The sequence below is a fragment of the Calonectris borealis genome, chromosome 1 (genome assembly GCF_964195595.1).
Source record: "Calonectris borealis chromosome 1, bCalBor7.hap1.2, whole genome shotgun sequence".
Taxonomy (NCBI): Eukaryota; Metazoa; Chordata; class Aves; order Procellariiformes; family Procellariidae; genus Calonectris; species Calonectris borealis.
The window spans coordinates 161,650,582-161,794,760 of NC_134312.1; the positions used below are offsets into that span (position 1 = coordinate 161,650,582).

At 42.2% G+C, this 144,179-nt stretch overlaps 1 protein-coding gene across 4 annotated transcripts; it reads right to left on the reverse strand.

The window, feature by feature from the left end:
• Positions 1 to 7,439: 7,439 nt before the first annotated feature.
• Positions 7,440 to 119,529, reverse strand: MBNL2 (muscleblind like splicing regulator 2). Of its 4 annotated transcripts, none has more exons than XM_075138268.1 (10): positions 119,396 to 119,529; positions 80,031 to 80,882; positions 42,864 to 43,028; positions 39,627 to 39,827; positions 38,175 to 38,438; positions 31,568 to 31,621; positions 30,772 to 30,925; positions 27,432 to 27,467; positions 25,918 to 26,012; positions 7,440 to 10,384 (listed from the first exon to the last, which is right to left on the reverse strand). In XM_075138268.1, exons 2-10 carry the CDS (start codon positions 80,202 to 80,204, stop codon positions 10,370 to 10,372), a joined length of 1,158 nt encoding a protein of 385 aa, XP_074994369.1. In that variant the 5' UTR covers positions 80,205 to 80,882; positions 119,396 to 119,529; the 3' UTR covers positions 7,440 to 10,369. The 4 variants fall into 4 exon arrangements, with proteins under 4 accessions (XP_074994369.1, XP_074994359.1, XP_074994386.1 ...); XM_075138258.1 differs by lacking the exon at positions 119,396 to 119,529 and adding an exon at positions 102,359 to 102,631; XM_075138285.1 differs by lacking the exons at positions 27,432 to 27,467; positions 31,568 to 31,621; positions 119,396 to 119,529 and adding an exon at positions 102,359 to 102,628.
• Positions 119,530 to 144,179: the final 24,650 nt, after the last annotated feature.

A 144,179-nucleotide genomic window follows, 5' to 3' on the forward strand; every position in this document is an offset into this window, starting at 1 on the left:
TGCCAGGTCCAAAAAAAAAGTCCTTTCCACCAAGAAGTGGTGAAAAGTCTTTTAGAGTGAACATCTGATGTAGACGGAGGTGAGAGGCAAATACGAGAATAATTACGCCGCACTTGGTTTCCACTTGAAAAGGAATCCCGACTGGCTCCTCGCCATATGATGTCCCTTCACTGCTCTACACCTCCTGCTTTCCATCGGGTTCCCACCATACCTGCGAGCTCTCATCAAAACCTTTCCTGTGGACAGCATTCACTGTGAAAGACTGGAAAATTTCTCTGGCCACATAATTGTAAGCAGAGAGCTGCTTCTGCTGCTGAAGCGGGGTTTGTTTGCAGTCAGCCTGGATTGCAGCCTGCCCTCTCCGTCTTCTCCCTGATCTTAAAACGTTGGACGGAGCGGCGAGGCACTGCCTGCATGAAAGTCGAATCCTCTCCAGGAAGGTCTAGACCACTCTACCTTCCACGCAAAGCAAATCCGTAATTAAACGACGCTTTAAATGCTCAGGCTGTTGTGGTTTCCCGCTTTAGTTATGAACATGAAGACCGTCTGGTCAGTCCCACTGGAAGTGACTCTCACACAGGCTTTGGTAAGCTTGCAAGGAACTTCTCTGCGTGGTCAAGAGCAGCGTGGCTCTTAATTTGGATCCAAGGGTTTCCTAAGGGAGGCCAGCAGAATCAAGTGGGTGAAGATGAAAGCCTCTGCGCACAGATTAAAACAGGATTGGCTAATACTGCTCATAAGTAGCAAGAGGACCTTTTCCCCCTGAAGTTTCTCTAAGCAGTAAAGGATTCGTATTAATGTGCATGTGTAGTGGTGGGGAAAGGTATTTGATTGCTGCAGAACAGGTCACTTACTTATAAATCATCTCCTTGCCTTTCAGGCAGCGTGCTCAATCTGTGCTGGCAAGAGAAATCAATTCATTGCAACTAATGAGCCTAAATGACCCGTTAAAGCGCTGCGACGGTGCAAGGACCGAAACGTGCTCCTCAACCACATGATGGTAAAAAAGCCTACGTCATTTCTAGAATGAAAGGTAGAAAAGAGGAACAAGATGCTTTAAAAAAACAACCACTCTCAGACGAAAATAAAGGTGCAGAAGCTGGCAGGTGGCATGGGGTTCCCGTGGTGCACATACGCTCAGAAGAGAAGCTCAGGTGAAAGCCAGAGCAAGAAGGATCTGGCTCTCTGGAGGCAGGACCGGGGATGCACAGCACCTCACCGTGTGCCCCAGCTCAACGGAGGAGGGGGTCACCCTAGGCATCTCCGTAGGCAGCCGGGCTGGGAAGGCTCCAGAAGAGGCAATCCTGCCTAGAAGTTGAATGTTGTTGCCCTCTGGCAAAGCCTCAGTTGCTCTTTCTCTGTTTGCTTATACAGAAAGCCTGGGGCTGAATGCAAAAGGCCTGAATTTTGTGTGGTAAAAGCATACTTCTGTTCTGCCTGCACACAGAAAAGGATGCTCAGAAGAAAACTATTGCACTGTTTAGGCAATCCATATAAACGCTGTGCTACCTCTGGCAAATAGAGTGGCTGCAAGTAAGGAAGTGCAGCATTGTCTGACAATTTGATGTAATTTGGTTTCATTTGCCTTTTAGGCTTTCTGTATAGAATCATAGAATCATGGAATGGTTTGGGTTGGAAGAGAACTTTAAAGGTCATCTAGTCCAACCCCCCCTACTAAGGGCAGGGACATCTTCAACTCGATCAGGTTGCTCAGAGCCCCGTCCAACCTGACCTTGAATGTTTCCAGGGATGGGGCATCTACCACCTCTCTGGGCAACCTGTGCCAGTGTTTTACCTCCCTCATAGTAAAAAATTTCTTCCTTATATCTAGTCTGAATTTACCCTCTTTCAGTTTAAAACCATTCCCCCTTGTCCTGTCGCAACAGGCCCTGCTAAAAAGTTTGTCCCCATCTTTCTTACAAGCCCCCCTTTAAGTACTGAAAGGCCACAGTGAGGTCTCCCTGAAGCCTTCTTTTCTCCAGGCTGAACAACCCCAACTCTCTCAGCCTTTCTTCATAGGAGAGGCGTTCCATCCCCCTGATCATTTTTGTGGCCTTCCTCTGGATCCGCTCCAACAGGTCCATGTCTTTCGTGTGCTGAGGACCCCAGAGCTGGACGCAGTACTGCAGGTGGGGTCTCACCAGAGCAGAGGAGAGGGGCACAATCACCTCCCTTGACCTGCTGGCCACGCTGCTTTTGATGCAGCCCAGGATACGGTTGGCCTTCTGGGCTGCAAGGGCACATTGCTGGCTCATGACCAGCTTTTCGTCCACCAGTACCCCCAAGTCCTTCTTGGCAGGGCTGCTCTCAATCCCTTCATCCCCCAGCCTGTATTGATATCAGGGGTTGCCCCGACCCAGGTGCAGGACCTTGCACTTGGCCTTGTTGAACCTCATGAGGTTCACACGGGACCACTTCTCAAGCTTGTCCAGGTCCCTCTGGATGGCATCCCGTCCCTCAGGTCGACCGCACCACTCAGCTTGGTGTCATCTGCAAACTTGCTGAGGGTGCGCTCGATCCCACTGTCTATGTCATTGATGAAGATATTAAACAGTACTGGTCCCAGTATGGACCCCTGTGGGACACCACTCATCACTGATCTCCATCCAGACATTGAGCCATTGACCACTACTCTCTGGATGCGACCACCCAGCCAATTCCTCATCCATCAAATCCATATCTCTCCAATTTAGAGAGAAGGATGTTGTGGGGGACTGGGTCAAAGGCCTTACAGAGGTCCAGATAGATGACATCAGTAGCTCTGGCCCACTGATGTAGTCACTCCATCATAGAAGGCCACTAGGTTGGTCAGGCAGGACTTGCCCTTGGTGAAGCCACGCTGGCTGTCTCAAATCACCTCCCTGTCCTCCACGTGCCTTAGCATAGGTTCTTAGCATAGCTAAGCCTTAGCATAGGAGGATCTGTATGTTGTTATAAATTATTCTTTAGACTGTACTTCATAAAACAGAATATTTGAAATACCTTGTGAAGAGTGAGACGAACTGATCTAGATGACAGATGAGCACATTTGAAATGTGCGTTTAAAGATGACTGAAGCAAACTTGAAATGTAAGTAGCCTGGCCCTTAAAAGCTACAAATGATGCGTGATCAATCTAACAAGTAAGTTGGGGAGAAAAACACCAAACAAAAATCCTCATACATACCTGCAACTTCAAATAAAATTGAAGAAGTTCAGCCTCTCCCATCATCCAAGTAAAAGGAAATAAAACGGAAAGTCCAGAGGCCACAGGAGGAGTTGCCAGTGTGCTTCTGCTGCTGCCCATAAGCACATACCGTGGACTCCAAGACGACAGCTGAGGAATGGGCAGTGCCATTAGCCCAGGGACTTCTCCAGCGATTGGTCTTGGAAAATTCACACTCATGGAGGAGGGCACTCATTCTCTATTAGAAGAGTTCAACCTCACTTATTTCCTCTAGAATGGGTATAAAGTAATCACTTTTAAGGTCAACAGAAAGGGAAAATGCTTTCTCTCACATCCTATAGTTAGAAAGCCTACTGAAATCTGCTCGAGGCTGACCGCTTTTTTCCCATGTGAGTCCTCGTTTACTTGTACGTGCTTTTCTTTTGAGCGCATTCGGCTTGAGGAAGGACACAAAACAGGACTTTTGCCTTTCACCATTTATCTTAAACCTGGAAATGACTGTGTGGGCTCTACCTGACGCCTGTCCACAGACAGCTTGATATCAAGCCTTATGGACAGAGAAATTAAATCAACATAACTACATTGGATAGAGTAGGGCACAATCGTTTCACATGAAACATTGAAAGAGAATGATTTATTTGCATACAGGGACAGTTCATCCCATTGCAGTTGCATTCAGACTAAGTCATACTGATAACATCACACCTTCATTGGCATAATAATAATTGAATAAAGCCCATGTGAAGATTAAGCCTTAAGAAATTACATGCCAAATGTAATGTACGGTATGGGCTACCGTATTTCTTCATTCCTCCCTATAACATGGTAAGAGATACGAACATCTTGAATCCACCAAATCTGTAAAATTCGTGTTGTCAATTTTCATGACTTTCTCAAGATTTTTACGAGCTGCTCTTTAACCTCCATGAGCACGTGGGCATGTTAGGTGACATGAAAAACATTTCTAGGCATGGTAGGAGAGAAAAAAGCTTAAATATGCAAGCTGAATGTACTCCAAATACCTACAGAGAAGAACAGGGTTTTTAACTATCAGACCATTTAAGCGAATCTCATGATTTTGTGATTTCCTGGGCATGATGGTGTTTTAAAATCCATCAAAACCATTGTTACGATTGACAGTCCCTGGTGAAAACTGGTGGGGTTCATTGAGTGAACTCATCTGAGGTGTTGTAGAGCATCTGAGACACCTGCATGGGGCTGGCAGACTTAAGATACCCACCCAGACCTGGGCTCCTCCACAGCAGCAGCTTTAGGCCAAGTGGGCACCCTGCAGGGTCTGAAATGGTACTTGGCAGCTACAGAGAGAAAGCTGGATCCCACCCTAACAGCTTCCCAAGTGTGGAAAAACTCGCTTGCTCGCAGTCCTGAGCTGTGCTGTCAGCTACCAACTTTAGCATCTCCGAACGTGCTCCGCTGGCGTTCAGTGTGGTGACTACAACCGTAAAACAAGGAAATAAAAGCATTTCCTCCCTCTACCCCTCCGTGAAAAGGAGGGGCATTCGTGGCAAATGTAAACACAGCTCAGGTTTTTAGCGCAGGCACACACCTGCGTGACCATCCCTGGGGGCCGTTCCTACAAGGTGAACCTCACACCATTGTGGCCACCCTGGTCACCACCACATCCCGGCATCTATTTGGTCTGGTGACCCTCTGAGGCACCACCCACCACGCAGGCTACACCCTGACTGTTTTGTGACAATTAGACTAAGGAGGACACTCACCAGAATTTGTTTTCCTTAAAAGCTGTATCCAAATCCAACTCTTTGAAGATGAGAGGAGCAGGGCGTCTTTCCTGTAGTGTTTTTCCTCAATCATAAAGCCAAGTGTATTTTCCTCATTCTGTAAGAAGCTTTGGTGGAAATAATGCAACTGCCACACAACATTGCATAAGCAGCTCACACCAATATCTTCCTTTCACATTTCTTAGTGTTTTTTTCCCCTGCTACAGCAGAAGGTATCTTCATGTAATGAAACATGTAATTTATTTTCTACAATTGCTACGGTTTAATTACAGAATTAGAAGAATAAGAATTTAGAAGACATTTCTGTAATTTATTCATTCACAGATAACCTAACTATATATTCTATACCTTTCACTATTTGCTCGAATACATTACACACGAACAATAGTAACTGCTTTAATGAAACAGCTGAGATGGTATTGCCCTCACACACCCACCCGCTCCAGCAATAAAAATCATCTTGACCCATGCCAAAAGCCCCCAGAACTGTCAATTATATGACATTAAAAAGGCAGGTTACTCGACAAAAGGCTTGGCTAGCGAAATGATTGCAGGCATAAAGAGCATGTTATGCATATGATCAGATGCCAAGGAAGGTTTTCAGCAATTCCAGGCAAGGCATTTTTTGGGTCCCATGAATTCATGCAATAAATGCCATTAGCAGAAGACTCAATGCCCACACTGTCAAGCAGCCTTGCCCACAAGTCCTTTTTTCCATCATCACCCACAGAACAGAAATGTCGGGTTGTTCCTAGGCTCTCTTCTGGAGTGAAACAACTCTTCCTGAGACAAAACCCAGCTGCTGTTTCGGTAACTTGCTCAACAGACACTCCCAAAATGCAGCGCGGACAAGGCTGAACCAGTTTTGGCTTCCTTTGCTGTATACAAACATGCAAAGCTATCCCAGCAGGCTCTGATCCCTCAAATGTCACATCCCCTTTTGTTTCCTGCTATTAATTCCAGTGGACTGCAAAAAAAAACCCCAGCCCCCAGATTACTTCAGACTTTTGAACTAAAAACCAAGCAAAACATACTGAAAATAATAATTGTGCCTTATGGTCATGGCTACACTGTGTGGGGCCGGAGGAGATGATACGCAGCCAAACGCTGCGAGTACGGACCTGGCCGGTCTGCTCTGGAGAAAGCTGATGTTGAGCAACGCGGTGCTGCTGCAGCGCCTGGCCTGGGGCGAGGGACTGCTCCCTGCGGGGGAGCAGCCTTTGGCACCAAAGCTGCGGCCACCGTCTTGAGGACGTGCGTGGCGGGGGGAATACCAAAGGTTTCTAAAGCCTCTTCTCTGGAAGTATCTTGCTTCATTTTGGAAACACTGACGTTATCTGAAGGGGGTACGCTCCGCGCACAGAGGGGTACGAAGATTGCCGGTTTGGTGTGGCTCCTGAAAGCTCACGGCTCCCACGAGCACTTCTCCACTGCCAAAGAAGTGCCAAAGTTGACAAGAAACAAAGCTTTCAGACAAGAAAATCGACATGTCCTGATCCTTCTCGGCAGCTGACAACTGTCCAGGGTGGGGTTTAACATAAGAAAGTGTGAACAGGCAGGGTTTCCGCTCCAGAATCATTTGGGAGTTGAATTTGAATCGTTTGCTGCTTCTGCTCTGCAGCGCCCTTGCAGCCCTCTAACGCTGCAGCCCCCCTCTGTCCCTGCAGGTCATCCCCGTATCTCCTCTCCATCCCACGCGCTCGTTCTCAGCAGGCTTCTGGCTCAGGACCTTTGCGATACATCCAAATTGACTGGTTGACCCGGTGGTTTTCCACATCACTTGCGACCTTGGGCTCCTTTCAAACCAGCCCCGTGCTGATGCAATGTATACAACCCTACGACACAAACTCTTCTCGATTCTGCAGGAATTGTATTTCCTTTCTTTAAAACATTTAAAAAAAATAGATCAGAGAAGATCGTGTGAAGAAACCAGGGAGCTGCAAGCCTGAGGTTTTAATCCCTCCTCTGTCACTAGCTTGCCGTGCGATCTCTGCCCCCGGGCACGCAGCTCCTCTGCGACGCTGCTCTCCCCAGAGGAGCTGGCAGGTAACGGGGATTATTTGCTGGTGTAACACTCTCCGAGACGTAGGCAAGACAGGAGGATGCAGAGGACGTGCTGGCGGAAAAAATCCCCCAACGGTTAGGCATCTGCGAGCCACGCCGCTGAGATAACCACCGCCTGCCCGCACCCCCGCAGCACGGGCGGGCGGAAAGGGCACGAAATAAGTGTTTGGGGCTAAAGCCCTGCACCGCGGCCTCCTCCGCACGCCGCCTCCAGCGGGAGAGGAGTGCGTGCTTCCTCATATAGCATCTGTGTGTGTCCCGAACCAGGGGACTGCACTTCAGGATTTGTTACTTGAATATGCGATTAAGGAAAAAAAAAAACAGAACAGAATAGAACAAAATAAAAAAAATTTCAAGACTCCTCCGCTTCCTTTTTGACTATTTTTGTCACCCCAGGCCCCTCTTCCCAGAGCCGCGCCACAAGAAAGGATCGCCCCGACTCCGCTCTCATTTTAAAATGCTTCTTTTTATTTCAGTGGTTGTACATTGGGTGAATGAATTTAACGTCACAACAGAAATAGAATGGCTATTTAACAGACCACTAGTAGTTATATGCTGAAAAAGAGTGAATGGAGGGGTTTCTTTAAACTGTTACTGAAATATTCATCGTACGCGTCGTCAATTATACTGGATGAGAGAGGCAAACAAAAAGGTATTTTGGTGAGGTGCTGTATCCTTTGAAGAAAATAAGCACTGAGACACCTCAAGTAACTTGAAAGCGTGTCCCAGCTACAGTATTCACTGTCTCTGTGTTGGCCCATCTCATGGTTCTTTTAGGGGGTTTTATTTGTTGGGTTTTTTTTTTAATTAAACAAAGCATTTAAAATTTAATCATTTTCATTAGACTTTTTTTTTTAAATATAAACAAAGTTTTGGCAAATAATATTTATACAGAAAAATAGTTTTAGATCTTCCCAAATTTTGAAATAGTCTATAAAATTACTTTATAAATAAATAAAATGCAGAATCTGTTGTACACGTATTTGCACATCTCTGTAATTGCCTCCTTACTGTTAGCATAGGTTTGTACTTGTACAGTTTTCAGGAATATTACAAAGTCATAAAGTCGGAAAGTGGATCTCTTATTAAAAATACATTTTCTCTTTTTGTCTGTCAGTTTATCTGGATGAAAGACCTGATGTATCTGAAGCTTCGTCATCCATGGGCAAAAAATAGTAGTATTGGATTAATTGTAAAAAACATAGATTAACAGTTATTTCGAAACATAAAAAGTTCACACAAAACAATGTCTTGAAGAGTTATCTACATAAAATATTTAAACAACATGGATAATTTACCATTTAGTATTATACAATAAGCTACCCAAATGCCTAAATTAACTATTATAAAAAAATAAAAACAACTTTGACAGATATAGGCAAGTTGCAGTGTCAACTACCTAGTTATAATGACTGAGAAAGTCTACAAATATTAGTGTTTTAATAGTATATATTGGTGATACCTTAACTGCTAAAGTAACAAGTTAAGATACATTATTTTTCCACAAATTAAAACTAACGCAACGTTACAAGCACTATGTTAATTTTACAATCGAATCATGATTATTTTTTTCTTTCGGATGATCAAATCTCCAGCTTTATATATAAATAGATAGTAATTAGACATCGGACAAACAAGATTTAGCCCGGAAAATAAATTCCTAGACAAATAATTATATGGTTAGTGCCTTCAGTCGTTCAGAACAGGCAGTGCTGCCAAAGTTTAAAATAGTTTACAATCAATCTGAAGAGGTTAAGTTAAAATACTGCAATCACTAATAATGTCCACATAGAAAACTTATGCTGCAAACAATTATACATAATATCCACTTATAACAGCTGTCTTGTTTTTTTAAACAATAATTTAAAAACTATGTCATTTATGTGATACATGTGCAACATATAAAATGTGAAATATGAAATATTTGGTACAATAGTGCTTGAAACAAATCTCAAATCAAACAAATGAAATTTTAATTATACATATATAATTACCTTGTAAATCAACAAAGTATTTAAAAAAGTAAACAACATTAAAATCTGCTTCATCCATATATATGTATGTATGTATATATAATATGTATATAATTGTATTAAAGATATCTTCATACTTTTGTGACATAAAATATGTTTTTAAAGAAAAACAATTAAAAGAACTATTTTTTTCTCCACTCTAATCTGGTTACAATCGTATAATCCAATTAAAAAAAATGCAAATACAGTAATGATTTATTAAACTGAATCTCATTCTACATTCTTAAGTGTTCAGTTAATAGTCTAGATTAAAGTCACCTATGAAGTTTCAGTGACTCAACTGAATTTTAATTAAATTAGAGTATCATACAAATCTCTTCATCTACAGCCTTCTTTTTCGCCTTTTCTTTTGTTAGTTTGGTCTTTTTTTTGTTTGATTTTTACACTTCTAGAAGTTACTTCTTAACAGCTTGGATCTTTTTGGTAACCTGACTATGAGTTTGAAAGATTATTCGCTTCCGGTGAGATTTGACTGTTGGCATCAGGCTCACTTTCATCAAGTCTGATGTGACAAAATTTAGGCACTTCTGCAAAGTCTCTTTTAAAAACATTATAAATATACTTGTAAAATAATATTCTCAAGACTTTGTTCTTTTGGGGATTGAAAGGGGTATGAAGTTCACACTGTGCAAAATTTTTTAAATTTTCTTCTGCTATTCTGCTATGATTCAAATGCAACTTCTCCATACAAGTCAAACACCAACCATGTGCATCTAAAGAACTTGTGCTTTACTTTGGACTTCTGGCTAAAAATATTCAGGTTGGCAGGGTGATGTGCAGGACACTGGGCTGCGTTTCACTTCCTCTGTCTTGGAATCAACTCGCTAGGGGAGCAAAACCAAGATCTTTTTTAACTGAGAAGAAAAACCCCAATCATAGTTCGGGTGAAAATTAAACCTGCAACTGGGGTAAGTTTTTAGCCAATACAACTTAATTATTGCTGAGCTCGAAAGACTCATAAACACTGAATCTCACGAGACTAACTTAACTGGACCATTTCCGTTAGGTATAGTTATGGAGAAAAGACAGTATTTGCAAGAATTAAACTATGCTTAGAAAATCTTTAAAACTAAATGTTACCCTTTATGTCTTGAAACATCACAGCTGGTATCAGGTAGTTAACTATTTTAGGTTGGAGTATAGTAAGCATACCATATTTAATATTCATATATGACATAGCAGCACTAGCTTTTTCGAGTTTGTGATTTGTCCGTAAGAACAAATTCTTGACTTAGCATGCAGTTTGTGGCAACTCTAGAGAGGAGGAGACGGGGTAGTATGTACAGTAGCCGTGCTTGGCCGTCCGCAGGGAGGCTTCGTGACACTCCGTTCCGCTCCTGCCGGCTATTTCAGGATTATCTGTTAAGAGAAAGGAAAGCGTGATCGCGCTTTTAGGTGACGCGGGGAGAGCAGTTCGCCCAGACGGCTGGCACTGGACTAACTAAGCTCGGGCGCAGCTCGTACGGGACAGCATCCCGAACGGGACAGCGTCCCGAATCCTCACGCTGCCTGGGAGGCGTTCGCGTTTCACAAACCTGGTCGTCCTCTTCCCGCGCACACCTCCTCACGTGCGTGAGAACACGCAGAGGGGATACTTTACGTGTCAAAATACGGGTGACCGTGCCGAAGCCACAAAGAGTGGGCCTGGCCGTAGGTAGGGTGCACGCCCTCGGCGCCCTGGCTGTCAGCAGAGGGGGAAGCAGCCCTGGAGGAGGCTCACAAGCGCATCGGTGCCTGGTGCGATTCTCCAGCTCCCACCCTGCTCCCACGAAGTCAGGAATGACCAGGGGAAACGGTGGAGGCAGGTCCCCTCCCCACTAACGAGCAAAAAAACGTACCGGGCTGGGGGTTTGAAACAAGCTAAAGTGTCTTTTCAATGCACTTTTAGCAGCTGCTTATTTCCTAAAAAAATTATTTGCAGGTCAGCAAACTTGAGAGGTTTTTCACGCTTCCTTGTGTCAGGAGATCCAGGGGGATGATCGTAACGGTACCTCTGTGCGCCTAGCTAGTCACTAACCTTGCTGCTTTACCTCCACAAGGTCTCAACTGAGGGTGAAGCAACCATTTTACAGACACAAACTCTCGTGCTTCCAATACTGCAAAGGTTAAATGCACAATGTGCCCAGCAACTGACTCAACCTGCTCACGCTATTGGAAAACGGTCCAGATTTCCATCACCTGCCTGTCAGTGAAAGTGATGTCAAATGCCAGGGGTGTGATGTTTTATGACGTCATTGCTCATCTGTGCTCCAGACTTAAGCACAAGTCAAGGAACCACCGTGCATCGCCTACTCTTCTGTTTAATCTGGCACTCGACATATTTTTAAGCTGTATTTGTAGGTGGTATGCAAGACAGTCATGACAGCACTTTGACCTACTTGTGTATTACAAAGCTAGACCACTGCTTAATGCAATAATTATTTTAAAAGGAAAAAAAAAAAGGTGTTTTGAAAATAATTTCAGCAACATACTACCTCTGACATACAGATTGCTGAAAAGAAACACATTCGCCGCTGCATGGAAGGCGCTGCTTCTAGCCCCTTGCCCGGTTACATTTTAACACACCGGCAGCCACTGCGTGCCGCCTGCTCTGACACCAGACTTCATCCTAGGTACAGCATGGCGTGGCATGCCATGAAGACTCCTCGCTACTACAGACAACTGCCTAGGGACCTCAGCTCAACAAAAATATTGCCAATGAGATGAAGCATTTGCAGGAGCGACGTAAATGCTGCCACACCTGAGAGTCGCCCTCCTTTCTCCCGGAGGAGGAGGGGAAGAGCCTGGTTCTGGAGAGAGGCAGGATATGCAAAACCTCTGAACCCCGATTCCTACAGCACCAACAACTCGTCCCTTCTTCTTGAGCTTGCCATCCAACCGACACAGCAGGAGCGACCACTCCTGTTGCTCTGGGAGGCAAGGGACCGTCTCCACCGCTATTTGCTCTCTGTACACAGCTACCAGCTCTCCGACCCCACCTAGCTTGCTGGCATGCCAAAAAGTCATCTTTGATTACCATCAGCACTGAAAATCTGGCCACACGCGAGGCCCCATTGTAATGACACTGTACAAACACCTGCTGCTCCAAAGGGCTTAACATCTAAATACATCATACATACAACAAGGACATATATTTTTAATGAACTTCCACCCATTGTGAGTTTGTTAGCTTATCGCCCCTCTTCTGTTTCCTATTGAAATAACAAAGAAATAACTGTGCTGGAATAATAAAGCCCTGCCTGCGATAGCCCTGGTCCATCTACAGCATGGTGATTTGACAGTAGGTTCAAAGAACGTAGCTGTGCCGAATATAAGAGGTGACCAAGATTATCAGCACTGATATTTTTAGCATGTTACAACCCACATGTCAATGTAATTAATAAAGCAGCTTTAGCTACACTGGGTTAGCCATAATCACACAAGTGTATTTAAAGGATTCTAAGGTCTGATTTAATGGGACACAACCTGAAATTTATTCAGTGTAAAAAAAAAAGAATTTCAGACACCGCAGCTGCCTATATTGTCTGCCAACTTTTAAGGGGATAAACTTGCATTTTCCTATAGCTTTTTTCTCCCTGTACAGGGAGACAGATCATTGCCCCTTATGCCGAGATGTCCTAAAAGGTCAAACAGCCCCACAAGACTGATGCTCCTAATTCCTCCAAAATGTGTGACAGAGGAGGCAGAAGGCCTAATCTCAGGCTGTATCTCAGGAAAAGGGTATCCCTGGTGCTTTGATTAACCCAAGGGCATCTCACCCTGCTGCATGCCAGGCAGGACGGAGGGGCCCTGGGCAGTGTGAAAGAGCAGGGACCCCATCTCCGCTCCGCTCTGGTGCGTAGCAGAGCCCAGGTAAGGACTTCCACCGCCCCGTCCCTATTCCTGCCGTTTCTCCCCTCCTCTCAAAACTCAGGAAACAGCGAAGACAATGTAAACACTTTCCTTTTGTGTGCGAGCACGTCCTGTTTACGCGGTTGGGGTACAGGAGGAGCAGCTGGAGCTCTCCCCGCTGCCAGTGGCTACGGAGCCGGCTTGCTCCCACCACATTGTCCTCGCCATGCCGCTGCTTCTGCAGGGGATGTAACTAGGGCATGTTACACCCCGGCTATTTCTAGTACACGTAGGAGTCCTCCTAGGGAAAAAACCTCAAGTCTCTTCTTCAGAACAGGCTTCTCCAGTGCGGAGACGCAGAAGTGAGGAGCTACTTTTTTTTTTTAACCTTAGCCACAAGCTGTAAAACGTATCCTGTAGTCTTTAATTATATGTTCACACCCTATTTCTCAAAAGATATCACAACTCTGCCATAGCTACATACACATGTATCAGCTTCTGCAACTGTTTTTTTCACTGTGTCTGACAGAGAAACATAAAATGCTAAACTACTTTACATGGAAAACACACTGTGAACCTCTTCTGTTTAATCTACAAACGAAGTAATAAACTGTGATGGAAGACAGAGGCTATCTAAGTCTGCATCGCTGCTAATTGCTCCATCGCTTGCATGCTGAAAAAGGGGAAGCTGATTTTCTGACCAAGGAACGTCCCTGCCAACACCTATTACAGAGTCTGCACTCCCTCCCTACTTGTAAATAGGTCCAACAACCTTCATTTTGCTACTGTTTGAAGAATTACATCTCAAATGTATATATGTATGATTCGTCATATTTGCAGTGATAATATTATATCATTATACTTCACAGCAGCTTGAGATAATGTATTGACACTTTTACCATGGTGTATATATAAGCATAAAAACCTGAAAAATAAGACTACACAATGAGTGTGCATTGTCCCATGTACAAAGGTCTACAGGTCAAGCACGGGAAAGCATTTTCTCATGCTCTGTATGAATAAGATCCACGGGTCTGGATACAGACGTGCCAGAAAACATTCCTTCTGCTGCTGCAGAACAAGATCTAATAAGAACACGGTTTCTAGCAGAAGCAGAATGGCCTGGCACTCACAGTCTGGGGTAGCAATGCACAGAAGACTTAGTAACAGCAAAGGGCATTTTTTGGAGGCAATCACAGACATAGGGTACCCTCCCCATTCCCTTTTTGCTTGGTACCTGTTTGAAGCGCCAGAAGGCTGGCTACCCTTTAGAGTAAAATCACTAAAATTGTGCCAATGTTAGTTACTAGACCTCACTGAAACCACAAATAGAGCGAACCTAAATTTCTGCAAACTACTTGCTAACCGCCAAGAAGCATTTGCTCTTCCAAATTTTCCAGCTCTTTAGAGGTGGCATTTTCAGCTCCCAAACGCCAAGACTTTCTCTCTTTTCTATCAGAGCATGGCTCTTCTAGACCTTTACCTTCAGAACCTCTGAATGACCACAGTAGTCATTAAGCCCCCTGTGCAACACAGAACATCCCTAAATTCAGCCAGGGTTGCTCCTAAGGGTGATGCCGTTCTGCAGTGTGGTCCATGGGAACGACAACCAAGAGAGATGTTACTGCCAGTGGTTTCAGCTTCTCACCAAACTACCAACCCACGGTACGCAGCAGACAAATTGACATCAGCTTGGGATTTCCCCAGACCCAGCAAAAGTGGCTGCAACCGGTTATTGTCTCAAGACTTAAAAAGTAAAATTGAGAATCTCTTTTAAGTTAAGGTGGAAATTCCACCCTTGTGAACTCTCTTCTGACACCCAGGTTACCACGTGCACTTCTTTACTTGATACTGTTCACAGAATCAACGAAATTACCTAGAATCATGACTAGGTACTATGGATTTCAAGAATACCATTTGGCTTGAGATCTTCTGTTTTGAAGCTACAACTCATGAAGCTTCTTTATTCCTTGCGTCTTAAATTTTGTTTCCAGTTGCGGATTTATTATACAACGACGAGTACAGAAAATTTACCATTCTGCATGAATTCAGTGTACATGAACTCTAATTCAACTAAAGATCTGTCACAGTGGATCAGCTGGAAAACATGACTTTGTATCTACCTCTGAGATGCTTCTCTTTCAGAAGTTTTGAAATTATTTCTCCAAATTACACTTTGCTCTATAATTGTTAATACATTTTACGAGGGGGATTAAGATCGTATTTGACCTCCACGTTGTGAAGCTCTTATCCCTCCAAAAATGAACTCATACATACTAAACATTTTAGGCTGCTCATCTTTTCATTTTAAGAGCAATATAGTAATAGGAGTTTATTGTAGACAACATTGATTTCAGTGTGCCTCAGCTGGTCACCCTATTTTACATCCTCCTAGCCTACTTCAGGCAACTTATTTTTTCCCCTCCACCAAATGTAAGAGCCTGGGGCAAACAGTTCACAATGAGGTATTTAACTTCTACACACCTGCGTCAGGGCAGATGAATCCTGCCACAGTGACATTTTCTATTTTCATTTTTTTCACACGAGTAGAAGACTGGTGAGATATATCTAGGGTATACATTAAAAACGACAGATATTTTCAGACGGCCGACTCGTATCAGGCTGTCTCATAACTTCTCCTGCTTTCTAAAAATAAAACTAACACCAAGTATTTCTTCCCTTTGACATGAAACCCAAGACTATTTATATTTCTCCATGCCCCTGGGAAATGCCTCCATCTCTTTGTTTTTCATTTTCTCTTAGAATGCTCTTTCGTGGCATGCGCCTTGTTCTTTTTCTTCAAAATAAATCAGTCTCTTTTTTTTTTGATCAAAAGTAGAAAAGGATGAGTTAATATTCAGACATTTACTGAGAATAATCACTATCATATCAGTTATGATTGGTCTTACTTAATTTTTACATAGCCTTACACATGGACTTTTTCACCTCCTATTTCTCCATGGCTTCAGCAGCAGCACCTCCATGGAACTGAGCTTTCCAATCCCCCACGCCAGGACTCCCACCGACACTCCCCCGAGGGATGGGATTTGCCCCTGTCCTCCACTGGCTACCAGCTGAGCTGGCTCCAACTCTTGCTTGCATTAAAAGCAGTCTGCCTGTGCCCAGCGCTCAGGGTGGAAAGGTGCTGGGGTACACACGCCACATCTCTCCACTTACCTGTTGTCCTGCCCCCTCTCCTGGTCCTGGCACTAGCTGTAATCCCCCGCTGGAAGTCCCTTCCTGGCCTGCACTACATTGCAGGTCTTGTCGCTGCCACGGGACCTTCTCTTCCTCGTCTCTACCGTATACACTTGCACATTCGTGCACCCATCATCTAACCTCAGGCCTGCCTCACTCATTTATCCCTTTCCACTTTCAAAATTCATGGTCACCAGTTTGTACCCCTGTAAAACTAGTGTCAAACTAGCATCTTTCTACAGGGTCATCTGCAAACACTGAAAAGAAAAAAAACCCGAATAAACGTATCCCAAACAAAACCTAAAGGAACTACTAGCAGGGTTGGAGAGACCTGCTGAAGTCAATGCGTTACCCCTGCTATCACTGCCAATCACTTCATCGCTCTTTATAAACACATTGAGCTCCACCTTGCGTTGCTGGCTTCTTTCCTTTGCTACTCCTCTCTTGATGGCCAGAAACCTCATTCTCATTTCCAGCATATTATGATTTAACGTATACGTGCTTCGTTTTTCTCACTAACTGTGGACCTCTCCTCAATTCAGGGGTGAAGGAGGATTTTCATCTTACTGCTTCTCTGTTAATCCAATGCATCCCCAATACATTTGTCTACTTGCTCATCAGTAAGGTGACCTCTGATTTGTATATAAAGGGTGAGATGTCTAGGCCACACATGATCTCCTCGGTTGGCTGTCCATACAGTAACTAATATAGGGGGCATCAGGTGTTTGTTTCCTGAGGGGTGGAAGTCCTATTTGCTTGGCTTTCTCACAGCCCATCCCCTGACATGGTAATTCTGGTGCCCTGCTCCACCCTCTCTTTTCTTCCCTAAACCTGAGCGTGCCCAGTTTGCACGGCATGCCTGTCCCATACGTTGATAATATGTCTCTGGAAATGGCTGAGGGTCAGATGTCCATGCTGAAGCGGACACATCTGCTAGCATATTTCATTCCATCAGTTGTTGGCCATCAGGGTGTCATAAAGCTGACAAAGACCTTGTCTGAATCCAGCTCTTCATGATGATCTAAAGAAAGATCAAGGCAACCATGGGATCCCAAAGGGCTCAAGGGTTCAACAGCATCATTCTTCTCATTTAATATTCACAAGGTCCTGAAAGAGAGTCCAAAGCCACTTGTGCTGCCAACTCCTTAGCATGCTTATGAGCTGCAATAGGTATTTACTTAAGTAATAATGTATAATATTTAAGTTCAACTTAATAGGTATTTACTCACTCAGAAGAAACAGAACTAGTTGTTTTAAAAATGAAAACAATCTGGCTTTATTTATTCTTCTTTAAAGTAATAAATAATGCAGTACTAAAAATTGATCATAACATACTCTAATATATTCTACCAAAATCTATTTTTAACTAATAGCACAGGCAGCAGATGGACTACATAGAAATGAGAAAATCACTGCTGTAGTATTTTAGGAGCACCCGTACAGTGACTGTTTTGAATAGCCACTCAATTTTACCTTTCAGCAGGTCTGAGCTACTGCAGTTATCTGTGATTTTCACTTCCTACTTTCAGATCATTTTCCTTCTCTTCTTCAATTTTAGAAACTGCCAGAATAGGCTTACGCAGAGCACAAAGGAGTGAAAGGCCAAGCACAAGTTGTGCATTACCTGTAAAAGTGCCCGTATTCCTCTTGTAGGGGTGCTACTTCTCCAAACCTGCATTTTCTTACATGTCCTCACTTAGCATTTTTTTTTCTTTTAACAAAACCTGCTTTATGTTTTCCTCTTACACATCACGTGTGCCCAATTCACGCAAGATGAGGCTCCATTCGACACATGGCATCCCTTTTAGGCGAACATTGCCACTGCACGCAGAGCACGGCTAGCACTTCTGCAGTAACCACAGCTCTGAAACCTCTCCTCTCCCAAAACCTGGCGCTCCAGTTCAGACTCCCTTCCAAGCAAGAGACGGTCCACCGCAACATCCAGAACTTAACTCAAACACAGAAAGGTACCAAATTTATGTTCATCAAGGTTACTCACCAGACACCACACTTAATAACACTCCGTGTCGGTTTTACAAAACTCATTATACTTATAACTTCTCTGAGGAAACCTTAATGTTCCTCACTTTTGACTGCCCACCGCTTTCTTAATTTTCCTATCTGAATACTCTCACATAAACAGACATACATACTATTGTGTGTCACTGCAGATAATATTGTGCCAAAAATGAAGTCAGTCAAAGTTAACAAATCTCTGCCTCAAGCTGAAAGTCACGACAAGTACAACAAACAAACAAATAAATAAATAGATGTTTCCACTGCGGTTACGTGGGCAGCCTCCTGCACACTCAAAGCCAAAGACTGGCATTTCTGGTAATAAAATGGGCAATAAATATACACCAAGATAAAAACATGATATTTGTTTAATTCAAGGGAAAATAGTTGGAGCAGCTAGAGATGTCCGGATGCAATTATTTCAAAGAACAGAATCCCAAACAAGTACGTCTGGAGCTCTGCACTGTGCTGTTAAAATTTTATGATGGAAAAAACAGACTCACATGAACTGTGTGTACATGCTAAGCACAATGAAACAAACTCATTTTTCCCCAAATACCTACAAAATGAGTTGATCTCAGAAAAATTTTCCTATTTTTAAGTAATAAATATATGCCCCAAAAGACTTCTACTCAACTTGTCAAAGTATCATTTGTTGAATAATTGAAAGCAAGAGCACAAAAGGAAGTTATCGTATCAAACATAAATACATTTTTTTAATTGCAATGATATGAAAGCTAAAACAGTCTATAACAGGAAAGAGAAATATGTCTTGATTTTTGTTATATAAAAGAGGTGTTTGCCTTTGCTTACTGCTCGTGTTATGTGATACTGCCATCTAGCAGGCTATCAGAGGAAATCAGGTTTCAGTCCTTCTCTACAGGGGCGGGGGTGTGTGAGGGGGGAATTTCTAAAAAAAACCAAAACAGAGCTTTTCCGTTTCTTCTCACTGGCTTCTTGTATATGAGCATGTGATCTAAAACTCTGTATGCAAGCCTGCCAGAAGTCTTCATCATCTACACAGAAACAACACTCTATCTTAAGAGACCAAAAAAATGTTACTAACAGTAAAAGAAAGACTTGGTTAAAGTTTGCATGAGACTTAAAATAGAGTTCCTTTAAATTTTCCAGGGTAATCTTTTGGTTTCACTTCTTTGCTGCCTTACAGTTTATGAAAACAAAGTTTGCCACGTATTTTGTAACGTCAGTTGTTCCATGGCAATTCAAAGGGTCTTTTCTTGGCACTGCTTGAGATTTGTTGTGGGCTTTAAGACTGGATACTCTCACTTCTTGAGTCTGTAAACTGTTATTTCTGAAAATTACAGCTACTTACATGTAACTCAGTGTCTTCAGACAAGATAACTTGATTGAATTGAGGTTTGTAATTCTTGGGTGTCTAGCATGAAAGAGGCAGCAAGCCGTTTATGTTTGCCTTTCCTACCGTGACAAGCTATTGCTATTCAAGTACCTTCTCCAGAGAAATAACTCTTCACGATCAAGGATCGTTTAGGTTCATTTTTCCAGCCTGGTGCAGATACAAGGTGAGGTGTCCAGTCCTGCATCCCAGATGCCAAGGCTTGCTGATACCTCCACGTGGAGCAGCATGGCACCATACATGGGCTCACTAGATGTCCAACACTGTTCTGCCCAGGGCTCGCTCCCTGCAAGCATCCCCTCTGATAATGTGTCTGAGAAAGGAACCTATTCTTTTATCTCCTTTGTTGGAATTTTTCATTCAAATCGTCTTTTCTGTTGTTAGAACAGAATTTTCTATATGACTATTTAACGTGGGACTATGGAATTTCTCGACCAAAACTTTCACTCAAAAAAAAGACAAAAATTGCTTAGATACTTATTATTCACAGCAGAAGTGCTTTCCTACCTGTTCCCCCATTGCCTTAGAAACTGCAATCAAAGCTTCTCAAATCACTAACAAGAATTTTGCATAGGCTCTTATTTGTAACGTTGTTGTATACTGGCACTAAAGATGTAAATAACATTTGTTTCCCCTTCCCACCTTCCTTCTCAAAAGCTTGCTTTCAACCAACAAAAAAAGCTGTTTCCTACTACCTTCCAGATTTTTCAACTCATTTTCTCAGTATATTGCTACTCTTCTCCCTGTTTACAAGTTCAGCAGGTTTCCACAGGGAGGAAAGGGAACGTGAGACAGAAAAAGCCTTGTCACTCCTCAGCAGCGCTGACGACAGCCTCTGCCCTGCCAGAAGGTGTCCCGGGGTTCGATGTGTAGACTGGAGAGGAAGCCCTTTTTTGGGGACACCAGGGAATATTTGCAAGAGGGAGCAACTGGCGCTTCTGCTTTATGCAGAAGAAGAAAATAGCTTGAGTAGGTGCCACATGACATTTCGGTCTAAGGGGAATCTGCCTCCTCCGGGAGTGGCGGCTGCCTTTGTGGGCACCTTGGCAAGGGGAGGTGCTCTGTGGCTGTATGTCCCGGCTCTCCTCCCTCCCGAGGGAGCTGCCACGCACGGCGTCTCAAACCCCCACTAAACTTTTGGCGTGTTTGTATTTTATGCTATCTTAACTACTTTTTTAATTCTGGGGCAAATATTTTAATTGTTCTTTTGTTTGTGGCACTCGAATGTAACGTAACTTTTTATTTTCATTTCACTGTATTTTTACAGATTTTGTCAAAACTGAAGGCTACTGAATGATTTCATAATTAATATCTGCATAACTGCCACCTAATTTAGTGCGAATGCTGATGCATAATTTAAAACAGCTGTGCTTGATAATCACAAGCCTTAGCATGAGCCAGCCTGTTGATCTTATATTGCTTTTCAGACATGGCCCATAAGTATTTCATTTTTCTAAGGGATCTGCCTTTTAATTTTGCCTTCTTGTTAAAGGTCATATAACCAGTAAAGTAACGTCACTAAATAACATCTTTAAGCAGCATTCCCTGTAATGTTATTTTTATACAGTCAGTCTTTGGCCCATTTTCATTGCTACAGAAAATAAAGCCACTTCTGTACTGAAGTGATGTGAGCAAGGCTATTTTCTTTAAAATAATTTGGAATTTGGTAATTGCCCTGTAATAACCAAGAACTAAGGAACCGCCCACTGAGCCTAAGAACACAGATTAAGACACAGAAATGCTGGTGTCTAATCTCCTGTCACAGGGGTGATGCAACCTAGCCAGCGCGCCAATGGAGCCCGGAGATCACTTCGTGTGATCACCCACTGAAGGCTCAGGTCATTTACTCACCAGGCTTTTAGTACCATTTGGGCTAAGGTCTCCTGCCTGTCGTCCAGCTGCCAGTTCACAAGCATGCGGATTTGTCTGTAGGTCCTGAATGGCATCTGCCAAGCTTGTCAAAATGTCTTGGATAACCTAGACATCCAAGGTTATCTTAGGACAATCTTAAACGTCAGTAGAGACATGTTTAGGCAACTGAACCTAGCCCTGCGTGACTTTTAAAGGGTGAGCTAGACTATTCTCCAGACTTCATCTGACTGTGCTGATAACCTTCACAGTCTACAATGGGCACTTAAACTTCTAGCTTGCATGTAGAAACCCACACTCAGACACCAACACTTAGGTGTCTTAACCTCGGGCTGAGCCCTAACCTTTTAAGCCTTGTAGGACTCACCAATGCGTATACGTAAATGAAGCAATAGTAAGGCTTTCTACTTAGAAATTTAAAGCCCCCCAAAACAGGTGTTGGCATTACTCAAAATTGAAATTCAGTCCCAGAATTCAGAATAACACCTCTCTCAAATAATGTTAGGATAGATCATCCTCTGTGAAATCTTATGGCTACCTGTGAGCAAAGCTGAGCAGGTAACTGTTTCCTTGCTTGCTCGAGTACTGCTAGTCCACTAGCTACAGGAGTAATAATTAAAAGCTTTGTTAAAGATCTCTGAAGTATATATTTACACACAATTACTGTATTAATATTTTAAATAAGATGTTTTACATACCTCTGCCCACACGCATGCACTAGAGGGAGCTAGGGCCAAACCCTCCGTGTACACGCCCTAGCGCTGCTTCTCACCGTCATTTCACACTTTTTGGAATTTTGCTGGTTCCATCCTCCAAAAAAACATTGTCAGCATCCCCGAACAACAACTGAACGTAAGTTCATTAAGGATCTAACCCTGAAGCGAGGTTAAGCAGCTGCGGCTTCCAGCGCCACCCTGGTAGAAACAGCTGGAGCAGTTGTGAAGGGAGGAAAAGGAAAAGGGGAAGGACCTCTCACCTCTGACTGGCTCCCAGACTTCTCACATACCTTTGGAAGTCCACTTGCCTTTCATTGGAAATCCCAAGCGGAAGTCCCCGCTCCATCCCCTCTCATCACAGTCTGGCAGCTAAATAAGCGGGTACATCCCCTCACAAAACGTCTACGTTCAGTGAACGGCAACACCACCAGCTCTTTTATCAACCGAGTCGGTTTTTAATCAGGATTTGCAGAACAGAGTTGGCTAAAGCACTTTTGCTCCACCCTGGTTTCATTGCACTGAGCCAAAGCAATTCTCCTCCCCTCTGAAGCACACCGCAAGAATATTATTTGGGTTTTAAAACCTAACTTCTGTAAGTCAGGAAAAGCAAGAGACTTCCAATTTTCCATGTAGTCTTAACTGGTGTCACCCTGCACGGATATACTACGGTATAGCGTTTAACCCTACACAATCTTCTCACGTGCCTTGTGCCATACATTGAACACACAACGTGTAGAGTTGCTAGCCAAGCATGACCGACTGTGTATGTGTCAATGCAGGCAAATTTTGAGCTGTTACTCACGTTATTTTCAGAAAGAAAGGACAGACAGAAGACCTGAGACATAGTTCATCTTTTTTCAAAATACAAGCTGACAGCACGTACTAAATAATTTACTGGACCCAACAGAGTTGTTAGGTTTTTTAGCCGTCAGCTGAGACCCTGTAACTTTTGGGATGTTGACTTTTCCTTCCACTGGTGCTTCAAGGACACTGGGATCCTCACACTCAATCCAAGGAAGTCCAGCAATCTTTCCCCAGACCAGAATACTAAGCCAAATGATACTGAGCTAAATGATTAAGGCCTGCCACAACTTTCTTTTCGTGCCTGGCATTGTGAGGAGAAGCCGTGGGAGCTGAAATGGGATGGGCTGAAGCCTGCAGGTTGATTAAAAAAGTGCAGTAGAGGAAAAGAGGAAACCGTATCCCACGGATATATAAAGCAGCGTGGCACAGACCAGGAAAGGAAATTTTATCTAGACAGGAAGAAAAAAGTCCTCTTCTGAAATACACAGGAGAGTTTAAATCCATACAAGAGGACACAAAGAACGTTATGACCATGAACAAAGTCTTAACCCAAGTTAATTACCTGCTCCTTCTGTGTTTTTTGGGCTAAAGAGATACTGAGAGTTAGGACCACAGAGTTACTATAGGGCCTTTCCCAATGTGGTAGCTTTGTCTTGAACTCTTAGGAGGTTGTAAATAAACAGCAAACTTGGAGATTTGCCTCTTATAAAGAAAAAGTAACTACTACTACGTTCCCTACTTTCAAATACACAGTTTTTTACAGTAGCTTTTAAAGATTTGCAATGACTAAAACAAAGACAGGAGTGAGAAGAAAAAGGCAGCGATGGCACACGCTACAGAAGCCAATGAGAAAAGCTGCTGGGATGGGACTCATCTCCCCCACGTGCAGTGGTGCAGAGCTTTGGTTACGCACCTACACTCCTTCCACAGGCAAGGGAAAGAGGCAGGACCCCCCAGGGCAATTTACCTTGCTCTAACACAGACTTCTAGAAAAGCAGATGAACTGGATGCCGAACTTCCAAATGGCTGAAGTTAAACAAGTGGAAACCCATCCCCGTGTTAAACCGTCCTTTAATTTCAGCATGGAGTTATATCTATACACACAGACAAATATGTGCAACTAAATAAATACAGACAGACACTTTTTACAACTCCTGTTAAATTTAAAATGCTCTAATCCTCCAAGGCAAACAAAATCTGCACTGGGAAAGGAGGGGCTCTGCCTGCTATCCTGTTAGATGAGAAAGTGCATTAAGGCACACCTACCTCTCCCCAGTGGCACCAGTTACTCGTATGAAAGTATTCCCATTAAAGACTGCTTACTGGTCCTTCTGTAGGTGTACATGTATTTATTCTACTTCAGCCACAGTCGGCCCCTCTGGCGCTCAGGAGTGTGGGTGGTGGAGCTGCCCTGGCTGCATTCCCGTGCGGGAGAGGGTCCCCAGCTGACCCCCTCCCCAAACCGCCCCGTTTTCTCATAGTCCCTTGGCATCTTCAAGTCCCTCTGTCACCATTTTGGGATCACAAAACTACACTGGATACCACCAAACAAGTTTTTGCTGGAGATGCTGTTCTGGGAAGGACAGAGAAATGCACTATTTGCCTGCTGCATTTTCCTCCTCTTCCTGAGCATTTCTTCATTAAAACAAGCTAGCTCTCAGAAAAGAACGCACAAAACGACAACCCTCTTTCGATGAAAATGCTAAAAGCACAAACACCACAATGTTGGCAAACAAGTCTTTAAAAAAAAAATAGAGAAAACAGACTGGTTTGTGTTTCTTTAAGAAAGTAGGGTGTATTTCAGAGGTAGTATATTTTTCCTAAATCATTATAAACAAACTCTTGCGGGCAACTTCTATTTTTCCATGAGACACTTAAATAGTTTTGGGACCAACAGTAAAAAAAAAATAAATCTGCTGGTATAACATTATTAAGCAAAACATTTTCACTGATTTCTTCGTAATTCCTTGGCAGGTGGAGGGGAATGAATCAACAGGCGAGCGTTTCTACTAGGTCGGCAACAGCTCGTTGGTCTGCCCAGGAGCAACACAAGGAGAGGTGATGGGGACATAGCCCTTTGCTTTCACTTGGTGAGCAAATCTGCTTGCTTCCCCCTCAGTTTGACCTCTCAAAACCTGAGGGAAAACAGCTCTCAGGTGGAAGTGCCTGAGCGCGGTCCTGAAGTAACAGAAAAGCTAGAGCGACCTAACTGCTGTGCAAACCCCTCTCCTGGGGGGGTCTGGGCGCATCGGAATGGGCATCTCTACAGCCCCAATGGATTATTCACAGCTACACACTCAGAGCTGCAACAGATATGTCTTCCCTGGGAATCAGGTCCCACAGGAGGCGGGGGAAACCCTACCAGAATGAAAAGTGCCATTAACATAACAAACCGCAGAAGAAAAGGAGAAAGTATCATCTTTCCTAGCCTGCCTCTGCCAATAACCCCAGGGGTTCTTTGTAACAACGTCCTTCCTCAGGGAAATATAATTCCCAGGTTAAAGATACACTTTCAAACATAAAGCAGGCATAGTCATAAATATCTCGAGTGCTGTTTTGATCACTAGCATTTAGAGAAAACATTCAATTTTATTTCTCTCTCTTTTTTTTTCCAGCTACCTTGTCCCGCTTGTGATTTTAGACAGCTTCCATGCTTACAAATTAGTCACGTCCACACACTGCACGGAGGAGGCTACATTAACACACCTGAACCGTTTGAAACCTGTGATGATCTTCCTTTTGAACTTAGGAGTTAATAATAGACTTTCGTAAGTAGTCCAGTACTACGGTGATTCTAACTCCAGCTGGGTTAATTACAGAGTAATTAGGTACAAACATCGCAACACAAAACACAGCTACATCATTATTTGCAACAAATGTTAACTCTAAATAAGTGCAACCTGTCCCACAAACACTTGCTATAAACGACTTAAAAATAAAAGTAAAATTTGATGGGGTAAACACAGAAAAAAAAAAAATTCTCCGGGAGAATTTTTTTTGTTAAAAAAAAAAATTAAAATAAAAATCTCAGCACTCATTTAGAGTTCGGGATCTTGTGAAAGAAAGCTTTAAAAGGAGCAAACCTGATTTGCTGTGGCTGTTGCGGCGAAGGGAACACTTGTTGCAGGAGTTGTTGCTGCAGAGACAGTGGCGGCCGTAGCGTTGTGCATCATGGGTACTTTCAGGAGGGGAACCATGGAAGCAATGAACAGGAGGGTGCAGCATTATGGTAAGAGAAGTGGTATTTTTGGCATGGTGAATATCAAGAGCGGCAAGCCATCGTCATGGGTTAAACCGGCAGATGGCATGCAATCACAGTGCAAAGCGAGAAAGCGTGGCGGAGAAATAAAAAAAAGGGAAAATAGCTTATTACAAGTACAATTAAAGGAAGGTTGTCAACACAATCGGCGATTCCCAGAAAAAAGAGCAAGGACCATTGAAAATGCGGGCATTATCTCTAAGAACAAGATTACTTGTGCAAATGAGGTCTCTACCAAAATAGCCTGTTATCTGAGAATTGTTACATGGGCAATTTGTTTTCCCCCAGTATCAATATAAAGCACTCCAAAATAAAATTCTACTAAAAAAAAATTCAGTGGTTTGTACTGGGAAGGAAACTGATAAATGTTTATCTTACTTTTTAAACACAATTAAAAAATGAATTATTTATTTTCATGTATCTTTATTTTGAAGTAAGCCAGATACTCACTGTCTTCCTTTATAATCCAGCTTACGCTTTTTTTTTTCCTACTAGCACGGTATAACTGTTAGACTCAGAGTTAAACTACCATCTGCTTTGAGACAAAAATTAGAAGAAGGATGGTAATAATTTTCCTGATTTAAATACTACTTTGTTTGATCTAAAAAAGCAACGTCAATTTTGTGAAAATTGCTGCTTTTGCTCATTTTAAGAATGAATTTTAATCAGCATCTTCATGGAAGAATTATTAACTTGATGTTTTAAAGGCTTGATATTTTAACTGCTTATCTGAGTAGTCCCACGAAAAAAAAAAATCACTGGGATAGGGCTATAGAATAGAAGAAAGATTACTTTTCTGCCTTAGAGGCTGTTGCACTGGACTTCCATTTTGCATGCCCAAAATGTTAATTCCAAGCTGCAAATATATTTAAAGGAGGACCGAGATTCAGATCACAAGTTTCAACAGAACCTCTGTGGATCAAAGTAGACATTTCTGGGAAACGCTGATAAAACTTTCTAACACACAGCAAAAAGGAGAAATAGGCACACCACTATGAAATTTTAAAACACTGATGAAATTTGCTGGCTTTTTCCAGTATTTTATGATTTTATAGTACTAGACAATATAAAATATAAAGAGAAATAAAACTTTGAAAACTGAAAAGCAGACTGGAATTCATGGTATTATGCTTTTGCAGTGTAGTTGTTATAGCAGGTGATATCACATCTAAACTGCAGCTTTCATCTATAAATCTAAACACTCTGCAAAGTCAACCAGAAGGACAAGCGAACCTTTAATTCTAGTCATTGTCTAAGTCTTTCCTAGGATTTTTGAAACAAGTGAATATACATCATATACAGTATAAAAAGAGATCAATAAAGAAATTTGGAACCTACCAATACTGGTAGCGGGTGTCATGCACAAAACTGACCCTGCGTGTCATGCAATGATAGGTGAAAAAAGTGGATAAAGGGAAGAAACAGGTTAGCCATTTAGAGTTAACATTCAAAGTGAGATTCAAGCATAACCACAGAGAAGTAAGTTAGTTAAATGAAACTGTAAGGTCATTCATAGTTTTGCTTTAACATAAAAAACGTGATTATGTTCTTACTAAACTCCTACCTGAGTACACTGTGTGACTTTTGGCATGTTTCTGTGTATATACAAGATATTTCATAAACTTTTTTATTTAGTACTTTTATCCTTTCACTTAGTACTTTTGCAGCAACAGGTTTTTGTTTATAGCAACATCTTTGGTTAAATATCACATTATTTGGGAATTTTAGAACTCATTGCATAATTCAGACAGCTCAATGTTGCGCAGATGAACATTCACCAACTTTTTGATGTGCAGCAGAGAAAGAAGTTAAAATGGAATTAGCTGATATTGTTCTGTGGGGGCTTTGCCAGATTTAATGTACTTGTTCTTAACACAACACCTGAGGTGGAGAGGTGCTTCCGACCAAAGAAAACGCTACTGTGACGATTCCCCAAGCTAAACACCTCAAAGTGTGTAATGTTCCAGCAAAGGCTCCCAGCGCACCTCAGAGATGCTCTGGAAGGACTGTTCACCTGCCATCCAGTTTAGGTTTGGTGCTTAGCCCACCTTTAACCTTTCTGGGAAGACCAAATAAAAAAAAAAAAAAAAAAAGAACAGCATATTTTCAGTACAGTGCATATAGCAAGCTGGTGAAGGTGAGCAGTCTCAGGTACATGCATATTTGATACAAAGTCAAATATGCTTCCTGTATTCCTGCTTAATTACTACAGCAGCCCCTTATCGGACCATCGCAGTAGCAGTGTAACTATGAATGACCTTACCCAAGAACAGTCCCCGGAGAATACACAAAGTTCCTCCTCTAGAGGCTATAGAAACACTAACAAACAGCAATGGGAAGAGAGAAAAGGTCTGTTGTTTTTAAGATCATTCACCAAACAATAAAGAGGAGGTGACAAAGCAATCAAACTGATGTAAAACAAACAAAGTGCAGAACTTTGGAGGTAAGCCATGCTAAGTCAAGCCCCACACTTTTTATTAGGGGAACAAGTGGTTAAGAAAGCAGAGAAGTTATATAAAACAATTAAGTTTTATATATGTTCCAGCAGCAAAACTTGTCTTAAAATTTAACTTAACACACACACACACACACACACAAGGAACACATTTGAAAATTATACCAGTTCAGAAAATATCACATAATCATTTAAAATCCAACCGATAATGTCATGCATTGCTCCTTAGACCTGGGTGGCATGACAGTCCTTACACCCACCAAATCCAACCTTCCCAGGAAACATGGGAATATCAGACATAGTATCTTCAGTGAAAAGCTCATTCATCTAGAGGGGGTTCCCCTTTCCTAACCTCCTCCCGTACCCCAGTCCTCTCCCTAACACCCTTTCTAGGTGCTGATGGTGTGCACAAAAAGCAGGAGGCTCAGCACCGAGGGAAAGGTTGTCCACTCCGGGCCTGGGCTCCATCTGCTATGTTATCCCTCTGTTTCTTCCTTTTTCATGCACTTGTTTTGGGGCTTGCCAACAACCTGGCCCTTAAGGTTTGGTTCCAAGATCCACCCTTCCTACCATCAGAAATTTGTAAGATAAAAGTATAATTACAACCATTAGTTGGAAAGAGGGATGGACAATAAAAAGCACAAAGAATGAGCTACTTAAGGAAGCATGAGCACTCCAAAAGTCTGGAAAATATCCAAATTCTATTTCACTGAAAAAGGTTTAAACTACTGTATTTTCCATAGTTAATTTTAAATCCTTGGTAATTGCAAATAATAGCGATAAGTCCTGAAAGGGAGTGCTTAAGAATAGGAATAATGCATATCATACTGCAAATTCTAAGGGTTACAATGTAAAATAAATTTGTGGAAATTTTTGTACGTTTGTAAGCACAGGGCAATCTTCCATTCTTGTCAAAATAGGCAGTCTCACAATTTATTTATTTTTTTCAAACACTCCCATAAATGTCAGTATGTTTTCTGCCACAGATATTCTGGTGCATCAATGTGCTAAAAATACGGCATGCTATAACTTACTATTACAAATACAGGGGCAGGCTCCAAGGTTGTTACTCAGGCCTTATAGCAAAATTCCATGAAGTCAAAGCCATCTGTGTTTGTTTTTATCTTTAAAAACATATGGGAATGCTGATAGATCGGGAAATCATCATGTGTTGCGTTTCATTCCTTGTTTAACCGACATTATTTCTATAAACTAAAATAACATCGCTGAAATGTCAAAAGCATTTGCAAACACGTAGTTTTAAACGATCCTGGAAGTTCACACTCAATAACATTCTGATACTAAAATATGTAATTTGTTAATTACAAATGAAATCACAGAATTCATTAGGCAGAGTATCTACCTTTGGGAAGTTTGGAGTGGGAGTGACTGACATAATTTAGAGGGTTATGTTGTTATTGTTTACACAAGTACCTAGCACATTCTTTCTTTCGCGGTGTTAAAGAGAAGCCCTGCCACCAGCCATGGTGCAGTTCAAGCCACCTCTGAATGCTCTGATTTTTACAGAGTTCTGAGCACTGAAATGCAAATTACGTTCATCCGTTTTCAGATCACCCCCGTGAAGAATTATAACCCCAGCTATTAGCCGCAAATGCTAGGAAAAGTTCTGGTGGTGTTCCAAAATGAAAACCACAAAAACGCATCTGATGCCTCAAAGCCCTTTAGTGCAGCCGCGGGGAGCAATGTGTTTTGCCGGTGCTTCCATACAGGTATCGACTGGAAGGTTATGGCTGGCGCTCCCCTTCTCGCTCCGCTTGTGCGCGGCTGGGATAAACCCCAGGGCTGCAAAACAGCACCCGAGGGAGCAGGAGGATGCGCCTTGGCCACGGCACACTTCCCGCGGCATCTCTGAAACGTGATGCTTTTCCCAGCATTTTTGGTAGCGGAACTTTGTCCTCTGGTGTCGTAGGAAAGCGTGGGCAGATAAAAGTCAAAATACAGCCAATTTAAGGTAGGAAAAGAGGGGCAAACTCTGGACAATGATGAACGAGGCTATGAATGTGAAAAGCAGCCTTACGGCATGTTGAAATTTCTCCTTCAATTCTCGTACTTTGCAGGAGGAATTAAAATAACGTGTAAATATCTGTGCAGATTTCACCTCAGGTAGGGCAGGGAGCATAATAGAACCTTCTGTTAAGTGCAACTGCCTGACACGGAGGCTACCTAAGAACACAAAATTGGTTCAACGTGGGTACAACGTACCTGTTGGGATAAACGCTGCATGTTGCTGCAACTGAGCATTGGCAAGAGCCTGTTGATAGTGCAAGACACTGGGATTGAAAACGGCACTGGCACCATTGCTTTTTTCAAGTGCTTGTCTCTTTGGTAAAGGGTGCAGAACACCAGGAGGAAAGGCCTGTAAATAAGAAAGTTAGTTAAAATGGCGTCATTTTTGAGACATCTGTAACATATACATAAATACAAAAACTTATTATTCTTTAAAGCGGCTAAAGATGCCTCGCCATGCATATTAACTCAAAGCACAGCAATGTAAAATGAGTGAAATTTTGTTATTGATAGCAAAAGCATGGTACTATTAACCTAAAACTGTAGCAGCACAACTACTGAAAAGAAAGGCCTTTAAAGCAACGAAAATGGCATTGCCTTTAAATAGGTTTTCAAATATTACAGGGAGAAAAAACCACTTGTGTTTCATTGCCAAGTATTTTCTTTTTTAATTTAAATATCGTTTCCTATTATTATACAGATTAATGGATTACGTTAAGCGTTTTCAATTACAGAAGCAGTTTTATCTCAATTCGACTTTTCATGAGAGGATATTTAAAAAAATGAAACCATGTTAGGAACCAAACTAAATCGTCTGCGTTTATTACGTATGAGAATGAGATGGATAAATAGAGTTTCCGGTAAATTAACGAGTATGTGAAATCATTTCCGGTTGATGTTCAAAAGTAAAGCGATACAAATTTCATTAGTTGCTTCTCTGAGAAAAAAAAAAAAAGCTACATGCAAAGCAAAAGGTGAAAGGTCAAAGTACCAGGTCTACAGTTGCTTCGAGAGGTCGCTTCATTGCTTTGGCAGTCGACTGAGTCTTTTAATAACAGGCAGCGAGCACATGATGGCAGTGGGCCAATGGGATTCAAGCGAATTAACATACAGGTAAACAGCAAGCAGAGGTGCATCATGGGAACGGCATTGCATTTGTGGATAGGTGAGAAGGAAAAAAATATTCTGAATGCAATATACAACATACAAAACACTAGGCATGCACAACAACAAAAATGTCTTCTAAAGAAATGAATATTACATCTCGAATTAGTACCGAAGCAAAAATGCATCTACTATACCTTAGTTAAAAGCATATAAGAGAGTAAAATATAGATGTTTGAAATTCAGGAAAGTTGAGTAAAACAGCAGCTTGCAGACACTATTAAGCATCATATAAACACTTCACAGAGATGCAGAAAGTTGTAAGGATACGCCTATAAGAATTCCTGATAAGTTAGTTAAGTCACATTTTAAAGCGGAAAAAATCGATTTGGAAGGCTACATTTTCAAATACAAAGCACTAGTGGACGTTCTAATGCATTGTAAATGCTATTAATATCAGTGCTTGCAAGGTGAGGGTCTTTTAATTAAGAGAAGTGCATCATTCAATAGATTCGGGGTTCAAAATGAGAGAGGTTCTCCTTTTCCAATATAAAGCAGAATAAGTAATATGTCTAGTTACACTAACTTATCATTAATTCCTTTTTTTTTCCCCTACAGCTGGGTCATCTTTGTAGTTTTTTTTTTTCCTTGTAACTTACCACATTATATTGAGAGGGAAAAAAGTCTTTCAGAATTTAAAACATGTTTTCTAAATTTTGCTACAACCTTCAGTACTAGCTTCAGGAGCAGGGAGTAAAAATACTGCTCTCGGTTCATAAGCAAACATTAACGTACGAGTTATGGTACTAGTCCAGCATTATTAATTTTTTTAAAAGAAAATATTTAGGCATAGTACACAGGCATATACATTTATGTATACTTCCATTATAAGATCAAACTTATGGCTGATATGATGGCATTTTGTAAAAAAATCTTCTCTCATAAACTACTACTTTCAAGTTTTATAGTGTAAATAATTCTTACAAACCTTTAGAAAGGAAAGGAAGATTTACTTAGAAATCAGAATTTTTACTTTTGTTTTTTAAACACAGGCTGACATTTAGCTCTTTTTAGGATATGCAGATTATGCCTATCTTGACATCAGTATGTGGAAATAGGGAAGAAAAGTGGGAAAAAAAAAAAAAGAGGACAAGGCACAAAATGCCTACAAACAGCTTATGGTCACATGGTTAGCTAGTGCCAACAGGGTATTTTGCAGGATAGCCCTCGCTTTGCCTATTTCTTGTTCCTGGCTTTGTTGAACCACGTTGCATGAGGCTTCCCAACGCCCTCCCCAGCTCCCCTTCAGCACATTTCTGGGTTACTGATCTACAGGATCTGCTCATCAGTTTGGGTCCAAGACTCAGACATAACAAGAAACACCTGGTGCAAAGTGAGGATCTGGAGAGCCTTCTTGCATCGAAGCAGGGCGCTGTGCAGCCAACGTGTGGTACCCCCATGGGCACCCCCCCGGGAGACATCACTCCGTCTGCACGGGGCACAGCCTCAGATCCACCCTGCATCCACCACGGATGGAAGTCTACACTGAGGTGAAACATGACGACTGAATTCAGCATTACGTGATGATGAAGTCCACAAATTCAAATCAACATCATTAAGAGTAAAGCGTTCCAGTTAATTACCTTTATTATCCAAATGCAGATCTTATCTGATCTCACTAGTTAACTTATTATCTCTGTGTTTATGATTGCTTTTCTCTACTTCTTCTCCATGCTCTTCTTAACCTCACCTCCCTATTTTGAAGCTTTTTGCTGGCTTTCCCCTCATCTTCCGCAGCAAATTCAGCCTCACAGTTTTCCCAACCTGAAGGCTTTAACTTGATCTGTTTCTAGACCTACTCATCAACCTTGTTTCCATGTGGTCTCCCCCCCTTTTCAGGCTTTCAGACCAACTGTCCATTTTTCTCTCCCACCTTCATCTTTTCTTTCATTTTGTCCTGATAGTAAAACCACCTTTGCCTCTTTCTGTTCCATCAGGTAATCTCCATCTCAACATTTGATCTCCTACATAACTAACAACCAAAAAAATCAATAGCTACAGACTGGAGAGGAAAAGGCTATGGAAAGCAAATAAAGATAATAATAAAAATGATCAAACATGCTGAGGCATAGTATTTGTCTGCCGTATGTCACATTGGTACGCTACAATATCTCCTGGAATACGAGCAAGATCCACACAGCGGAGGCCTGCACGGATGTGCAAGGAGCTCCTGACTAAACTCAAATGCAAGAAGGGAAGCACGCAAGAGGTGGAAGCAGGGACAGATGCCCCAGGAGGACTAGGGACACAGCCTGAGCATGCAGGGATGGGTTAAGAGAGCCAAAGACCACCTGGAGTTGAATCTGGCAAAGGATGTGAAGGACAATAAGAAGGGCTTCTCCAAGTGTATCAGCAACAAAATGAAGACTAGGGAAAGTGTGGGCCCGCTGTTGAATGGGGCAGGCGACCTGGTGACACGGGACACGGAGAAGGCTGAGGTACTGAACGTCTTCTCCACCTCAGTCTTTACTGGTAAGACTGGCCTTCAGGCCAGTGGGAGACTAGTGGGAAAGTCTGAAGCGAGGAAGATTTACCCTCGAAGGAGGAGGATCAGGCTAGGGAACATTTAAACAAACTGGATGTACATAAACCCATAGCAACTGATAGGATGCACCAACGGGTGCTGAGGGAGCTGGCCAATGTCACTGCAAGGCCACTCTTAATTACCTTTAAAAGGTCACTGAGATCGGGGGAAGTTCCCAAAGACTGTAAGAAAATAAATGACACTCCTATCTTCAAAAAGGGCAGGAAGGAAGGTCTGAGGAATGACAGGTTGGTCAACTTCACCTCAGTCCCTGGGAAAGCGATCGAGCAAATCCTCCTGAAAACCATCTCCAAACACATGAAAGCCAAGAAGGTGATGGGGAGTACTCAGCATAGATTTATGAAGGGGAAATTGTGCTTAACCAACCTGACAGCCTTCTACGCTGAGACTGGCTTGGTGGGTGAGGGAAGAGCAATAGATGTTTCTCTTGACTTCAGAAAGGTTTTCAACACTGTCTCCCATGTCATCCTCACAGACAAACTTATTTAGTATGGGCTAAATGGAAAACAGTGAGGTGGATTGAAAATTGGCTCAACTGCCAGGCTCAAAGGGTTGTGATCAGCAACAAAAGTCCAGCTGGAGGCTAGTCACTAGTGGTGTAAACCTCGGAGAAGTGGTTGATACAGAAGATAGATGTGCTGCCACTCAGAGGGACCTGGAAAGGCTGGAGAAATGGGCACAGACGAACATCACTAAGTTCAACAAAGGGAAATACCAAGCCCTGTACCTGGGGAGGAACAACCCCAGGCAGCAGTACATGCTGGGGGCCACCCAGCTGGAAAGCAGCTTGGCAGGAAAGGCCCTCGAGGTCCTGGTGGACACCAAGTTGAACATGCACCAGCAATGCGCCCTCACAGCAAAGGCAGCCGACAGCGTCCTGGGCTGCATCAGGACGAGCATCACCAGCAGGTCGAGGGAGGTGATCCTTCCCCTCTACTCAGCACTGGTGAGGCCGCATATAGAGCACTATGTCCAAGTCTGGGTGCCCCAGTACAAGAAAAACGCGGACATACTAGAAAACAAGGGGCTCCAAAAGATGATTAAGGAACTGGAGCATCTCTCACATGAGGAAAGGCTGAGAGAGCTGGGAGTGTTCAGCCTAGAGAAGAGAAGATGCAGGGGGATCTCATCAGTGTATATAAATACCTGATGAGGGAATAAAGATGGAACCAGACTCTTCTCAGTGGTGCCCTGTGACAGGACAAGATCCAATGGGAACAAATTTAAATAGAAGAAATTCCATTTAAATGTAAGTTTTTGGTTTTGTTTTTACTGTAAGCATTATTTAACCATGGAGCAGGTTGTCAAGAAAAGTTGTAGAGTCTCCATCTTTGGCATGGAGGCATGTCCTGGGCAATCTGCTCTAGCTCACCCTGCTTGAGCAAGGGGGTTGGACTAGGCGATCTCCAGAGGTCCTTTCCAACACCAACTATGAATTCACATTTTAATTTAGGCTGTATATTCTTCAGTGACTTTTTATACTCTCTGATGCACCACATGAATATTTGGAGCTCCCCAAGTACCATGATAGATGACACTGCCTTCTAATGCACTTTACATTTAAGCTGTACATGGTCTACAGCCTCTTTCACAGTGTCTTACCCCTTCCTTTTTACTTCAAATGATGGAGTCATCTAAGATACCTGAGTAAAAATTCCTAAACTTCAATGTACAGAAATACAGATGGCATTTTCTGCAAGGTCCCAGGCTGCAGAATTCATTGACCTTCAACAGTCTTACAAGCTTTGCCTGCAGTGCTCTAACCCTATCCACAGTGCTCACCTATAACAGGACCCTCTGGACCAGAGCAATGCAGCCATCTCCCCAGCCAGGAAGGAAAACCTCTTGACACAACTTCAACCTGGGAGCAACCTGCAAGTGAACCCTACAGGTAAGCATTTGTATTTCTGCCTTACTTTTGCTCTCTAGATCCAACTGAGTATTCTTGGTCATTCCAACTGAGTATTCTTGGTCATTTTTGGGTGGCCTTACAGGCACGTATCTTTTCTACCACTTTTTTGTTGTTATTGCCATTCTGGTGATTTTTCATTCACTCTATCTGATTGTTTCAAATCTATATTAAACAAAAAATAGTTGGATTGTAAAGAATATTTTCTATCTGGTAGTCTAAATATGCCATTAAAATATTTTGCATATATTTTTCTGCAAAAAGTTACCCTGAATTACAGGTCCCTGCCTTCTTCTCCTGTGACATTAGAATGCTAACATTTCAATTCTGTGTTTCCGAAGATGCTTCATCTTGCTTTAAGGCTAATGCAATTCCAATTACGGCTTATTTAAAATCACAGGATATATATCCAACCATTACTGAAGCACAAAAAAGTGAATCCTCTCATCTTTCTCCTTTCTTCTTTAGTATACTGCCTAGAAATATTACATTCTCTAAATGGACAATAAATATTGCACAATATGAGCTAATTACAATAAAAAACCAATCTCCTTTGCTTTAATATCCAGATGGTATTCAATTTCTGCAAGCCCAGGAAAGTTTAACTAAAAATCACCCAGTTTGAAACAGAGGTTGGGGATACTATAAGAGAAAGAAAATTAAAACTTAAGAAATGTTCTTCTGTTTGGAGGTTTACTTTCTTGCACAACTTACCCTTTGTCCCTCAAAAAGTCTGGTCTTTGCTAATTTGCTAAATACAATAGCTTGGGGTAGTTATATACTGTACTGTATTGTGTTTCTGGTAGGCTTTTTACCCAGAGAATAACTGTACTGTCTATAACTATTGTATGCACTGCCCACAAGTCCACAAACCACATCTGCTTAATTATTCGTCCACTGCCAGCAATGAGGACAATGATTCTTTGAAATGCTGCGAGCAATTTTGTCTCCGAAGTCAGATCCTGCATGGTCGATTTATTTAACTTTATCAATACCTCTCTATTTAAATTTATCAACTTCCCTGGTAGCAACCGTAAGGGACATCCAATACTGGTAAATGGATGGGCTGACTTGTCTGAACAGTTATCAGTAAGAGCTTAAAATATCTGAAAATAGAAAACCCTCAATCTCTTTTCTTCTGATTATAGTTACTATGCTTTTTCGTAATGCTTCCCATTTTAGCTTACTACTTTTAAACCCTGTTTTTCTAATAGAAAAATTGTGTCAAAGAGAGATTCAAGTAACTTGCCCATGATAGCGGGAGAGGCAAGAGAAGTCTCTAGGAGTGAGATTCATCTAACCAAAGTTCAAAAAGATATAGTCAACACTTTTTAGTCAGCAGGGATAGACATGTGTCTACAGAGGGCAGTCCTTTCTCATCCTGAGACAGGCACTAGTGGTAGATCAGATGAATGTGCTGTTTTTGCTCCACTACCTATAACGTGAGACCAAGGTGGCTAGGCTAGGCTCAGTTATCTAACCGTCTGACATCTAAGGTGGGGCGAGTTGAATCCTAATACAGGTTTCTTTTCAACTACCAATCTCTGAGGCAAAAGCTCTCTCTTTGCTTTTTTCCCTTTTCTTCCAAATTTCCACATGTATATCTGTCATCAAAGAGCTAAACCAGCGTATATGCCCCTATTTTTCAGGGGACATTGAAGTTTACCAGTTTTATTTCTGCTCAGAAATACTAGGGGCAAATTTAACATACAATCAAGGCAGAGAACAGAAGTGGTATAGTGTTTCATTTGCTTCACTGTCTTGGATAGAAATACAGCATTAAAATAAGGGCATTAAAAAAAAAAGTGCTTCCTCCCATCAAGCAATAGTAATAATTTTATAAATTCTTATCTTTCACAAAAAAAAAAAAAAAAGAGGCAAAAGAGAAAAGAAAGTATAAGCAAACAGCATTAAATTGAAGCAAAATAGGCATCAAAGAGCTTCTGTCAAAAAAAGGCAGCCATATATGCCAGCACTTACCATCACAGTCGCAGCTGCCGCAGCTGCCTGGGCTGCCACCGCAGCCTGGTTGGCTTGGTGTTGCGCCGCTTTGATTTTGGCCTGCAAATGTGCAGGAGGGTGAAAATACTTGCATTTCTCCCTCATGCAACGACCTTTTATGTAATCCATACACACGGTTACGGTGTTGTCGTTTGTGTCAATCATTGTGCTGTCTGCCGGATGCGCAAAGCGGCAATCAGTCTCTCCACGTGCACAGTTTCCCCGCTGGAACTCCCTGCACACCTACGTGCAAAACAACACGCGTTGCAGGGGAAAAGCTCGGCGCAACGCGAAAGGGCAGGGAGAGCCCCGCACCCCCAAAAGACAGACTGCCCCCTTCCCCAGTTAGTTCAAGTTTTTCAGCAAATTCAATCTAATAAACTCTTCACCTTCTTCTGGGAGAGGGAGAGGGAAATGCATCTATTTTACCCTTACGTGCTTGGCTCCTCAGGTAGCTCTGCAGTACGGTGGCTAAATGAACTTGACATGCAACAGAAGCATTCCCAAATGCCTTTCCTTTTACCTGCCTAGAAAACACCTGGGAAGGATACTTACTGAAGTAACTGCCCCTGCAAAACTAGCTGGGAATCACAAAACATTCAGTCCCTTTCTGACTACGCTTTATAATCTTGCAGCTCCACTGGCAGGGAAGGGGTTCCTCTTGCTGAGACCCAGGGAAGATCTGCATCAGATGCACTGTATTTTTTAGGGAGTCTACAAACAAAATAGAGAGGCTCCTTAAAAATAATTTTCAAAAATGGGCAGAATGAACACGCAGATTTTCCTAAGAAGAAACGTGCTCTAGACACTTGTGCTTAGGCTTTTGGGAAAGTTTAGGCTTAGGCTTTTGCTTCATTTCTGCAAGAGCCATTTGGCCTTCTCGTATACTTGGATCACAGATTCCACCAAGCCCAGCCACGTGGAGATCCATCAACACCAGGGAAGCTCTGCACATAGCTGGGGGCTTGCCCCTTCAGCCTGCTGCAGGGTTGGTAACATTCGACACCTCCTTGTAGCTCAAGGCTGAAGGGCTATACCGTTGCCTTAATATCCATCCATAAGGCTATAAACTTCCCCTAGTATCAATGCATAAAAACCGGGACAGAATTAATACTGCAATAAAAATCTGCTTGTTAGATATTTCATCAAGGCATACCTTTACAGGCATGAATAGTTGAGGTATTTTGGAGGAGATTAACTTTACGAAAGATGAAAATTCATGTTGATGCCTGTGTATTAAATTTGAGCGAACGCACTACCTTAAAAATAAGTGTTTAATTACCACTGACTGCAAGTGCAGAAATCCTGCCTGGTTACAAGGTCTTTATTTGTGGCAACTAAATTTAAATATCGTTTCTAAAACAACAGAGTTTTTCCCCCCAGGATCTTTCACGCAGCCTAACAGAGGGTTGTATTTCTAGTCTACAGTACCTCCAGTTTATCAGTCCTGAGGAGTTTCTGGGTAGCAGTTGAACCGGGGACTGAAACCGGTGGACTTCCAGGAACAATGACAGGCGGCGTGGGTAGGATCTCAGTCGGGACTAAGCCAACTCCCGGTGTTACTGGCGTTAGGTAAGGAGCAAAGCTAATAGCCGTGTTCGTTCCTATTGTGGGACCCACTGGAAATGTGGGCTGCAAAAGAAAAACACAGACCGAGATGAAAAAAAACCAACCCCTTAATCAAGAGCTTACTAGTTGTCTTCTGTGTGTTCTTTCTGGTGCTGATTCATTTTCTTAATGAAAAAATTTCAAACAGCTGGCAAAACACACGGCATACTCTCTTCTTTTAATCACGTAATACATTCCAGCGGCATACGAAGAACCGCCTTTGTAGCTCTATTATTGGAAAAAAGGCTGCCGATGCAAAGGAAGTCGTACTTTGAACCTGAATCTCTACGGAGGTCCAGCTTACATTGCAGGCTTATTTACACATCCAAAAGTAGAAATAACACAGACTTTATTGCTTTTTCTCAATACCTGTTTTCCTTGGAAAAACAGGCTATTTTTCAAAGTACCAGATTTCATAGGTGAAGCGTTATTAACTATATTAAAGCCATATTTCTAATAAGAGTATATATAATGAGCTCTTTGGCATGTAACTTCCATCTGTTTGCATGCTGTATTTTGCCACCTCCTGCAACTATATGTTACTATGGCTCACACATCGAAAAACCTCACCTTTGCGAATGTTTGTGTGCTCAGCTGTCACCAGTGGCAAGCAGAATAAATATTATAATCTCAGCTGGACACAATATTTAGAAAGGGATTATTAAGGCTTAGCTAGAGTTCATCTTATGAAAAAATTTGATTGGAAGGAATGATACGGGTCTAAAAATCTGTTTCATGCCTTCCTACAGCAAGTCAGTAAAGTCATGACCAGAAGGAAGACCACCTGTGTGATGCTAAAACGCAGCCCTACCAAGGCAGAAGGGTGGGTTTGTTACCACCAGCTCCATGGAGGGTGGAGGCAGAACATCACCATGGTCAGACCACGGTCAGACCTGGAAAGTGCTTTAGTTCTGCAGAGCTGACATTTACCCCACAGAGTGAAGCTGTAATTATAAATGAGGAAAAACTATGCAGAAAAACAGGAGGCATCTCAGATTAGCTTTGCCAGAAATTAAGTTCCTAAATAAGCCGGCAGCTAGAAATGAACCACTCAACAGCAGAACACTAAGGGAAGACTTAAAAACACTTAACGAAGGAGGAGTGTCTTTTTCATCAAGGTGGCCTGCATGGCCTCTGTCGGAGAAGGGAAGCAAACAGAAAATACGCAAGAGAAAGCACAGGAGCTAGAAGGTTTATTTCTGTTTTGTTTTGGGTGTTGTGGTTTTTTTTTTTTTTTTGTCTTTGGAACTAATTACTAAATTATAAATGAATGTGAGTTAGTACCAAGAAGATGCTTTGAGCAGCAGGTTAGCCAGAGTACCCAACTGTACGGAAATGGCATCTACCTGCCTTAGAGCGTTAAAAGTGAATAATGCTCTGTTTTTATCAGAGATCAAAACTGCTTGGTATCCAACAGCCCAGTTTATATGTCAAGTGCAAGCTAAATTCTTTAGAGCATAATAATGAACATTTATAAGAAACAACAGTTCCACTATGTTGAGGACAATATGTGTTATGTAAAACATAAATAACAGCTTTGTATCAGATATAATTTTACGAATAAATCCACATGTCAAATGACTTCTATGGAATTTTCTTTCACTTTTTATCCATTTGGTCAAGGCTGAGTCATCTTAATCTGGCAATTCATGCGAGACAGAGAAATAAAACCCAGCACTTTTATCACAGCAATCAGTACAGAAGGCATTACGTCAATGAAATTGTAAAGTTCAAATGATGAAATGGGTGAGTAGAAAAAAAGTATCATTTCGCCACTTCAATTTTCCTCGTAATAGTAAGAGGTGGAATCTATTAATTAATCAAAACCTTTTCTGGTGAAAACTCAAGCAGTAAAAAACCAGGAAATATCAAACCACAATATGCCAATATACCAAGACACATTTTGATCAACATTACTGGAAATTCAGGGACCTCTGACCCAATTTTTGCTCATGCCTCCCACCTTACCGCAGATGTTTCACATGTAAAAACACATTTGAAAAAGGCATCTGAGGTGAGCTTCCTGTGACCAAATACAGATGTCTTCCTCTGACATCCTGTGATAGCCCGTGGAAAGACAAAGGCACTTAAAAAACAAATCATTTAATCCGAATGCAGACGTCTGAAACAAGCCAAGTGAATAGTAATTAGAACTGCCTATGTCTTTTGATAAACTATAAATGGACCTTGGAAGCCAAACGCAGAAGTTGATGCCAACACTCCAGATGCCTCAAGTTAGAGTAAGAAATCCCACTCCAGTGCCTTACAGCAGGCATTCGGATTGAGAAAACTTCATTAGCAGCCATGTGTGAGAAGTTTAATTCAGATTACTTGCCTAACCGTGCTCTGGAAGTCTGGTACAATGAGGAGCTCAACTGCAAACTGTTCAGCCCAGAACAATTGATCATTTTCATGTATATCCAAAGACGCTGCCCGTGCCTGCAAGACTCTAGTTTTATGTTACCTTCTGGATTTGAAGCGTCCCAGGCACCATACACTTTACCTTCAGACTAAATGCTGAGTTTGTAAAGTGCATGCTAAAGCAGTTCTCTGTCTTATTCTGGGACACTTAATCTTTACAAGAGAGTAAGAAAACGCTACCCAGAATGACATTAACCTTTGCTCCTGGTACTGGGATTAAATACTATTTAAAGCCACTGAAACCCATAGGCTCCTGAGAGGGGAACTTGCATTCCTACTCAAATAACTTGCTAGCAATTATTATTATTATACAAATGTTCGCCTCCAGAAGGATTATAGGTAAAAATCTTGTAAATTTAGACTAAACCTGACATGAACTGAATGAAGGGAAAAAACCAAAAGAGAGAAAGAAAAAAGAAGCAAATGAGACTGGGATAAAAAAATACATCAAATCTACAGCAACACTCCATCGTATCTTCAAATGCAGATATAAATGAACGTATTCCTAGCATCTCAGCAATTCCTTAAGTCAACAGATAGGGACTATTTTTATTCACACTAGTTTAGAGAACTTTTGCAGGTCGATATAGTCTTCTACAACTTTACTTACCAATAACACCATCAGAGAAATATACTTACCACTGGCTGTAGTGGTGTCCCTGGAAACATGAACTGCATTTGCTGGGCAAGCATTGCTGCTGCAGTTTTTTGTTGGATTAAATTGTTTCTGCCATTGATTTCCAGTTGAGTTTTTAAATGTGTTGGTGGATGAAGGTACTTGCAGTTCTCCCTTGTACAACGACCCTGGAAAAAGAAGTCACACTAATTGGTCTACTGCTTTTGATGATAGTTTAATGCCTTCGAGCAAAATATTACACCATAAACTAAGCAAGAACTAATGAAATACAGGGTGTTTCCTGGGAACTATGCAGCAGGCTGGGAGGAGCTGATGGCCTTGAGCTCTGCCTCAGCCCACTACCTCTGACTGATCATTAAGGTTATTAGCCATGAAAAAAGAGAAAGACTTTGAAAATAGGTGATGGCATTTTCATTGTTAAGTACAGATCACTGCTATACAATTAATACTCTGAGTATTATCCAGACTGCCTGAAATGCCTCTCATGGTATCTTGGCTAGAGTGTTACCATAACATAAATGTTTTTTATCAATGACATTACGAGTAACAAATTTAAACCTTCTTTAAGAGAAATACAGCTTTTAAGCACATTATATTAAAAATAATTGTGTGTTCACAGCAGTAAGGATCTAAAGTGGCCACACTCTGCTTGTGTTCTCTCATACTTTCACCTTTATTCCAGTTCACTGCCTGCTGGCCTCCTGTTTTTATTACATCAGCACAACTTTGAACTATTTCCATTCAAGTATAAAAGAACAGAAGTCAAGCTGGTACTTTCGCAGCCTAAATTCAGAAACAGTGCATGGAACTAAATCTGAAGGTACACAGCAAAAGTAGAACTCCCTAACAACCTGAAACCAGGAATTTTTAGACAGTTATGAGACAATAAGAGACAATAAAAGTATGGGTGGGCAGTCACCTCTGAGGTGGCTTGTGTTTGGAGGAGGTGGACATGGAGCACACCTCTACAAGAAGTGCATGCTGACCAAAACATAGGTAGAGCAGCATAAGACACGCTGATACGTTCTCCCTCAGAAAGGGAAATCGTAGGGTGCACCAGCAGGTTGTGCAGCTGCGGGGCAGAACCTGCTGAGATTGGAAGCTCCTCGATGACACGGCTCACACACAGTCACAAAGTTTTAAGAGCTGTGACCAGAGGACCTGGAGCATTAGTCAAACTGCATTTGACACACTCAACTGTAGAAGATAAGTTTCCAAATGGAGACATTTTTAAAAAGTACTTTTTAAACTTTCATTTCACTGGTACGAGGGCTTTACAATTCGTAGCCGAGCAGGAATATCCTCCTATAGCGAAGAAAACATTAAGATCCCTATGCAAGAACATCACACAGTACACACATACGCTGACTCTGTGTATGCATACACACACACACACACTGCTACAAAATCTTCATTACACTTCGAACGTCCCAGAACAACAGTGTTAATGCTATACTACTTACTCAGACACCAAAACACTGCTGATTCTGCCTCTAACCTGCTATAAGGATGTAATAACTACCTACACAGGAGTGAGTTAAACATGTTCAGGAAGGTTCTCCTGCACCGAGGCCAACGGGAATGCAAACAGCTATTTCCACACTATTAAGCTATTGAGAACAGCCCTTTCCTGAACTGCGCCTGGCCACGGCTCGGGAGTATGCTAAACAGCAGAGGCCAGAAGAGTTCAAGAAAGCTAAAAATTTAAAAAAAACCCCCAACAGTCTCGGCGTTCAGGAACACTTCTTGGTGCTGTTTTAACCTGTTAGTATCGATGCAGCCATTTTCAGGACATCATGCCTTCCTTCTGACTTCTGTTGTGCGAGTCACTAATGCTGCCTGGTTTAATGAAGTACACAAAAGGAACGTTACTTTGTCAGCTGGCATGAGCAGAACCAGAAACAGTCACGATTTGATGGACACAGAAGAAGGCTGGCTCTTCCACTTGGCGGGGGGGACAAGGCTATCACCTTCATAATGTTAAACTGGGGCACGCTCAGCACGGGCAGTGAGCGTACGCTTTTGTGTTGGCTGATGAGGCCAACTGATTTAGACATTTTTAACTGAGATCTATTTAACCTTAATCTATTTTGTATATGAATGGTTCATACAGCAAATCTGAAAATTAAAACAGAAAAATCAAATCAAAAATCAAACTACTCTACCTGATGGAAATATCTACCTATGGAAACAAAAGTGCTCCTCAAATAAGGATTGAGAGCAACTCTCAACCACAGTGGCTTTTGAAGTACCTTAAGCCTGAAGAGCGCCTTCAGCCAGCCCTCCACTCCTACCTCTGAAAGCACACGGCTACTATATACCATCACTTCAAGCTCTGCAAAGCAACGCACAGTGCACAAAAGATTGGTTATTTCAGAAAACTTTCCAAAATAATCCAACCATACAAAAATATACTGTCCTCTCTAAACTTACTCATGTCTGTGCCTCATTTACTAGTTTTTTGAGCTCCTGGTTCGCAATGAACATACTATGAAAGAGCTGTGTGGCCCCATAGCGCTACTATAGAAAGTGCTGTAAACAGATCAAGCCTTGTTGAAATTAAATGACCCAAAATAAACTGCAGTGGAATGAGCACTGAAGATAGTGAGCAGATTAATCCAGTCCTAGCTACCAAAATTAAATAAATTCTGAGACCAGCTTTCACTTTTTGGACCTACAATGGTTGCAGGAAAACGCCTATAAGCAACTTTTCATTCCTTTTTTAACAAATGCTCCATGACCCTCTGAACTCCTGATGAGATTAGTTTCAGAGAGGAGCCAGGCTGATTGCAAGAACAAAAATTCAAACTTGTAGTGTCATCTCAGTCAAAGGGGACCCTGGATTTTTTTGTTTATTAAGAAGTCAAATATGAAGTCCAACTGAGATGACAGCACATATCAACCAAACAGCAGAACAGGCAACTGTACACAACATGCAGGGATATTCAACATGTTGGTTGGGTCAACATCTACAATAACAGTCCACTTTGGATTCTTGCAAAAAAATACTATGAAAGCAGGCCACCTCATAACAAAAACAGAGACAAAATTGAGTGCTTTAACTTTAGGATGCATCAGTATCAAGCCTCTGGAGCGAGGTTTGGTTCATCACAGCTCTTAAAACCACAGCAGTTCAGGAGGTGCTCCACAGACGTTCAGTCCTCCCGGCACACGGCGGCACAAACTCTGTCAGCAGGATGAGGCAGGCAGCAGGGAAAATAATTGCTTCACACAACTTTTAACCTGCTCCCACATATGAGTCAGAGTCCTGAAACTGAGGGTGCAGACAGATTGGTTTGAAACTTAGTCCCTAGAAACTCCTGTCACCCCTGAAGCGAAGGTTATCAACAAGCACATCATAAGCTGTTGTGCACTTCCCATGCGAGTTCACCTGAAAAAAATCACTTTCAATGAGCTGTGTCCTTATCTGCAATGGATAGTAACAACAAACAGACATCAGATTAAATTCGCAGCACTCTGTTACTCCCCTCTGTTACCCTGCAAGGATGGTACCTACCTCGACCTTTCATTTCTCTGCCTTTGTCCTCTACAACTAGCCTAGCCTAATGCATAGGGACACATTTCAGGCGGGTAATGGAAAGTTTTAGCAGAAAAACTACTTTTTTACTGCTAATTATCCAGACTGGGAACATGCTGTGGCTCGCATCAGGGGTGTGCCACAGGCTTCATTCCAGTAAAAAAGTGGGACAGGGAAAGGAGCTGGGAACTCAAAGGACTTCAGTGCCCATCACCCTGGCACGGCAACGAGAGGCTCTGCTTCTGCAGGGGCAATGGTCTTGGGAGTTGCTACCTTTCTGGCTTAATATCAAAACCACATCCCTTAACAAGCCATGTCACACCATTGACTTTTTTTTTTTAAATCAATAGATTTCTCTATAAAGAACAATAGGTAGTTTGCCTAAAATCAATGGCACAAGACAGCCCACAGACTGGAGTATATTAAAAAGCTAGGTATGTGCTAAAAATTATAATTTTAAAATAAGCAGAACGAGGCGAGTGCAGAAGTAACACCCTGTAACTCTGCATATTAAAATACTAAGAACCCATTTCCCGTCTACAAGTTTACGGCCACATCTCTGTCTTGAGTATTTTATAAATCCACAGCTTTCTTCAGTATTTTACTATTGCTCTAATAGTAACAACAATAATAATAATTCATCCAGGCCCAGGCTGGGAATTGCTTATGCATAATAATGAGTTAGTTTTTACTTACTAACATTACTTTTATTTTTCATAAAAATAAGTTGTTTGAATTAAAAAAAAAAAAAGGCAAAACGATATTTCTTTTATCTCTCAAGCTGAGAATCAACTAATGCATCCACAACCATTTCACTCAGGTACTAAATTCTGATTTCAAGACAGGGGTCAATACATATTCTTAGCATGCTTATCATAAAAGTCCCACGAGTAAATGTAACAGCCCCATCTATACAGTCAATCCAAAACTGCTGTAAGACGCTTTTCTGCAGCACAATGTGGTGGGATTTTTGGAAAAAGGAGAGGCTAATTCAGGTTGGAAGGGACCTCGAGAGGTCCCCAGTCCAACCTGCTCAGAGCAGGGTCAGCCCTGGGGTCAGACCAGGTTGCTCCAGCCGGGTCTTGGAAACCTCCATGGGTGGAGCCTGCACAACCTCTCCAAGCAATCTGATCTACTGCTTGGCTGTCCTCACGATGAAGATGATTTTCCTTATATTCAGTCTGAACGTGTCTAGTTTCAGCTTATGCTGGCTGCCTCGTGTCCTCCCACCATGCACAGCTGTGAGGAGCTGGGCTGCACTTTTGGACAACCTCCTTGTCCTTGAAGGCTGCTCTTACAGGAGGAGCATCACCATTCAACGTCGTCATGTTGTCTTCTGTTAGTGTGCCCGTCTCAGGTTTGAAGCCTGAGGGATATATGTTAGGTTTTTTAAACCATACCAGCGAAATTAAGACTCCCTCTTTGCTTTACCTCATACTTTGGGAAGGCAGCAGCCATGGTTACCTGCCATCCTATCAAAGCAGCAGTGTTATCCATCATCAAACCAATCAAATTATTTATATTTTCCTTAAAGAGTTGAAATGGGCAAAGTCCAGCTTTGAAGCTGAGCATACAAATCCAAAGTTAATCGAGGCAATTTATTGATACTATTAGTGGGAAATAACAGAGCATGCCTCCCACCTTACAGCATAGCCTAACATCTGACATGGGACACCCCATCATCTTTAAAAAACAGGTTATTCGACGAGGAGAAGAAACAGGGAGGCTTGCTTCCTTGCAGATGTCTGTCCCTTGTTCCTAACCTCGTTCCCCAGGGTGCTTCCAGTTCCCACCACCCACCTCTGTTCTCCCTAAACTCCCAGCTTCCTCCTGTACCCCACCTCCCTCCTTCCTTCTCCCCCAGAACACCCTCCCTCCTCTCCTAACTATAGACCAGGAAACAACTCACACGATAAATATAACCTGCTCAAGCCGTCCATGTCCTGAAGGGCCAGCCAAAATGTTCACGCGGCTGGCAGACCACGCTCGGGAGCGGCTCGGTGCATGCTCTAGCCTTTTCCTTAATGGGGTAGTAATTTGGATCTCTCTCTTCTACCCAGACACTGATTTTTGCATAACCAGTAAGAACTTTGCAATATGCCTTTGAGATGTCTGCTTCTAGCAACTTTGCTTGAAATTGGCCAGGGTGTTCAAAAGTTATTAGGGTGCGAGGGTGATACTGGCAAAAATATGGATAGTGCAATTATGCAAAACCTGCTTCCTTAAGAAAACAAGCTAAAACTAACAAATGCAGATGAAATTGTATGATCTCCCAGGATTAAATATGCAGTCTTATGGGGGAAAAAAAAAAGTATATGACTTCCAAGACATGAATGGATTTAGAAGGCATCTGAGCAACTGGTTCTACAAGGGCAAAAAGATTTTCTGGTTTCCAGCTCGACAGTCTGACATCCAAACATTTGCTGGCGTTAGAAAAGACACACCAAAAAAAAATTTTTGTTAAACACGTAATAATCACCTTATGCCACAACCACCTCTCCCACTGGGGAAAAAAAAAAAAATTGCAATTTTCTGTATCATGCAGCTTCAGCAAACTTGCACATGCTTCTAAAGATCAGATCACATTTTAAGAAACTAATGCACTTGCAACTGCGGGCATGCTGGTTAGCTAGACATCACCTGCTTAATATTGATATTAGATACCTGAAGATATTACATACTGTTCAAACTTTGGCAGAACAAGAGCTAGCACAGGCTGCTGTCTGGGGCGGTGGCAGCACACAGCAAGAACAGCCACAGAGGCAGCAGCGTCAGCAGCTGTGGAGGTACCTAAGCCGTAAATACTCCCCTGGAAGAGTTTCTAACAAGAGCAGAAACTGTTGCTTCTCCTTTGGGATTCTTCCTCGGCAGCCCCTCAGCAACTTCTGGCTGGGAACGTGTGTGGCCTCAACCAACCAATTTAACAATTTCACTATTGCATAAATCAGAAACTTCTCAATTCCAATAATCCTGGGCTCCCTGGGGCTAAAAATAGACCCAGTCAATAGGAAGGCAGGGTATTTTGAGATACTTAAGCTTCTGCTCCTATCCATAGATAGTCACACTGATTCTACCACCCCAAAACATCCAGTTCAAATGTAATTTTTCAAATGCAGAAATACCAAAAAGGAAAAAAAAATCTAAAGAAAACACTGACTGTGTATTCATATGCAGAGAGGGATGATTCCTCTTGTTCTACAGGGCTTGCATTTATGCATTTCCCTATATATTTTAGTACATGAGAGCTCAAACACCAACAGCACTTTCAATACACAAGGAAAACCACTCGACTTCAGTTTGGACTGAGTTAAAAAGTATTTTCCATCTAGCATCACAATGCGAGAATTCAATTTTCCTGTGCAGGTCTATCTGCTTCCTAACTTCTCTCAGAAAGTAAAAAAAACAGATACCACACCTCCATTAAGTATTCCCTTTGCACTTGCTGTAAATGTGTACCATCTCACACAATCTGTAGGACCACACATGCCTGTAGAGTTAAGCATATGTGCAAGGACTTAGGGGATTTAGTTAAGCCTTAAGAATGACTAGTCATAGATTTTTAAAAATGTAACTTAGCATTTTATTTCTTTCTTAAGGTATTCAAAAAAGCTTCAGATGTTTTTTGAATTTTGCATAATTTCACATCTAGAGTATGTTGACTTGCAAATATGCATGCTTATGAAAACTCGATTCCTTTAGCCTAAGTAGAATCATATCTAATTTTATAGAAAGAAATGGAGATCAGAATAAGATCCCTTATCTTTAAAATGAGACATATTTGAACTACTTAAGAAAAATAATGTCAAAAGGACCAAACTGTACTAGTAACAGAAATATTAAGCTTTTGATGGAGAGTTCAAATGCCTCAAACTTCACTTGTTGCCATACACCTTACCAGCACAAAGACCTAAGTAAGAAATGTATTTCAAAAAACCACAAGCATCTCTCATATTACACTTGAAACATTTCAGCTGTTGGATCTGTTTTCCTGGAAAAAACAAAAAAAACCCAAACAAAAACCACGAACAAAAACAACTTAGAAACTTCGCTGAGAAATTAATGCTGTATTTCTAAAGCCACCTTGCAAGTCCGCCCACCGAAGTTAGTGAGTGTGCATACATATTTATATGCACCTACACACTTCCGTTTCAGGAAAAAGTAGAAGGCAAATTCACTTTCTTACTTCAAAGTAGAAAAGGAAAGAAGGCAGAAAATTCTCAGGTGACTTCAGCTTGATTTAGTTTCCAACAAGCTAAGAAAACCCATTAGCTGCTCTTCTAATGATTTCAATTATTTGTAAGAAACTAAAAGTTGGTAAAATAAAAATGATCATTTTATTCCTAAAGTTAGAGAACAAGAACTGCCTGTAACCGACAGAAAAAATAGAAAAATATTGGAGAAAAATGGAAGTCTTACAAAAAATGGAATGTCTAAATGATGTAAGAGTCTTAACACTAAAGACTTAATAGGAGATATTTATTTAAATGGAAAAAGACAAAATGTTCTACTGAAGAGCACATTTGCAATGCACAAAGAGCTCCAAGTCTCTCAAGATGCTTTTTCAAACAAATGTTGAGAAGGATGGCTATAGAGAATGGTTTAATAATTTGCCTTGCAATATCAAGGGAAGTGTACTCAATATTAAATTGCTCAGAAGAGAAAGAACTCAAGCAGATATTGCAGACACCAAAAAAAAAAGACACAAAATTGTAAGTAGTTTGACAAACATCCTCGAGATTACTCTAACAAAGAGGACAAAAAAAATTCAGACAAAGAAACAACAGTTTAAACTAATATAAATTTATTTTATTTACGTGTTTACTGCCTTGAAAATAATTTGAGAATAATAGGGAAATACAGATTATTTCTTCCCCAATTACGTAGCTCCTCTTCTTTTTCTTTTCCCATTTTTCCCCTTCACTGGCACTCAAAATCTAAACTAGTAATTTTTATGTTAGCTTCAGGTTTGGCTACTAGCATCGATCAGTACATCACAAGCAACTGTGGACAACCCTTGAAATAAATCTTCACTCTAATGCACACAGGCAACTTTCATGGAACAAGAGGCAGCCAACGTACAGTATAGGGGAAGCCCCCTATGAATGAACATAAAAAAAGCAGAGGGAAGCGTGACCTCATTTAGTTAAAATTCCTCAAATGTCTGATTTCTATTACATGGGTGGTGAGACTCTTCACAGGATGCGAAGTCGCCTTGTGCAGGGCTCTGACAAACATACAGCTCCTCCCGTGCAAGGACTAGATGCAGCCTGCCATGCAACTCAAGACGGGTTGCAGTAGCAAAGCAGTGATTTAAGCCCTCCAATTCTGCCCGTTCGGAGAAGTCAACACATTTGCAGAATCCTGCATTACAGAAAAAACATCTAAACCCTTTATGGAGTCTTACGATACGGCATTACGCACAGTTAATGATGGCTAGGCAGCTTTAATGCACCACTCATCACAAGGATTGAGTGTTTTTGTGGAAGACAGAAGAAAGCTGTGTAAATTGCAGGTGGGATCACACGGTAACTCAAGGTGACATGGATTTTTTGCTGGTAAACAACATACTCCACCATTAAGTTTAACTTGACTGAACTGTAAAAGAAGAAGAAAAGAGCTTGGAAAGGGGCAATTTTCTTCAACTTTTCTCAGTATCTCAAGAGCAGCCAAAAATAGCGATTACAGAAGTAATGCCACTAAAGGAAGGTAAGTTGTTTGACTGCAGGTCAGCTGGCAAGAGAAAAGGCAACAGTGGTATAGCAGAACAGCAGAAGACCAAGCAAGAAGATGGGTATGGCATGGTGCCACTTCTTGATGTACCTCTTTTCCTCACTGCCTTTACAATTCCCATAAAAGCGTTCAAGCAGACGTACGCTGACTTAACTTGTAGGACTGAGATTAAACTCCCTCAGCTTGGAAACACCACTTTGCAGTGAAAAGGTAGGCAAAGATAACTGCAGAACTGACAGTCAAGCCCTAAGACACCTAATTTCTCTCTCAGTGGCCTGTGAAGGAAAGCCACCATGTCTCAGGACACGGACTACGCCTTCCAACGTCCATAACCACACGTCCTCCACTGTAACGAGGTTAGAAAAGAAAGAGCAAGTAGTCAGGACAGGTCTTTGCTGCTGGGATGCCCGTGACCCCAAATGGTGAGCAGCCCAGCAAGGACCAGGCAATGGGCTGATATGCTGACAATGGTTCCCTCAATAATGCAGCAGGAATCTTAACGTGCCTCAGAAAAAGCCATAAAATCAGTTATATGGCATCACAAAGGAGCAGGAGACATGCCTTGGCAGTGAGGAGCTTGGCTGACCGGATCAGAAGGAAATGGGAGGAGAGTGCTGTAAAACCAACCACATTAGCCTCCTACAGCAAGTCACCCGCCCAAGGGAGCCTTGAGAAGATGCTTCATTTGAGAGTTGCAGTGAATCAGAAGAGATTTGGAAAAGGCTCATTATTTGGAAGAGTCCCACCACATGGAAAAAGTCATCAGCACGATGTAGCAAGTCCCTTACGTACCAAGGGACCCCACTGGTGTGCTATGGAGAAAGATGGACCTAACGTACCGGGAGCAAGCAACCACCTTGGCCACCGGCGTGTCACAGCCCTCAGCTCTTGAGCTGGATGCCCAGTAGCCATGAACTGCTACGGGGGTGACCTGATCTGCCATCAGCCAGTCCCTCTGATGCTCCTTGCAGGGACCCTTTCACCCCAGCCAGGCTACCCCGCACCCGTGTGCGCGCCGAACAACGCGCCGGGGCTCCCAGTCCAGCTGGGGCTTGCTGGGCCTCTTCCCTGTTCAGGATTTCACACTTTCTTGGCCAATCACTTTACAAACAAAGGGAAAAAGCAAGGGCCGAGTTAAATACACAAATTGCCGAGGACACCTTACGTAATTGCAGAGGTGAAAAGTACGCTGCCTTGTCCGCCTGCAGAGGAGGAGCATTTACCCGCCCCCAGCAGCAGCGCTGGAACCGCAGCTGTGTTCTTAATAAATCATCGGCTTTGCTCCCGGGACGAGCCAGCAAGGGCTGGAGTCTGACACCAGCTCTCAACTCACTGGAAAGTTGCTGAAAACACATAGAAACTTCTCAGTGTTTTAGAAACTCCATGTATTTGGAACTGGATCAAAAAGCACAAATTAAAGAAAAAACTCTTAAAAATGAAAATATATTTGCATTTCCAAAGAAGAATCACATGTAAAATCTCCCGTACTATCTATAACCGCATAAGAAGTGGCAAACAAATTATCGAGGTGCAAAGACACCATATCACTTTGGGACCAGTGCAGTGTAGGCAACCAACTGTGCCCAACCTGAAAAGCAAAAGGTAAGCAGGCACCTTTCCTAGCCTTTTCTATACCCAGTCCATGTTCCTCCTCTTCTGGGAATTGGTTTCTTAACATCAGTGATATGTTTCAGTTTCTATCTTTTCTTGCAGTCCGACACACCTCGGATTTCCCTCTTCAGGGAACAGGGAAACCAGCACTACTAGCAGGAGGGGTAGTGAGACCCCTGCCCCAAAGCAGCAGGACATGAGAGTTATCAGTGAGAAATACTCAGAGAACAAACTAGATCAGCTTAAAAAAAAAGTAGGGGGCGGGGGGAGAAGGGTGGCAAGAGTCCAGAAATTCAAGCAAGAGGAAAGAATGAAGCCCTGGCATCCCAGTAACCCAAAAAAACCTTATTCTTTTTGCTGAAGGGCTATCTGTCCCCCTCCATCTGGTATTAGGAAGCTTCCAGAAGATCTAGCAAAAATAGCAAGAAGTATAATGCAGTTACATTTATCTCAAATGGTAGCTTACAGAATTAGGCAGCTAAATCACGGTTATGAGAAAAGATAAAACACATTAGGATGTCTTATTACCTTCCTTGAATGCTATATTCATCTAAGTACTAGAATATGTGATTGTGGTCTTGAGAGTGCTCATACCTTCTCAATACTGTGTTGAAGGAGCAGAATAATTATTCTCTTCCTTAAGACAGATTCAGCGCCTACTAAATACAATTCCAGTTAATCTCAGATTAAAATACTGCCTCTAGGTTTTCCAAGGCATATATCTGTGACTTTCAGGGGAACACACACTTCAGACTCCCTACCATTTATTACCCTGCAACGACATTGTCAGTGTATTCCCATGTCCATGGTACCCGTCTTCATCAGTGTTGTGGTAGATGCGGTGATACCAACCTCAATTACATGACCACATCTACTGTTTTACACAGTCGTCTTTCCCAGACAGCAAATAGGCAGTTGAATGGTATTTCTTTTAACCCTAACAGTCAGTGGGTAGTAGTACTCTAACACACGTTCATCTATCTCCTGGCCTGAATGCAAGATACTCAGTTCCTTTTGGACCTAGCCATAGGGCTGGCTTTAGGATCACATTAGGAATGGCTCAGTTAAAATCATTAATGGATTTCTCGGTCTTCTTGTGAGACTAGACAGCATTACTCCCACTCTACACAGAATAAACTGAGACCAAATACAGTTAAAGAGCTGAGTAGCACCTGCACTTTTTGGCTGCAGGTCTCTGCCCTCCTTCCTTTGCTGTTGCATCTGCGTGGCACATGCAGGTGCTCCACTAGACTCCTACTGCTCTTGGGTTTTGGGAGTCAAACCACCTAAGGGCTAGCGGTGAAGATGCCAGTTTTGGGGACTCGCTCGCTGGTCTCCAGAGCAGCAGTGAATGCCTAACCAGCCAACTCTGCCACTGCCCACCTCGCTTGCTGCACCAGCACCCTTTGGATGGAACCTGACCCCCTCCACATGCCATCCCCTCTCCAGAGAGCTGTCTGTGACGTGCACCACTGAGGCAGAGGAAGATACAGGGCTGGAAGAAAGCACACACTAATGTTACCTGGACAGCACATGGCCGACACGTTTTCCTCAACTCTTGGCTGCCACCCAGTTCACCTGGGCGAACTCCCACCTTGTCCCAGCTCTCTTCTTCCTCTACCTTTCCTCACCTTCGGCATCACCTCTTCCCCGCTCCCGGCACCAGCACCTGACTGCAGACGGAGCAAATGCAGAAAGAGCTGTGCTCGGTCCTCGGTCTGAAGCCAGCTCAGTGCGCACGGAGCCTGTCTGATCTGCATGCCAGCCCGCACGTGGCCTCTGCTAGGCATGCATAGATGGTGAGTTTTCACACTTACATCATGACCAAATTTGGGTGAAATTTCACAAAAACAGCATAAGGCCAATTTCTGATATCAGAGCAACCCTTCTGCTGCTAGATCTCGAGGTTCAGCTGTAAACAATGAGAAACCAAGTTTATTATTGAACCAGTTTTAAGAAACACTTAAGAAGGAAAAACAAGGTATTTACGTCTCAGCTGTTTCTCAAAAATGGTTGAAGTGTTTCACCGAAACTTTAAATAAACACTCTGAGTCAGTCACTCATATGTTTCAGCCCAGATAATTGCATTTTGAGACACTTACAAACCGCAGAAAAGGAGGATATTATTTGGAAAGTGGTGGGCAAGATTAAATCCAGGTGATGATGATGGCACACCGTTGGTAATAAAACACTCATGTGTGCCTCATCAACACACCCAACCAAAGGCTAATGGTCGCAGGAACTCCAAGCACTTACGGAGAAATAAAAGTATTTAAACACAATGTCAGTAAACAAAACATTCAGCAACGTGTTAAAGATGAAATCTGCTGGACCGTTTGTCCAGGAATACTTTAATGCAAGTAGTCATTACACATCCCAGTTGAAGCACTCCACAGACAGATTAAAGAGTTGCTGAACAGTGTTTTGGAGCATATAATGCTTATAAGCTTATAAACTTCATTTCAAGGCAAACTCTTTGTTATATTTCAAATTGCATTGAAAGGGATTGTGTACGAGTGTACCAAATCTTTCCAGTGTCACAGCAAAGCCCTGATGATCTATGCAGGAAGAAAAAACGTCATGACCATTTGACTTGAACACGGACTTCCAGCATTTTGAAGATGATAGCTTCCCACTCTAACTCTTGGCAGGTAAAAGAAGTTCACCAAGTATTGACGAGATCTACTATAAAATGTGCAAACCCATTTGGATAAAGGAACCACTTTTGTAACTTGTTCCTCCTTGCCCTTAAAGTTTCTACAGGAGACAAGCAGGCTCCCCTGCAACAGTGACAAACTGACTGCTTTCAGTGTCTATCTCCTGGAAGCCTTCACAGGTTTGGCACCACTCTCATCTGTTTCTCGGGAGAAACTAACACAGGGTCTGAAATACTGTTCTCCAAACAGGAACCTAAGGACCACATAATTTATGACTTTCCTTTGTGGGTAAAGCGTTTTCACGGCCTGAACCTTATCTGAGCAGCAGTCACAAGACGGAGATCCCCATCAAACATCTTTTTGTCAAATGCTTCCCTTTGTTTGGGTGCCAAGGAGGAAGAGGCAGGATGCGGTCAGCAGCCAAGGGCACAGCCAAGGCTTCCGTCACTGCTTTTTACGCCAAAGTGGCAGCAACCACCAAGTGAGAAATTCTAGGTGAAGATTACACCACCTGCGGTTGACAGACCTTCTCCCTCTGCTCCCGAGCAAGAGTGGAGAGAACAGAAGTGCTGAGAACTTTCCTCTCTGGAGCAGGAAGGAGGAGAAGACCACAACCACCAAGTCCTCAAAACTGCACACAGGCTTTGAGAAGGTATCCGGCTCACCACCTCACCTGGCAGCGCGGCTGAACCACGTCTTCATCATTCCCAGGAGAATCATTCATCAAACTACATTACAGGACTTTGGTTTAAATATTCTTTATAAATGTCACAAGGCTGAAGAACATATTAAACTAAAACTCCACACACCAAAACAAAGTTTTATGGAAGAAAAAAATGATCTCATGCTTTTCACAAGAGTGGCTCTTTCACAGCCAAGCACCACGAAGTATTTGTTTCTATTTTCTATTTTTATTTGTCTGATACACACATCATAAAGTGATTACAATTGCCGTGGCACGTCAAATTCAATCTGAAGGATGTTCAGGTTAAAATGTATGGTATGAAATGTTAATCATAATTGAAACAATCTTGATTCAGATTTTTCAAAAAGCCTTTGTAATTGCAGACAGTCTGGAAAATAAGTATTTAAATGGCCAAATCAGTGTTTTTTCCCATCCTGCTGCTTTTCAGTGAAGAAAAATTGTGATGGATGAGTACCATTCATCAGGAGAAATAGTCAAAATATGAGATCACTAACCAGCATCTAGACAGGGTTTAACCAACTCCCTTGTTTAATCATCGGGGATTCAGTGTCTGGGTGGAGAGAGAGCAGGAGGGAGTTTAGACGATTCTACAAATTTAACACTAACATATTAAAAACATCTTAAAACATTTTAACCATTTTGACCAGCCTGTAGCACCTACCAATATTCATCACGGGTTTCCAGCACAGCAGAGACAGGACTTTCTCAGCCGACTGTGACCACCTGAAGGTTGGCGTATGTAGCTATTTTGCCATGTTAGCAAGACAAAGACTAGAGTTAGGTTTTCTTTCTCAAACGTAATGTAAAATCATGCCCAAAAGATACAGCTCCTGATACAAAACCGTCATTTTCCTCCTACCACTCATTCACAAGGCAGCCTACAAAATATCACTCTTCAGGCTATTAAATCCCTACGCTATACTACTTAGTAAATAAATAAAACAGTGAAAGCAAAAAGAAAGATCCACTTTCAAAGATGTTTTGACATCTTTAGGCCAGCCTTGGGGGCACATCAGCTACTCTGTAGGGGTAAGTATCAGGGTACCAACAAACACAGTATGGGAACCTAAGACTCGTTAGGGATCCTCTGGAAGACCTGTGAGCCAGATGGTGAATCTTCATACGAAGGCAAAGCTCTGACCCTAGGCACTGCTGCCAAATACATCACAAGCACACAGGTAAAAGATGCAGAGGTTACAAGGACTGCACTCATCTCCCCTCATTGGTAGGCAAGCCACACACTACAGGATATGTGGATTACATATATATAGGCAGACCAACCACATACAAAAAATGAGATTTTTATAAGAGTACCTCTATACCTCGAAAGATATGGCCTCTGATGCAGAGTTTGCTTTGGAGATGAGTTAAACACGAATGCACCCCAAGTATGTCATTATTAGCTTTACAATTATTTAGTTCCATTTGTTTTCACAGATTTTTAGATACCTTAAAAGCAGACTGATTAAAAGTATCTTGTCTTCCTACAGCAGATCACGTGGAATATAGTAAATAATCTCAATCTTCCTTGGTGAGTAACTTCAGAAAGGAAGAAACTGCCAACGGGGAAAATGTCTTTTAATGAATTTTAAATTGACATTAAGACTACAGCAGTGCTGTTAACATTTTTAAAGAAAATTGTCTCCTCCAGTAGATGTCACCGGGCTTTTTATTTATTTTACTTTACCATCCCACACTGAAAGTCCAGTGTTTCATCAGCAAGTATTTATCAGAGGAGTTCTCAGCAATGGTAGTCCCAGCCTCAAAGTTTCAGTGAATAGAGAATGCCAAATCAGCTTTAAATGTCAACTCTGCTTTGAGAAGAAGAAACACAGTGAATTTTAAAGGTATTGAGGCCTCAATAGAAGGTTCATCATATGTACAGCCACCCACCATACTGTAGACCACGCTTTATTAGTTTTCCCATGCTGTAATCCTGAGAACAATGAAACAGAGAGACAGCAAAGAATGGCATGCCCGAAGGACTCCGTTGGCTGGTTGTATTTAACAAATAAAGTGTTCAGTTTTAAGCTGTTAAGGAACATTTTATTAGCATATCATAGCAAAACCAAAGAAAAGGTAAGAGCTATGAAAAACCTTTTCAAACATCAAACAGAAATGAAATAAGCTTATAAATAGAGTTGCCTGCAAGCAAACAATTTCTGGAATGTACTGGGGGAAGCAAAGGAGAATCCCACAACAAAGGAGATTGCAAAAGCCAACCCAGTTTAACAAGTGGAATTACCAGTTTGGAGACTACGGGGAAACAATGCAAGAACACCAGCAAGTCTGATACAAAGAATTTTTCTCAGCATTTAACAAAAACCCCAAAGTAAAGCCCAACATAACGGCCAATCACTAGGTAATTAAATATGGCTCTTTGGAAATACAAAGCCTTACACAGAGTTGTTAACTACTCATGGAGTACTAGAATTAATGAGGAACTGAAAGTGTCTCAGAGTAAAGCTGAATAATTTCAGATACATCTGATCACGGTAGGAAAATATTAAGCTATCTGAGTACCAGACAACAATTTATATATCATCAAACAGCTGTCCGGCAATTTATCATGTACTTCTTGCAGACACATAAAGAGTTGATAACCTATGAAGACCTCCAAAACATGATTCTAATGCTTTAAATCTACCTTTTATGCTTGCTATTAAAAACAAACTCACACACACACTAGATCCTAGATGTACAATGAAGTATTTTTCAGATCTCTCTGACTGCAGCGAAGAGGATGATGACAACCCTGCTGTGATGGAAACGTGATGGCTACCGCTGCTCTCCAACACTCTAAAAAACCCCACAAACCCCTAAGGCTGTGGGGGAGTACAGATAACTGAGCATTTGCCGGTCTGGGAATGAAAGAGTCATTTTGCGACATTTCTCCATGCCCATGCATGGCCCATGCAGGCATCGTGGCTCATGGATCCAAGCAGCGAGCTGCCTACGGAGGCCGGTGGAGTCCCTCAGCTGTTGGACACCACACCGTACTCCACAGCAATATTCAATGCCCCCAGTTCCCACTGCCTCTTCCCACATGGGCAGCGGGATTATCCAGGATGGTTCTGGGTAGCTGCACTGGGAGGTGTGGGATTGCTGGTGCTGTCTACAAGCCAATGCCCATCTCTGAGAAAAGAGAGCGAAGAACCCTCCCTATCCAACCCAGCCTGACCCCCCTCGCCTTAGCACTGGCAGATCCCACAAAACATGGGGTGGGCCAGCCTGAGCTTGTGTGTTCAAGTAATTAGCTATACATAAGCACCTATTTAATGGTCTTCAGATAAACATCATCTTCCATTTGGAAAGGTCAGTTACATACAAGACAAACTGCATCCAGTCTTTTCTTGTGTTTATGTTCATGAATAGATTAGGGGCTAACACCAATATCCCGATGTTTCTTTAGCTGCCCTATAGTTAGAAAAAATAAATTCATATTCCAGAAGTTTAAATTCTTCTTTGTTTAAACCTAAAATAAAACTACATGTTGGCATTCCTTAAAATGAAAGTGCTTCAAGGACAGTGGAGTCAGATAAAAATATATTGCCTGTTGGCTAGTTCACCATCACCGGAGAAGTGAAAACTGTTATTCCAAATACCGCAGCCAGGGAAGTATTTAGGACAGATATTCAGCCAACTTTAACTAACTCCTGAGCAACAAGTCAACAAAGCCCAGTATCTGTAAATGCTCTGACAATTTATAACATAAAAATAAGGTTTTCAAAAATTCTAGCCCCTTTTAAAAATATAAAAAAGAACGTACAGGTAGAAGGTGAATGCATCAAATGACAAAATTTCAAAAAATAGTAAGTGAAAAACACTAACTTTGGGGAAAATAATTAAATCAGATGATAGTACACTTAATTACAAAATCAGTTCTGATGATTAAATGGGTAAAAGTACAGTGAAAGTAAAGTAAATGTTTAACTTTGATGTCCAAATGTAGAAATTAGTTGGAAATTCCGTGAAGACAAATGCTAATCCTAGAAAACTTTCACCTTTACAAATGGCCACATAAACAGGCAAAATTAATGCCCAGGAATCTTAAAAGACCTCACTCCGAGGCTATCATTGTAAGACCATCTTCATTAGTCCAGTGTCATTAATAACAGTATTTCTATGATTCCCAGCCACGTCTGGGCTCCCTGCGGCATACCACAAACCAGTTATTGACTTCAGTGGTATATATATTAGGAATAAAAAAAAAAAGAACATTATAAGGCAATAGAGCTCACATTTCTATGTCTGCTTCTTGGAAAAAAAAAAACACACTACTTTTTATTATTCTACATATTAAAACAAAAAAATATTTAAGGATCAAAATTAATGTTAAAACATAGAAGTTTCAAAAAGAAGGTGTGAAAGGTTGTAGTTGTGGGCCCTTAAAGTTTTGCTTAACTGACTATTTAATAAAACATTTACCATCTAGAGTTTTGATAAGGTATTATGGAATTTGGACACCCCCTGCCCCAGTCCTCTCCTATTCCCCTTCTCCAGCAGTGGCAACAGCAGCTACCAAGTCTCAGGCAGATTTTGTTTCCCCCTCTAGCACCCTTTTTTTCCCTCCAGAGTGCAAGCTGGGGTAGCTCCCCTTTTCCCTGCTGTTGGGGTCTCCAGCTCTTCTCCTCCTCAAACACCCAGACTTTCTGCAAGTTGCACACTTCATTGCAACACACACTTATTGCCTCTGCGCTCAGCAGAAGGTTACAATTAGGAACACTTCTGTAATTACTTAGATGAGCTGTTGTACACCTCTGAATTTGTCTTCATATTCTCAAGAGCAAACCGCAGACTCCGCTTCTCAAGAGCCACTGCAGCTGCATGCAAGTAAATAAATAAAAATCACTTTTTCTGACAAATGATTCGGCGGTTAAGAAAATAAAAACAGCTGTACTGTGTTAGCCCAAGGTCCATCCAGCCCAGTATCCCATTTCCAAAAGCAGTCAGCAGCAGATGCCTAGGGAGTAGTATAAGAACAAGGAAACCATTTAATGATATATATTGAAAATATTTTTCACATATCCTTGATGGAAAACAGAGATGGAATTTTGACAGAATAGGGAAAAAAAAAGCAAAAGAAAACAAAGAGTCCAACACACACACCCTTTGCAAAAGCATGAAACATTCCTTTCAAAATAAAAAGAGAACTGAGGGGATGATAAATCTTACATATTTCCTCCTTTTTTTTTTTTTTAAAGAAGCCCACAGGAGCAAGAAAAAAACAAAATCTCACTTGCTATTCACAGAAATAGTGTAAGCACATATTGATGCACATCACTGGTCAGATAATTTTTAAGAACCCTTGACTACGAGTGTCAATGGCTTTTCTCTTGCGAAAGGGTCCTACAGGTAGAGATTCATGTTGTGACATCACAGCTGAGAGCTCCCAAAGTATTTAAATTAATGGATTTATAAATACAGCTTCAAAAAGAAAGTATATACCTCAGACAGAGAGAAAGCCTGTTCCACTTAATTCCCCAGGTAGGGGAACAACCATTAAGGCACCATACTGGAAATAGGCAAAACAGGCTGCACTTAGAAAGGTACAGAAAGTGTGGGGACAGTGAAGTGCCCATGAGAGCAACTGGAGGTTTACGACTGGCTTAGCTGGACATGGGATCAGCCCCAGGAGAAGTCATCCATGGGGACATAGGCTGGAGGGGCTATAAAGTCACAGATGCAGAAACCAACCGCTTTGATTACACTGTTAAGCTTCATATCTCTGGGACACCAGATCTGTGTTTTTCAGAAGCTCGAGATAAGCTAACAAAATGTGCCGATGACTCAAGCTCGTTTGGCAATGGGAAGAGAGAAGGATCAGGGTATGACAGAAGATGATGACTCTGAAATCCGGAGAACAAGAACCAGTATGAAAGAACAAAGTACTTCCAGCCAGCAACATCAAGCCCACACATCAGTACAGACACAGATGGGAAGGTGTTTGGCTATGACCTGGGGTTGGAGCTGGCCGTGGTAAGAGGAGAACATCATGGATGCTTTGATCAACCACTGACTGAGGGTGGAGACACTGGTGTGACAAACCGTGGAAAAGGCAACCACAGCCCCAAGGATGTATCAAACAAGGACTGTCTAGGAAAGGCAGCAAGCTGCTGTGGCAAGGCTTCTTCTCCCATGGTGAATCTCTACTTGCAATGCTGCGCGTGCTTCTGGTCACCAACATCCAAATAAGATGGATTCGGCCTGGAGCAGGCACGGGCGAGGGCTGCCAAGGTGACTCAAGGAATGGAAAGCCTGTCTTAGAAGCGGAGAAATAGTGTGGTGTGGTTTTTTGGATGAGTAAAACAAAGGCTGAGGAGGGGTATGCCTGTTTCCAGTGAACGTCCCGGGAGAAGCTGGGGCAGCAGGGAGGGGTGGCGGGAAGGGGGAACGCAGTTGCTTCAGCTGCAGAATAACAGTGGCTTTCAGCTGAACGGAGGTAAACTGGCACTGAATAAATCCACGCTGGAAATGAGAAGAATGCACATCAGAAGTGAAGCTATAGGAAAGTCTCCTGATGGAAGCAGGAAAAAAATCCTTCCAAAAAAAACTCCACCCACATTTAGTATGGAGATTAGTAAATAACTTTAGTGAGGAGGCGATGTGGCTGCCGTGATAAAAAACAGCATAGGAACCTCTGACTTCCACAACCCCCTCAAAGCTATCTTTCTAACCTGTCATTAATAAAATAGGTCTCTGCTAATGTACCGGAATGGTGTTGGGGATTCAGAAGTCCTTGCTCAATAGAGCACTAACAAGCAAAGCACTCGAGTGGGCTCAGGTCCCTCTGGCTTCAGCAAAGCACTAAGCGTAAAACATTGCAGCAGGATGCTTAAAGGAAAACCTTTGCGAAGGCAAGGCGAAGGATATCTATAAAAAAAATAGGTATCATATATATATAAAATATATATATCATATATATATGACCTCTATTAAAAAATAAAGAAACAATCAACCTCATTGGATTTTTGAGCCTCCAATTTCACACTGAAGAGCTGCATTACAGGTAAAAATTAAAAAAGGCAAGGAAAGAATGCATTCAGATGTTACCATACACCTTTCAAGGGTGAGTTTTGACGACTAGAGAAAACCTGAACAAAAGAGCACACTTTCCCACTTAGAAGTTAACAGAGAAGATTATCTCAAGCTTCAGCAGATACCCAGCATGAGAACAAAAATACTGTGTGCTTGATAGGTTTTGAGAATCTCTGGCATACCTTATTTTTAAAAAAGCTGGAAATGAAGTCTCACTCCTTGCGGGAGCAGACGTTAGTCTCTTCCAGTGCAGATCAGCACGTGTAACCCACTCTCTGGGTAGCGCCGGGCTGCAGGGGCGGCTGTGAGGCAGCTCGGAGATGTCCCTCACTCAAGGGGCTTCTCATGCAACCTGCCTCCACTTTGGGGAATCCAAATTGAAACACCTGGGCCAACAGCTCAAAAGGGAGAGATCTGACTTTAGGTACTACATCCAGGGGACCTAAATTAATAACCTGTTTTTCCCCTGAGCACTGGATTCCAACTTACACTTCAATCACCAAGCTGCTAGAGGTAGACAAAAGGTCCCTCCCTAATTTTGGGTATGAATCTCTTCTCTGAGCTGCAGAAGCAATCTACAGTGCTCTTAATTCCTCTTAATTCTACCGCTTCACCCTAATCTACCAGTTTTTTGGGTGTCAGGAACCCGTGGGCAAATTGCCATTGCACTGCAGGAGTGACTCTACCTCCGATGCATTCTGGGTCCACCAACTCTAGTGCACAGCACACACTAAATATTCCACATCTCTCTCTCTCTATGTGTATGTGATCTATGCATTCATGGACTCTTAGGTGAATAATAAGTTGCGTTACAGATGCAACCTCTTCTAGATATTTTAAAATGCTATTTTTTTTTGATGAGTCAGTATTGACAGGCATACTCTATTATTCCCAAGATGCTCTATAATTATCTATAAATATGACCCAAAGAAGGGCTTGTGAGCCCAAAAGTTTGTCTGGTTTTTTTCCCAGCTATGTTAGCAGCTCTAATAGAAAGTATTGTCTCTCCTCACTAATCTTGAACAGCTTATTAATTTCTCCTACTTCTAAAAGAAAAAGAGAGGATACGTAAAAAAAAAAAACGGACAGTTACATCCCTTTCATAAAGGGAAAACAAAGGGACAGAGATGTTAAACTATTTGCTTCAAATAACACAGCACATCATGTCAAAAGACACCATTTAAATAACATCTTCCAATATCCAGGGTTACCTGTTTGTTATCCAATAGAGGTCTGCTACGACGTGAGTGGTCACGATGACTTTTAGACTGAAGACTTACTCTTTCAGCTCAAAACAGGCAGATACAAGCATTTTGCAAGCAGTGGTGTGCTTAAATATCCATATAAAGATTGATATCTTCTGATATACCACTCACTAATTTTAAGATTGGTATAAGAGAAAGCCATTCCCATAGTAGATCTATAACTAAGAAAAGATTTACAAATACTGTAAATTTGACACAGATTTTTAAAAGGTCTGTGTTGCATCATCAGACAAATGCAGCCTTATAAAGAAAACAGAAAAAAATACCACATTTAGGAAATTGTAATTAAATAAAATTTAACCATGTCCCCTCCACATTCTTTGGGGAAGAGAAAGCATGTTGAAGTTACTGCATTTATATTGATAAATTATGGTTATCTACTTAAACTGGGGTCTTAACTGCACACAGTATGCACATAAGAAATGCAAAGTAAAAAAAAAAATCAAAGTAATCAGTTTCAATAATGATCCTGCAAATGCCATATCAGAAAGTTTCAGCTCTCCCTTCAGATCACTTCAGGTCTTTTTTCACTTTTCTTTGTCTATAGATGCACAGCAAATCTTTATTCCGTATGATAAGACTGTTCTCCAAGCCAGTCTGAATTAAACAGCCAAGTCATACCAACACTGGCATTCCCATTCTCTCTGTGCCTGCTGGTTTTTATCATCATACCAGAAAACAGTGAGTTTAGAGAGATGGTTGCTTCACGTTACATGCAATAGCAGCACATAGTTCTGCCCACAGCTTTCCCCTTTCTACGTGCCTGCTGAAAAGCCAGTGCGGCGTTTTCCAAACTGTGTTGTCCTCTCTGTGGTCTCCTCCCGGCATCCGCAGCGACGCAGGGCACCAGCGTCTACTACTGGGCTCTGCTACCTCACCAGGGTCACGTTCTCTTCCTTTGGGCTGCTCTACTCGCATCTCGTTTCAAGCGATAAAGCAGTCTAAGATCACAAGCACACTGAGATCAACAAAACCTGTTAGGTATATCAGTTAATTACCTTCTGTTGAACTGAACCAAAAACCAATTTGCCATCATTTCTTCATGGCGTCTAAAGAAGCTACACATTTATTAACTTATTGCACTACTTTTCCATTTGATATTTCCACATCTGTATCAATAAGTAAACCCATTAAATAGAATTTGGCCATGTATACAGTTATGTTATGAATTAATTGACCTTCACTTGCTACTTAATTAGCCGGTGATAACATTTCTTATTTCACATAAAAAACTCGCCGGCTACTTTCACACCCCCGATTCTCATGTGCATCACTGAGACGCGCAGCTGCTTTATAGCAAATCAAAGCACACCAAGATACAATTGACACAGATCACAGCGGATCTTTTTGCAATATCCAGGACTGAAAGGCAAATAACTAATTAGAAAGAACAGCCTTATTCAATTACCTAATAATAAACTCCCTTGCTCATTAAACACATTACATATAGCGTAACAGCTGGCATGCTGAAATATCTGATAAAGGAAAACCTGCTTATAGTACTATTGGTGCTTTAGGGAAACCTAGCTAAATCTGGGGGGTTTTTATAGTTGTACTTGTTTAAAAGATCATCTATGCATGGAACAGTGGAGGACTTAATTACACTGCAAAAATGTCAAGTTTGGGGGAAGAAGGAAAGACCAAACATCTCTTAGGCCAGCCTTGAGTAATACCGAAGACCAGCTTACTCCTGCACCGGGATACAGGAAGAGCCTCGTGGGCTGCTGCCCTGAAAACAAAAAGAGATGCTAACAGCTCAGGACAAAATGGCATATGGTTCTTACATAAAACTTAGTCATCTCTGCTTCCAGGACAGTTTTCATTTTTTTCATCAAGTGGCTGTCTAAAGAAAAAATGCCTCAAGAAACCTAGCAGCAGAGATGGTAACTGCAAATTCCCTCCTTCTAGATGAGCTCTAACCACATACTCCAGAGAGTTACACCTTCTCTTGCTCTCTCTTACTGCCTTTTATAATTTCTGTGGTGCTTTCTATACAACAGCCAGCTTCAGTGAGGGGTGTCACCTTCCCCACCCATCATCCAAGATCCTTTTACTGCCCTGCACACCCATCTAAAATAAGACCTAAACCTGCATTCCTAACGGAAATTTCCTTCTCCCTGAAGACAAAGACATAAAGGTAAGTACCAACGATTTGGTAAAATAAATCTGCTATTTGAAAAGGTTGAAAAAGAAAATATCATGAAAACTACACTTAACAAGCAAGCGGACGCTAAAGGTAAGAGGGAATGACTGCGATCAGCCCTCTGCAACAGCTCTGCTCAGCACAAAGACCGCCAGTATCATTAAATGGGTAGTGCTGCAAGCACTGGCGCAAATGAAGGCAGGGGCTTACAAATTTGACTGCAAATCCCAAAACCTGGCTTCCTTGCGGTTACATGAGTTTTAAGGATCTTCTCCTCCCTGCGCTCTCTGAGAATTCTTCTTTCATTTGGGAGGGCTTATAGGTCTCTCCCCCTTTCTCCACCCTACTATTTGGCTGCCTGTTTTTACAAAACTTGTAGGAACTTATTTATCCTTGAGACTGTGATCTCTTTGTCAAACTTGGCTGAAACTGGCCAGCGGGTTCACAAGTTAGTGGGGGAGGAGGGAAAGAGAGGCAGCCTGACTGCGTAAGCCTCATTTTCTCAAGAATCCAGACTAAAAACAATTACAGCCAGAAGGTTCAATTAAAGAAAGAGAACCACAGACTTTTCCTGCACTTCGAACACAAACCGGTTCATGCATACTAATCACCTAACGCTGCTCTCACTGACGTAATGAGAGTTTTGCAGCGAATTAGTATTTGTATTGATTTATACCGAGGACTGTCGCAGGCTGGAACTTCAACAGCATCAACGTGTTCAGCATGAAGCACAAAATCACCTTCATACCAACACTGTAATTTACAGGTGCTCACAGTATCTCCATAGCTATATCCACACTCCTCCACCTCTGCACATGCAAACCCTGTGCCTCCATTTTTAATAGCACTGACATATATTGTATAAGCAGTGCTATGAAGCACACAGGTAAGCCGAAATGCATTTGGGGAGTAGTCTGCATTTTCATGACATTCATTATTATCTACCACCTTAGGAAAATCACCATTAAGATACTATTTTTTCCCATTTTGTATCAGAAACCAACTACATGCATATTTGATGGCACTTGACACATCTTCACATCTGCAAATGAAGTAATGGAAAATTATACTTCAAGGGAATGGGATTTCTTTGTTGTAACTTTCATGGTTTTTCAAATGCATAAACCATACTCTGGTTAATTTCTAGCTTCAAAATCTTCATGAAGAGGTAGTTATGGTTGCTATTCAATTTAAATTTGCAAAAGGTTGTCCATCTAATTATTTTTAAAAAGACTGAGTTCGCTGTCATAACATCCCTGTGCCTAGAAAGACTTTTTTTCTTGTCATACATAGCAAAGACGCGCCCAGTTACATGGGTTACAACTATTTCAAATTAATGAGTTTACATTAGCTGTTAGCGTTACTAACGGTGAACTATAAAGTACATGTTGAAAATGTTCACCCCCTTCTTGGTCTCCACAAGGGCATTCTTCTGCTACAGAAGAGAGTTTCTTCTGGGTTTGGCCTATACCCCAACTTTCCTCTCAGCCAGGTCATCACTGTGGCAAATGCGCTGTCCACTTCTTTACTCTAAGCAGTTGACATCAGAGTCTCCAGTTAGCACAAGAGTCCTTCTCGCTGCCTCCCGAGAAGAGCTTCACTCTCTTGCCATAGAGAAGTCAGCAGGACCATTTGGAGCACCCTGGGACATCCTGGACCTCCGTATGGTGCCAGCAGATGAGACACAGTCCTCTGACATGTCACTGGAAAGCCATCAACAGCACTCTAGGGCATCCCAAATAGTATCAGATGCCTCTGTTTGGGCAACTGAATCAAGCCCAAAGACTCAGGTCCTATCCACAGCAAATAAATACATATTAATTTTAAAGTGACGGCCTAACCCAGAAAGTGATCTTAGAAAAAAAAGCATTATACGTCTCTTGACTTCCACGTTACATCTAGCTTAAAAAGTTGGCTTTTGTTGAGTTTTTTACTTGGCTGGGGGTGAGGGCTAGAGGCCTGTTTCACAACAGCCCGTGGGGCTTGGTCTAGTGTCTGACATGCTGCATTTTATTTTTTGGTTCACTGTGAACCAACAAAGAAGGTCCCAGCAGCTCAGTTTTTGAATCACAGCTAAGCTGTTTTTATGGCCACCATGTACCTCCACAGGTGCCACCACACTGACACTCGGTAAGCTCCTCTCCTGACAACCCGTAAAATGGTACATGAATCCGGTCAGTCAGACGTATAGCTTCACTGCAGAGTGCTCAAGGCCCAAACTGAATTTCAAACAAAAGCAAATAAATTAGGTTTTTACTAAGTTTAAAAGGTGTCTGGCCTATGGGACACGCAGGTGAGGTAGCAGCAGCACACCTGATGGGCTGCTAGCCCAGGCCATCCATGCAGCTGCCACCACACTGCGCACCGTAGATCCCCTCTCGTTCAAGCCAAACAAACCTGGAAGGAAGCAAGAGCTGGGAACTTGTAATGCCTCATGAAAAAGGGTAAGTCTACACTGCGGTGACTGCACCAGGTCATCTTTCAGTCAGGAACGTGGCACCGCACAGTGCCGTGTTGTGGAGCAACGCATGAGCCTGCAGGGTTACAGCTGCCCACAGGGTGCAGGGCGGCTCCGTTGGCCCCTTGAGCCGTCAAGTGCACGCAAGGGTGTTGCACCACAGCTGCTACGTCTCTCATATGTTTCCACACTGTTTTCTACTGATTGTCTACTTCTTTCTTTTTACTCCTCAATGATTTGTCTTTCCAAGCATTGGGACTATTTGACTTCCGGGGCGTGTTCACAACACTTTGCCATACAGCTCGTGGACAAAGTGGATGAGAAGACAGTTTCTTTTCCCCATCACGAATTTATTCTTTGTTGTAGTCAAGTTCTTGCAGGAATCTAATCCTGGGTAGCACAGCATGCCCACAGCCACCAGAAACACATCAATGTGGAAGAAAACAGATGCTTATGACTTCCTCTTGCATTTCAGTTGTGGGACAGGTACCTCACAGCAGGCTTTCCACGATATGTTCCAACATCTCTAACACCACAACAGCTTTCCTTTTATTGCAATGGATTTCTAATACAATCCACCTCCTCAAAACCAAGGTGCCAGTCTTCATATGAGGAGATATGAGTTGGGAGAGGGGTATGGTTGTCAAACAGACTTGCAAATAAACTCCCCAATTCTCGTTGTGTTTGTTTTTTTAGACTTAAAATTATCTGTCCAGTGCTGGGGATGACCTGGACTAATAGGAACATGGGTCTTGTCTCAGCTAGGCTTTTACATCAGGAAGCTCCCTGCATCTGAACACAACCCTGTCTTTTGTATTGATGATGCAGCCGAAGTATAACAGCTTGGGAAGAACAGCTGATGCCTGAGCTGAGAGAAAGCTATATGCACAGGGCCAAGGGGAAAAAAAAAAAGAGCCTGGAATGAAAGAGGAACCAGCTGCCAGAAAAATAAAGGAGTAGGTGGGGAGACCTGGAGAGAGCAAGCCTGTGGGAACAGTGACCTGAGTTAATAGGGAGCGTGGGGGAGGAGTGGGCAGCGAGCAATTGCTCTTCTGTTCAAAATCCTAGTGATGGGATGAGTCAGAGACTCTGATTGAATTTTGCCTTCACTACACCTGCAGACTGGTTATTATAAAGCGTAGGGGAGCACGGGTTGGTGCAGCAGCAAAAACTATACAGTGAATCGATGGGTATATGAAGCACCCCCAAGTGCCCGAAAATCTGAAGAACATCTCCCAAACACTCTGCCCTTTCACACAAGGTTTCCTGCAGCTCTAACTAGTCTGCCTAGCTGCTCTTCTTCGTGTAATCAGACTTAGACTGATAACTGAGTGGCAGCTGCATCTGAGATGAAGGGGTAGGGCAGACTACCTAGGAATGCTCTTCGCAAGTCTCCGCTGGGGCTTCTGGAGGCAGCAAGCTCCAGGAGTTACCTCAACCCAGTAAGACTACTGCCCAGGAAATACTAAATACTCTTTTAGTCCCTCAGGACAACATGATTCAGTGAAGAAGAAGATAATATTTTACTACATCCTTCAGTTACTGTTCTTTAACTGCTTTTTCTTCCAACCATTTCTGCTCCTAGTGCTCATCCTCCTCCCCAGGCCAGGCGACCTGCTCAGCAAGTTCTACCATACTGAAAATGACAGTGAAAACTGCCGGTAAACACCCACGCGCTCACATCGGGCGGTTGTAACGGGTCAAAGGAGGCACAAGCTGTTACAACAGGTCTCCCGCTTGTGAAAGGCATCTACTCTGATGACTGAGAGGCTCTGCCACTGAATCGTGTGACTGGGAAGAGGGGCTTCCCATGCCTTCAGCAGGAAGGAGGGTCTGGGTAGCCCAGTGATCAAGTGTCCATCCGGGCTTTCCTTTGAGAAAACAAGGTGCAGAGGTTTAAAATCTGACAGGTCAGGTGGTGACAGGGGATACTAGTGACAGTCAGGACAGCTTCGTGCTCTCAGTGCTGCTGCTGAGAGAGACAAACAAGGAAACAAAACAGGGCTTGAAGGAGACACCCGGCTTTTCTAACAGCCCGCATAATGAACTTCAACTGGTTCAACTTCTCCTGCTGCTTTTCACAGTTTCAGTTTGAGGGCAGAGTCAGTAGCAGCAGGTTAGGACTTGCTCCTCGGAGTTGACTTGATGGTTAGTGCCCCTCTGCTGCAGGGGCTGGCCCGGGGCTCCCACAGGCGAAACACCACGGGTGGTGAGGCTGAGCTGTGCCTCCGGACTTCGCTCCGAAACAGATAAGAAATGTCCCTCTCGCAAGAGGGACAAATCCTAGTGAATGGCAGAGCCTGCTCTGCAGTGAGCAAACGTCCATGGCTTTTTTTTTTCCCCTTCTCTCATTTATTTAAAAAAAAAAAGCTAAAACACAACAGTTTAAGGCTTATTTCAGTTTTGTTCAATTCTCTCTCCTAACCAATTTAAGCCAAGCTCATGGATTTTTAAGGGTGTCCGCCCAGCAGTTTAGCTAGTTGGTTTTTAACCCTACCCTACCTTTAGTAAAGCCAGAAGAGCTGGCATGGAGACAGCTACGTGAATAGACGGGAGGGAGGCAAACAGGAAGAAGGAAGTGTTAAAGGAACTTGTGCACGCTGGGAGGACTACAGGAGACAACTCGAAAATAAAAATAGGGGTTTTTTTGCAGAAAACAAACAAGAACAGGTGATTCACAACACAGGGAGTACTAAGAGTCCCTTATCACAGATAAAGGCAGGTCTTCAGAAAGAGATGCCCCTTTCTTAAATCCCATTGTATCTCAATTTATGCTAGATGTTGCTGCCTAAATTCATAGTTTCATCTTACATTTAATGCAGTTCTTCCCTTTCCTTTGGATCAACTCAAACAGGTTGCATGGCTGCGTGATCACTTGAACAGAGATAAAGAAGGGGAGCTAGCCATGACTGGATGTAACCATCTCTTTCTACCAGCTGCTCACAGTTGCACAGGTTGGGTATAAGGTGAAATATAGTCTCAGGAAATAGGATGGCATAATTTCATCAGCAGAATCTGATGCCTTGCACTTTATTCTGAGCCAAAAAATTCCCATAGCCTGAAAAAGCAGGGCCTTCAGGAATCATACCTGTCCTGGGAACACTATTTTCACGGCACAGATTTAAAACAATGAGTCTTATCTCATGAGACTTCCTTTGAACTCACTGGGGAGAAACATGCCCCTTCCAGAGAGAAGTCAGCGGAAAAAACCCACCCAGATTCATCCTTAGGACAATTCAAGGAGATTCTCTTCTGCTTTTCTAATACAAGAACTGGGGGGGTATCCATGAGACTAGGAGGTTTGAAATGAACAACAGAAGTTGGTTTCCACGCTGTACATATGAAGCTGTGGAAGTCCTCGGGGTGGCATGCTGTGGGTGCTGAAAGTGTACACGGTTCAACAAGCAGCGGGACAAATCCAGGGGAAAGATGGTCACTGAGAGCTATTAAGTACAACCATATCATGCCTGGCTCTCAATGTCCCTGACCAGCACACCACTAGGAGAGCAACCCAGGAAGCCATTGAATGTTTGCATACCACCTCCTAAATATATCCACTACTGGCCACTACAGGGTCACTGGGCTAAATGGGGCTTTGGTCTGACCCAGGGTGGCCACTGCTATTCTGAATACAGAGGGAGCCTACAGAGTTAATTCTCTTAATCTAAAACTGGCCTTGATTGACACTTTCTCTTCATGCCCACACTTTGCAGAAACTCAGACACACAAAAGCTTCTGCCAGGTGGCGTTCTCAGACTACCTGTAGTTTATTGGACTTTTTACTAGAAAAAACAGAGGTGGGTGAAAAAGAAAGGATGCGACCGAACCTGTGGCTCTGCAGGAAGAGTGAGATCTGGATTCTGCATCCCCCATCTGGAAGGTTTCAGCCTGCAACTGCCAGATCCCCAGCGCCCACAACTGCTGAAAAGGGCAGCCTATACCCCCCCCATCCTGCTGAAATTGGGTCACTGTGCAGCAAAGCAGGCAAAATTCATGTGCCCAGAAGGAATAATCCACTCTCCCGCCCAGGAGAAATGAGTTTGCCCATTTCGGTCATTCTTCCCCACCAGCTGCAGGCACAGCCCTTGAACTCACCTTGTCTTTGAACAGTGTCACACCACATAACTGGGCGATGGGCAGAAATTCAGCCAGCCAGGACACTATAAACACCCATTTAAATGCTTTCTAGTATAAACAAAACTAGTCAATCCCCTCTGCATACGGTGCTCATCTACAGTCTGTCCAGACTGCCTCACCTGCCAAGTCAGAGCAGGTATCACATACTTCAAAGTGTGAGATGATCCTGAGTCCTTGACATTTGTAAAACATTTAGAGACACACAAAAGAATCACAGGGAAGCAAATGAGTACCTACTGCATCCCAACTCTGAGCTCACTCTCTTACAAACAGCCTGCTCGCTTTACAAAGACTTTTTTTCCTTTTTCTAAATAAAACTGAGGCCATCTTAAACAGATTCTTTTCAGTTCCAGATATTTTAAAGTGGATGTTCCTAAAATTCCTTTTTTTTCCTGGAACCCTTTTAACTTGGTAAACAGGTCTCTGTGTACAGCTTTCAATTACCTTTTATTCTGTGGTGCCAAATGAGACCAGATAGGCATATTCTTAAAAGGCTTTCATGAAAATGCAAATGAACAGTTCACACTAGTCTGCTGGCTCAATAAATAGAACAGTTCGAAGTGTTTAGACACTAGTAAATAGATAAAAAAATACAGAAAAAGCCATCTGTAGCCCTAAAGAAGCTTTCGTTTTCTTGTTATCACCATAAAACTTGCAATGACAGTATCTTCAAGATACCTCCTCTGTTATCTGTATTAGCTTAGACAACATATCCTTCTAGGAGCTGACCTGCAGAAAGGGTATAAATCTGAGCCAAGAAAAACACCAGAATTTAAAACCCAGACTTGCCTGCAAACATGAGAGTCAACTCCCAACAAAATGCACGTGATCATATTTTCTTAGCTGCCAAGCTTTTCCCCTCTCCCCCTCCTAGATGTCACCATTCATTTTAAGGTGTTTTTTTTTTTAATTCCATCTCAAATACAGCAAAGTGTTGCGTGTTCTTGTCCCCAGACAAGTATTGCTTTGAAAGGATTTTGTTCTTTACTACTAGCAGGACAAGAAAGCCTTGAAAACAGGTTTGCTTATAGTGTCCAACTTGGAGGGATCTAAATGTGACATATTAAGTGTTATATATCCAGGTTCTTCACATTTAGATTAAGCTACTTGAACCCAGTGAGAAGTATAAAATTATAAACAGAGCAGTTCCTGAAATTCAAACTTCCCAGTTAGACAGGCCTCTTCACAGACCCTTCCCACTGCACAAACACTGCAGCATCCAAAGGGGAGCCTGTAAGGGCTCCAAAAAGCCTTCGGGAGGGTTCAAGGCAGCAGACGAGGCTCCGGCTCTGGCAGTGCTTCCTCAGCATCCTCCATCTTCCCACACGCTGGCAGGGCTCTGGGCCTCGCCATGGAAGTATCCTTTTTCATTCACCTCAGGCACAGTCAACCAGATTAGCTCGGAGACACTTTCATCCTCACATTAAGCTCACTGAGGCCACTTGCCCGGTACAGTTTTGGGTGTGCCCACATGGCCACACTGGCTGGCCGAGCCACGGGGGGACTTCTGCTGGAGGGAGCCCCATCGCTGGAGGCGATGTTATGACCGGCTAATGGGCACACATCTGGCCAACTGCTGCATCCACCATCCATCGGGTGCACAGGAATGCTCCACCTAACACCCAAAAAATGCCCTGTTCAGAACAGACAAGGCTCTATCCTTCACCAAAGAGCGAGAAACAAACGCTGAGCCGCACCTCAGAAGCCCATGCGGCAGAACCTGGCTTGAAATCAGCAAGTTTCTGGCCTGAATCTGAACCGGGCTCATTAGTCTTTAGCTATTTCTGTCTAGCCTGGAGCATCTCACAGATGAAGGATATTCAGAGCCCAGACGGTCTTCAACAGTGAGCATTTTGGATCCTCAAAACTGTCATCAGTCCAATGGTTTGCTGTTGCAACTTTTGCTGGGTTTAAAGTCAAGTATTGCAAGGACAAGTATTCAGAGCCAAAAATCCGTTTTGAGTTAAAAGCAAACAGGGTCCGTTAAATTCTGTTGACCTTTTACTTGGAACCAACAGACCTACAAATATACTTCTTTAATACAGGAAAATTTGGATTCTGATGCAATCACGTTACTCCAGAAGCCTGGCCTAAGACCACAGCACTATCACCGCCAGAAGTGACCCAGTGCTCTGCTGGTGCCACACAGCCCCTCTCCCTTCTGTCAGCAGCAACTACAACACTTTAGGTTTAACCACAATCACTTCCCCAACCTGGTGCACCGCACAATCACAGAGACAGTGGTGGGAGCACAAAGGAGGATGTGGCACAGCGTGGAGGCAGGGATTACTTCCTTCATAATCCTGGCTGGGATTATTTCCTTCAGTCCCAATGCCAGCTTTTGCTAGCTTAGAACAACTCTGAGGCTACGGGCAAGTCAGCGTGAAGATGCTTCTGGTCACACAATCACAGGATGGTTGAAGTTGGAAGGGTCCTCTGGACGTCATCTGGTCCAACTCCCTGCTCAAGCAGGGCCACCTAGAGCCAACTGCCAAGGACCATGTCCAGACCGCTTTTGAATATCTCCAAGAATGGAGAATCCATAATGTCCCTGGGCAGCCTGTGCCAGTGCTCGGCCACCCTCACAGTGAAGAAGTGTTTCCTGATGTTCAGAGGGAACCTCCTGTGTTTCATTTTGTGCCCATTGCCCCTGGTGCTGTCACTGGGCACCACTGAGCAAAGCCTGGTTCCCTCCCAAGGTACTTATATACATTGAGATCCCCCTGAGCCTTCTCTTCTCCAGGCTGAGCAGTCCCAGCTCTCTCAGCCTCTTCTCATAGGAAAGAGGCTCAGTCCCTTCATCATCTTTGTGGCCCTTTGCCGGACTCTCTCCCGTAGCTCCATACTGGTGCTTTGGCAGTCTGATCCAGCTGGTAAATACTGATACCAGGCTCCCTTGTCTACTCTGGATATCTGGAAAGAAGGTGGCATGCAGGAGAGCGCACATCCCTTCCCAAAACAGGGGCTCTTTTGATCGATCAGCGTGTAAAGGAGAGTCTGTCTCAGAGTGCTGTATCTTGTGTTTGATTGACTTCTTAAGGAGCAGCTGTAACTGCTCCTTAACCAGCACCACCTAAATGTAACACATATCTCAATCTGAGACTAAAAAAATTCTCTGTCTTCTCTGGGTAGGAAGATGTTTATTCAAAGAGACTCAACATACTCGCTACAATTTATTTTTACAGCAGGTACACCAAACCAAGACAGTTAAAACGCTAAGTCTCCAAAGCTCTAGATATTATGTAAATAAACTCTAAATAATTGCTTGCATTAAAGTGTGGTTCTGCGTTCAGCAAGAAAAACTGCTCTTGTTTTTTTTAATTAAATTCTGATTTTATCTATAATTCTAGACTGTTCTGTTTGTTTATTTACACAGAAAGTTATCCTGCCTGTTGAGTGCCAAAGCCTTATTCTGAAACTGTATGATTAACGCCAGTATTTCCGAAAGCTAGGCATCAAATAGATTTATGTGACTAAGGACACGAGTACCTCAACCAGCAGTATAAGCAAACTGAGCTAACCAGGCACATTCTTGCCGTACATATGGCAATTTACAAGCACTCTTCTGAGTAACGGAGATGATGGCTGCGAGGATACCAGCTGATACAGCCCAAGAGCCATGCACTCGCAATGATCCCCAACAAGTGGCTGCGAGGATACCAGCTGATACGGCCAAGAGCCATGCACTCGCAATGATCCCCAACAGCTTTTTATGAAGTACGGGGTCAGGCAGCACACCGAAATGCACAGCTCCGACTCATGCTCAGCCGCGAGGAGCTGCAATTGAAGACATCGTCCCATTATCAGATCTCCTCCTGCCTGCAGCAGGGTTGGCGTGAAGAAACCTGTACCTCTGCCTCTGCTGCTTCGGGCCACAATCTGGCTTCTTGGTATAATCCCATCTTCACCAGCAATTTAACCCAAAAGACTCAACTACAAAACGTAAGACAGGAGGCCCAGGTGCATGCTCCCTTCTGCCAGCTGGGAAGAGAATGACGACGGGCAGCGGGACAGAGCAGCACCGCTTCAGCCACCAGAGCCGGGCTGGAGGGAGCTGGCCCCTCAGAGCAGATGCCCTCCCACACTAGGGCAAAACATGCCTGCTTGCTTTGACTACATTTTTTACATGGTTTTGGACTTCTCTCCACGGAGCAATGATGCTGGTTGCCAGTAAGTTATCCACAGCGATCCCTCAGGATTTCTCTTCACAGTATTATTAGCTTAGGCTCTGACTCCAGTTTCAATTCGCGGGCGATAACCATCCCTGCACAAAAGTCTCCAGATCGAATAGCTGGCACCTCTGCTGCAAGCACCCTCCGCTGCCAGGGAGAGCGACGCTGTCCTCAGGCAGCGAGAACAGGCGCATCGCCGCTTCGGCCAGGGTGATGCGGCAGGAGCACCTCTTGCACTGCAAACCCACCGCCCTGGCAGCCCCAGGGTGACCCAGCCCTGCTGCGCGCCTCCAGCCTCCCAGCCGCAGCCCGAGTCTTTACAACAGTTAAAAATGGTATTCACAAAAAGCCTCTACTGACTTGCTTATTTTTGTAAAAGCTCATTATTGCCCATTTGCTGCAGACACTAGCCTGCCTGTTTAAAAGAAAAAATATTGGCAGGCAACCAATATACAAGAACATCTACAAAGAAGCTGTTACAGTTTACCGTGCAGTAATCCATGGATTAAGGTCATTAATAGCACTCGATGACATACTGCCATGACTCCAAAGGTGCTGTTCTGGCTTGCAGAACGTAAGCCCCTCACAAACATTTCCCCTGAGTTACTCTCTTCTAAATCTTCAAAAGAAGAGAAGAAACGAGAAAACCCAGAGCACAGTATCTTGCATTGCATCAAAAAAAAAAAAGTTATAATGAAAATAAATTAACATTTTCAATTAACACTGAATTCTCCTCTCATTCACACTAATGTTTTAACAGTAAGAGAGTTCTTGGTGAGTAACCGAAATTTTGATCTACAGAGCTAAATTTAAAAAGCAAGCCAAGACACTCTCCCATGCCTAAAAAACAAAGTCACAACTAAAACTTTCAAAATAAAATCTGAAATGCTCAATTTTGCCCTTTAATTATTTATACGAAATAAGTTTTTTCCTTCTGTTGACATGAGAACACAAATGTATCATCACAGAAAACACTGTGTACTCCCCAAATCCCACAGGGTCATTAATCTTCTTTTATGCAGTACACAAAGTATTTTCACAGAACTTTTAAAATAGTTTTCTAAAGCGTCCCTGATGTCATTAGAAAGTCAGAAGAAGTTGATGGCCTAACAACATAATTGCTAAATATCCTCCAAAGGAGAGAATCCCTTCACTCTGTTCTAAACTTATGCTGCTATCTGCACTATCCATACATGTAATTATCAATGCTATTAATTTATCTGAGAGTCCCCAATACCAAGGGTAAACAACCCGTTGTGTCAAAATTGAAGTAATGGATAGACTTTTCTTACTTCTGTTCATTGAAACAAAAGAATCTGCACTCTTTCCATAGGATTTGTTTCATTAGGACGCTGGTAATGGCCTAGGACTGTGCCACTGTGCATTTTCATTTGCCACGAGACAATGATAATTCATAAAATGTACTCAAGAGAATACAATTGTCCCACCAGCTGTAAGCAATCCTGTATCCCACAGTCATATGCAACTTTTGTAAACAACATATTGACACTGGAAAAGAAAATCCTTAGAAAGAAATCTTTTCAAAGCTTCAATAAATAAAAGTTATGACAAATAACATTTGTATTAATCTACATCTTACCAAGAACAAATCACTTTCTGATTAACCTGGTTTAGTTGTAACTCATCATTTCACATTTTTACTTTCAGTACAATGTAGTAGCATTTTCACTAACAAACGAATTTTTTTTCTTACCTTTAAGGAATCAAAGCAGGCAATAACTCTTCCATTTTCAACCTGACAACTTTTAGGGGGGTGTGCAAATTTGCATTCTTCATCAGAGCGTGAACAAGTTCCCCTCTGAAACTGCCTGCACACTTCTAACGTTAGCCATTTTGTATCTCTTACAGGAGCAACATTCAAAGCCATGATGAAAAGCTGATTTCAAATTTGTAAATTGCTGTCAAGTGAATTATGCTGAAGAAATTTCCAAAACTAATGATGAAGGGAGAGAAAAAGAAAAAAAAAAAAAAACAACAAGAAAAAAACAACCAGAAAAAATAATTTCAACTCTAATTGAAAAGAAAGTTAAAAAAAAAAGTGAGGGACGATTAACGATGTCCAACGCACACAAAGCAGAATAAACAGAGAAAGTTTATCAGCAAGCAGTCACTCATCAATCATTAAGTCCCGCTTGTAGACTTTTGGCTGGGAAAAACCATGCTCAGTCGCATTTCTGTCTGTAAAACACGTGGGCTTGTTGATTGTATCACGGATGCACCAGTTTTAAGCCAAGGTCCTTCACTGCAATGGCACTCCTTGATAGAACAGTAGTTCTCTGACGGTTGCTTGCTGGTATTGATTACACAAGAAAAGCAATGCAGTCATTTGTTCATGTCCCAGGAATAATAATAATAATTCTTCTTCCTCTTTTTCTGCTTTCAGTTTCCCATCAACTAATTGGCAAATGGAGACAGCTGAGGTATCTTCCACCAGGTGTAAGGTGAAGGCAATGTCTGGCTGGCAAAGACAGGATTTTGAGAACACAGGCGTAGCAGTCCTCGCTCATAAAAGTGACTTGACAAAGGCACTTTTTAAGTCACTGACCTGACAAAACAAATACAGTATCAGTTCACGTGCAACTCATTCAAGTCAACATTACAAAACCTATCACCCCTTTTTATCAGATATTATAAACATACTGCCAATGCTCACTTATATTTCTTTTTTCCAAACAAAATCAGCCTCCTTGGTGAAACTATGCGTGACAAGGGAATACCCAGCTGAAACATGTATTGCAGTAATATTCTAACCAGCAATCAAAAGTTAGGAATGATTTAAATAGATGAATGTGTCAGACACAATAATTAGGCATGCTGGTTGTGAAACAATTCAATCTAATGTGCTTAGTGTCCAAAACAATATACAAGAACCCATTTCCATTAATTTATCATTTGGCCCTTTAGATTGTGTTACTACATTATAAGCTGTTACTTGTTATTTTTTCTTCCTTAGAAATCAGGACGGTAGTATTCTGTTCAGATTTTTTGTCTCTCCCTCTGTTTCTCACAGGAAAAAAACCCAAACAAAAAATTGTCATTCCAAAATCACAGGGAAAAAAACCGTTCCATATCCAGAAAATAGAGTCAGTTTCCCTGTTAAGCTAAAGGCTGTTTCATAAAGGCTTCATGAACGGGCTCACCACTAAGTCATTATCCTCTAATGAGTTCTTTCTAATATGAAGCAGTCTTTATCTAAATTTTCCTTTGATGAAATTAGCTTTCATGTACCTTTACAAATACATGCATCAGCATCAAAATCTAAGACTTAAATATGGAACTTAAGCTATTTGGGGACTATAAAATACCTAGGATATTTTATAGATAAATAGATCTGAAAATCAAAGGGTTAGATATTATAAATACTTTTTAATAAATGACTATATTTTATACACAGACAGTGAAACCACGGACATGATGTTTCCTTCTATTCAGCTTCAAAGGAACACAACTTTCACTTTGCGGATACCAGAAACAGTTGATGGATTATTTTTGTGCAAGAATAAAGAAAGGGGGAAGGACTGGAATAAGTGAGGTTTTAAAATGCATCAATAAAAATAGCTCTAAAAACACTGTCAGCTTTCCCGTGCCAGAATAATTACCATTCTGTGCTTGGATTCATCTGATTTAATTGAAGTCGGTGTTGTTAGCAATGCGAGTAAGAATTACTCATACACAGTTTCAGAAACAGATCCCAGTTCTGACTTCCAGGTCTTCACATCAAAAGGCTTTTCTATTACTTAGTAACGCTACCAGAAACGGTTTTATTACATGACTGATACCTACACCAAAATTTGCTACTGCTAGCATGAACAAAGGTAATGCAATGCTAATTGCTCAAAAATTCAGTTTCAAGTCCAACATGCAGTAAGGTGGGTCTGGATGATACTTAGCTAGCTTTACCTGGTCATCAAGAATAACGAGTTCCAAGAGTATTAGCAGATTTTTAATTGTGGTGTAGTACAGTACATTAATTAAATATTTTTCAAATTAAATATTCCATCGATGTTGTCCCACAGCATCTATGAACAGTGAGGTTAAGCTGCAAACGTACAAAGAGGTGAGAAAATACTCATAACTGATGAAAAGGAAAGAGAGGGGGAAAGACAAGAAGAGCCTCTCCACAGGAGCTTGTTGAGCTGATAGCTTGTTGGCTGATGATTTAGCTGGCTAAATGTAAAAGAGGCAATATTCTCCCTAGAGCCACCCATTCCAATTCAGAAATGTCAGTAACGGTTTTCAGTAATAGATATAGGAGACAGACAGAAATTTTGGGAAAAGGGTAAATGTTATACCACACACTGCTGAAAGTCACAAGTAGTAATACCCTGCCGGGCTGCATACTACTAAAATTGACAAAGTTATTTCTCAAGTAGTAGGCGTTAAGACTGAAGAAAACCAGACATTGCACATGGCGGCAAAGCAAACAGCACGCAGTACATAATTGGCAGTAGCCATGGTTTTTAAAAAATGCGCACAACAGAATCACATAGGAGACTTGTGAGACTGCAGCATGAATTAATATCAAAAAGCATTTGGAGGGTAGAGGGTAGACGTGAAATACAGCATCATCCTATTTCCTATCTTCCTACTACATGAACATTTTCTAAAGAAAGGGAAGCATGAAAAGTTCGTCTCAAAAATCCCATCTTGTCAAAAGTAGCGACACTATCTGATTTCTCAAGAGGTATTGAAGGCTTCAGCAGTTTCTACTGATGCAGGCTTAGGAGAGACAGAACCAAGACCTTTCTGAAGGAGGCCGTGCCTTCAGCAGGCAGCAGGTGCAAACATGGTGGAGACAGAAGAATCTGTAGTGCTTCATCCCTACCACTTACATGGCCTATGTGTTCACGACCACATCCTAGGCAGCTGCCACATCTCCTCTGTCCATCACCTGCACCAGGAGGGTGAAGGAAGAGATGCCACCTGGAAAGCCTGAACGTGAGAGGGAAGCAATACAAGAAGGGAGAGGAAAGACAAACAGGGGAAAAAAATTATGGGAGGAACCAAGGGAAGGAGAGTTCAAGATATGAGGAAAGAGCTCAAGAGAAGGAAAAAATGGGAGTGGAAGGTAGGAAAGTGAAACGGCTGGTTGTGGAAGAGGAAGGAAGGGAGAGGCTTCAAGGGAAATGAGGAAAAAATAAGATGGGTGTGGAAGAAAGATGGAAGGAGGATGTGAACACTTGGGGAGAGAAGGGCAAGAAGGGATTTTAGAAGGAAAGCAGAAGAGGCTATCGTTACAGCGGAAAATCCAGCTGTTCGGGTAAACAGAGGGAAGCAAATGAGGGAAAAGAAACATGGGATTTACAGAAGAAAATACAATAAATAATAATAACAATAATAATAATCCTCAATAAAATACCTCCCAGGCCACAGGCCATTACTAACATCACAGCCCACCCTGACCTTACGTGTTGCAAGGGAAAACACCAGGGAGAACACCATGGAGAACACCAGGGCCTCCAGCAGATGTGAACTCTGCTCTTCTTTCCACTTCTTTCTGACTTCTATTTGTGTCCCAACATATCCGCCAAAGTTAGCTGTCCTGCCGAAACCAACGGGATCTCACCAGCCTAGACCCCTCAGCACCAACGGGGTCCCTTATCCAGGCAGAAGATTTACTTTTTTCGTTTGCTTGGAGGGGTTGTTTAGTTGGTTTTTTGTTATTGTCATTAATGATTCCAACTTAAGCCTACACTCCCCACTGTAGCTAAACAAACTACCAAAACTTACACACTGACAACTGAGATGCAAAATGTTCTTACTGAAGCTGAAGAAAGCACTCAACATAGTAAGTATAAGAGAACTAATTTTGTTTGGTTTTTTTACAGCTATTGCTGTTTATTTTCAGTCTCTCACACACTTGGATCAATGGAATTGATCCAGAATACACATCTACAAATGCAGTTTTTCGTATGCTAAGTGAAATAAATTCATGGACATGTATTTATAAAAACTATTTGGCTTTAGACCCCTCTTTTCAGATAAGCATCACTTCCCTTTTGCGGAAAGCTAGCAAGGCATGGAGGAGTAGGAGGCTTTTGCCAATCCCATGTTCTCCTGAGACAGCAGGAAAGAGCCTGTGTTAGGCTCCAGATCTTCTTTCTGTTCTAAACCACAAAATCATTTCTTTTTTTAACAAGTAAGCAAAAAAAAAAAAAAAATCCCAGTTAAAAAAAAAAATCCTTTTCATTATTAAATCCTTTTAATTATTAAAGAAGGCTAGGAGCCCCCAGAAAAGGTTCTCATTCTGAAAACACTAGGCAGCCAGCGTCTTTAGGAGTTGCAAGAGAGCAAAAGTCCTGCCCTATTACAAACCAGCCAGATCTCTCAGCTGGAAAATAGGAGCTCTTGCTCATAAAAAATATGGGCTGCTCCGGTACAGTAGTTTTACTTATCAGACAGATTATGTGGCAATGGATTATGTAGTATCTGCCTAATGGAGAAGCTGAGACTTCCTGGATATGTTGTATTCATGCTTCAGTAGATAATGTGTAGTAATGAGCGAAGACCTTGTTTTCAAAAAGTCAACTCCGCAGGTGATGACTTCCAGTAAAGGAGCAGAGTCCTCTAAATGGTCCCAACACAGATCTCCAGTGGAACCACTAAGTTAACTCAAAAGGCATTAAGACAGTTTTTCCACTTTACTCCTAGAGGATTAAGCACTCTGTATTATTCATCACATTAAAATCTTCAGTAAGAGATGTCAAGACTGAGGCTCAATTTATTGCTCCTACTGTCAAAGTTTATCAACATGATCCATATATTTCTTCTATATATACACCAGAAACTCAAGAATTAGTAAGTTAGAAAACCCTCAGTCGTACCTAAGAGGGATTGCACTGTTTAAAGTATACAAACTCTTCTTTCCCAGCAAGCTAAATACACTTAGCTTTACAAGTTTGATCATTTACAATGGTCTGTTTTAAAAATAAGGAATTAAAAGAAAAAAACACAAACCAAAGACTTACTATGCTGTGGAAGCAGGTCACTAGCAGGGCAGAAACCTGTTGACTGTCAGAATAGATTGCTGCCAAAATTCAGTTAAAACACCTGAACTCAGGTGGGATAAAACTCACCTTCAGGACCTACCTACAGTCACCAGAATTGACCTGCTGGATACTCTAATGCCAAGAGAATGTCTTGAGAACTTAGTTTTCAAACCCAGCGTGCATATACTGCAACTCTTCAGAGAGAGACTGTTAGCTTAGCCAAATGTGGGAACACTTTCAAGAGGACCAAAGTCACATCTCTAATCCCAGGGAAATGGTACTGCCCAATTTTAAGCCCTTGACCCAAAGCAGGTTGCTGCTGCAACTTTTATACGCTTACATGTAAACTCAATTTCATGTTGCTTACTTCCAGAAAATCATGTTCGTAGTCTTAAATTCACTTCAGGAATCTTTTAACAAAGCAACAAAACAATGACCCTGCAGTAGACACCAGGCACAAAGAATTTCCAGTTGAAATTTTAAGCTCTGGCTGGAAGTTGTTAGCAGCAGAAAACAGGCTCTGTACCCTTAGACACGGCTAACCGTAAGGATCACTGCCCTCACGCTCCACAATACAAGTTCACGAACCAGCAGTGTCTTAACCACATATTACCTTAACTCAGATCCTCATGACGTTCCTATTTGTCCAGGAGATAAACTAACCTATAAGAAGTAACACCCTCGGTTTAGCCACTCCTTTCAGCCTGGACTTACTAGTTTTGAGTCAGTGATTTTTACCCGGGACAGGCAATGTGGGACAAAATGCAAGCATTCCCAGATGTCTCAGGATATCCCATGCCATCCAAACATAAGGATTAACCTATGTGCCCCACTCTACAGATGCATCTTCAGACTACTGACAAGCATTGTGTTCCTTCAAAAAGCTGCCGCTCCTTCAGCTGCTGACCACATTTGCAAAGGAAACTTGCTTTGCAGTTCACTATGTTTATAGCCAAAACCTAGTGGAAAGATTCCCTGTGTAAGGCTAATATGTAGGGATCCTTCTATAACCAGATCATGTAAAGTATCTTGAACATTCACAATGGAAATACAGATATTCGAAGATTGACAACTACTGAACCCTCACCCTTAAGGCCAGGGAAAGGCATCCAAATCCCACCAAGTCGTACCTCTTGTTTGCAGCTGCACAGTGGACTCCACTTTCAAAGCACTCAGGACACAGCCACACGTTTAGTCCAAAAGATGGTGGGACTTTGCTTCAGTTTTTCAACTAAACCTCACTGTTACATTCTTTTCCATGTCATTTTTCCCTCATTGTTTGTGCTTTAAATAACATTCAAGGCCTCCAAACCGAAGAGAAGCTGCACACCAAAGGACCGCCGCGACCCCACACTCCAGCATCGCGCTCAATTCCAGCTACCTGCCATGTCCCTGACTCCCCCCGCGCTGTTTTCTCTTGCCCTCCCTCAGACTCCCTGCCAAGGAAAGCAAGGCTGCAACTTAATCCTAGGCTAAAGCTGGATCCGTTATGAACTGCCTCCCCAGGTGCAGAATAAAGCCAACACAGCAGCATAAAGCACCCCGCGTCACGCGTGCTGGCCAACTCAACTGAGACGTGCCCGCCTGCCTCTGCCCCACATCTGATGGGGTAAAGAGCTGAGCAGGCGTGACGGGGCTGCAGCCCCCCTCCCTCCCCTGCACCCCACCTGCGGCAGGTCTGGCTCCTCGTTGCAGGCTCCTGTAATTACGACGCTGTATCCCACGGGACGTGCTCCCTGTGCCTGGAAAGCAAGGCTGACTCTCAGTCATTGCACACTAATTTAAGCTTCACCCTGCAAAATCCTCCGCTAACGAATACAGAGAGGATCTTATGTCAAAAGATGCTAACGTGAACAACAACAACAAAAAACCCCCTAATTTTACGGACAAATAATATGACAGTTGGCACGCTTGTTAATCACATTTGAATAAATTACATTCTTAAAGAGACAACATGCAAGAGATTTTTGTGTAGCGCATAGGCTTTTCTCACTCCATCAGCCCACCAGATTAGGAAACAGGACCAGAAAGTGATGCGATAGCACAGAGGTATCATTCATCCGTGACTACTATGCCAGCTTCGTATTCTTCTCTTGAACCAATTTCTAACATCTCATTCATATTTTTGGTATGTAGCCTAATATTAGAGTATCTAGTAAGACTGGACAATGTACGGTAGAGTTTAGTAATGTTGTTGCATAGTTCAGTAAAATTGCAGCATTAAAACCAGAATCAGGCATCTGGCTCTTTTCCAAACTGTTGTGAAGTCACAAAAATAATACTCCCTATATTCAAGAAACAAGAGAAAACAAGGCAGACTTCCACGAAACATCATCTGTTCTTTGATGGTAAATCAGAATGGAAAACCTTTCTGCCACCATAATATTTTTAAGAAAAAACATTCAATTACAGTAGAAAGTGATGAATGCATTTTCTTCCACAAATTTCAAATGAAACTTGTGAACATTTTTTTAATCATTTTGAGGGTTTTTCCCACTTTGTTAAGATGTTAAGCAGCTTCCATTTTGCATTGAGCAACCCAGTATTGCTCAAATGAGGAAGAAGCCAGAACTGCCCTATCAGAGAAGCAGCCCACTAGTTTGACCAGATGGCCGGGAGCCAAAAATACTAAAATTCTAATCCCGGTTCCTGTATTAATTCGACCTGAACTCCGCTGAAGTCAAAAGTGTCCTGACTTACAAAAGAACCATTATTTATTTTATTTGCTTGACTTGGAGATAACTATTGCAACACCTCCCTTTGCCTGTTATACAACCAGAGATGAACACTTGTCAACTGTAATTCAGATGAACACGTTACGCAGCGTCGATCCTAACTATTTCAGTTAAGCCAACAGAAGTCCAGGAACAGGTTAGAAAATGCTGGTCTGTTTTATTTAAACTGAGCATGACCTCCAAGATTCAGTTTTGCTGAATGAGCCATATTTTCCTTGTCAAGATCACCAATGTGCCAGATTCAGGCTTTTTAGTATGTCCCACACTATTTACAGTATGGCAATGTGCTTCTTATTAAATCCTGCCAGTTGACTTTGAAGCTGGCTTTACAATATAATAACGCTAATGTCCTTTGTCCCCAGGGAAGCAGGTGAGGACAAAGGTGTACCGCTGCCTGCGAAACAACAGGCACAGTCCGGGACCTTTTCAGCGATCGACTGTACTACTTTGCTAATGGACCATGAAATATTTCTGCTGAACTTTAAGTCTGTAGATGACTGGAGCCCACAAGTGTATTTTCTAACATCAAAGTGCTTCGAAGTCATGCTGATAAAACTAATGCTCATTATGCTTCAGTTAAAATGCAATTGCAGAAAACAGTTTTTCTTCTTCTAGCAAACTTTTTTTTTTTAAAACAATGATTTTCATCCCGCTTCACTGAATCTTCTCCTCTCTTGGTCTGTACCTTCTCTCACAGTCTATAACTGAAACACTTCTTGTTTCTAAGTCCAAAGAAACCTGATTTTATCTTCTATGCGTATGAATTTCATACACAAAATTCTGTTCCCACCTTGACAAGAGGACGAAAGCAATTTCTGTTTCTGTGCCTCTGCAAGCAGAGTTAATCATCCCCAGCAGCAATGACGTTATCACTTGGCCTCTTGTGGACACAAATGTTTTGCTTTTGGCAGAGTGCACCATGTAACAGCTATTAATCAAACCCAATTCCCCAGGGAAGGGTACCCCAGTGCATTAGGAGCTTCTACTCACACCCAGCTGTAGACATGCATTGTATTTATTTTTTTTTAGGACTGTAAAAATATTTATAGAAAAGTGTGCTTATGTACTGTGAAATTTTTGTAGACTGGCATGGAGGGAACACATGATCAAATGACTGTTCTCACCTGCCAAAGGACCGATAACACGTTGTTACACAGGAGCACAATTTAAAAGAGCTCAGGCTGTTGTCAATTTTCTGTTTTCTCTGCTCTGGTTTCGCACTAAGCCCAGAAGGCAGAACTCTTACCGAGGTATTTGTTTATGTGTCAAACATCATCCCTCTGCACTGAAAGACAAGGATAAGTCTGAATAAACCAAGGACTCCATGTAAATTAAGATATATTGAACTCACAAGCTGAAAATATGTTTAAGACTGCCAATAGCTTTATTAATAACATATTCCTACAAATTACCCAGCTCAGGCAAGTTGCATGGCACATCCAAACAAAGCTCCCAAGGCAAGAGCAGCAAGAGCACTACCTAATGCTATTAACTCCAACTGCCTCTTAAGCGCTAAACCCATTCTGCTGAACAGATTCCCTGCACAAAATCCAAGCAGCATTGATGTTCTGAGATAAAATACCCGCATTTCTGTGCTGTCTTCTCCATTTGCATCCTGAGAACAGGATACTGAAGTACACACGGATGACTTTAACAAGTCAGCCAAAAAGTCCATCTCACCCAATATTCAATCCCCAACTGCAGCCAATACCAGTTGTCTACACAAGAGTGCAAAACCAGGGCAGGCAAAACGCAATAATTTCCATGATTCTTCTCCCAGCAACCCATAACGGATGTCTTTGTATTTAATGGGTCTTGCTGGATTTTTCTTCCATTGGATTTGCCCACTCCCTTTTTGAACGCTGCTCTGTCAGAAGTGTCTTTCATCGTCATGTGCGTAGAAAGTAGAATACCAAGTGGGAGCCTGACTGGTTTTCACAATTGTTGACAAAAGCTTGGACTCTCAGGAGAGGAGCGTGGATATGGAAGGAAACACTTCAGGACTTCGGAGTGAACACTTCAACAAAAATTTGAAAACATCAAATGGAGCTGGGGAGCAAGATGACTGATTACAAAACCCCCTAAGTATATCTGTGTTGTTACTGGCTTTTTATTACCCCTGAATGGGTTAAACTAGAAGAGAGAACATACCTTTTCCTTCCAGTGAAAGTGGAGCTTGGAGAAAAGCACTTTTAAAACCTACCAGAAGAGGAAGAAATACCAAGACCCCTTCTTCTGCACCCTGAGCTGCATCACCTAGAAGCATTCCCAGAAGCAATGCTTTCTTAGTGATCCAAAGTAGAAGGAGGAACACCGAAGAATGTGCCCAAAGGAGCCCAAGTGAGGCACTCCGATCGCATTCTGCCAGACCCACAGCATTTCACAACCATCTCAAACACATTTTGGAAGCAGTAACTCATCACAATGGGAAAGTGCTTCCAACAGGGAAAAGAAAAAACCTCAATAGTGTCTTTACTTTCCAAGCAAGCCTTCATCAGCATCCATTTTGTTGCAAGAATTCAATTCCCCTTTCTCTCTTCATTAGTAGCGTGCAATGTTATGTGCAACAACAGTTTTATTTACTTCCAAAACTAAAGAAATCCTCATGAAGCAGAACATATGCAAGTGCTTTACTTCTTACGTATCTCACGGGACATACTGCAAGGACAGATTAAAAGTCTATGTCAGAATACTTTATATCTTATAGCAGCTAAAAAGATGGAACAGCAACCTAACTTTAAAGTCGCCTACGGAATAGCAGATTGTTATCAAGTACCTTCAAAGGCAATTTCATTTTATTTTTTTAAAATAATGCTTTTATGCTAACATTCAGACAGCAAATGTTTTATATAACAGAAGCTGAAATCTTCCACTAAAAGCCATTTTTCAAAGATCCTTCCCAGTTAAGGAGAAGCCAGTAATGCTTTTTTTGGCACGGTCCTGGAAAAAAAAAAAAAAAAAAAAAAGTAGTAGTATTCAACAGATTATTGGTCTCTTCTGAAGGTAGTTTGCCTTTTTGTGTTTTGAACAGAGAGACTGCTTCCTGCCTGATTATCTGATTATCTTTGGTCCTCCAAGGCGAATAAAGAAAATATCTAATCAAGCTCAATGTGAAGATGCCAGTAAAAGGCATTCTTTTCAAAATTCACGCCATTTATTTGTCCACAAAAAAACCCCAAACAAACCCAAACCATTTAAAACTTCAGAGGCTACCTCTGTTGTGTTTGACAATACATAATGGAAATCTATTCTCCCTGGAATAAAAGAAATTTGCCTTTAGTGAACCACTATTCTGTTGTCAAATAGGTATCATGAGTTCAGAAAGAGAACGCTTTTCCTCTAAAATTGTTTTTGCAACTGGTGGCAGAGAAACAAAGAAGAGCTCTTCTCAGAGTACTTGCAAGTTCTGGTGAATTTCTGTTTTCCTGGAAATCATGAAAACTTCTATTTAATCCTGAGGCAAATAATGGATTTACAACTGGAAGGAGCTCACAGTAACTGCCTGCAGATACTGCCCACCAGAGCAAACACTTTTTTTTTCCCTGATCTCTAGGATGATGAATTTTGGGTTTGGTGTGCAGTACTGCTACTGACCTTCCTTTTTGCTTGAGCACTGATTAAGAAGCACTGACCCAATAAAAATGGGTCATATCAGTTTATTGTTTTAATTCCTGTAACACGTCTCCCTTGGTCCAAAAAGCCCCCCACCCGTTGACACTTGAAGAAAGTTACTTTTTAACCCAGTTTCATTTTAGAAAAACTTTTTTTTTTAAAAAAATAAGTAATGGGAGACAAAGCACTTAAAACAACATACAGCTAGGATACACAGGAACAAACTCAGGAAGTTTATTAGAATTATAGAATCATAGAACCGTTTAGGCTGGAAAAGACCTTTAGGATCATCAAGTCCAACCATTAACCTGGCACTGCCAAGTCCACCACTAAACCATGTCCCTAAGCACCCCATCTACATGTCTTTTAAGTACCTCCAGGTATTAGCCTACAGTAAGGACACTGGATGAGTTCATACTCATTTTTCTGCCATGTGTACAGTTCAGTTGTCTGCAAACAGTAAAAGGGGACATAAACTACATTCAGATTTCTGGAAGGAAAAAAAAAAACAAAACACAAAACCCTGCCAGTATCTTGTAAAAGCAATTTTAACATACAGAGCCTTCCTTTTCATTTCTGCTGGCTTCAAAGTTGAAAAGGGAATGGATTCAGGCAGCAATACTGACTGGTCAGGCAGCGTTAGTCCAGTACGCCTAGGCCCCAGACCCAGGCATGTCCCTGTCTCAAACCAACAATTTTTGCAACATTTAAATGACAATTTCTCTCTATTTTAACTCAGTTATTTACTATAGAAAGAGAGCAATAGGAAAAAGTCTCTCCTATTCTCACTAGGTCTTGTTGAAAACTTTCCTGAAGGAAATTTCAGCATCTCAATGTCTTAGACTGAAAGGTGAAAATTTTTAGGGAAAAAGTAGAATTATTTTAGCCATATTGAAACAATTCCACTTCAACACTTTATTTTCATACGACTGAATCATTTTATTGTAAGTTAAGTATTATCATGGATAAGCACACGGTTTTCAGGAATACATTGTAAGTTGGGTTTCAATAGGGAAGTTGAAAAAGAGTTCTTCCATCCTACTGACACAAAGAATTGCAATACTTTTGCAGTGAAAACGGAATGCATTTCCCAGAAATGTTTTGACAGAGCATTTTTCCAGACCTTTTTCTACTATCCCTGCTTACCTGTAACCGCAGAGATTTCTCTCTCCTGCTGGGGACAGCAGTAGTGCTAAGCACAGCCTGGTGTTCACCAGCGCTTCCAAAGCGATGGATACGCTTGTGACACGGAGTACAAGCAACTGGCTTTTGGCAAGAGAGAGTTTTCTGCTCACATTGCAGCACAAAATTTGGACTGGTTAAAATAAGTCTCGACAGTTTTGTCCTTTTCAAAGGTTTAATTCACTTGTTGTACTTCAAGCTTAGTCCCAAATGGGTATTTAAAGTCACATTTTGGTTTGCACCGTACAACTTGTATTGCCTTGCACAACTTCTGTGTTAAATCGTAATTCAAAAACTTCCCTTAACCCTGCATAAATTTCACCTTGATAAACAGCACTATTTGTGAAAGATAATGTCAAATTTTCTGTGTTACAAAGTCAACAAATATCACAAAAAATATTTTTGATTTGGTCAAATAAATAACATCAACAATATTCAGAGATTAAAAATTGTCCATTTATAAGCATAAAAAGTGGACTGCTGCTGTTATGCTTACACACATTTCTATTCCAAAAAACAACTTTGCAAAAATGACTTAACAGATTTCTGTGTTGAATGTGCCTCATTTTAATGTAATATTTACTTAGCTTGTAAATACTAGATTTTATATCTTCTAACCTCCAGCCTATGTACACACACTGGCACCTAACACTTGATAGGACTTCTTTCCATTTCATAGAACATTTCCAGGACAAAGCAGGTGAGACATGAAATCAAACCAGACCAGAAGAAAAACCCAGACAAATTAACCAACTCTTTCTCAGTCAAAATTATGCCCTCCAGCAATCCTCTGCAACTTTATGGGCTGCAAAGTATACATTACCAATATTTGGCTTTCACAGAGATACCCACTTTATTACAATGCATAGAGTCTAGAAATCTTGAAACCTACTTGAAAGGCCCTTCTCCACATTTATCCCCCTGCCCATCATCTGAAATAGTAGTAACCATGGTACCACTTTACAGCAACTGAACAGAACTGCCTGTCCGCTACCAAAAAAAAAAAGCACCATTATACTCTGAAAAAACAGAAAAGGGAGAGACTAAAAAGATGCAGTGGCATTCTAGTTTTATGCTTTTAGGATTTCTTACGAACAAAGTTCACTCAATTTACATATTAAGAGGGTTTGGTTGTTTTTTTGGGGTGGGTTTTTTTGGTGGGGTTTTTTTGTTGTTATTTTAATTATTATGGTTCTGTAAAGTTGGATGGAAATCCACAATTTAAGGTTCCAGGTTTTTTCTGGCTTCATTATTGCCAAACGTTCACCAGACGAGCAAGGTCCACCTGGAAAATTTTAAGGAACAATCCTGCTGATGCACAAGACACAATGCAATCTAAATTTCGTAACTGCAGCACTGGAGTCAGTACAGGCACACAAATAAAAAAGTTTACTATTTTTAAATCAGAAAAGTAGACACTTGTCTTCTGTTTCTAATGTCCTATTTCAGGGCAATCATTTTTACTTCGCAGTGAAGCCCTCCAAAGATGAACACCATCACATTTACCTTTCCCCTAAGTGAAGTTTGCTAACATTTTGGTGTCTGGAGGCCAAGGGGGGTGAGATACAGTTGGTTATCTTTACCAAAGCAAACCATTACTACTAAGTCTGTTTCAATTTCTTTTCTCTCTAAGAAAAAAAAAAAAAACCTACACCTGTATTGATTCCTGGAACACAAATCCTCAAGTTAAAGGACCCACTACACAAACTTACTGCAGCACCTCTCACTCATTTCACTGGAAGCCTGAAAACATCAAGTGCATTTCATAAAGCCTTATCACCTACAAGGATGTTTACAAGAAATGTCAGTTTTTATTAAAGAGTACAATTCTGACAATTATAGAGAAGAGCTATAAAATACAAATCCTAAAAGCTCAAAATTAAGCAAACTAAAAGCAAATGAAACATCTCACCTTTGTAAGCTGATGATTTTTGTGGGACCTAGTTCTTGTAATGACATGAGTCTTATTGATGTTAAAAGAAATTTAATTAAAAGGGGTAGCTAAAAGTGCTAAGCATTTGCAGATGGCATAAAGACTTAAGTCAAAGCAGAGTTCAGGGTCAACAAGTTCTACAAAGCCCCCAAACCCAACAAACTCATATGGTTAAGTATCATGCTTTTGCTTCTGATGATCTGCTGTAATCTTCATAATGAAGTTTACCAACAGAGTTGTCCTCCTCTGCTTTGCAACATAACCATAAACAATAAAAGATAGTTTGCAGTTAACAACATTTTTGCAAAGTCATACCTGAAGCCAACTGTTAAGAGTTACAAAAGGATCTCATGAGTACACTGGATGATAAAATGACATAGGAGTTTAACATAAAGATAAGCAAAATAATGCAGATAAGGGGAAAAACTGAAAAGTAATAAATAGTACACACAAAACACTAGGTTCAAACAAGACACTATTACAGAGGAAAGATCTCATGGACATCACAGGCAATTCGATGAAAACTTCAGCAAAATATTCAGCAGTTGACGGAGTATAAAGCAAGCAGAACATTTGGCAATATCGAAGGAAAGCAGAAAAGAATTACGCTACAACATATAGTCATGGAGCATGTAACTATTGATAAATCAAGTTAGGATTCCCCCCATTTCAAAGAGATTACCGCAGAGCTAGAAAAGAGAGGGAGAACAGCAACAGCACCATCAGCGCTACAGAGGCAACAGCGACGCTTTTGACAACAGAAAGAATATGACGTTCACACGGACTGATGATGAGGACCACTAAATGTTGACTAGGACACTCAGTGAATTACCAGGTAGGAAGCCATACAACAGGCACGTTATCTTTGCACATGGCGAACAGCTAGAAGGTGAAGTTAAATGGCAGGTGATGCACCCAAGGTCAAAAATACAAACAAGTTTAAAATAATTTTTCAACCTGAAAATCAGATTATTTCAATAGTCATCAGAATCACCAACGGCTTCTAAATTCAATGGTTGAGAAGGAAAGTCCTCCTCAGAAAGCCCCTCACCCTGGCAAGTGACAGCTAGAGTCATGTGCCAGTCAAGGCACATACTCCTCTCCTCAGCTTACCCTTTTGCCTTCTCCACCTCAGACGGCAGCTCCTTACAAGCAGCCCAGTCCTGCAGCCTGGGCTGGCTAGGGATCCACAGGGACACGCTGGTCCTCGAGCCCTCTCATGAGAAACTGAACACTTTCATCTCCTAATTCAACCAAACAGGTTTTGGAGATGGTGGACTCGTTCCACCTATCTTCAGGCACTCAAATGCGTTACTGGCGACCAAAAAGCACAATCTCCTTCATCGTCCCCATACCAAAGGGGAGACAGGCACCTCCAAAGGACGATTCAGGACGTGAAGGCACAGCTTTATCTCCTGGGGCCACCACGAAGCCACCAGCCTAACCGGACACACACATGCCCACAAGGACCAGCAGACCACACAAGCGATGGTGCCACCTGCTCTGCACTCCAGAGGGATGATTTACCAACTTAGGAAGGCAAAAAAACCTCGCAGAAACATGCGTTTGTTCTCAGGCCTCGCTCCCTTGCCCTTCAGTGGTTGTGTCCTGCTCCTCAAGAGAGTGGGGAGAGAAGGGGGGGACAGAAGAAGAGCGGGAAACCAGCGAGAGAGAGGAGGGGGACTGGATCCCTCACATCCTACGGTGTCCAACCACTCCACGGTAGAGGTCCAGGTCCAGGAGATGGATTTAGTTTGAGGTATTGCTCTCCAGCTTCCCCGCCTGAGATGGATGTTGTGGCTTCTTACCACTTAGGACCTTTTACACCAAGGATTAAGCCGCCGGCTTGTCCCCCGCTGGTGTTTCCACTTCAAAGAGCTGCTCCTGTGGATACCAAAGCCTTTGAAAGTGGCCTCACTGCACAAAGTCGTGGGCATTCAATGAGGTCTTTAAAAAAGGCGGGGGGGGGCAAAAAAAAAAAAAAGCACTGGCTTTATAAACACATCAGTGCAGCCACTTTCAAAGCATTTCATGCCTTCCCCACTGTGGCAAAGAAAATCTTAGGGTTTTTTTGGCTTTCCGAAACCCCCTTAAAATTATGACAATAAAGCAATCCAGCCCCAAAGCATGTCCCAGGATTAGCAGAGAGGGACTAAAATACACAAGGGAACTGTAAAATAAATACACGTGAAGAGAAAAGTTTTCAAACGCAAGCGCTAGAGCTCCAGGACAGCGGCGCGCCGTGCTGCCGGCGCATGTTCAGCATGCCAATAAGGACTGCAGCACCGCAATCCCTAGCACGAGCAGCCCACACACCGGCGTCCTCCTCCGCAAAAGCCTCTCGCCAGCCGGAGGAGGTGCCCCAGGCCCCACCGCTTTTGGGCTGCGAGGGGACGAAGGTGGGAAAGCCAGCGTTGGTCTCCTCGCGGCAGTCGGGGGCCGTAGCTGGGGATGCTGTGCTATGGGTGAACACAGCCGTCGGGGAAATCCCGTAGGTGTTATGGCAGCCTTTTAAATAAATAAAAGCGGGGCAGCGCTGAAGTCCTGAATCATTAACCGGGTGCAGAGGTATGCTCCTGCCAGCGATGGGCCTGCCCGTCCCACCAGGGGCACAGCCAGAGGCGTCTGCTGGCAAGCCAGTGCGGCTGTAGGCTTGAAATGTGTATAGAGCTGCTAACAGCATTGCAGACCGTCGGAAAAGGGGGAAGGAGTACCCAAAAAAGATAAAAATGGATGAAAACTAGGCTTTGATATCCTACAAGGCAGTCGTTCCCCCCACCTTGATGTCAGGAGGAGTCTCCCACAGAGAGCTGCTGGAGGAGGGCGTTAAGGTATAAACCCAACACGCTGAAACCCAGCACTGAAAATCTTCCTTCTGAGCGCTTGAAAAGAAACGGAAATCTTGCCACTTTGCAATTTAAGGTTAGTTTTAGACTAAGTTCAGTACACTGCCCGTAATACCTACAAAGTGCAAAAATCATGGCAGATTCAGGAATTGGGGGTGGGGGGCTGAGCCATTTGGTATACCTGAAGCATATATAACAGAGCATTTGAAAAAAACAACCATAAAAATCTTCAGAAACACATAGAAGAGAACACTAGAGGGTTGGAAAAAAAAAAAGAAAAATGAAAAAAAAAATTATTTGCTAGGCCTATCTCTTAAAAGTGATCACACACAAAAAACATATTGAAAAGTTGCCTTCAGAATTCACAAAAAAAAAAAAAAAAGGAAAAAGGCATTTCTAACTGAGTCCTAGCTTCCTGCCATAAAACTACAGAGGGAAAACATTTCTGTATTTTTCCTTACCTGTACTCTCTAATTCTGCCTATTGACAGAGGCGCTGTACTCTCTGCAGGAGAGAAGATTTTACAGCACATGAACCTCCAGATCGACCTTGTCTCTATTTATGAGTTCAGCAATGTGCGACACCCAGACCTTCCTGAAACGCTGTTTATCATCCACTCAGAAACTGATAAAAAATTATTGATCTCAAATAGAAAAAATTAATAGACTCTGATATGAACCATCTGTTCCTATTTCTTGATTCATTTCTTTATGCAACAACTGTACCACTAAATCCCTCCTACTGTCTTTATTAGCTATTGTTTTTGCATTGCAAAAATCACAAAAATGAAAAACCATATTTTTATGAGTGTGTGTATATTACATATGCATGCATGTATTTGTGGGTATTAAGGGGGGGGAAAGGGGGGCAGGAGAGTGTGAGGGTGTGTGTTTATCCCTTTTGTTTACCAGAACTACAGCTGAGCTCTTCTAACTTCAAAGTTTAAGGTATCACAAGCCCACCAGGTCCTTTGTCAGACTTACGGCTCCAGGAATCCTACAGGTCTTCTGCAGAAGTGGCAAGCTGCACGCTGGCAGTTCTCAACAGCTTTATTAATCATCACTAGCACAAGAAGTCCCCTACATAATTAGTATTTCTTTGTGTTAGTTATAAGGATTTTGCATTTAATCTCCTGATGGGTATGCTCTTCAATTTTCACAGCCCCAAAGTTTTCCTTTTTTAGCGTGCCCAAAATACTGAACTAAGAACTTTACATCGCCAGCGTTGTCAGAGGGAGAACTCGGTATTTTAACGGCCTTATTAAAAAAGAATAATAAAAAAAACTGGGGACATTAAGTTGCCAGATTCTAGAAAAGGGCTGCATGATTTCTTTCTCCTTGCGCACCCTCTACCCTAAATACAGCCGAAAAGTTTGTTTTTAAAAGGAGACTTTGGACTCTGTATATCAATAACCAACAACTGTCACTGCATTAGCTAATAATGTGTAAGAAGATTAGTTTAATTAGTCAAGCAGTTAATACTACTATTATTTGAACTAGTTTTCATCACTGACACCCTCTTGAAAGGAGTTTTATTTTCCTCAGGCTATAATTTCAGCCTGTCTACAGACCAGTTTACATAGCACTGGTTCACACTAGTTAACCATAACACATTGTATTAAACATAACGTATCAAATTAGCTTCACAATCAAAGGCTGGAAAATGGTTTTAAAAAGACAACATATACTAACAAATTCTAAAGCAAGTGATTTTTATTCTCTTTTGCTACAATTTTGTAACAGCCATGTATTTTATTCACAAAAAAAGGGGGAAAAATCATTGGGCTTTAAAAAAAAAAAAAAAAGTTTTTTCCCTGAAAGAGGGGAAAAAAAAAAAATCCTCAAAGTCGGAAATTTCTAGTAACATTAGAAAACGAGGTATCACTAATAGCTATTATGTGAAATTTAAATCTCAGCAATGCATCTAACTAATGATTTAGGAAACTAAAACCATATGTGAAATCATTAATGAGGAATTTCATTTGAACACTAAGTCTTTTTCTCATGTCTCAATACTATAAAAACTGAACATTTTACAGAGCTTTTTACAAATAAACACAGTACAGATTATTCCTGACATACTTGTGAGCAACAGAGAACAACATTCATTCACAGCAGAAATGAGTTACCAGACCCGAGTGCCTGAAATCCCACAGAAGAGCTACTTTTCTTCTAAAAAAAAAAAAAATTAAACAAATTGTAGCAGGCAATTATTTTAGGTTTCTATAAAATATATGCTTACGAACGAAGAACTTGATTTGGCTTTATAAACACTCTGTAGCCACAACACTATACTTCAGAACAAGTAACTCATTAGTAAACCCTACCTTACGAAAATGAAGAAACTAATTCTAAACAGAGTAATTACTCCGTGAAAACAGGCAGACTGCGCATAGTAAGACGTTACCGCGCTAATAGCTCTGATGAAATCCACAGAGCAATTAAGAAGAAAAGATACTACTAAACGAAAAAAGGTAGCAGAATCTGGTCCAAAATACTTTTATTAACAACTATTTACATAACAATTGTAAATACAGAGTATTTACTGCCACCTCTACCCTCCAAGACAAAAGCACACCTACCTATCTATATAAAGTATTCCTTGAGCAGGAAAGAATTTTTTTAATCCTTTTATCCCTTGATTGTCTGTCAATAGTTTGATACAAACTATTTGATGGAGTGATGAATGCAAATTTTCACTTTGTAATGTATAGCATTATCCTCCATATGCCTAACTGCGAATCTCAAAGGTACAAAACCAGCCACTTAAATTACCTGAAAGGAAGAGACAGTCTCAAAACATGAGACTTTAGAGTTTTCTCTGTAAGCTGTGCATGAAAATTATTTTATTTGCAAAAATTAAAGATTTAGCTCACATTTTATAGCTTGGAAAAGATTACTTTGACTTTTAACACCACATTTAAACATCGACAGTGTATGTATGTATTTAAACATACATATCCATACCCCATGGATTTTCAGTAATAATGCTCTGTACCCTGACATGTGTTTCACTTGTTAGCAGAGTTTGAAATTCTCAGAAGACACGAGGTTGATTTTACTTAGAAGAGCGTAGCGTTTAAAAATAACCGGTTCATAAACTGAAGATGTGTCAACAACCTAGCTGCAGGTCTTCAGCAAGTATTTAGCCAGGGAACGGGGAATTTGAATCAGCCTCCTCTGAGCAGGGTCGGCTGTGAGGAGCCAGGAGGTGATATCGGAAGTTTTGAGCCCGTGCCCTGCACTTCTCCTTGGAAAAGGGGGGATGGTTGGTCTAGAAGGGCCTATTTAATGCAATAGTTTTAAAACTAGCGTAACTCGTTCCTAGGAAAAAAAAAAATCTCTTGAAACTTTCCCCAAAATTACACCATCAAAAGCTTTTCTAGGCAGTAAAAGGTTCTTTTACCCAATTTCTTCTTTCAGACATTGATCTTTAGTCCTCCTGAGCTAATACACTTCTATCACATCCTATTTGAATACAAATATCTATATACAACGTTTGTGGCTATTACAGGAGAAATAAGATAACATTTTCTTGCTGTTTCACCAACTATTAGTCTTTTAAAAAAAAGGCCAAAAAAATTTTTTTTTTAGAAACTATATTATATACTGTACATATACATAATGCTGCTATAACACAGCCGAAGACAGCATGCTAATTCTGGTCACTAATTGGGTAGGATCCTGAAAGGTACTGAGCACCATCAATGCATATGGCAGTCTAAGAAAGTTGAAGAGGCTTCAGCACGTCACAGGATGAGGCAATGTCCTCAGACCCTTCCCACAATATGACGGTAAAGTTTGCTTCCAAGGTCTAATAGATAATAATAATAATAAATAATAATAAACTCCTTTATTCTTCCAAAATTGTACAGACTTCTGCCTAAATAACCCTTCTCCTTCTTTCCAGAACATTTAACATAAATCTCCTCCGTTCCTTCCTGAGGCTCCTCCTCAGCAAGAAAGTTGATGTGCCTCAGCACAGTGAAATCATTGCTCTAAAAGCCAGCCTGCTCATTAAATTATTCTGCTAGCTGTGTGTTCTCTCATTAAAAATGTATAAAGATCAGATAATTGCAGCACGTATTATTAACCTTGTTTTCCTTGTTTTCATGTGCAGGTTCTGTTTTGCTGCCAAGACAAAAGACCTGGAAATGGCAGGGGAAACGCTCAGCTAAACTACAATACAAAAACACTCTCCCAGCTTGCCTTCAAGAGCACAAGGAATCACAGTGCCGTCGAAAACACCCATACTTTCATAACGGGGTAAAATATTGTAATCTCGTCGTACGGCTCCTACAAGTCTAAGACAGGCAGTCTTGGCTTTAGTTAAAGCTTCCAATAGGGAATTATTTAGATCAGCCAGTCTAATTCACCTAAATCTTCAAACATATCTGCTATAAACTTCACAGATTTCCAGGTTGGCTCCTTCTCTTTCTTAAAGCTAGGAAGCACTACCAGACAACAACCCAGCTAAAAATCCAATTAGGGTAACAGCATTTCTGAAACACACTGACCTATTTCTTTTTTTACTTGTGTTATTTTAATATGCGTATACTCACATTCTATTTCTGAAGAGAGCTATTTACGTTGAAAATTAATTCCCTTAGAAAACAAGTTACCATAAAATCCACATTTCCCCGACTCCCCTGAGCAACACATACAGTATGCAGCATACTGCAGCAAACTCTTTAAACATTCAATAAAAGGCAATGATCCTCCTACCTTGTTTAGCCCTGTCTATTCGGCACATTCCCAACGTGAACAGGAACATCCGATATAAACAAACAGCCGTATCTTTCCCATCGCATCATGGCAAGTAATTTTCACGTGAAATGATGAGCAGCCCGTAATTTTTTTTCCCCGCCCCCCCCGCTCGGAAAACCTTGTGCCTTAACTGGGGATTTTTCCTCAGATGATGAAGCAAAGACACAGCCTAAACTCTGTTGCTGAAAGACTGCAGCCCTTCCTTCTCCCAGAGCCCTCCCAGCATATGGCAGCCAATCACACCAAGCTTCGTCAGCCCTACTGCTCTTAAACTGATCCTAATGGGATGATTGACACGGCAACACAGCACTTCTAATGTGTAAAAACAATGCATCCATACTGATGAACCAGGAATTTCCCTCGCGCAGAAAAGGAGTTTTACTGGTGAGGTAAAGCAATACCTCCATGAAATAACATACGCAGCAAAAGCAAACAACTCCCTTCCCCTCCACTGCAACGGCAGCTACACCATGTCTTGCACAAGGATTTTCAAAGCTTTTGCTAATCAGAAATGCTTGCACAAACAACATTTCCGAAATTGCAGAACTGCAGTGATGCTGTTTTGGTTGTAAAGGTGAGCCGTGCACTATAAACCAAACAATCTATCCTTTATTTTAACACGCAGCCAAAATGCACTCCGATTCAGGCAGTAATATTCTCATTTTAATACTGCATAATCTTACTGTGCAGCGTTTGCACTTAACAGCAATATATGCATAATGTCTTTCCGAATATTTGAGACCAGTTGTTAGGGACTGCAGGTATGGGATGCTTCTCGAGGAAAACACAATCTATATGATGGTGTTTTAATATCCTTGGCAGACAAATCACATCAGCAGCATCAAACTGCGGTTCGTGTGATCAGCTTACAACGGATGTTCGTTTGTATCAAGGTTCTGGCATAAGGACTACGATACCAGTTGCCATTTTCAAGTCAAACTGTAGGCAGCTCGATACGGTTGGTACGCACGGTCTGTTGTCAATCAGTTTTCCCACAAATTTTGCTCAAGTTTTAAAACAAGAGAACAACCCAGCCAAGGATTATTGAACAAGAGTTGCAATTAAGAAAAAAACAAAAAGGAGCTTAAGCTGAAAGTCAATCTTTATCCAGAAAGGGATAAAGATTGCAGTGCAATACTACTTTAGACAGCAGTTTATGCAATTCAAGCCATTACATAAAAATGTGTAAAATGTGTTTAAAATGCCACTAGAAGTTTAGAAATATGAATAGACAAGAGGAAAACAAAGCTTTCATTCACTGGCAGCTCTGTCCCAAGGCCCCATTGTTTCCTATGGACTGTTTTGCATATTATAAATGCAGCTTCCCAAAAATCCATTATTCCTCTATCCCGCAAGCAAAAACTCTCCTTTGGGCTCCACCATCTCCCACCCAATTTGTGAAAACCCTCCCCATCCTGGCACAGCTAAAATGTGCTCCTGTCGATGAGGCTCCTGGCAGCCAGCCCTCTCTGCTCAATCACTCCCTCCACTCTGCTCTATTCTGCCCTATTTAAAAAAACAAAACAAAACAAACCGCCAAAACCCCAAATAGTTGATTCTGGTGGGTCTCGGGAGACCCCGGGGACAGGAGTGGTAACTCCATCCGTTAAGTTGGCCTAGTGCATCTCATCGGTATTTTCCACAGTCTTTTGACTTTGCCAAACTTGAGCTGCCCATGTTAAAAATTTTCCATGCTGGACATCTGCTGCAGGATTTATTTACTCTTCTGCCAAAACACAGTTTGCCCATTTCTGAGATAGCCTAGACAAAAACATGTTGCTCTGCCACCCTTGTAACTCACTCACCAGGGAACTCTGGCTCCCCTGCCCATGTCGGGGCAGTCTTGAAATTTGGCCGAGTCCTGATCCCTTGCTTTTTTTTTTTTTGTGTGTGTGTGTGCGCGTGTGTGTTAAACAAAGGCTATGTTTTTTTGCTATACTTATGAAAATATTTTCCTATTTGACAAAGCTTTAAAACCTGCTAGAATTCAGCTGATGGACACCATCTTTTTAACTCTCCCCCACCCCGATCTCTACAGCGCAAGCCTCCAAAAATGTTCCGCTGTAGGCGTCCACCGCCTCCTCCAGCCGTCCGTCCGTATGTGGCTGGAAAGGCACCAGCCCCACAGTGCGACTGAGCATGTAATGGGCTCAAGTTACAGGAGATTAGCAGGATTTCCCCTGTAACTGCTGCTCCCATCTGCCAGAGACCAGACATTGGAGCTGACAGCAGGAAGACAACCTCGCCTGTTGCTTTCATGACCCTTTGGCTGGTGCCCCACGGACATGCAGGAGACAGGCGCTTGAGAGCGCGCTGCAGAGAGGGGGTGAGAAAGGTCGGGTGGACCGAAACATGACATGAAGCTGGGCAGAAGAGGGAGAAAGACGGCGATGAGAGGGAAAGGGAGGATGAGACGCAAGAGCCAGAGTCTGGAAATCCTGGGTCTGGTCAAGGAGACGGTTACAACAAGGAAGAAGATGGTGCCCAAGCCGGATGGGAAGCCAGAGAGAGTAGGCGGCACAGGCACGACCAGGAGCCAGCCGCCCTCCCCATGGACCACACGCACATTCATACGGCAACATGTGCCGAGAGCTTTTGTGGTCCGTTAGTTTGCTTCTAAAGAAGGAGGAAACTTGCAAGTTACCTTAAAAAACAACAACAACAACAACAACAACCACCAAACCAAACAAACAAACAAAAAAACAACAAACAAAAAAACCCAACAAAAAACCCCAACCAAAAAAAACCAACCACAAGCCCAAGACAAGCCACTAACACAAACCCCCAAAAGGCAAGGGTTCAGCACTGCCTGCACAACCCTATTTCAGTGCCACCGTTTCACAGCGCATACGCCAGTCTTCGACCACTGCAGAGCTTCAACTGCAGTCAAACAGGGTTGAGGTGCTCCCAGATATCATTCCTAGGACTCTCGACTCACGAATGCAAAACTAGCAGCCATGCATCCACCCAGCTCCTCATGTGGGTTATTACGTTTTAGTTCCCTCCTTGTCAAAGGATCAGAAGCCCCTCAACTCAATAAGGCATGCTGAAAATAAGTCACGTCACATATGTGAACACTTCAGCTAGGCTCCATCAAAAAGCTCAAGAGAAAAATGTATGGTCTTTCTCACAAATGGCGCTTGAGTAGTGTGCGGCAAATAAGGCATGAGTTCATGGACTGAAGAAAAAGAGATTTTTAAAAATACCTGCTCTGTACATTAAGGAGCAAGGAGTTCCAAAGTGACTGATCTCAAATTGAGATGTGCCCATGCGTCCATTCATTTTTCACATCAGTTACACAGAAAAAGGCCAGGATTTCAATTTGCAGGCCAATTTATATAATTGTATTATATATTTAATTGCAAAATGACATCATTTTAGAGAAGCTGAGAAATTCAGATGTCAAACACAACAAAGAATAACAAATAAAGGTAAATTTCCAACTCAGAAAACGCCATCTGCTCTGCTTGAGCATGCTCCTATAATTAATGAATCAAGGGAAAAATGCTGCTAAAGGTGACTATTACACACGATTTTCTAAAGGGTGTAGATACAACTTTTGGAGAAAAGTGGACTATTTTGGTAGTAATAAAGAGGAGGAGAACTGGAACATGCAGAACCCACACAGTTGTTTTTCTTTCTTTACTCTTGAATCATAGTGATTAGGTCTAATCCTAGAAACAACAAAACTTCTCAATTTAAAGGGAGTTTTGCAAGAAGCATGGAATATGTATAACACTAACGTTGAAGACACCAAGCAACTTATGTGACATTCAGTACAGCAGAAAGATGATTTTGAGCCTTGCATAGATGACCTATGGCAACAGTGACATTTTGTAAGTTCAGCAATGGCAAGAAGAACTTCAAAACTATTTCTTGTGTCAGTAATAGACTCTTCACTTAGTAACTCCCCACAACTGCTACTACCAGCAAAATTCAACCTTGGTAGTAATGGCCTGAATGACAGCATAAAGAAAAGTCAAGGCAGCTGCCAAGATTTTAAAACTAGGCACCTAGACCTTATTCATGCATAATACCACTGATGCCAGCCTTTGCAAAATACCGCACTGTCTCTCTCTATTGGGGCTGAAGTGATGGAAGAAATCACTGTAAGTTACAAAAATAAAGAGTAATGCCAAAATTCAAGTTATTAACTGGAAGCAGGTATGCTGTTCGGAAAGGACGCTGCTAGGTCTAATTTGGTTTTAAAAATATGCTTATCAGAAGAACTTTAAGTCCGGGATTTCAATTGTTTTAACTTCCTAGCACCCAGACATCCCAACATCTCCCTAACCTAGGAAAACTAGAGATTGATTGTGCACAGACACGAAAACAGACTGTTCTATTTTCATCATATATGCTGAGAGAAATATGCAATGAAAACACGCCACAGAAGCAAGCCTATATTCAAGTTACATGTTAGGATTCAATCTTACCAAAATTAAGGTGGCTTCTGGAGGCCTTCCAAATCCCCTCTCTCCTTCCGCTGCTTGCACAAGGAATTTAAGCCATGTCTAAACGTGAGATCCAAACACATGAGTTCAGTGTGCATCCTGACTTTATTTTGGGATGATACCAATTCCCCATCAGGATGAAAACTGAGTACACGTGCACCGTTCCTTCACAGGGCGGTTCCAGTTGAGAAGGGTGATGAAGACACCAGCCAGAGGAGAGCTGCAGCACACTCCAACCAGGCTTTGTAGCTGAACGTTTGAGGGACATATCCCGGGTGCCATGGAGAGCTGAGCTGCCTCTGGATTGTAGCCTTATGCACTTAGCTTGAAATATATTTGACCAAATATAAACAACCACATCTCACTGAGTCACTCTACTCCCCCTCTCTCTTTATAGTCACTAAAGAGAAATAGGCATTTGTGGGCTGTGATTCATCCTATCCCAAAGTAGCTATTATAAGAGATTCTGTCATATCCTAAAAGCATCTGCGTTTGTCTATTGGCTACCTGAGATGGTCACCCTTAGGCTCCTTCTATCATGTCCTTCATTAAACATGTAAGAGGTGAAATTTACTACAGAAGAAGCTTTATTAGGAAGATAAATATTTAGACACTTAAGTTACATGCACGGCATAGCACTTTTGATTTTCAAATTAATTTAAAACAACTAAAGACATTAACATATAGCTAAAGAACACCTGTATTTTGACAATGTACAGTTACAGCTTTGGTGTAAATCCTCAGCTTGCCATAAACATGTTCCAGCTATGTTGGTATATAAGCTACATAAGCTTGTTCTCTAAGCTATGCTGAACATGTTCCAGGGTTTTTTTCCCCCTGACTGAACATCAATCCTTGCACTCACTCACGCTTTCTTCCTCTAAACAACTAATTGACACCAAACTAACCTAAGAGGAGTTGGACTGGGATCCTCCTCCTGATTTTCTTTTTAGTTTTGGAGGGGAGCATTTTTGGGGCGGGAGGGGAAGGTTGGTAAAATAACCAATACCTTGCTGACTCTGCCTATATAAACTAATATAAACTGGCAAAATAATAAGCTAGGTAAAATAAACTGGCAAACCACCTATATTGCCTTACTTGTAGAACGCAGACTTACTCAAAAGTTTTTCCAGGAAAGTGATCCTATTTTCTTCATGACAGCTGAAAAAAAGGTGTTTGCAGTTTACTGATCTGAAATATCAAATCACAGAAGTATTATAACATTAACATTTAAATTTTAGTCATCCAAACCCAGATACCTAGTGCCTCCTTAGATGCCCTAGGGAATTCCTGTTGGCCTGCCGTGGCCACTGCTGTAAAGACTGGGTTACAGGTATGTCCTGGCTTTTATCTGCCAGCCCTATGCAGATGTCCTAGATATAAAATGGTTTAGTGTCATTTTAGATGCCATATATTTAGGTACCTGTACCCGTCCAAAAATGTAAACCATTTCCTCAATACATATCAGAATAGATCTTCCCAACTCTTCTAGCAGAATGTAAAAGGGTTACACACAAAACAGAAACCCTTTCTCTTCAACTGCTGAACACTACTCAGAATAGAAGTTTTATGAATCACAAGGAATCATAGGGTAAAAGCACTATTTAAGCCAGCAACATATATCATAAATTCAAGACAAATCCTTCTCTTTGCTAACTGACTTCACGTCCCCCTATTTTTGTACAGCATCCACCACCACCAGGGAATTATCTGATGAAAGTCTCCCAAGCCTCTCACTCCAGCTGGACTAAACACCAAATGCTTAAGTCTTCATAAAAATGTATTTTGAATCCACGTGGTTATGAAGAATACTTTCCAAATGTGTCAAATTAAGAAGAAAGCAACCGTTGTACCCTTTAGTCTTTAATACCCAGTTGGAAACAATGCAAAGGTGTAAACTGCCACTACCCACTAATGCCTAAATTATCTTTAGCAAGACCCCTGTGTATTGGGAAGTTCTTCCATCACTGATAAAAACATGCTCCTTCCTCCTCAGATCCCTCCATGACTAATTTCCTCCATAGCTATTGTTCTGGCCTCAGATTTGGAGTAGCTCCTATTCAAACCCACAACAGGAGGAAACCATTTGATAAATTATCGTGTCAGAGAACCTACTAACCTCATCCACAAAGTCACAGGGGCATAGGAAAACCCTCTTGTGTTTCAGGGAGCATAGGTGGAGGATGCATATACTAAACTTCTGCCCCTTATCCTGAGAATTTGCTGGCTTCCCAGAATAGCCAACCTACTGGGAAGACGCAGGAGCAAGATTTGTCCTCTAAAAAGCTCCTAAATTACCAGAAATAACACTTCGTATAACTACATGAGAGAAGATTACGTTTTCTGCAGGTAAACCAAATATTTTTTAATCTTCTACAAAGCTTCAGTTACCAGACTCTATATAATTCAAGCAATGGCTGCAAATAATAAATCTTCTGACCAGTGATGTAATGAGGACTATCTAATTATCCTTTAAATCCAAAAGCTCTATTTTATTACTCCATTATAAACCCAAAGGGAAAAAGATGCCACTGAAACTAAGTTACATTTTGAATTTTCCCATCTTCAATTAGCACAAAAATAATTCAACTCACTCTTTTTAATTCATTAAAATTATCCTATTGTTTTTGCACACTACTGCAAAACATCCCATTCCTATTTAAGAGGTGATGCTAGCTCCTGTTCCCCTACAAGCTGCCACTTAACAGCCTGAGCCTGTAGGGTAGATGCTCAGGGGCAGGCAGCAAAATCGGCAAGCAATCTCCACTGTAAGCAGAGAAAACAGGCTCCAGGAGACTTCACAGAAAATGAGAGCCAATTGGATAATTTTTGTTTTTTAAAATCAGTAAGAGTAGGATTGAATCCCTCACCCTTTTACAGCAATTAATAACCTGCACATGTAAGAGCAGAGGACTCCATATAATTAACAAAGCATTACTTTGGCAAGAAGGGAAGGCCTGGAGTATGTAAGTACAGGGTTTTATTTCTTTCTGTGAAGTATGGATGACAGGTAGGAGAAAGCTATGCCAAGTGAACTGCTGGCAAGCAACTAGTCTTTTGGTTAGCAGGCAGCTCTGTTTTGTGAAGTCTACGAGTTTGTAGAGAAGCTTTTTTTTTAAACAGCAGAGTTACATGCATTCAAACAGCCATGAGTTTTGCACCAAATTTCCATTTTCACCTCAAAAGAGGTTGTTTTGTTTCAGCTTGCGCTCTGATTATTGTGAAGCGCCAGGAATACTTTTATTTGTATAATGTTTTTAAATATTATGTGTGGATCTTTGCCTAATTACTCTGCCACATAATACTATATACATGATCATGAACCTTCATTTTTCCCAATGTCATGCAACAGAAACCAAAAAATAAGTAGCTGTATATGCAGGAAGAAACAAGAATTGTTTTCACTTAGGAAAAATAAGCAAAAAAAAAAAGATTAATGAAGGGCAAGAAACAAGGTCCTCTAGCAGAAGCCCTAAGTGTGGGATAAAATGGCATCCAAAAGCCTGATCTCTGACAACAGCATGTTTCAAGCAGGGCACGTCAAGATTTAATCCCGCCACCTCAAAAATGAAGCAAATTACAGAAAGAATGCCTCAAAAAAATCAAAATGCACACAGGACTTCATTCACCAGAGGTCCAAAGATAGAATGGAGAGTTTATTTGTAGGGAAAAGTCTGTAAGTGGATAGCGTCCAGCTTTCTAACACAGCATACTTCACCTCTTCTGTATTTTTCTGACTCTCCTCTCTCTCCCTCTCTCTCTCTCTCTCAAAAAAAGAAGTGTTATAAAATGGACAAAGCCATTCATTTGGCTATTCCCCCTCGTATCAACTCTAATAACGATAAAATTAATATGTATTAGTGGAGCCAAAATAAGATTAGAAGGCATCCTGTCTGCTACCTTTGGCTTACTTAAAGGTAGTACTAGGCAAAAGGGACTGCAGAGGAAAAGCACAAGATGAAGACTACACTGATCTTTTGCTGCAGCATAGATAGTTTTATGAACTTAAGATCGTAAGGCCAATTTCACTGCAGTCCACCTGCCCTCTTGGCAATCACAATGCCACCTCATCCCCTGAAGCCATCTTCAGCAGGTCCACGAGGAGGGGTTTGCCTATTTGGGCAGAATTAACCAAAGAGTTCTGCCCCTTCCCTCTGGGCCAGGTGAGACCAAAAGACACCTGTCGACAAAAATAACGTGCAGATCCTCAGGTCATAAATACTTAGGCCAACAGTACTGATCTCGGTATCGGTCACTGAAGCATTATTGTACGAACTACAAAAGCTGTATTGAGAACAGGAAACTAAGTTTACCAACCAAGCATCCCACAGTAGCTGATCAGCTCAGTTCAAAGTTGTCTAAAAAATTCTTCATTTTTGGGGAATCTGAGCCAGGCTCCTAGAAACTTTGGTTGGAGGAAACCTCTGGAGGTTACCTAGTCCAGCCTCTGACTCAAAATAACACTATCATCAACAGCAGATCAGGTCAGCTGGGGCTTTACTTTGAGGAGTCCTGAAAAGCTCTGAGGGCAGATACTAGCTTCTCTGGATAACCCGCTGCAGTGCTGCACTCACCTTGTCGTAACAAGATTTTCCCAACATCCAACCTGAATCTCCAAAGCAACAATTTGTTGTCATTGCCCCTTGCTGCCACCTGGCACTATTAGCTTCATAACCACCCTACAGTAGCTGTAAACAGCTGTAAACAGCTACTGGATTGTCCCTTAGCCTCCTTCTCATCTAACTAATTAGACTGGACATTAGGAGAAATTTCTTTACTGAAAGAGTGGTCAGGCCTTGGAACAGGCTGCCCAGGGAAGTGGTTGAGTCACCATCCCTGGAGGTATTTAAAAGACGTGTAGATGAGGCGCTTAGGGACATGGTTTAGTGGGCATGGTAGTGCTGCGTTGACGGTTGGACTCGATGATCTTAAGAGGTCTTTTCCAACCTTAGTGATTCTATGATTCTAACTAAAGAAGCCCAGCTCCCTCAACCTAGACCCCTACTCATAATAGTAGCTCTGCACTGGATCTAGACACGGCAACAGGACTTCATCTGAGCTAGAAGTACTACCTTTGACAAAAGCAGTGACCGTGTGCTCAGTTCCCAATGGATGAACTAAAGAGACTTCTATCTCTCTCTCTTCCCTTTACTGTTGGCAGCATATACAAGGGAATATCACTCAGATGTTTTGCATTTGCTTCTTTTGATACTTCTTTGAACTGCTGACAGAAGGGGTAGGTTAAAAGCTCTGGATCCTGCACAGAAAGGTCCACAGAATTTTAGACCTTACTATTTCGGTCCTCTCGGATATTTTGCATATTGAATGCACTTCCATTTTATGAAGCTATCTATGACCAAGCCACCTAACAACAAAAAACAAAGTTACCAGTGCTTACTTTCTACAAGAGTTCTTTATAGGCCCTTCAAAATCCAAAATTTGATGCAGACGCTTCCAATTATGGCCATCTTCAAAGATTTCTTTTTGAGACAACGTAACTTGAAGTGTATTGGCAGCTCAAAAAAGGAAAAAAAAAAACCAACCTTTAAGGATACCCCATTCATTCTGCTGCTTTTTTCTGTCTATTATGCAGAAAGCAACAAATAACTATGAACCCACTGACAAAATCCTGCTGAAGTAAGCAAAGTGGAACTACAGCAGTTTCAATCATTCCTCCTGTTTAACCTCATCGCCTCAATCCTAAAAGCCTTCTGCACAGTTCTACACAAACCAACATTTCCCCCTTTCCAGTTTGTTTTCAGCAGCAGACGCCACCAGGGACTCAGCAGCAGCAGCAGGGACCAGCTCCAGCAGGTTTGGCACTGAAGCACTTTTTCTTACGTGGTACCAGCAATCATCTTTGAAATTTGTAAAGAAGAATGAGGTAAGCTTTCTAGAAAGCGAGAACAATGCTATAATAATCCTCCTGTCAGCCCTAGGGCCATCGCCACAATTCAGATGACCAAACCGCTCTGCTGCTTCATGAGGGAGGAGTATTGAGCTCCACCCAGCTCTGGCCTCTAGTTATTGCCACACTATTAGTCAAGAGGCCTCTTTATAGCTCAGAAAGCGTATTGATTTTTCTTCCCCCTTCCTCTCATTCACAACAGCGAGGACAGGTTATTTCAAGAAAACGACCGACTGAAGCCACCAACAATACCTCCTTCTGCTGGAATGTGCCTTAATCTTACGATTACGGCTATTATGCCCTCACTCTTCCTGTCCACACTCACCACTGCTCCCACAGGATGCATATCCAGGTCTAACCATTCCCTCAAGAAAGAATCACAGGGTGTCCATGCCTCTCCCATGGCACCCAGCAATCCGAATGGCACAGCCCACTTCATCTGCCATGGTATAAACTGGAACGAGCTGTTCAAGGAATTAGGAAGAGAACCAGAGAAATCAGATACCTTCTAAAAGCTTTAAGTAGCAGGAGAAATACACTCCACCACATACAGGAAGCAAAGAGCATAAAGCATTATGAAATTAAGTGAATGAATTGAGTAACATAAGACCTACCTCTAACTGCCAACAGGCAATACACAATCCCAAGAGTGAAATACCTGATACTCATTGCGTCACCCAAAGCTGTCTAGATGAGATTTAAATCCCATGTCTTTTTTTCCCCCCTCACAATACTGAATCAAAGACTCAAGCACAAGCAGATGGCAGGAAGCACTTCGTTCACCTGTTCTACAAACATGAAACCTAAGGTGCCTCTAGTAAGGCATCTTTATTAGATTTCATTGATCTGAAAAGCTAAAGCTAACATTTATTCACTTAAAGACTACAATAAATGAACGGCTTTAAGAAGGCTAGCACTAATACCTTGTAAAGGAAGGTAGCAAAGTGTCCCAGAATGATAAATCTTGGGAATTTCAAAAGATAGATTGACAAGGCTGAACATGCTGAAGTCCCCAAAATTAATCTTTTCATGTTTTGTATGAAAAGCCAGTTTCCTCATAGTCCCCTTGGCACCTTCACAGGTCACCTCTGGTCCAACCTGTGGAGTTGGTCGTTATTTTTGACCTGACCCTTGACAGGGGGGGTCGTTATTTTTGACCTGACCCTTGACAGCTACTGCTGTTATGGAAAGAGCATCACCTCATTCAAGGAAGTGAAAGAATGTCCAGTTTCCCAGGAATTAGAGAAAGCCTCGGTAGAGCAAAGACCAAGAAACTCCAAAATTTTCTCCAGCTCACAAACAGCCAGCAGGGCAAGGGCCTGAGGGCTCAGGGAACCACTAACTGGTACCGCTAGCAATGATCAAAAATACAGTCAACTCCTCACCACTACTGCTCCGGCCAAATCACCTTGATGTTTTGATATCTCACCATATACAAACATAGGACAGAAATTCCAGATTTGAGAATGGCAAATAAAAGCTGAAATAATTAATGCATCAAAGCCTAGGCTAAGGTCTTCAATGCTCAGGGCCTATGACATCCATATAGACATGTTGCACTGCAAGCAAATGCTCTACTTCGTGAAAACCTTAGGCGCATTTCGAAAGCCCTCTCAGGTAAAAAAAATGCACTTCACCCATACCCACAACTCAAACTTACACAACTCAAGTCGGGCACATTTAGATACCCCTGTACCTTAGAACAGACTCTTTTCTCTGAGACCTGTGAATTCAACCCATACTCCTTCCAGTCTTAAATCATTAACAAAATACTCAGAAGTTTCCTTCCTCCTTGAAAATGTAATAGACCTACCACTGCCGGAGAAACTCGCCATGGATATACTGTCCCGAGCAACCGCTGGCTAGTGCCAAATCTCCCACTCCTGAAAAAGGTCAGTAACAAAGCCAACTAGCGGCTCGCTTAAATGAACCTAATGCCATCGACCAGGGACACGAAACTAAAGAGAGGACATGGACCTTCCTATACTTCAATTATCTCCTGTCAGAGGAGGTGTGGGCTGATATACACCCAACCTCCCAGACCTCCTTTTTGATACCATCAGGCACGAAATATTTCCCTCTCACCAGGGGGGTGGGGACACCTCACAAGGGCCCACAAACAATATGATGAACAGTCTGGGTCCTTCCTGGATAGGAGCAATGGGGAAACAAGCAGCAGTACAATCTAGCAGCAGTGGGAAGCTGCTCCCCCATCACTCGATCCTTCCCCTGTAGACAAAAGCTCAATTCCCTCTACACTGCTTTCTAACATCAGCGTCAAACCACCAGGTCAACCAGCCAGAAACAGTCTCAAATTCTCTCAATGTGGAGACACAACAGACCTATTTATCCTTCAGCACAAACAGCTGTAGCACCATCAAAACAAGGAGGAGTAGCTGAAGTTAAACCTAAACCTGGAATTCGGTGGTGAGCAGAAGAAAACACTGTAAGAGTTTGCAGCTACAGACGGACCCTGGTTTTGTTGCTTTAAGATACATGATCCCAACTGGTCATAGGTCGGAAGTATTTCTGGACTTTACACTGACGTTATACTTTCATACTGAAACATTACTCAATGACAGTGTTGCTGCCTCAGCTCTATCTAGGCAAAGAGTGACCTGCGTCTCCAGGACGCTGCAGGCAGCTCACGAAGCCTTCCAGCCTAGGAAATTTGATTACTCCAGAACATGCTGTGTCTTTCCCCAGTAATACAGCTGCGTACCATCATCCTCCCATCTTCCAGGCTGCATCCCCACAGTGCTCAAACATCTACCCGCAATCTTACAGCTCTCTGTGGCCCCAGCCCTGGGCAGCAAAAGGGCTACCTTGGGCTCCGCAGAGGAACAGTCCCTGACAATCATCACGGTCATCAGTCACCCAACGTGAGCCAAAAATGTCGGCGTGCAGCTGCAAGTCAGGATAAACTGTTGAGTTATTCAACACTTTAAGCTCTCTGAAGAAGTCTACTCTTCCTTCATACCTGTAGTTGATTAAGCCATACCGACTACATTTTTATTCCAAATTTAGTTGAGTGTTTCGATACTGCATTTCTCTGAAGCCATAAGCAAATTGATTGTGTCAAACCCAAATAATCCAACCACAATGCTCAAGACAGCAAAACGTGCAGGGGAAGTATCAGCAGTAGAAAAGAAAGAGACTGGTTTTGTTTTTAAAGGTTTATTCACCAGAAATTAGTGACTTGAAACTGAAAAGCATTTTTGATCAACACTCTTCCTTACTTTCACTTCAATGACATTTTAATGAACACTTTCTAACTAGCTCTACTTACGTAAAGTTGCAAATGAACGTGGGAGAATACTGAAGAAAGGTAATGGAAAGAAAAAAAGAAAGAAAATTCCATGAGGCATTTTATTTCTTGGATGCTTCTGAGAAAATGAATAATAATTCATCTGAGGAAAAGTGATGCAGCAAAGATTCGATTGGTAAAAGACATCTGTAAAGGAGTAATAAGTAGACAGAAAGAGTCTGAATTATGATAGAGGGACATGAAGAAAGACACAGCGAGATCTGGAAGCCAATTAGGTTACTTTGTAATTCTGCAAAGATGAAGGTAGCGTGTTCACATCTGTCCTGAGTACTTGAGCCCCAGACAGCTAACAATAAACTGCCAGAAAAAAATTTATAGGAGAGCAGTAAATGCGACTGTAGGACTGGCTGGAGCCATCTGAGATGAGATTTCTACCCTGATATTGAAGAAGGTATTTTCATACTGTCAGTTAACAGGTTTAACATGGTTCATGGTTCTTTACTTCTGTTTTTATTGGCAGGTTGGACCAAATTCTGAAACCTTCCAGTAGAACCACAATAAGACCTATGAGGGCCTATTAAAAGTGGGGGGAAAAAGGGCAATATAAACAAGCAGACTGTTCATTCACCTAGCATGGCAGGAGTTTCAGTGAGAACATGCCAAACCTAAATAAATTAGGCTGTATAATTTTACTCGGCAGCATAAGGAGTAAAATAATCATGCAGTGTTGCTGAGATTCCAAGAGCTACCCAGAGGATGCAAAAACACCTAACACCATCAGGCAGCAATGGGAATACCAATTTAATACACTTTTTCTTTTTCCTGCCATAAATTTTTAACAGAATTTTTTCCAGTGTCTTGTAGCCGAGCTTTTAACCCCAGAAAAAGCAAGACTAAGAAGGTTCCCAAAATGGCAGTCACATGCCAAAGGTGGCAGGATTCACGTATCACTTTTGCTACGGTAGGATTACCACAATTTAAGAATTCCGAGGTTAGTAGAAAAAGTAGTCTATTTAATACTGCACACTACAGTTCTAGAGACACTGCAACCAACAGAGAAACTACAGAGCAGCTGTAGTAGAAGAGATGAAAATTTCACCCACCAAGTGTTAGCAGCAAGTAGACTTTATTTTTAATCTTCTTATGACAACTGTTATTCTATAAAAGCCAAATTTAAGAAAATGATGCTCAAATGAAGATTTCAGACTCACAATCCCAAACATACCAATGCCAAACATTTGAGATTTTGGCAGGTCTGCTCATGTCTAGAAACAGGCCATTTCTTCAGAGAGAGGGCCGTAAATGATAAAGGGGATAAGTTTCAGAGGGAAAGTATGTTGAGATGACACATGTCATGTCATCCACCCACCTATCCGCGCAATGCAGGAGTACCGCTCCTCTGCTGACAGCAGGGATACCACAACGAAACAACCCATCTCTTCGGCTATAGCAAAACATTACTGTATAGCCACCGTCCTGCAAGTTACCCTGGACAGACCCTTACACTAGTGCAAATCACAGCTGTAGCCCACTGCTATTCCAAATTTCACTCGCTTGTAGATGAGCCATTGCATACGCCAGCAACTACAGCAAGTGCCAAAGACTGACGTGCCCCAACTCGGAGCTCCAGCCTGTGTCTGAAGTTTTGTGGCTAAGATCTCCCATGAGCAACACCAGCTGGCATCCCACCACCACCTTATCACAGGAGAGAGAAACTGCAGGGCTCTACCCGGGGTTCATACACCCTCTAAAAGCGTAGAAAGTTGACACTACACAAAAGGGCCTTGTCCATGGCGGGAAGAATTACACGCCTCCCAGCAGCAGTATCAGCTGCACTGGATGTACGCAAATAGCATTAATGCCAAATACAAGTTACAAATTGGCATCGCTGATGCTGAAGCAACTTTTTTTTTTTAAAAAACATACTCAAAAACTGTATGAAAGAAGCTTTCCACTAATCCTTGACAGTAACCTTAGAGCATTTCCCAGAAGAGTTTAAATACGTATTTGGCCCTACAGGTACTTTCTTCATTTGCACAGCGTGGTATATGCACACGCGAAGGGAAAAGGGAGGACAGATGGCTAAATCTATGCATATTTACCAAGGTATGAATACCACGTTAAAGTCATAAGCAGTAGGCCAAGTCACATGTTTAAAATTAATTACACTTCCGCTACTACCTACAAGTCCACACTGCTTTAAAAATCTACAAGTCTGAACAAGATATGTCAGTGTGACATGATCACTTAAGTATATTAATCCCACATGGATATCCTCTGCTGCTGAATTAAAGGCATACAAGTTGTTCCATGCTACTGTTCAAATACATATTCAGCGACATTACTGCTGTCTGTTCCCCTCCCAGCAGAAATGCAAATGTCCCTAAAAGAAACAGAAAACAAAACATATGGGAACAGAAGCCTATAGGCAATGTTCTCATAACTCAAAAAAATATGTATATATTCCATGTATACACAGATAAATATACAGATATGTAGGTACAAGGAATAAATACATAGGATTTCCGCACAAAACTAGAAGTAAGAAAAACATTTTAATATCTGACAGTTCTTCCCTCCTGTCACACTCACCTTCACGGGTAGCAATTCCCCCCCCCCTTCCCAAAGCCTGCCCAGCGTTACTCACTGCTGACCACAGCGAGCCCCCGGCCGCAGCGCCGAAGCGGGGGGCACGGGGAGCGGGGGGGGAGGCGATCTGGCGGAAGCCGCTGGGGCGGCGACGGCCCCACGGAGCCCGTTTTCTCTCCCTTCCAGAAGTAACAACAACTTCGGACTCCCGCCCGCCGCACGCACACGCCGTGCCAAACGCCGAGTTAACACAACCGTAAGTCACCGCTGAACCAGATGCGAGGGGCAGGCGGCAGCGCCCGCCGCCCAGTCCCACGCCGCTGCGGCTCCCCCAGAAAAGCGAAGGGGAAACGAGCGGCGGGGGCCGGGGGACACCCGAACAAGTGCCGGGCTCGGGGCGCTTTCCCGCGCCCTCGGCCCGGCGGCGGCGGCGGCAGGAGGAGAGGCCGAGGCGGGCTCGGGGGCGACCGCCGCCCGCCCAGGTGCGGCGGGACGGGCAGCGGCTCGGCGGGGCGCGCCCCGGCGGCTGCTCCCCGCGCAGGGAGGCGCCGCGGGCCGCCGCCGCCGCCAGGCTCCCCCGGGGCCGGTACCGCCGCCGCGACTCCTCCCCGGGCCGGCGGAGAAACGAAACTCCCGCTGCCGCGCACCCGCAACGTCCCCGCGCGGCCCGGCCCCGCGGCGGGGGGGACACGGAGACAACGCGGGACCCGCCGTCCCCCCGCCGTGCCCCCGCGGCCGCGCGGCGGTGCGGGCGGCGGCGCGGGCGGCTGCCTTACCTCGGAGCGGGGCGGAGGGGCGGCGGAGGGGGGGCACCCGCTTCTCCCACCCGGGCGGAGGCGGCTCCGCGCAGCGGCTTGTCACCTCTCCCGCCGCGACCGCGACGGCGGCGGCTGCTCGCGTAGGGGCGGTCCGGCCCCTCCCTGCCGAGGCCGAGCGCCGCGCCGCACCGCCCCGGGGCCGGGCCGGGCCCGCCTGCCGCAGCCCGCACCGCCCTCCGCGCCGTCCCGCGGCGGCCGGGGCCAGGGCCGGGGCCCGGCCGGCGCCGGGGGCACCGGCCGACCCCGCGGGGTTTTGCCGGGAGGCCGGCCCGCCCTGGGGACAAACCCGAGCGTTTCCTCTGCAAAACAACGTGGGCGGCAGCGGTGGGGGAGTGCTGCGGAGGGGCCAAAATCCTGGGTTTGGGGCGTGTGGTTCTGCTTCCTTTTTACTGCAGGAGCCATGGAGTGTCACCATTACTGTAGGCTATTTTCTGGAGGAAACAAACGCGTGGTTTGGCTCCCAGAGCTCATTCTTCCCAGATTTTGACCCGAATTCGTGAACAGTCTGTTCCCCTCGAGTGATGTTCACAGGCAAGAAAGTGCTCTCCCCTCACCCACAGCAGCCAGCGCAGGCCCGTGGCACCCCTCGGCCCCCGTTCTCTCTCCTGCAAGCCGCTCTCCCTGGAGCAAGGGTTGGCACCTTTCCCTAAAAACCACAGAACATCTCCAGCCAGAGAGAGAGGGAGCTGCAATGGTTCCCGGTTTGCCTCCAGCCCGTCAAACTGCGCTTGTGCTCTGCCGGGTGAAGCTGAAGGTGGGGTTCAGCGGAGCTGTCGGGGCACTGCCGACTCCGGCCGTGTGTCCCCCGTGGTCCCCTCGCCCCCCGCGGTCTCAGCTAACCCCTGCTCTGTGGGTTGGAAGGGCTGGAGCCTCGTCGGACAAACCCCACAATTTGTTTCCAGGCGCTTTAGATCCCTGAGCAGGCTCTCCAGAAAGGCGGGCGACCAGGAGATGGTCAGGCACGGCCAGGAGTGAGGCCACAGCTGCCCCACCCTAAGTGGATCTAAACTGCTGCAGCATCACAGTGTAAGGGTGAGGGAATAAATCAGAAAGCACCTGCACTTAAATTTCAACTAAATTCTTCTAGTTTGGCCCTGAGGTCTTCTGCAAGAATCGGTAACTTAACTTTGTGATTTTTGCTACTGCCAATGTGTTACATTTTGAGGAAGAAAGTGAGCCTTTCAACTTAGCCGCCTCCTTTGGCATTCAGAGGCTGAGAAAGAGACAAAAAGAAAATCCTCTTTTTTTTTTTTTTTAAAGTAACGAGCAGAATGATGAATTAATATTTTAAGGCTAATTGGAAACCAGTTCTAACCAGTCTGTTCCAGGCGACCCCATGGATAAAGGTGTTTGAATATAACCAATGAGAAAAAGCATGTTAATATTGCTCTGCTTTGAAAGGGGAATATAATAAATGGAATAAATACAAAGCCTAGCCAGAGCCTAGCTGAGGATGCCACCAGGTACAACAAGCACCCTCCCCCAGTTTTTGGCTTTGAAAAGGGGGAAAAATAATAAGAAAAAAAAATCTGCTGCTACTGCTCCACCTTAATCCGCTGCTGAAGACGGTAGTCCCCAGGTGACCAGGAGCAGCGACAGCAACATCTCTACCCATTCCTTCCCTCCGTTTGTATGACTTTGGTCTTAGTGAATGGCAGTTCTGTCAAGGAAAATAAGCGAGGTTGTAAACATTTTCCTGGCACATCGGTTTTTAATCTTTGTTCAATGAGAGAAGGTAGAACTGAAAAAGATGTTGTTAAATATGCAAAAAGCCTCCACAGGATGTTCCATCAATAAGACTTTAGTACACAGGTGATATCATAAAACGCAGTATGTCCCGAGGCCTTCTATTAGGCATCTACTCATAGTGGAGCAGGATTAAATATATTTCAGGCCAAATCCAACATGTTTTTTTTACCCTGCTTTTAAAAACCTCACGTGAAGTGTCTGTTCTTTTCAGGCAATTTATTATGCCCATTAACTGTTTTTGCGCAAGCCCCTCTTTCTGCAAATTAACCCGGTTAAATTTTGTCTTCCTCTTGTGATTGTGGAGGACAATTGATGTTATCCTATTTACATATACGTCTAAAGCTATCATGAGGCATATTTTCCCTTCAGACTTCTCTTTCTGATTCAAATTGTCATGTTTTCCCAAACTTTTATCATTGCTGTCCTCTAGACACTTGAATGTAATGTCCACAACAGGGCACTGTGGACCAGCCGAGCCTCAACAGTAATGAAGAAAGTAGAATAATTAATGGTGACTTACATATAGCGTATTTGCTAATAAATCCCTCAACGAGATTTGTCTTTGTTGCAATGGCAACTTCATGTTGGCTGCGTAGGGGGCCAGCACCAACAGCACCCTTTCTTTGCCAGCTATTCCCTGTATGACTTTCATGCCTTCCTAAGTGCCTACTCAGCTCATTTGTCCTTATTGTGTTCATTTTGGATACTCTCCACCAATCGGGAGTATTTTTTTAGTAGCAATAGTTTGTCAATGTACATTCTGAAGTACATTGATATTAGAACATGGATCATTAATTTTGCAATTTTCTTTAAAAAATAATTTCTAAATCAGTTTAATGAGGCTTGGTCAATATTATCCTACATTGAAAGGTGCATCCTAGAAAACTGATGCTAAAGCAAGACAAAGTTAAATACCATTAACCATAACCATTAACCATAACCATATTTGCAGGGGCTTTTGTCTTATTTGTATTATTACTTTTTACTAAGAACATACCACAAAGACTCAAGATATCTTACCCTTAAAACAAGGCATATGAATAGGGCCATTCACATTTTACAAAATGATAAAATGATGTTCAGAAATGTTGAGTACGTAAAGCCGATCTGTCAAATCTTTTAACAGAGCACGAGAGCCCATTCTTCTGGTCTCCACTCCCCTGCTGCACCACCTGCACCTCGGGGGCTTGCCGTGAGGCCACCAGCCACGTCCCCTGCCTGGAGCCCCGGAGCCTCATACGAGCTAGCCTGCAGAAGGTGCCCGTAGACATTAATTTTCCACCAGCAGCCATCCCCCGCCCAGTGGTGCCCTCATGTGTCTCCACACGTGAATTTCAAACATTGGGATTCCAGGAATTTGTTCCATTTTTACGTGACACCAGAAATGTGGCGTTCATGATTTGTACACTGTGCAGCCCCTTTCTCTGGAACCTCAAATCCGTTTGGACACTTCGTACAAGGGAAGATGTATGGAGTTAAATAACTTGAGCCCATACTGGCATAAGCCGTGCTTTTAATTGAATAATAGTAGGTACCAAGAAAATCCAACAACCTGTTTTAGATCATGGCAAACTCCTAAGTTCAGACATGAATTCTCTTTGACCCTTAATTTTCAAGGCTGCCAGTAAAAAGAAACTTTACAAAAGAGCCTTTTTAGTATCTATATATTCACATGCTGCAGCAAGGGAAAGTTGGCATGCTTTCACTGACGTTATGCCTGTCTACACAAGTTGAGATTAATTTGTTGTTTCAAAGGCAGTCAAGTCAGTTCAACCCTATCTCATTTTTTTAAAGAACAGAAAAATCCAGCTGAGTATGAAGTTTTCCTATACGTGGGCATCTATATGTATGTACAGAGGCCATTAGGATTCATAGCCCATGCTATAACTCATTCTTTTCTTTCCTTTTCTTTTTTTTATAGGAAGGAGAAAACATGAAACTTAACCTATGAACTCATGCAAGTTAATTGAACAAATATTTTATTATTTAATGCTGGAGCATCAGGTTTCCATAAACAATTCACCCAAAGTTTGTGCAATGCCATCATCCAAGGAAACTAAATCTGCAAGCTGCTGCTTCTGCACAAGTTTTGCAACGCCTTTTTTCATGTATGCAACATTAAATTTGTTCATATGATGATTGGGGCATCTGCCCCATCTGTTCAGGATGCTTTTGCAAAATAATACTTCAAATACCTTCATGATACATTTATTAGGAAGTTTTACAGACCTTCATTATTTCAGCACTTGAGGCCATTAGTGGATCAATATATTACAGACACCATGTGCCATGTGCTATTAAATTTTCTCAAGACACAGCCACAGAGAGCCAGCCCAATCACTTTGTTGCTCATCTTCAGCAGTCACAGCAGAAGCCGTCTTATCCCACAGCAGACTGAGCTTTGCGTGCTATACTCAAAGAAAAGGAGAAACTAAGGTTGACCAAGGGCCTGGTAGGGGCTGGCTTCTTCTTTAATCTGCAGTGGTGCCGTATCTCCAGATGATCCTAAGAGAAATCCCATGCTCTGTGCTCCAAAGGAAGATAGGATCCCCCTGACTTGGAAGCAAATTCTTTCCATTTATAAATCTGTTGAATGCTTTGGCACTTTGTTCGCCGTGTGAAAAAGCCATAGCAGACGAGCATCTGAGAAGGAAGGTTGTCCATACGATTTCAGAAAATGAGTGCTTTCCCATCTATGTTCCAGCTCTAGGAAAGACTCATTTCCAGTGCGTCAGAGGGAGATAAGCCTCTACCCACGAAATACAATTGGGCTTTGTGCACGAGAGAGGAGCCTTTCCTTACTGTGACAGCCAACCAGCTGAAGTCCAGACATACAAGATTTTAATACATTCATTGTCTTAATGAAGAGCTGCAAATGTAATGAACGTGCTCAGGGCAATACAGTGCTCATATCCTCCAGCAGACCTGTGGAGGGACGTCTCTATACTACTACATATGACTCTTCTCTGACCCTATGGCCAAGTGACGCAGTGTGTGTTGCATGCAGATGGCTAAACTTTCTTCTACGTACAACAAAGCTGGCCACATTTGTGCTGCCTGGTGTGCACGGTTATTCCCTGAGCTTAGGGGATGGTGGTGTCTGCTTGCATGGTCAGTATTGTCTGTAACTATACCATGTGTTAGGTAGTCATTAAACAGTATGGACCAATGCAAATTGCCAGTGCTGAGCCCATACCATTGCCCTGTGCAGTCTAATTGTGTGCACGTAACCTCATAGGCGTCTCAACCAAAAGAAACATGCAGCACTATGACCATCCATCCTGAAACTAGGCTAAACTATATGCGTGGAGAAGAATTCTGATTAGGTTTGCCTCCACTTGGTAAGCATGAGTCCTCCACCTTCCCCAATAACCTATTCCAACAGTTATGTTCGCTGCTAGCACGCCGCCTCTCATTTCAAGTTTGGTTTTAGCCAACTTCAAATTTCCAGCCACCGAATAGTGTTGTACCTTTGACATGCAGGTTCAAAAGCCAGCCCTGACTGAGATCTCTCCTTTGCTTGTTGCTATGCCTGGCAGTCAGTTTAATTCTCTTCAGTCTTTGATAAACCACACGCACTGCATTTCTCAAGCCTCACATTGTAAAACTCCTTTCTGACCTCGAGTCTCCTACCCTGTAGATACAGCTAGTCTTGTATTTGGCCCTTTTCATTTGCCTTTTTGTTGAATTGTGACTCTCAATCAGATCATTCAGCCCCACTGGCAAAAGTAGTACATGCTCTTCAATATTTACTATCATCTGCAAACTTACCATAATATTTTATGTTGTCTAGATCATTGATAAAAGTATTAGGCAAAAAAAATCAATCTTGGGGGAAAAAACCCTCATCGCAATAATTTTCTTTGTTTATATCTTTTCATTAACAGTGACATCTGGAGATCAACCAGCGAGTCAGTTTTTAACCCATGTAATGTTAATTTTGCGTAATGGAAGTTCTTTTAAATCAGTGTTATTGTGGTATTGACTAAAAAGCTCTGAAGGAATCAATGGCTGCTATGTGAGCACAGTTGTCTTCAGCACTCAGAATTACATACTTTTCAAAGCAAGGGAAGAAGCACAGACACCTCCCCCAGCAAAAGAACTGTAGTAAGATCTACCTTCTGGGATGCTGTGTTGACTGATCTTAATTATATTTTAACCTCTGATTTTTGTTAATAAGATCCCAAATTAGCAATCTCTTTGCTATGGTTATGAATGACATCATTAATTATTCAGTAAGTCCTTTCAAGCTTTTAAAAACTGAGGCAACTTTGACAATACTCTTCTGGAATTACCCATGACCTAAGGAAACGCATTATTAGCAGCTGAAGACAGGTACTCGCCTAACTCTGTTAAGGCTGAAGTTTAATTTGAACAGATCCTGGCCTGCTTGCTCTCTTGCAGGTGGTATTTATTCTTTTTGCCACTTTCTCACGTGGATACATAATTCCTTTGTTCCAAATACCAAACAGAAATCTCTTGTACTGTTTACTTACCATACTTCATGTATACTTGATGTAGGATTCTTCCTTTCTTTTCCTTCTAATACTTAGTAAAAGTGCCTTTTACTGCATTTAATCCAGTTGCCCACTAGTAGTCCAGCAAGTAACTTTTTTTTTTTATTTTGTTACTTTAATCCCTGTCATTAATTTCTTTTTTTCCCACCTGAGTCTATACAAATTTCCTCATTTCATTTTTTAACCAGGGTGGCTTTCTGCCCAGTAAAAGCTTTACATGCTAATGAAATCATGGCTATCTACATATCCAGCTGGCTATCTTTGAACAACTGGCAGTTTCTCTTAACACTTCCTACTTCAAAGCCATGTTCTCTGTCCATTATGCTGACAATTAGTCTAAGCTTTGGGTAATTAGCTCTTTTAGAGTTTCATAGATGAATAATGGTGCTAGCATTACATGTTTACGCAAATGGAGTGTAATCAGATTCTAATCAGAAATACATAAACAACAGAGTAATTTTTAGAGTGACAATTAACTATTCTTTGTCAAGAGAAGGTCTGATAATGAGTCATTCCCTTTGGGAGCAGGGCATACTGCATTAAGAAGCTTTGAAAAGAAAATAACCCTTCTCCTTGAAGTTTGTCACTTATTTTTTCCATACAAGCTCTCCAGCAAACATTCTCTAGGTTGAATTAACCGATGGTACGTATTTTCCATTTTGATGTTTTATGTGTAGTTCATAAGCTTTAGCATAAAACAATTCGTCATAAGGTAAGATCCAAATGTTCTCCTATTGTTCTCCAGTATGTCCAAACGTTCTCTCCAATATAGGAGAACATATTTCACACATTTTACCCTATAGTTTTTTAAGGCTAGTAGAGACCACAGCAATAATCCAATCAGACCTGCATTAAAACAAGACCTACATCAAAGCCATATCCCCCTGAACTCATAGCATCAAGAGGTCAGGTGTTGCACCAGTTATTCCTACTGCCATGACACTGTCTAAATCAGGGCAGAACTTAATGCTAGTTAAGATGCTCATCTGCTAGGGAAGTTGTATTTTTTTAAATAACATTCCTTTTTTTTTAATACAAAACTCCATCGTGTATTTGTTTCTAACATGCTTTTTAGAATATCATTTTTGTACTTAAATGTGTAACTCGGTAAAAAGATAGCACACATATTTTTAACTATTGTTAGTTCCCTACCAGAGAAGTTTTCTCAGACTTATTAGTAAGGTTGCTAAAGTTCATACTTTACAGTTTCACCTACATCTATTTAATAATTTACAGGGTGGAATTGCATCACTGAATTCTGTTTCAACAAAGCACTTAACTTTAAGCATTTGTTTAAGTTCATTGCTATTTTTCAGACCACTTAAGTATGTCTTGAAGTTCCAGTGGAGCCTTGGTATGTTTAAATGGTTTGCCGAATAGATATGAATTTAAGTACAGATGTTTGGTTTTGGGGTTTTTGTTTTCTGAAATAGAGACTTATTCTTTAGTTTAATATACACTTTCAGTGTTTCTCCTACTAAATGTCTAAGAATGATAGCTGTTTAAGAACTTTGATTTTAAAATTACCTAGGAAAAATATGCAAATCTTTTTATAATTTATCCTTTGAAATACAGAACAAAGCATTGAAATATCCAGTGGCTTATAAACTATAGCAAATTTTCAAAATGTGCAAATGACTCTTATAGGAATATGCTCAATGAATACTTAACAGATCCCTAAAGCTACTGGCACAACTTCACAGAAGTTATGTCAGAGTTTTATACCTATGCAGCACTGCTGCAAATGGATAATGTTTAAATAATTCATTTCCTTCTACATGTAATGCATTGACAAGCATAGGTGCCCTCCTAGCTACCTCAGCCTCAGTTATGGTGTGAAAAAACAGTCGAGAGTTTCTGGAAGCACGAAGGTGCAAAAGTAACCTAACGAAGTAATTCGTGTAAATTCTGACATGAAAAATAAGCGTTGAAAACAAGAGGCAGCTAATCCATTTAAATAAAAAAAAATCCATTTAAATTTAAAAAAAAAAATTAAAAAACCCATACAGTATAATCGTCCCCACTGCAACGAAGCAGGTTCACAACCAGGCGATACTGAGTGCCCCAGTTCCGACTGTGCCGTCGGAGTTGGGTGTTGCCACACGCTCGGTGCCGTCGGAGAGCAAAGGCTCGGCGAGGCCAGCCGGGAGCTGCAGATGAGACGATCAAGTTGGGCGACCCTGGCAGAACGTGGAACTGGAACTGAGCAACCGATTAGAGCAAAACCAGAAGGGGTTTTATTTCCAAATCGATAGAGAGAGCAATACAAAGTGAAGTGGCAGATGGGAAAATGATACATGCTTTCACATCTACATAATTCACCACTAATGTATGATTCATATAAACGCTTTCTTGTGGATAAATCCAACGCTGCACTGTGAAGCAGCAATGCATCTGTAGGTTAACTAATAGGGTGTCTGGCACTGAACAGGGAAATCTTGCACTTGATTTTACATTTTGTACTGATGTTACATATGGAATAAAACTCTGATTTGGCAGCATCCTATTCCTAATTGTGATTTGGCTAGTCTGGACCAAATTTACAGCATGTAGGGTACAAATGGTGTCTTAAGTATGTTGAACGTATGCTTTTACACTTAAATGGCTGTCTACACTGTGTTTTACAAATCTGAAGAGGCACATATGTTGGGTATAATCCCCATTATTTTATCCTTGGCTTTTCTCTCCTGCAATTTATTGAGTGCCCTTTCTCAAAAGAACTTGACAGTGGCAGTCCTCTGCCTATCCAGGTTAGAGTCGTCTTTATTTTGAAAACCTAAATAGAGCCTTATTTGGGCTTCAATTTCTCATTGCCAAAAACAAGAGCTGGGAGACTGATACAGTCTTTTCTACCCCCAAGTAAAACTACCAGTCTTTTTAAATACTCAATAACATCTTTTTGCTGCATGATCAATACTTCATAGCACTTTGCCTTCTCAAAGTGCAACATAAGTGCTACGAATTCAATATAATGTTAGACTAAAGTTTAATAGGCTAAGGATTATATTCATTTAAGAGAATGCTATCAAGTCAGAAATTACATTAAAGTATGTCCTCTTATTTGTGTTATTGATTAGAACTACCTATGTTTTCTTCTAAGACTAATACCAATCCTAAACCGCCTTATTTCTTTTACTCTTTCCCTGCCTGAGGGAAGGGTTGTACACTACATAAAGGGTTTGTACACTTCATACCAATACTGCAATATAAACAAAGTCCCCATACCTTTAAAGAGGCAAAGGCTCATGCCTTAATAATCTGCACCGAACTTAATTCTTTGTACTGAATATATATTAACAGATTGTCTGTCACAAAATCCTAGTTTTTTTCTTTTTCTGTTTTTTTTTATTATGGATGTATCTCTCTATACTAGAGGATTTTCCTATTTGCTCCCATTGCGCCTGCAATAAATATGGTAAAGATTAGTGGTAAATATTACTGTTTTGAAAATACATCTTATGTATAGGTTTCCCGAGATGGTGCCTCATATGTCAGGGAGAAAAGGCAGCAACGGCACATTTCCCCTTAGGACAAGACATAAAGGCTGCCTGGATCACGGCCAAACAGCCTTGGCGCAGACACCACAGGTATATATTCGCAGTGCGTCAGGCTGCCTGGTCTCAGGAGCAGCCTAAGCAAAAGGAAGACTTTATTTCTAGGCCCTGCAACAAAGGTAACAAGCAATATACTAATCCAGAGCCAGAGAGCACGGAGAAAATGATGTTTTTGAGAAGACATGGCTTCTCCAGGGGGAAGATGAATGTGTGTGACAGAGGCTCTGGAAAGAAAAGAGACACGCTGGGCTGTCTTAAGGACGGAAGCTGGATCTGTTCTTTTCCTGTATCCGACGAGGGCCGCTCCAGTAATTAGATGAGATGAAAACGTGTGTAGGTTGTTTGCTGAAGAAAATAATTTCTAAGCAGCAATTTACTCGACTTGCTAATAATTTTCATCTTGCTTTCAGAAGGCTCTTTTCTCATCCCCTGTCATGACTACCATGACAATGGGAGGTTGTCCCAGGAGATATAGAACCATCTGATTCCAGTCAAAGGGGAGGAATGCTATGAAATTCCACACCTACCCATGAAAGGGACTAAGGCCTAATTCTTAAAAGCACGCACTCATTTGCTCTTCCAAATCCCACGCCACTGCTTTAACTGGATTTTATAAAATCATTGCGCACCATATGGAATTAAAATAGCATCTGGGAATTGGCTCAGAATTCCAAGTTTCCATATAATCCTCAGCCATATCTTTCCTATTCATAGATATACCTTGGATATCTTCCGAATCATTTATAGTGTCTACTTTCTAGATGACAAAAAAGGCTATCTATGTGGTTCTTCTGGAATTTCTTGGCCTGCTGTATCTTTTACTCCAACACACAGGACTAGGATTTTATGTCCCTTTTTACTTATAGATGTACATACTTATAATCTGTGGGAGATCATCAGTACCATTTCGTCTTTGTCTTTAAATTCCCATCCAAAAGATTTTCTCTTACAATCTTACTGATAGTATTGAAAGCAGCACCCATATATCTATGTGTTTCCACTCTTGAAGATAACGCTGAAGACCCTTACATGCATCTTGCAGCTGTGTAGCAGCACTGCAGTGCTTCTAGCAGATCCTTCAACACTCGGCACACACACACACATAGGGACAGTCTTATTAATATTCTCAATCCTTTATAATGATGTTTTTTGGACAAACGGAGAAGTGGATGTCTGCAACCATTTCAGCTTCCCAAAGAGACACGTGAATGAAGCCTGACGTACAAGTTCTTGTTTCTCATCAGATAGATCCAGAAAGAAACAACAGAGAAAGGGATCGATTTGGAGACATCATTTTACTATGCTGGAATTCCGTACAAGAGGAACTGTGATACCACAATCTTCTTCAGATTGTCTTCTGGAGCATGTGAAATGGCAATGAGCAGTGACTGATATTACACTTGCATTATTTACAACTCTTTAAAAGGCAAATTTAAATTATTCTTTTAGTTACTATGGTAATCTAGGAGACCTTTGCAGCCTCCAGCTTTTCTGAGTAAGGAATGAACTGTTGCTTCAAAGCACTTTCAATATTGCTACAGAAGATTATTTATGATGCCCTTTTTTTTTTTAATCTTTTCCTTTTATATTCGTTTGGCTGGTAACACATCAGATATTGCTGTCATCTGGAGTGGTGACTTCAATATGATAATTCTGGCACCAGATCTGTAGACAGCATGGGTTAAAGATGCTCAGACTTTTATGCTCATGTGTAATGATGTAAACCTAGATTTGCCCCATATCAGATCATGAAGGTACTCCTGATTAATAAAATATGAGGTAAAAATTTAGAGTTTATTTTATTATAGACTTACATAGACTTTTTCATTTTTTTGTATGTCTTCATTGGAGGATTTACATTGGAGGTAAGGTTTAAGTTACCCCTCCAGATGCTCTTTTTCTGTTGAGACTTATGAGAAGCGTTTCCAACTACTACCTCTGAACTTCACTGAATAGTACTAAAAATTGGTAAACCGCTAAAATATTACTCTATTACTCAATTTTATTGAAGCCTGGATGCAAACAAATAGATCTTTTAAAAGAATTACATAGCTATGAAAGGTGATGGACTGGGAGAGCCCTGAGATCTTAACTCGCGGAGAAGGTGCGATGGTGAAGTGTGGTGGTGCATTTTGTGTTACACCCACCAGTCTTCAGGGAAATCAGCCTGACATCACCTCAATTATTTAAGGAAATGGTCATCCTGATGATAATGGCTTTCAGTTATTACTGACCTGGATTTGATTTGAATCACAGATCAAAGGATTAGTTTTAAACTTCATTTATAGTTGATTTTTTCTTGTTTGAGTGTCAGTGGATATAATTCGTATTCCTTTCATCCTGATTAGAAATTATAATTTCAATTAAAATATACATTTTTAAATTTTCTTCTGCTGCATTTTTCCCAAGTTTGCAAAGATAGAGGCACTTAAGCATTCAAGGGATTTGGGTAGGCTTTGCATTCAAATCACTTTCTTTGTCCAGCCTCCTGTATATACTGCACAGAAAATTTCACAAGAATATAACATAACTTATAAGTTTGTGTAAACAATCACGTTGCGGTGGTAGCCACCATCTCAGAACTTCTGATAGCTTAACTTGTTTCTCTGGCGTTTAAATCCATTATCTGTGCAGCATCACAATGTGAGTAAAATTCATATTGTTAAAATTCATGCTTCTTTCCAGAGGAAACCATTGAAATAAAACATTCGGATTTTTCCACCTCATTATAGCCCATTCTTCAATTTCAAGCTACTTTTACATGCTCTTTCGAGAGAATGCATATGGAATGACACTGGGTTTAGGTTACATGAATTGTACACATCTTGCTGATGTATAGAAAATGTTGAATCAAGTGACCAAACATAATTAGAAAATTAATTTGACTGTGTCTACGTTGACATTCTGGCTTGGACCTTTAAAGCAGTTTTGAATCAAATTCCCCAGTTGTTCACATTTACGGCACATTGTTGTGTAAAAAGGAATGGGTTTTGTATATACAAACTAGATTTCTTTCAGAGAAACTAAAACTCAAGCCCCACACCAGGTGCTCCCCAAATGTGCTCCATCGCCACGAGGGTGTCCAAACCACAATGCCCAAACCAAACTTCAGACAGTTTCTAACTGCATGTGTGCCAGAGACGTTTGGTCCAGAACACCAGAGTAGACCTAGTCTGCGTCAAAACTTCAGACCACATTTCTTGAAGATGTAGGAGGCTCAGCATCTAACAGTAGATCTATTGATCCGCTCCTAATGCATGGCATTACTGGCTGACATACACATAGCCTCCGTTTTCTCTGCGTGCGGAGGCCTGCTGCGGCTAGGAGGAGGGACGTGCCTGCATGCTTTTTGCAAACCGACGTGCAAACCCGTGCGCTGAGGCAGCCGTTGCTGTGGTTGAGTGAATCACAGCTACTTAAACCTTGCTATGAGAGGCGCCCATCATCACACTAACGCTGCTACGTGGCTACTGTGCGGCTCAGCGTGCAGGCCAGCTCGTGGCTGCCCGCCGAAGACTGCGTGCCCATCCTCAGGGCACTGCTCCACGTGTGCTGGATGTGATTCTGCACAGAGCTTCTTCAGGAGCAGGAAGATCACCCAAAGATGCTGCTCCCAGGCTTGGGGCCTGTGCCGGTGCCCCTCGGAGGAATGTTCGAATGATGGCATGCAAAATTATACAACGCTATCAGATTTCAGCCAAATCGGGACTATAGGTCACGTACAACACAGAGATGTCTGGAAAACAGATGCTCCTCATAGCTCTGGTTATCTAAATGCACGTGGTTGGTTGCCTTTTTCACGTTAATGAATAGAAATCATGGGAAGCCTTCAGATAAGAGATTAAAATAATCGCGACTGCAGTGGGTCCAAGAGGTCCAAAGATGTTTGGCAAACACACTTAAAAATGCAACAGCTCTGAAACTACAGTAAATACTTGACACAAAGAGTCATCCCTGTCAACATACATAATGTTCCCCTTTTTGTTGTTGATGAGATATTCAGAATAAAATTCTGAATTATTTTTAAGCCTTTTTGTGCATTACTTCCAGCAAGTCAGTTTTACAAAACAATCCTAACAAAAAGCACACGGTGCAGCTCTTTATAGCAATATATTTCCTATTCCTCTTTTTTATAGATACTTTATAGTCCACCCATCTTATCACATAAAAGAAAAAACACTTTCATTACTGAGAACTGGCTTTCATAAGAAATAGCATAACTCAATATTCTTCTGCAAGGTAGGAAAATGAATCCTTCCTTGTTGAAAAAAAATCTGTTTTCATTTCACTCTTTTCTCTTTATCAACCAAAGTAAAGATGAGCAAACTTCAAACATATGTTCAGTATTTCAGCTAAAAATCCACCAGTGTATTTGAAAAAGCCAAACTTCAAACAGACCGGACAACAGTTTCTCTCTTGTGACACAGCTTCAAAGGACACTTACCAGAAGACCCACTCGCTTGGCCAGAAATCCTTCCAGTAAGCGGAAATGACAGTTCAAGCATACATTTAAGTCCTAAATTCTAATGCCCAACCATCGACCATCTCTACAGCCACCACGCAAAAGAGCTTCGCTTTCTCTTTTTCTATCTTCCAGTCAGTTCAGCTGCTTGCCTGTACTCATCTCTCCTTTTCTTATCTGGCATCGTAAGATTAATATCTGTAACAGCTTGTTCAAAAAATAGCATTGTTCCTGCAGGGTACAGAGGACTGGATGGCCAAGCAGCAAAAGTTGCTACTGTGAGATTTATTCCTATAAAGTAAATGAGGGAGAAGTCAAGAAATTATTAATCTCCCTTAAAAGATAAATTCTGAACTCAGCCTTGAAATGCTTTCTAGCATGTCACAGAATTTCATTTTCATAAAATTGATCTTACTGCTTAAAACATCAAGCAAATAAAAGAAAAGGAAGAAAAAGCTTAAGTTAGTAACTCTTGACTGTCCCTGACCGAGACAAGTCATCTTCATTGTTCTAGAGATACTCACTGAAGCTGTTGTCACTAGCCAGAGATTCGAAGTCATCGTATGGCTCAAGGCATTTTAAGGAGATGTACAGAAGCAGAAGGTAGTTTGCTCTAGTGCAACTCAATAGTGAAAAAAAAGTTAGTTCTGGGTAAAAAAGGACCTCTTGCCCTCAGCAGTTCTTCAAACACATTTGCTGCACAAATGTAAGCGCTCTCTTGCAGCTTTTGAGAATGAATCTTAAATCAGCCGAGATAGTCCTGTTGGTTAAATCAGCCGAGATAGTCCTGTTGGAGTCAAGCAAAAATTAATACCACCTAGTCCTAATGTGACCTCAGCTGGACTCCCGTGTGCAGCTCTGCCCACCCATGGTTAAGAGAGAGGAGTCGGAATTCCAACAGTTGCAAATGATATTCAGATAATCCAGGGAATGGAGAGCTTGTTTTACAAGAGGAAGCTAAAAGGCTTTGGATTGCTTAGTCTAGCAAAAGGGTGACTGTGGGGGAATACGATTCATGTCACGTGCTTGGGCTTGTTCCAAGCTGTGTGACTGCTGACCAGCAGCCCAGTACACGCGTGCTCGCTGGCTAATGGGCGAGCCGAACAGATCAAAGTCATGCTGGAGCCTCTCCAACAGTGGCCTGCCGATGTCGTTGCCTACCTAGCAAAACTTTTCGTTCCTTAAAACTCATGAAAACTTAATATCTGAACTTGCAAGCCCCCTGACAAATTCAGCTGAACCTGAGCCATGGCTTCAAAAGATACTGAGGCTAGAGCAGACTGAAACGGACTGACTGACAGGCAGAGAGACAGAATCAATAGTTTCTTAGGAAAGCAGCTGTGGACACCTTATTAAAAATGTATAGTGACAGTAAACATATCTTAAACAAGGAAACAATGGTGAGACAGAGAGGTAAGGGAAGAGCAAGAGATATTTGCATGCGTTGAATAAGCCAAGAGAGAAAACAGCTCTTTCGCGACTTTGATCAGCAGGAGCAGTGTATTACATGTTGAGCTTCTCCGTGAAACAAATACAGACTGCAAGTAGGAACAACTACATAAAAGATACAATAAACAGCATACTATATTATTATTTCAGATTACAACAATCATAGTTTAAGGAATTGCAATGAGGGAAAAAAATCAACAATGTGGTTAGTGAATCTGGTTGCAACACAGTCTGCCTACTATGGGTGCTACATTTTAGCATTTAAACACTTATTTTAAGAAGACTGGTTCACCAAGGTACCTGTAGAAAGAAAGAGATGGGTGTCTCTGAAGACCTCTACCCCTTCACTTCTTAAAGAACTTAGGCCCTTACTTTGGGAATGGTGATTCAACAGGCATCTAAAATTGAGGTACAAGTCAAATATCCAAGATGCGTGGATTGAACATGATCCTTACAGTGAAGTATGTTCTCAAATCCTATTTTTTTGAATCAATATCATACTGATTGCAGGAAAGCACTTACTTTCATTATTTTTTACACGTGCACTGTGAACAACACTGTTTCCTGGTCCCCAGCACTGGAAAGTATAGATCCCTCCCACGTACATTCAGCATTTCAACATCCCACTGAAACATTTCAATCTACTTAAGGAGTTGGCTTGGAAGGCTGATGGAATGATCAAATAGATTTAACTTTCAGCTGTCATTCATGAGTTTCCATAAGAAAATGTTGTTTTTTCCTCCTTTACATGTTATGAGGGAATTCAATTCTTTTTCAGTCACATTTATTTACAGGAAGCAAGACAAAAAAGTTTAAGCTCCACAGACCGCCAGATTGGAAGGACTTGTAGTCAGGAAGTACATTCTATTTGAAATACTCAAACACTGTTGTCTTGTACTTATGGCTTATAATCAGCAAGACCCATTGGTGACAATTTCTGCTAGTGGCCAGGGCTTAATTAGCACTAGGTATTGATTGCAACAGGTTGTCAATAACATACATTTTCTCAGGGGGATGAAGGCAATGAGAAATGGTAAAAGAAGATTTTGTGAGGGGTGGAGGGGGTCCTGTACCACCTGCAACAGGAGGACTGCCAGGAGGGGTGGCTTCTACGTCATTTGTGTGGAGCGGCATGGCTTCTGGGACATACACCCACAGCAGAGAAGAACTGAGAAAAAAAGAAGAGCGCAGGGGATCCTCTGTCGCTCATGGTCAACTACAAGGAGGAGTGCTGCATCACGTCCGTCAGCGGGGTGATGTACGCAGCACTCCGGGTGGCTAGGAGACACCTTCCTCCAAATCGCTGAAGATGGCAGCTTTTCTGCCTTGCCACTGCCAGAGGCAGTGCACGCAAAAAAGACTGGAATCCAGATGTTGGGAGCTCTCTAGTGGCCCTTGTCTTCTGGATTTCTACCAGAAAACACGAGAGAGCAACAGTGAACATACTATGTTCATCTGACAAACATGTCCCCATGAAGAAACCATATGGAGACTCAGAATTGCAGCTTGACAGAGTTTTCACAGAGGTGAGGACTTCTTTTCAACAAAATCCTGATTCCTAAAAAAAACAGAGAAAGAAAAGAAAAGAAAAAAGAAAAGAAAAGAAAAGAAAAAAGAAAAGAAAAGAAAAGAAAAGAAAAGAAAAGAAAAGAAAAGAAAAGAAAAGAAAAGAAAAGAAAAGAAAAGAAAAGAAAAGAAAAGAAAAGAAAAGAAAAGAAAAGAAAAGAAAAGAAGAAAAGAAAAGAAAAGAAAAAAGAAAAGAAAAGAAAAGAAAAGAAAAAAGAAAAAAGAAAAGAAAAGAGAAAAGAAAAGAAAAGAAAAGAAAAGAAAAGAAAAGAAAAGAAAAAAAAGAAAGAAAAGAAAAGAAAAGAAAAGAAAAGAAAAGAAAAGAAAAGAAAAGAAAAGAAAAGAAAAGAAAAGAAAAGAAAAGAAAAAAGAAAAGAAAAGGGAAAAAAGAAAAGAAAAAAAGAAAAAAGAAAAGAAAAGAAAAGAAAAGAAAAGAAAAGAAAAGAAAAGAAAAGAAAAAAGAAAAGAAAAGAAAAAAGAAAAGAAAAGAAAAGAAAAGAAAAGAAAAGAAAAGAAAAGAAAAAAGAAAAAAGAGAAAAAAGAAAAAAAGAAAAGAAAAAAAAAGATAAAAGAGAAAAGAAAAGGAAAAAAAGAAAAAAAGAAACCCCAGCCTTTTCTCTTCTCTCTTTATTCAGGCCACTGGTAGAGAGATGAGCCTGGCTTTTTATTCTGGGCTGGTTTGCAGCCTAGCTCTCCAGAGGAAGCCTGTCTCATCTAAGAACTGCCTCAGACTGACTCCAGACCAGTAACTGGATCTGAGCAGGAAGACCAGTGCATTGCTGTAAAGCCCCGCTGAACTGGACCACCTTTCAAGATCAGGTCTATCTAGCACCGTAATTATGGAACAGTTTTTCAAATGAACATTTCAAGGAATATAATGTATTTAATACTTACGGTATCCTAGCTTGTGTGAGACATTAGAGACCGCGCAGCAAAGCAGAGTCTTGCCAGATGGACTGGATGATCCAATATAATGAAAACCTTTCATTTCTAACGTCTGTAACAGTGTCTCCATTTCAGGCATTTGTGACAATGATCTTTACTTGCTGTATTTTGGATTAGTCGTCCAGGAGATATCCTTTCCAAGTATTAGCAGACAGAATAATAATAGCTCATCGTTGTAGATGGCAGCAGGCATAAACAGTAGGAGACATTAATTATCACCCTTTTGGTTTACAGCAGCAGAAACCACCATTAAAAGAAAAAGGAAAAACTCTAAGTACAGGATAACTCTTCACTATCAAAGCTTCATTTGCTATCAAAAGGTATCTAAAAAGGAAAATAAAGTTGAGATTATGCCAAATTTGTTTGGTTTTTTTTTTAAATGAAGTACAGATGCAATCTGGAAAAATATTTTTGATCTGGCTATTGGTTACATTTGAAATTCTCACGTGTAATATGCGGAGAACAAAAGGGATGGTGATCTAAGATGCACCAGTAGAAAGTGAGCACAGCAAGAAGGAAAGGAGTTACTCAGATTAAGTGTTTGCCTATCTGTTAGTAGTGACAAATCCAGAGTACACTGGGACAAAAGGATAGATGGCACAAAGCATAAAAGACCGCTTCCACCTCTGTTAAAACACCAAAAAAAGGTAGCCACGTTATCTTTTGCTTGGTGTGACAGTAGGCTGGTGTCAACTCTTCTTTGCCTTAATTGCATTTTTTTATTTTCATTATTATATTAATAAATCTGCTTCTTATGCTACAAATATTTTGGGCATTATTGCAGGGAAGGCTTTCATAAGTGTAGTGATTCTTGGTATCAAATCAATTTGAAGTAGTGTTACAGCCATTAAAAGTGTAAGGTTCTCTATCTGCATCACACTTCCCAACTTTATTACTATTTCTGTGATTAGACAATTTTCATCAAGGTTTTAGAAAAGGTAGTAAGAAGATCACATTAACTCTGATGTCTCCCTCAGAAAGATATGGATTAGGGAATCTTCTCTCAAAAGGAAATGCGATTAAAGCTGAGGTTGTAAGAATATACTAGCAACATTTAAAAACGATTGGGATAGAATTGAATTTAAATCATGTAATGCGACTTTACTCTGGAGATCTTTCAATGCCAAATCTGCATCTTGAAATAATCCTGCAATAACTCTGTTTTAGCAGTTTCATCTATTTTAGATTTTCTCTTTGTAATCCTGAAGTTGACCAGAGATGTTTGATATAAAGGCTGCATAGAAGCCGTTCAGGAAAGAGTATGCATTAAAAGCAAAATCTTTTATCCCACAGAAGATCTGACACTGATCCAATTGACTCGTCACAGTATAAACAATTGCTGCTATACCACATCAGCTCTTCCAAACCCGACCTGTGTGATTTATTGGATTGTGTGTTTGTGATCTCATCCTCTAGGTTTTCAAGGCTAATGATTCTTCATATGCCTATTGTTGGAAATTTCTAATAGCCTCTGCTATGTATCTGACGTTTGATATATACCAAACCAATTCAATTTGATTTTTAATGCAGAGCCCCAGCTCTACTTTTCAACAATATCTAATATCAACATTTAGATGAAAGTTCTTGAAATCGCCCTTCTGACGGGATTGCAGGAAGGAGAATTCTGGGGCACGGAGAGGCACACATAGCAAACCCCCCGGCGACGGTGGGCTTCAGGTGAAGTGTTCGGCTCGAGTGTCATCCATCTGTTCGTTGACAACAGATACTTTTGCACAAAGCTTGTTCTAACAAAACCATAATTTGTCATTCCTAAAAGAGGCTGTAAGTCAAAGAATGCTTAACAGTTTAAGATAGCACTGCCGCTGAAAGAAGGGGTCCCCAATCTCCTCCACTCTCTGCAGCTCATTCCCACCTCTGTCCCTTTTGTGGACACAGCTGCTTCCACCGCTACAGGCTCAGTCAGACGGGAGATCGGGTCAGGCCGTGTGTGAGCTTTCAGCCTGGTCTGCTCCCCAGCCTAGTTCATGGCGTAACCACGCAAACATGTATGACTCTATAAAGCAGGGAGTGAGCAGCTGGGGACTAGTGAAAGCTTTTTCTGTCTTAAAGAGTTCCTCAAATTACAGACTTGGCTATGAGCCACACGCAGGGATGGCTACTCAGGCTGGTCGAGTCCTGAAAAGACCCCGAGGAACATCAAAGGGACTTACCCTAGCGAGGCCAACAAATAGCACAATGGCAAGTTAAGGTCAACGTCGCTAGATTACGCACATGTGAAGGGAAACTTGGAATTATTTGGGATGCTTATTCAGGAAGGACACCTGCTTACCACTAGGGACAGCAAAAGTGAAAGCCTTTCTTCAGTACGCAACTATACTCAGAAACAAAACCTGGCATTAGATTGCCCGAGAACGGCACAGGAAAAACACCAAAAAATGCTACATACCCGTTATATTAAAAGAAAACACGTTGCAGAAGTGATTGCACCATCTGCCAACAGAACACAGTACAAAACAGAGGTTGCGGGTATTGAGAGGAAGGCAACAGGAGCACAGAAAAACCATGCACAAATAGATTGAAATGATTGGGATTGTTCATTTCACAAAGCAGACGTTTAAAGGAGAACATGATAATAGCATTTAAAGTAAGAAATGGTACAGGCAAGGTAGATAAAAAGCTTTGTTGAGACAGCTTTGTTCCCTGGCTCAACACAAGACTAGGGAGACATTCAGTGAAATTGTAAGGTAGCAAATTAAAAACTCATAAAAAATGACACTTTTTAGCACAATATGTAATTAGAGGACGCGGTGCTGACGCAGGCGGTGGGGTGTATGGGGGAATTTGAGGTTGTTTACCCCTCAGTGAAAGAATAAGCTACTTAGCATGCAAGTAAGGTAAAAAAGCATGAAGTTGGGTAGTTACTGTAGAGCAACGCTGATTGCCACCAGCTGCTGACCTACACTAGCTTGCTATCTGTCCCAACTTGTAACCATCCACCTCTTGTCTGGCTGAGGGGTTCGTAATTCAGCAAGACTCCCATCTTCTGAATAGCGCAAGAGGTGTCTATTTGAAGAAGTCAACTACATCCACTTTATGGGATTAAATGTATGCAAGCACGGAATCGTGTAAAAGGGGATTTCCTAAAAAAGAATAGTGTACAAAGGGACTTTCACTGCGTATGGAAGAGGTACATCACCACAGAACATGCCTGTTCTGGTTCAGAAGAGATAAACTGTCATGTCTAAATATTTAGGCCAATTTGACACACCTGACCTTTAGTACGGAGCTGAGGCAACCACTCCTCTTTTCCCACTGTTGGGCAGGCAGTGAAGACCAATACATGAAATCATCAAAATAAATCACTTTGGAAACAAGATCTAAGGCTGTATTTGTCAGAATTAAATAAAAAATCTGCACATAAAACACTTCATGGGGGAAAAAAAAAGCTACATTTCAAAGCAGACTGTTGACAAGTGACATTATCCTGTCACCTGCTAAAGACAAATGAGTCGCCCAACACAACTACGCTGGATGCAGCTGTATTTCACCGGTGGGTTTTTTGGCTCCCATAGCCTCTCGCTATCAAAACGTGCGTCCATGAGACCGTGACTGGGCGCCGCCCCACCGGGCTTTCCCTAAGGAGGCCTCTGCCGCACACAAGGGCAGGCCGGTGCGCGGCCCGTGTCACCGCGGGGCTGGTGGCCCTCTCCGCCACCAAGCACCACGCCGCGCAGGCGGCAGAGCCGGGCGCTGGGGGGAAGCCCGGTCTTTCAAAGACGCTTCTCCTGCGCGGCCCACGCACGGGGACGACGGTGACCGGCTGCGGCCCCGTGTCGGCCGGCCGGCCGGCCGGGGAACGCCGCTCTCCGCGTTCCCAAGGCCCGAGCAGGGCGGGGGTGAGCGCGGCCCCCGGCCACGCCTTCCGCCGCCCCCGAGAGGGACGCGGCTCCCCGAGACACTCCCACCCGGGGACGCTCCGGAGGAGGGAGGACGGCGGAGGGAAGGGGCGGTCCGTCCGCTGAGGGCCGGCGCGCTCCCTGCCGGCGCCGGGCGGCCGGCGGCACCGTGGCGGGCGGGGCGGCGGCCGCACGTCCCCAGCCCCCGCGCCCTTTCCCTTTCTTTGGTGCCGCTTGCGGTGCCGCCCCCGCGCCGCGGGGTGTGCGGCGGCTTCGCCTCCCGCTGCCCCCGCCCTCAGGCCGCCGCTGGCCGGGCTCCTTCCCCCCGCCTCGCGGCCCCGCCATCAGGCGCGGGCGGCCGGCCCCGGCGGCGAGGCCTGTGCGCGACATGGCTCCTCGCCCAGGCGGGCCGGGCCGGCCGGTGTGCCTCCGCCGCCCCGGCGTGTCAGAGGCGAGCCGGAGGGTGCCGCCTTGGCCGGGCCCGGGGCCAGGCCGTGAGGGCGGGAAGGTGCGGGCGTCCTTGGCGAGGAGCGTGGGCTCCGCTCCGTGACGCCGTGGTCTTTGAGGCTCGGGCTGGGTGTTGAAAGAACGCTGCCGGCGGCGTCAGGAGAAGGACGATGTGGTGTGCGGTTTTCAAGTGCAAGGTGTATTGGGCACGACAACCCTAAATAAAATTGTAACGCTGCATTTACGGTGCAGGCGGAGAAGAGAAAGGCACGTGATACAGTTGGGGTACAACATAAAACCAAGGGGGATGGTTTTATTTCAGTTTCTTGGAGCTAACAACCCCTTTGAAAGAAAGAAAAACTGAGCAGTTGCTATAATTCTAGTCTCGAATTTACTACCTTTTTTTTTTTTTTTTTGTAAAGACGAAGCAGAGACCCAGAGAAGCACTAACGACTATGTTGGTTTCTCACACTTCAAGGTCCTTCTCTGTCCTGTCAGCTCTGCCCACTTGTTCTCTAAAACTATTTTCCTCTTTGGTGAGCTGGCTCTACCCGGCCAGCCGTTCTGCTCCCCCCCCGTCCCCTCCGCTGCTCCGTCCTGCGGCCACGGAGGTCACTCTTGCCCCTGCCTCGTCCAAAAACGAATTATGGTAGCAGCTCCTTTGCTTCATTTTGGAATTACCTGCTGCTATGCTCTTTATGTAGCATAGCCTTACGTACACTGTTATCACCTCTCTTCCTTAGCCCAATTTTTAATCTTTAATAATGTTTGGGTTTTTTTCTGTTATGTTACTCTGTAGGAAGTAATACTGTTCCAATCTGTTACTCTGATTGGAAGGAGCAGAGTTACTCAGCCTAATTAGAGTCAGATTTTTGCCTTCCTGTGATATAATTTTGAATATATATTTTTTGACTTCTCCCTTCCATCCTGTTTGTGAGGGATACAGCAGCTCTGTGGTAATTTTTACAAGGTGAACCCACACTCTTCTAAGTATCTAAGCATCTTTGGTTTTAATAGCGCTTCAGTAGGGCTGAAAACACTTGAGGATCTGGGCTTGGTTTTTAGCATAGTCACAGCCAGATTACATTGCTTTAGTTTGGTAGCAGTTTGTTGACACTCTGTGAGAACACAAGCAGAAGACAAGACGATCATTTAGCAAAGTCCTTGCAATTTGATACAGAGCACAGCAACTGTCCATAGAAGGTTAGGATCTATTTGTCGAAGAGATCACCAAATCATTTTTGACTAGCAAGGTCAAAAACTCTAGGAAATGAACCAGAAAACAATCTAAATTGACAAGGACATTTTTCTATGGCGATCGGGGGAGCTGTTTGCACAGAACAAGCATCTGCCTGGAAGACTGCAGAAGACTGTAGAAGAGTACGTTCTGGGGGTTTTATGATGGCAAAGCTTTGCCAAACTAGGAACCTGTATAGTCCTTACAGTGTTTGGGGAGTGGCAAATCCTTCTAAATTATCCTTTGCCTTGACTGTTAAAATTGGCTTTAGTCTTTGAACGATGTTTTGATAAAACGATATGGTGTACACAGACTACTAAGGGGAAGAGTTATACCCAGACAGCCAGTATGTTTGGTACACAGGGTGATTGAAGAATTGTGGAATTGGCACCCTGAAGTTGTCAGACCTCACGCTTGAGGGGACGTACCCATACAGGAGAAGAGACAGCTCACTTGGTACTAATGGCGCCTGTGCCAAGAACTGTTAAGTTGTCTCGAGTTTGTGGAAATGTTGGCAGTAGCACTGAACAGTACCTCTATATTTACTGAGTGAAGAGACAAGAGGGAGAGCAAGACAGTAGTAAATCCAAATGACCTATCTGTAAACGTAGAGGTCATCACAAGCATTTTGTCACAGCTTTTGTTAAGTAATATTAGCTATATAAAAGTGCTCAAAATTGATGTTATTCTGGGCATGTTTTTCTCTGAGGAAAGCTGAAGACCATTTTGGCTCCTAACCTCAATGTATGTCCTGTCACTGATTCGAAGGAGAGCTACTATAAGCCAGTGAAGTCAAGCAGAAAATACTGGGCATAAGTGAGAAAGATAAAAAGAAATCCAGTGTTTTTCCGCATAGCTAAAATAGACCAACACTGTTCGCTAGTTAAAAAAAAGCTGCCTGTTATGTCAGCAGAAGCACAAGGTTCAGAGTTTACCAAGAGAACCAAAGCAGAGACAAA

Excerpts from the sequence above, each read along its gene's own strand:
- MBNL2 (XM_075138268.1), bottom strand. The coding sequence starts at position 80,204 with ATGGCTTTGAATGTTGCTCCTGTAAGAGATACAAAATGGCTAACGTTA. Across the intron at positions 43,029-80,030 it reads CCTGCTTTGATTCCTTAAAG|GGTCGTTGTACAAGGGAGAA; the intron begins GTAAGAAAAAAA and ends TTCTTTTTCCAG. Across the intron at positions 38,439-39,626 it reads TCAGGACTGATAAACTGGAG|GTGTGCAGGGAGTTCCAGCG; the intron begins GTACTGTAGACT and ends TTTTGCACGTAG.